Source organism: Bos indicus, chromosome 29 (assembly GCF_029378745.1).
Source record: "Bos indicus isolate NIAB-ARS_2022 breed Sahiwal x Tharparkar chromosome 29, NIAB-ARS_B.indTharparkar_mat_pri_1.0, whole genome shotgun sequence".
Lineage (NCBI taxonomy): Eukaryota > Metazoa > Chordata > Mammalia > Artiodactyla > Bovidae > Bos > Bos indicus.
The window spans coordinates 36879341-37023519 of record NC_091788.1 but is presented as its reverse complement, the minus strand read 5'-3'; the positions used below and the strand labels follow the sequence as shown (position 1 = coordinate 37023519).

The window sequence follows — 144179 nt, the reverse complement described above, 5'->3', positions numbered from 1 at the left end:
TGCGGGGACCTGTGCAAGGGTCTCCTGGGGGTGTGTCCTGGGCACTTGACCGGAAAAGAGGAAGCGACTGGGGCCTCCCCAAGATCATTGACTGAAGGGCACGTCCAGCGTTGGAGGAATTAACGTGGCACCACGGAAAACGAGGGGGAAAGAGTTGGCGTTGACTCTTACAGGAGGGGCGGGGGAGTCAGTCTCGCTGACTCCTGATTGGTTTTACATTTCATCCAGAATTTTTTTCTCTCCTCTCTTGCTCTCTCTTTTCAGTTTCTCTCTCTGATCCCAGGGGAGGGGAAACGGGAATAGTGAGAGATCAAAAATAAACCTCTTATGTCAAAGCCGGGAAGGAAGTATAAATACGAAGAACTCGGCAGCCCACTCGGTGCTTCCCGGGGTGTGGAGGAGGCGGGCGTGAAGGGCGCGCACGCGGCCAGGGCGCCAGCTGCTGCAGCTCCACTGGCCCGGCGGGCGCGAGCCGGAGAGGCTGCCTGGGGACCGCCGCCGCTAGACGTCTGCCCACCGGACACACGCCCGACCAGCCGCCGAGCGCCTACCCGCGAGGACAGCGGCCGGGCCACCCGCACCTGCCCGCGCCGGGCCCCCTTCCTGCGCCTCCCGCGCCGCCGCCGCAGCCCCCATGCCCCGCGCCGCCCCCCGGTGGCCGCCGCTTCTGCTGCTGCTGCTGCTGCTGACGCTGCCGCCGCTCGCCCGCGGCGCCCCGGCCCGGCCCGGAGGCAGGAGGCCGGCCTCCGCGCTCGTGGTGCCCAAGCGGTTGCAGAGCATCGCCGGGGAGGTCGCGCTCCACCTGTCCGCCTTCGGCCGCGACTTGGAGCTGCGCCTGGAGCCCGACGACAGCTTCCTGGCGCCCGAATTCAAGATCGCACGCCTCGGGGGCTCCGGCGGGGCTGCCGGGCGCGAGAGGGAGCTGCGCGGCTGCATCTTCTCGGGCACGGTGAACCGGGACCCCGAGTCGCTGGCGGCCGTCAGCCTCTGCCGCGGGCTGAGCGGCACTTTTCTGCTGGAAGGCCAGGAGTTCACCATCAAGCCCCAAGGCGCTGGGCGCTCCCTGCATCAGCCACACCTCCTGCAGCGCTGGGGGCACGTGCACCCTGCCACTGCAGCCCAGCCCCTGTCCAGAGCGTCTGAGAGGGAGGCGCAGAAGGAAGAGGGTGAGAGGCAGGAGAGAAGAGCCGACACAGCGGAGGAGGAGGAAAAGGAGAAACAGGAGGAGGACGAGGAGGGCCAAGAAGAGGAGGCAGAAAGTTCCAGCGAGCCACCACCAACCCTGGGGGCCAAGAGCAGGACCAAACGGTTTGTTTCGGAGGACCGCTTTGTGGAAATGCTGCTGGTGGCCGATGCATCCATGGTTGCTTTCTACGGAGAGGACCTAGAGGTAAGACTTGCTGTGCGGGGACACCCTGATCACCTCCCAGAGTCTCCAAATTGTCCCCTTTCTTGTCCCTCTGAGAAAAATCCTTCCAGCTCCTCACCCCAAACAAGGTCCTCTCCTTTCTGAGAAAGGGAAGTAACTCTTTTCATGACCTTTGACACCCAGGAGACCACCTGCTCCTGCCACTACCTCCCTTTTAATTGGAGGGGAGGCTCTGGGCTCCCTCCTCCATGTCCACCCCCATCCCACACATGCTGAGCTGAAAGTGAGTTTTAAAGCACCCCCACCCCAGACACCTGCCTCGCACAACAGAGACGATAAGTGAGCATTTGGGAAGAGCATCTACCCCAAGCCCCATTTCTCAGCCCCCTACTGTCTTCAGACCTGAGGGGCTCCCAAGGAAAGGCCGCTGGGATGCAAAGGTGTCCTTTGCCTGCAGAACTGAGGCTGCCTTAAGTAAAAGACATTGTTTGCAGGGAGTTGAGGCTGGAAAGGGGCTGCCCAACTTCTGTGCGCCCAGCTGGTTCTGATCAGGGGCACGGATACCTTGCCAACCTGGCGCTTAGCCCTGGCAGAACTTGGCAGCACCGGCGTCAGCACGAGAAGGGAGGGGAACAGAATTTCTGCCTGGGGATTCAGCCCAGGAACCTGAAGCTTCAGGGGAGAGGGAAGGAGAAGACAATGGGGATCTGACCTCCTGTGGTGAGTGTCCCTGGTGGAGCCACAACTATTCTTGGCCCACCTGAGCTGCCCTCTGCCTAGACACAGCTCTCTATTGAGCTGGGGCAGGGAACTGAGTCCAGGGGACAGTTCCTGCAGCCAGGCCGATTCCAAATAGATTTACTGATGCTGCGGACTCAGCAGGAGGTGTGTGTGTCACCCTACACCCCAGCACCTCCTCCAAGGACCAGATGAAGCAGAAGGCTCCAGGTGAGGCCGCACTTTCTCTTATCCTGGGGAGCGCAGAACCAGAGATGTGCCCCATGGAGGACTGACCTACCCAGAGGGCACCGATTCCTGAAATGGGCACCCTGGCCGCAGCTGCAGCTCAGTTGCTGCCATTTTGGTGATGGCAGTCTTGGCTATCATCCCATTCTAGCCTCAGCCTGTGCCCAGCTGATGCCTGCCTTGGGGGCTTTGGCACCACCTGTGCACAACAGTCTACATGAGGCACGGCGGGCCCTTCTATTACTTGCCCCAGCTTTCTCAGTCTGCCAGTCACTGGGAAATGCATTCTAGGTGCAAAGATGGGAAGAACTGGAGGTGAAAGGTCCACGTGGCTGCCCCCCTGGATGCTGCCAGGGTGGTTCAAACCCATCAGACCCCATGTTGGCAGTCTGTATTCACTCCTCCCAGAGCTTGGGATGGCAGCTTTGACCCTGCAGTCCAGTTCTGCCCAAGGACTGTGGGTCTGCACTGACCAAGTATCTGCTTCCTGGCCTTCCAGGAGAGCAGGGGAAGGTACCAGCCGCCTCCTCTGACTCCTGCCCCAGCATGTCCTCCAGAAGGCGGCAGGTGGGACTTCTCCCATCTCAGGTTGAGGACAGCCACACCTGGCTACCAGGGGACCCCTGGCAAAGTCCATCCACCTCAAACCCTGGGTGCGGTGCTGAGCCCTCCCACACACGATTCCTTTCTGACAGCTGCCTGACAACCGGGAGTAGGAAAGCCCACAAGAACAGGGAGAAGCAGCGGGAAAAGTCATTGCTTTTCGGTCTTCAGAGTCAAAACGTCCTCCCTAATGTTTCCCTACCCTCTCGGCTCAGCTCAACGCCCAAACACTTAAGATGCTGTGAATTTTCCTCCAGCATGTACTTGGCAGCTCCAGCTGTCAGAGCCACCTGAGAGCAGACATGCGGGCTGCCAGGCACCAGGGTTCCCAGGCCGCTGAGGCAAGGGTAGGGCTGGGTTCTGCCCCAGGTCTACTGCACCAGACAGCTGGCTTCCTCTTTGCACCCAGGGGCACTTGTACCCTCATAGGACTCTTGGCTGGATGACCCAACATGCGCATGTCCCACATGGTCCCCTACACACACACAGGTTTCTGGACATTCAGACAGGATCGCTGCAGCAGCCCACCACCTCGCTGGGTCAGGAGAACACCCCAGAAGAGCTGTCAGGCACCTTGAAAGCTTAGGTCCTTCCCTGGGTGGGTAGGGTTCCCTCTGCCTTTGGGGCCAGCCCTGACCCCTCTCCCTTGGTCTCATCCCGTCACTGCCTGCATTCTGCTGTCACTGCCCCAGGTGGGGCTGAGGCTGAGGCACAGCTGTTTCTATGACTGACCCCTGGCCCCTCTGCTCTGACTGTTCACCCGCTGTGGAGATGCCACAGGACAGACCTGAATTTCTCAGCTCAATCCCTTGGACTGTCCCATGAGCTCAGCCAAGGCACAAGTGAATGTCAAGGCCAGATTCCCTGGCCTGCCCAGACACACCTCCTCAAATATAACCTAGTTCTCTGCAAGTAACTCTTCAAGGAGTCCCCTGGAGACCTCATTCACACAGATGGAGGTGCTTTGGGGTGTCCCAGCCACCAGGGTGTGTAATGAGGATAAAGAGATGCTTCCCCTTCCCCCATGAAGAGACGCACCTGGACTTGGCAATGGAGTCTAGTCTAAGCATCGCTGAGGCTGCTTCCTAGTGAGCCTTCTGGAAAGTTCAGCACCTCGTGGGGAAGTCACACGCTGAGGACATTCAATCTGCAGAGTGGTTTACAGGGACCACGCAGTGCAAACACCTGTGAGGGGGCAGAGGAAGAGAGTGAAGGTTACAGACGATCTGTGACTTCCCCCAGGTCTCCTCACCTGACAGCCATGCTGGGGTGCTGGGCCGTGCCGCCTGCTCAGCACCAGGAGGGTCTGTGACTCTGGCTCTGCCTCCCTTGACATCCTCCATGCTGTGGGAATGGGTCACTGAGCCCAGCCACCCAAGCAGGTCCAGCCACAATGGGAGGCCCAGTCCTGAGAAGAAACTGCCTTCAAGGCCAGAGAAAGAATTAACCGTGCGCAAGTCTGGCTTCACTGCGGAGTGACGAGGAAGTTTTCCAGACTCTGTACACTTGAGGAGCTCAGACAAAGGGGGCTTTCTGAAAGGGGGGACCACCTCAGAAGAGACCTTTAACTCTGTCTGCACCCAGCTGCTGCTGACTGTTCCTGGATGAAACTGCACCAGGAAGGGGCGAGAGTAGGGAGCGGTGCCCCACGCTCAGTCTGGAAAATGGTCTAGCCAGACCATCAGCTGCTGAGCTTCTCAAGTCGCTGCTGAGCAGGGAGGTCCCCAGAGAAGACCAGAGGCATCCCAGAGTCAAGCTACTAGCCAGTGGCTTCAGGGAGGGCTAAGTCACTTCACCCCCGTTCCACTGCCCTTCGGGAAAATGTCTCCCACCAGCCCTATCACCAGAGTGGCCAAGTATCCTGACTTGCCCAGCACAACCCCTGGCTAGGATTATCTTGGCGTAATTATTAACACTTCATCTTTACTCTCAGAAGTGTCCTGTTGTGGATAATAACAGAACAGACACGTGTCTGAGTCTCCGCGGGCACGTTATATTGCTGTGAAGTATGAACCCCCACTAGAAAAGACCAAGTCTTCGGTCTGTTGCCATCAGAATGATCGACCGTGTAAAGCACTTCCCAGTTTAAAAAGGCCATAGTCTTCAACGGTCCTTGAGTCACCATGTACCCATCCTCCTGTCCCACTGGGAAGGCAGGTAGGACAGAGACAATGTCAAGGGCACGCGGTCTTGCTCGCATACTTTGATCTCACTGTGCTGCAGTTGTCCTTGCAACAGCAAAGGTGGGTGGCAGTCAGTGCCATGAAGAAGAGCATAGACTTTGACAGAAAATAGAAATGCATGACTTGAGTAAGTTACCCCTTTTTCTGAACCTCAATTTCTTCACCAGCCTGACAGGCACTGTTCTACCAAGGATCTGGCAGTGTCTGGAGGAGATAGTAAAATACAAAAGGCATCTGACCCAGGGCCTGACACATAGCAGATGCTCGGCAAAGCACAGCTAATACCAGAGTTGCCTTGGATGGCGTTTTGGGCCTGGAAGTCAGACCTGCCCTTCTGGACCAGGAGATAGGCCCAGAAGTGGGGTTCACGGTCTCACAGCTGCCCACCTGCCCAGGCCTGGCTCCCTGCCCCCAGGGTCAGTTAGATGCACAGACATCTGAGCCACCAGTCCTCAGAGGAATTTCTCATCCCAAAAGCTCAGTGATTGAGAGAAAGGGTAGGTGGGCCAGGCCAGGACTGCGGACTTTAACAGACACTTTGGACCATACAGGCCTGGCAGCCCTCTTTTGATGGGAATTATCTTAGAAGAGAGCATCCAAGGGAAACTTCAATGTCCTCCCATTAAACCCACTGCCTAAAAGGAAAATTCTCAAGCCGGCTCAGCCTGCCATTTGCATGATGTTTGGAGAGGAAGCTACGAGCTCCCTGAACCCCAGGGAGAAGAATCCATGAGCCTCGGTGTCAGGTCGCACATCCCGTGCACTCGTGTACCTTCGGCTCACACTGGGGATCAACCCATTGACAGTCTCTGCTAGGATGATGGAACAGCTTGGGAAACAGAGCCTTCTTAAACCTTAGATCACTGGTTCCTTATTCCAAACCTTTAGGGACTGGTTGTGGGGCAGCTGGCGTTTCTCGCCTACATGCCTTCTTCATCAAACATCATCTCCCTAGTTTTGAGATTGTGATGTTGGAACTTGAAGGGAGTTCTCTTGTGAGGAGGGTTGCAGGTTGTTGCAGGTTGTTCCAGGAGTTGGCCACTGGTCCTCGTCAGGGGTGGCAGGGGGCACCCTGGAAGCAGCGGATAACTAGAGGGAAGAGCCAGACAGGCTGCCACTCCTCAGCCCTCACCCCCAGCTGCCTAATGAGGTGGTTACTTGTTTCCCTCAGGAATCTGACTCCAGGAGCGGGTGCCAAGTTTCAGCTTTGTTGATACGATGTTTACATCAGCCTAAACGTAGCTGGAGTGTCTGACACACTAAGTGACCTGCCGACCCTTGTTTATAGTCTTACCACATATCTGGCCGGTTGCCGGCGAGATGAACAGACAGATCCCATTCACAAGTAATGGGATTCATCTGGAACTCCCACACGTGACCTCAGCCCCGGAATGTCCCTCTGTAGCCTTTCACCTTCGGTTCCTTCCTTCTGGTCCCACCTTCCAGATCACAGGAGGGCAGAAAAAGAGACTACAGCAGGGTGGAGCCCTGAGGGGCAGGGAGCAGGACTGGCCACACTCCTGGCAGAGGACCTCGGTTTCCTGTTCTGTAGAATCATCCTAGACAATGCTCTTCTGGAGGTCCCAGAGGCAGGAGAGTGACCTGATCTGGCCTCCTCGGAGGCCCTGGGAGCTGTTGGCGGCCCAGGGTTGGGCAGAGGCCAAGCACCAATGTCCACTCTTCCTCTGACCTTGATGGGACCAGAAGCAGCGTGAGCCTGAGAGCCTGGGTCTCACCAGCCCATCCCTTCTCTCCTGACCCAAGCTGAGGAGGATTAAACCCCCTGGGCTGTCCAGGCAGAAGCCAGGAGGCCAGGTCCTGGGAAGTTTAATGAGAAGAGTATAGACCTCAGAGACAGACATGCCTGTGCTACACCCCAGCTTTAAGAGCTGGGTGGCTGTAGACAAGGTATTTGACTTGTGAGAACCTCCACTTCCTTGTTGGAGAAATGAGGATGACTGCCCAGATCATTGTGAGCATTTCCTGAGGTGACGCATATCCAGTCTGCGACTGGTGCAGAGGAGCTCCTGTTAGGAGTGACCATTACAGCAAAGAAGAGTAGGGGTTACCGCAGCAGACTGAGGACAATTCTCCATGGACTCTAACCTTGAGTGTTCAGACAAGTGCTTCTGGGCTGAGAGCATGAGGGGAGGGGTGGCTGGCAGGGAGACGGTGGGTGTCCAGGTTAAGGTAGATAAATCGTGCAGTCCAGTAGAAGAACTTTCTGTGACGATGAAAATGTTCTGCAGCAGCCATGAGTCTTATGTGGCTATTGTTGCTCTTGAAATGTGCCTGGTGTGGCAGAGGGACGGTGATTTTAATTGGATTGAATTTTAATGGATTTAGATGTCCATGGCCATGTGTGGCTGGGCAGGACGTTAAACACACAAACTTTGGAGCCAGGCCTGCAGGGTTCATGGGCTGGCTGACACCCTAGCTCTGGACCTCAGGCCACTTACTCAGCCATGGATTTCTAATACGTACAAGGAAGGGAAATAATGCCAGTGCTTGGGGTGGCGGGGAGGGGGGTTAGGAGCCCACCCAAAGAGGCTATACACCAATGCCCTGCAGTGAGGAGTGCACAGCTCAGGTGACAGCAGGGGTGGGCACTGCTGGGAGGTTGACCCCTCCCTCTTCACCCCTGCTCGCCTCAGAACCACATCCTGATGCTGATGTCCATGGCCGCCCGCATCTACAAGCACCCCAGCATCGGCAACTCCGTCAACCTGGTGATGATGAAGTTGGTGATCCTGGGGGACGAGAAGCTGGGCCCCGAGGTGTCAGACAACAGCGGGCTGATACTGCGCGACTTCTGCGCCTGGCAGCGGGACATCAACCAGCCCAGAGACCGGCACCCTGAGCACTTCGACACGGCCATCCTGCTCACCAGAGAGGTTGAGGGCCTCCAGACACTGCAGGGGAAGGGGTGGCACTGGGTGGGTCAAGGAGGGGGTGTGGCTCAAATGTGGAGCCAGCCCAAATGTGGGGACTGGCTCCCTGCTGGCCCTAGCTGGACAGAGAGCCATGAATGTGGACGAGGGGGTGGGGCGGGAGGAGGAGGTCATGAGGACAAGTATGAGGTATTTCAAGGGAAGCAGAGGAATGTGTAAGGGCTCTTGTCCAGAAGTTTGTGACCAGCTGTCTGCTGAGGTCATGACAAGACAAAAAGGACTCAAACTGCCCTGAGAGACATGTGGAGTTGGAACAAAGTGCAGAGGTGCAGCTGCAACCCGGGTTAAACCCTGGGGGCAGGTAACCAGGCTCCTCCCATAATGTCTCCAAATCAGGAGGCCTGCCCACCTTCATGGTGAGGTTTAAGCAGGTGGTTTCCTAAAGTCTAGCCAGACTCCTCATGGGTAGAGGCCCTGCTCCCTGCCCCCCAGCGTCAAGACAACCCCGAGGCCAAAGCTGCGTGTTTAGCCCCACTTCACAGCTGGGGAGCCCGAGGTCCAGGGGTCAGGGCCCACCTGTCTCCCTATGCAGGGGGGTCCATAGCTTCCCAGGCTATCCTGCCTCCCAGGACAGACTTCCCAGGCCCACAGCCTGATGTCTTGCTGATGTAGATGACAAATGTCCTTTGTGAAGAAATAGAGATTTGGCTGAAAACATCTCCCTCATCTCAGGAGGTGCAGGAACATGCAGTTCCTGTCCTCTTTCTGTCCTCATGTCTCGCTTTCTCCTGAGCAGAACCTTTGCGGGCAGGAGGGCAGGTGCGACACCCTGGGTGTGGCCAACGTTGGCACCATCTGTGAACCCAGCAAGAGCTGCGCCGTGATCCAGGACCAGGGCCTTCAGGCAGCCTACACTCTGGCCCACGAACTCGGTAAGATCCCCCACTCCCAGAGGCCAGGTGCTGGGTTGGGGGGACCTGCCTTCCAGAGTCCAGTGGTGCAGCCCCCCAGGGCTGTGCCGTGCTTCCTGGTTGTCACAGAGTAACTGTGCCCTCATGCTCTCCATCCCCACCCTGAGTGAAGGGCCATCCTCAGGCGGCATGGGGAAACACCAGTGCTCAGATAGAGCCGTGAGGGGGTGTCCTGGCTAAGCAGTCAGGATTCAGAAGGTCAACTGCAATGACAGTGAGAGAAAGTGAGCAAACGATTAAGGGGAATGTGAATCAGGAAAGGCCCCAGCAGAAAAAAGAGGGATCCCAGTGCTCCCGGTTCCCCTGGGAGAGTGGGCTGAGAACTGTCCCTGAGGAACAAACAGGTGGAGTTCCTGGATGAGCTGGCACTGCTTAGGCTTTCAGAGCACTGTGCCCCATGGATGGACGGCTGACAGCAATGGAGGCGGCAGGTGGACTAGGGGTCTCGTCCTTCCCAGGGCACGTCCTCGGCATGCCCCACGACGACTCCAAGCTTTGTACTCGGCTGTTCGGGCCCCTGGACAAGCACCACATGATGGCGCCGCTCTACGTCCAGCTGAACAAAACACGGCCCTGGTCCCCCTGCAGCGCCTCGTTCCTCAGAGAGTTCCTGGACCGCGGGTACGGTAGGTCCCCGCTTCTCCCTGGCCGGCGGCGGGCACCCGCATTCCTGGACCGCGGGTACGGTAGGTCCCCGCTTCTCCCTGGCCGGCGGCAGGCACCTACTTTGCTTGCGTCTCAGGACGGGAGACATTCAGCAGCAGTGTCCTCACTGCCCTCCAGGGCTGAGGTGCTCTACCCACTCCTCTAGCCTGCTGTTCCTCAACCCAGCTTCTAGCGCCAATGAGATTATCTGCAGAGCAGGTAGAAGTGGTCTGAGAAGGTCTGTTGGAGAAGGTGGGTTCCCACAGACCTTGAAGGAATGGAAGAATGTTTGTCATACAGAGCAGAGAAGGGAGCCTCCGGCTGGAGCCGTACATCACAGGGTAGCGTGAAAACAGCATAGGCAGGAACGCCCCCTGAGAGCAAGGAGTGGGGCGAAGTGCCTGGTGCAGGCAGCCTGGCTTGTGGAGTAAAGAAATGAAGACACAAGTGATTCTTGATGCAGACATAATAGATCGTTCAAACATCAATACTTTGGCTTTAATTCTCTGGGCCTGGATTTAACAGTCCATTTACATCCCTAATTATACTGTGACTTAGATTAGTGCTACAATTAGCTGGCCTTCCCTCGGTAAACACTGCATACATATAAGACATTCTGGATGACAAAGAAATTCAATCCTTTAAATAAATGTGCTACTGATAATCAAAACGTGGAAGGAATTTCTCTAGATGATGGAGTGTTGACAGTTTGTGGATTGAAGTCAAGGAGTCCTTGAGTGCCATGTGACAGGAGGGAACCCCTGGCCCTTATTCCTGTTTCTCTGCTTCCTTCATTCCTCAGGGGACTGCCTTCTGGATGCCCCTTCCTGGGCCATGGCCCTGCCCACAGACCTCCCCGGCCGCAGGCCCCTCTACGACCTGGACCAACAGTGCAAGCAGATCTTTGGGCTGGGCTTCCGCCACTGCCCCAACTCCTCTGACCAGAACACCTGCGCGCAGCTCTGGTGCCGCATTGATGGCCCCGACCCCCTTTGCCACACGAGGAATGCCAGCCTGCCCTGGGCCGATGGGACACCCTGCGGGCCCGGGCACCTCTGCTGGGAGGGCAGCTGCCTGCCCGAGGAGGAAGTGGAGAAGCCCGAGGTGAGGGATGGCCACTGGGGTGTCAGGGAGAGGGACGGGGGAGGGCTGTTTCCATGGAGGAAGCCGCACTTGAGAGCTAGGAAGCAGGAGGCTTGGGGCCAGATGCAACTATGAGTAGAGCCACACATCCTTTGACACACAAAATAAAGCGTATTTATTCAGACACAAGAGGAGCCCTTCGAGGGTGTCCTCAGAGCAAATGGATGGTGCTATCAGGGCTTGGGCGTTTGGAGAGCTTGCCTTTGGAACAGCTGTGGACTTGACTTGGAGGACTGGTGCTAGGCGTGGACACTCCTGCGCGAGACTGTCATGGACACTCAATAAACAGAAGCCATTATGAATTCTATTATAAACGGAGTGAGTGACAGCAGAGGAGGGACACCCCATCAAGAAGGAGGGGAAAGTATTCATGCCCTACCCGTGTCTGAGCTGAATTCTTAGCTAGGGGTCAGGACAGTGGGAGGTAGTGTGGGGACCCCTTGTTCCAGAAGGAGGGAAGAAGGAAGGGGAACCACCTCTGAGCCAGCAGAGAAAACTTGGCAGAGTGAACCTGCAGGGAAGGCAAGGCAATGTCGAGAAGGGGTTTTAAACGACTGGCTCCTTTGCCCTGCTCTTTGTACTTCCGAACTGTAAGGCTCGTCACCTTTCTCTAACTGGAGTCACTGAGCCATCTCTGAAACAATGTCCGATGGGTCTCAGCCTGGGTCTGGCCAGCTCTGAATCACTAGGGTGGCCTGCGCTCTCACCTTCTGGAAGGCTGTCCTCAGGGCACATCCCGTGCACGGAGGCCCAGGGGCCTGTGTGGCCACGTAATCCACACATTCCTTCTAAGCTTGGGCCGGGATAGGCGTCATGGATTCTTTCTAAGTCCCCTCCAAGCCCCTGCCCAACACGTGGCTTTTCCCAACCCTGTCCTGTAGTGTGGGCTTCACACAGTCCTGAGGGGAGAGATGGGAAGGGGGTCCACTCCCACCTTCCCCAGCAGTGCAGCCAGGCTCCACACAGGAAAAAGTGGCCAGAAAGTGAACCCAGGCTAGTGCTTCTAATGTATTTTTAAGGGGAAAAGACAGATCAGAAATATTGCATAAAAAAAAAAAAAAAGAAATATTGCATATATTGACAGAATCATGTCTCTGTAAAATAAAAACACGGGACCTTCATGACGATAGTCAGAGCACAGGTATAAAGGGATATTGATGAAAATCATGTCAATGGCTTCATCTAGGTAGTGGTATATCTTTAAGTGTTACTTTCTCTCACATTTTTCCTATTTTTCATTTTTTATAGGATCACGTATGACTTCTGTAACCTTTAAAAAATTATTTTCATTTTGAAAACTCTGTGTACCCACCCATCACAACTGCTTGACCTCAGAGTCAGTTGTAAAGTTGGATGTGACTGTTCCCAGGATGTCCTACTCACTCCTGGACCTGGAGGCTAGTAGACTAGCAGCCTCACCTCCCAGAGATCCTTCCTTTAGGTCAGAGCTGCTCAGCCTCAGCACTGGTGGTGTCTGGGCTGTGTGCACTCTGGCTGTATAGGCTGAGCAGCTCCCTGTCCCCGACTCGTTGGAGGCCAACAGTGTACACCCTGCCCAGCTGTGACAACTACAGTGTCTCCAAACACTGCGGGAGTCTCAGCCCCCATGGGAAACCACTGTATTTTCCTCAGCCTTATTCCCATAAAAGTGTTTGATTCTGCAACTGAGCACCTTACAAAGGGTGAGGAACGGTTCTAGACCCTTGGCTGCTTGGGGGGCAGCTGAGGGCCAGGCCCGCACAGACTCTGTGGTCAGCTGCAGTCACACAAGCCAATGGGAAGACGAATTGGGCAGTTAGCGAACTCCACCCACCAGCACAAGCACAGCTAGGAAAGGAGGTCCCACCGAGAGCCTAGGCCCTCTCCCCTCACCCCACTCAGAGCGGCCTTGTGTGTTGCAGGCTGTGGTGGATGGAGGCTGGGCCCCGTGGGGACCCTGGGGTGCATGTTCACGGACCTGCGGAGGAGGAGTACAGTTTTCATACCGTGAGTGCACGAATCCTGAGCCTCAGAACGGAGGGAAGTACTGCCTGGGTCAGAGAGCCAAGTACCAGTCATGCCACACCGAGGAGTGCCCCCCAGACGGTAATGACCAGAGCAGCTGCTACGGCGACTGCAGCACATCCCTGGAAGAGGGTGGTCTCTCGGGCTCAGAGCTTTCCAGGGTGCAGACAGAAACGGGCTCTTGAGGCACCACACTTTGGGGCAGCCTACAGTGCCCCGGGCCAGCTCTCACTGTGCAGGGAGAGCCTGGAAAAGTCAAGGAGAGAAACCACCCTGGTTTTTGGAGATGTGGACATGGAGGATGTCACTCCCAACCAGCTTATGCTCTAGAGCCGGGGCAGGGCTCTGCGGAGGGCTAGAGTCCACAGTAATACTACTCCTGGAGGAGTCTAAACCCTGGTCTGTGTGCAGAACAATGGAGCCACTGTCCAAAGCAATTGTCGGAGCCACCTCCAGGGTCACTCCAGCCAACGTTCAGCCCAGGGCAGAGGGAAGGTTTCTGAATCTGATCCTAGCACACACTTCTCCTAAGAAGGTTGCTCATCTCCCCTTGGGGCCATGGCATCTGCCTATGGGAACCTTCCTGGGAAGTGCCTCATTTCCGCCTCCCAGGCACATCCCCCAGTGCCCACAAGAAAGCACATACCTTTTTTTTTTTTTTCCCATGTAGTCTTCTTTAATTGGAGGATAGTTGCTTTACAATGTTGTGTTAGTTTCTGCTGTGAATGAGCTCTGAGTATACATATATCCCCTCCCCCTTGGACCTCCCTCTCCTCCCTTCCCCTCCTAACCCTCTAGGTCATCACAGAGCACTGAGCTGAGCTCCATGAAAAGCACATACCTTAACTCCTTAACTAGGAGCAGTGACGGCTACAGAGACATGAGAGGGAGTCCCTGCAGATCTTTGCTCCACCACCCTGTCCAGCTCCTTGTCGCAGCTCCAGGGAGTGTGACAGGCAGCAGATGGCACACACTTTTAGGGAGGTTAGAGAAGTTCCTACAAGCACAGAGGCCCAGCCCAGGGAGGGCAAATAGCAAGGGAGTCTGGAGGCTTTGTAGTTTTGTAAGACGAGGAGGAGCCGTAATGGCAGGAGGCTCTAGAGCATCTGCCTGGAATTGTGGGCATCCTCCTGGCACACTAGTGAAGGGCTCCTGGGGAAATGAGAGAGAGAAGAGAGGAGAGGGGAATGAATACGAGGCACAGAGGAGACACGGACAGGAGCTGAGACCTGGATTTCAGGTGCACTGGTACCAGCCATCTCCATCAGCGGGAGCTTAGTGCCTCTCGTGTGCCTCGGCTGTCCCGACGCTCTCTCAGGAGGGGGCGTGGCCACCTGGGGTTTGAAGCTCCACAGACCATGAAGGTGTCCAGCTCGGTGGGGAACCTCAGCAGTAAGAGCAGCGCTAACTTCAGGACCGCGAGAAGGAAACACCCAGGTCTTCCTGTCTTGGAAGCAGCAGGATGGGTGGGAGACTAGGCACCAAGTCTCACAGGAAATCCCCAGCCTTAGCTTGTGAGCAGTGGACTGAATTGTGGAGTATGGGAAGGAGCATGCAAAACCTCAGCTCATCCTGAACAGAGGACAGGACTTAGTGACATGCCGGAAATAGCAGATGTAGGTGCTCAAATGTCGAGAAGATACCAGGGTTCCAGTCTCAGGCTAGAAGGTGGTAACATCACCCTGTGAAGAGCCAACCTGGAGAAGGCAATGGCACCCCACTCCAGTACTCTTGCCTGCCTGGAAAATCCCATTAATGGAGGAGCCTGGGAGGCTACAGTCCATGGGGTCGCTAAGAATCGACACGACCGAGCGACTTCACTTTCACTTTTCACTTTCATGCATTGGAGAAGGAAATGGCAGCCCACTCCAGTGTTCTTGCCTGGAGAATCCCAGGGATGGGGGAGCCTGGTGGGCTGCCGTCTATGGGGTCACACAGAGTCGGACACGACTGAAGTGACTTAGCAACAACAATGAAGAGGCAACCAGGTGATGGAGGAACCACACGGAGTTGGGCCTCACTGAGCTGGAGGTAATCACAGTGTCTTCAAGTGGACTCCCCCAAAGATACCCAGAATTACAGCAAGTGGAGAGCAGAGGCCAGGTCAGAATTAGGGACAGAGGGGGCCTTTGTCCAAACGTCCAGTGTCAAGGGTCATGATTAGCAGAGGGTCCAAAATATACCTCCGTGTGTCATTCTCTGCTTCCCAGGCCTACTGAGCTATCCCCATCCTCACCTAGGTTTGGTGTTGGTGGTGGTTTAGTCGCTAAGTTATGTCCGACTGTTGCAACCCCATGGACTGCAGCCCGCCAGGCTCCTCTGTCCATGGGATTTTCCAGGCAAGAACACTGGAGTGGATTGCCATTTCCTTCTCCAAGGGGTCTTCTCAATCCAGGAATCGAGTCTAGGTCTTCCTGCACTGAAGGCGGATTCTTTATACCAACTGAGCCACGAGAGAAAGCTAATCAGTAAAGCAGAATTAAGACTCTCCCCAATAGAAACACTGTCTTTCCCAGAAAACCCCCGCGGGGCAGGCTTCTCCTTTCCTGCCTCATGAGTCAGCGCCGAGGTCAGTGCTGAGGAAGGGCGGGCTGAGGTGACCCGCGTCCTGGGACCAGGTCAAGTCCAGGAGGAAGAAGGATGCCCAGAATCCGGGCATCTCCCCCTCGGGGTCCTCCCTGCTTCAGTTCAGCATGGTGACTCCGTGACCTCTCATCCTCGTTTTAGGGAAAAGCTTCAGGGAGCAGCAGTGTGAGAAGTTCAATGCCTACAATTACACAGACGTGGAGGGAAACCTACTGCAGTGGGTCCCCAAGTATGCGGGGGTGTCCCCCCGGGACCGCTGCAAACTGTTCTGCCTAGCCAGGGGGCGGAGCGAGTTCAGAATATTTGAGGACAAGGTGAGGAACCTTCTGGAACTCAGATGCACGGGTGGGGAGGAAGGCCTCCTGGCCCGGACCACGTGCGGGCTGCACCTATGCTCAGGTCCCTTCAGACCCTGCTTCCTTTCTGCAGGTGATCGATGGCACCCTGTGCGGACCCGATACTCTGGCCATCTGTGTCCGTGGCCAGTGTGTCAAGGCTGGCTGTGATCACGTGTTGGACTCACCTAAGAAGCTGGACAAGTGTGGGGTGTGTGGGGGCAAAGGCGACTCATGCAGGAAGGTGTCTGGCTCCTTCAGTCCCTCCAGGTGGGTCTCCCAGGAGTCCTGTCCCTAGCTGCAGGAGTGGACCGGGCTTTAGAGACAGTGGCGGCCCCTGCATACCCGGGAGTGCTAGCTGCAGTGTCTGCATGAACTCGGTATCCTCTCTGTCTCAGAGTGGTTGTGAGGGGTGAGGAGGTGGGAGAGCACGTGGTGCAGTCTGACTGGCAGAGGGGCCACCGGAGGCCACGTGCATGGGGCTGCATCATCTCTGAGTCAGTCGGCAGCAGATGTGCGCTGAGTAACTGGGACCCCTGCCAGAAGCAGCTCCTCCAGGCCTGCTGTGGGAAGGACGTTTCACCTGCACCCGGTGGGTCCTGCCCTTTCTGCAGGTGGATCTTCAGAAAGGGGGTTCTTGGGGGACCTTGGCAGTCTTGGAGCTTCCTGAATCTGAGAGCCCCAGATCCTTTCTCATACCTTAAATCCGTAAGTTCATGTGAAGTGAAGTGAAAGTTGCTCAGTCGAGTCCGAGTCTTTGCGACCCCATGGAGTATACAGCCCATGGAATTCTCTAGGCCAGAATACTGGAGTGGGTAGCCTTTCTCTTCTCCAGGGGATCTTCCCAACCCAGGGACTGAACGCAGATCTCCTACATTGCAGGCAGGTTCTTTACCAGCTGAGCCACAAGGGAAGCCCTTCTATATTTAAGTGCTTTCACTTCTGATTGATTCCTAAAATGAGTCTGTCAGGGCCAGGATGGTCATTCCCTGTTTATAGATGAGGAAACTGAGGCACGAAGAGATAACATGATCATCTGAGGTCACCATGGTAGGTAACAACGTCTGAGGAGAACCCAGGTTTCTCCTTTCCTAGAGGTTTTTTCCTGCCCTGCACACACTTCGTAGAGAAGGGCAAGGGTCCATGGCCACACTGCACCCCTACCCAACTCCTTCATGCTACCTCATCTCATCAGAATCAAAGAACAAAATCTGCTTTCAAATACAACTCGCGAGTCTGTTCATATTTAAACTCAATGATATAGAAAAAAGAACCAGGCGGCGTGAGGCAGTCAAAGGGGGAGTCCCCACAGTGCTCGCTCAGACCTTAGATCAGGGGCCAGGGTCCTCTCACAGCTTCCCAGTGGGCATGAGACAAGAACAGCAAATAACAGAGTGACTGCCCTCCTCAGGCCTCTTCACCTCCCTCCTAGCCTATGAGACCAAATACTTTCTACCCACAACGAGAAGAATAAGAATTCAGGGTTCTCCATCCCACAGAAAGCCCAAGGCCCACAATAAAGTGAAAACATTTGCCCCAGAGCACCCTGTCGCCCCCGATGGCCCAGCTCCTGGTGCTGGCACACCCAGGAGAAGGCCCCTGGACACAGTGTGCCACCCTGCTCCCTGCCCTTGAGCCATACAGCCACACTTCCAGGAACGGACGGACTCTGAGAGCGGAGTGAGGCATCCAATCTGGTCAGATCCTGGACTGGGCATGGGGACTTGAGCAGCAACAGCCCAGCTTTCACTTCCCTTTGGGCTCCCTTCCCCTGTATGCTATCGTCAGTTCTCATCTCCAAACACTCACAATAGAGCTGCCGGGCAAAGCAAAAATCCCAATGTACAGAGCATTCTTGCTGGCGTCACCAGCTAACTTATTGGCAATTTTATGCAACTATTTCCTGATTTGATAGTGCAAATTTTTGTTTGCCCACCTCCAGTCACTCCACACTGACCTCTTGAGTGCCTGACTTGGGGAGCCACAGGTCCTAAGGGTATCTTTCTGTTCCTGTCACAGTTATGGCTACAATGACATTGTCACCTTCCCGGCTGGCTCCACAAACATTGATGTGAAACAGCGGAGTCCGCCGGGAGTTCAGAACGATGGCAACTACCTGGCCTTGAAGACCACAGATGGGGAGTACCTGCTCAATGGAAACAACGCCATCTTTCCCACAGAACAGTACATCCTGCTGAACGGGACTGTCCTCAGGTACAGCGGTGCCTTCACCTCCCTGGAGCGGCTGCAGAGCTTCCAGTCCCTGCCCGAGCCACTGACCTTACAGCTCCTGAAGGTCCATGGGGATCCCCTCAAGGTCAAATATACCTTCTTTGTCCCTGATGATATGAACTCCAGCAAACAGAGCAGCAGAGAGAGGACAACCACCAATGTCATTCAGGCCCTGCTCAACACGCAGTGGGTGCTGGGGGACTGGTCTGAATGTTCTCACAGCTGCGGGGCCGGCTGGCAGCGGCGGATGGTGCAGTGCCGTGACCCCAGCGGCCAGACCTCTGCCGCCTGTGATGAGGCTCTGAAGCCTGAGGATACCAAGCTCTGCAGAAGCCTGCCCTGCTTCTCGTGATGCAGAGGGGGTGGCTTCTGCTCATGGACTCGGGGTGTGGGGTGCAAACAAGGTCGCACTATGGTGACCCCACATCTGGAGGTGGTATTGCCAGCCTACCCAGGCCTTACACTGCCATGGCCCTCCAGCTGGGCATGAATCTACAAGGGGAGGAGAGGAGAAGAGACAGACCACAGATGCTGTGGGGTGGACCCTCCTTGGTTCAAGTAGAGGGCATAAGGTAAAAGGGACACAAACAGAAGACTCGTTCAGCCTGTTTGAAAAGGAGTAGCAAATTTAAATGAAAAAAAACTGTTTTCTACTTGGTTCCCTTGATAAATAATCTACCTCAGTGAGGAAAATATTAGTCCCAGAGAGACGGGGAGTTGGGGTGATGGTGAGCATCACGGCAAGCCCGATATTTGCACCCTGAGGCATCTTCAGAGATGACCGGGACTATCTTCAGCATTAAACCCATCGGCTGGAGGGCTGCGAGCCCGGGACTGTGAAGAGCCCCGTGTTCTCAGGCTCCCACCTGCAGGGGTGGATCCACTTCAAGTATTTATGCAAATGTGTCTCTGAACTAAAGTGTGCTCTTGTGCCAATGCAGGGGTCTGTTCTGGCTCTGTACTTCTCTGGAAGGGCAGGGGACCCTGGGCCCCAGGACAGAGGCTGAAACTAGGTCAGCTCACCTTGAGCACACCCGTGGAAGCTGGCACCTTGCCTGCATCTCTGAGACCTCCCTCTGAGTGTTCTTATCTGCCGAGTCCAGCCAGTTGAGGCAAGGCTGTATCTGCATACTCCAGACTGGAGGTTCCCCAACTTCAGCGGGCATTAGGGTCATTAAAGGCCTGCTTGAAACACAGATGGCAGGGCCCAACCCCAAGGGTTTCTGAGTCAGTGTCAGGGACTGCAAATCTGCATTTCTAACAAGTTCCCAGATGACATGGAGGCTGCTAGTTTGGGGACCCTGCTTTGAGAAGCCCTGCTCTAGTGGAAACTTCCAACTCTGGGGTAACAAAGGTTTGGCGATGCCCCCAGGTTGCTTATTCTTGGGAAATCCTTTCCCATTCCACTCTGCATGTGTCCTCATCCTCATATTTACATACCGACCAGCCGGAGAAACAAGATTCTCTTAGCATCTGAGGAATGCCGCACCTGTTTCTAAGGACCATCATCCCAGTGACCTCAGCTCCTTCTCTTCACGTCGAGTTCAGCCCCAACTCACAACTCTTTTGACTACACAAACTGCAGTGTCCCCATCAGTGCTGTTACACAGAACGACCTCCCCACCAGCACCTGAAACCTGCCCGAGAACCCCCTAATCCCACCTTACTCCAGGTCCCCTCATCTCTGCCTGGCTCTGAGCAAGCCCCCAGCTAGTCTTCCATGTGGTCTGGTGTACAAGGAGCTTAGTACAAGGATGGAAAGGAACAGACGACATCAAGAGACGACACTCTAATGAAGATGGGAGAAGTCTGAATGAGGATCTTCCTTTTTCTATCCCCTTTAACCCCCTGGTCCTTCCCTTTAGCTATCTCCTGAGACCCCTTCTAATGAAAAGTGGGCTCAGCAGAGAGGATGCTGCACAGAGCCTGTGTGAGAGGAAAGTTTCCCCTGGGAGGATTTAGTTGTGGGGCATAGGCAGGCAGATAGGATTCAGCTCCAACCCCGCCTCCGAGGGTTGTCTTGACATGGTGCGAACTCCACGTGGCGGCCGTGGACGCCACTGACCACTTTTCCCTGACTGCCATGTCCTTGGTGAGCGGGAGGCAGGCTCGCCTCAGCATAAACAAGCACACGCAGGCATGTTGATGATGACCAGAAGTGCCATATTTTTCCTTGTTGCGCACCAGCTTTGTTGAGATGGACCGTGTATTTCTGCAATTCTTTGTCTCTTTCCGTTCTCTTTCTCCCCCAAATAATCAAGGCCAAGTGTGTCCACAGTAACTGCCCACGCATGCCCAGCTGTGCCTTCCCTACAGCCTGCATCATTACCAGGCACAGAGTCTGCCTGGCACTCAGCTGGCAGCAGAGCTGCTGGTGCGCAGAGCAGAATAATATCCCACTTGGCTCCTCTTTGCTGTGTGGGCTCAGCGAGGCTCACAGAAGACAGGCTTGTTTGTGTCTGGAAACTCAGCAGCTGCAGCTCAGGGACTCTGAAAACAGATCTGCAGGGAGAGACCAGGCTGTTGCTCCCCCAGCCTACCATGATCACCCTTGTTGCCCAGAGGAGGGAAGACTGACTTTCCTTTGCTGACAGCTGCACCCTCAGCAGTAGTTCCTCACCGAAGTGGTACCGGTGCCTCCCCTGAAACTCCGTGAGGCCCTGACTTGACAGGTAACTTGGTCTCCTCTGGCCCCTCCAAGCTCCTGGCAGAAATATTTCAAAGGTGGTCCATTAGCCTCAAAGTTTATTTCCAACCTTCCATCCTTGAGATAAGTGAGTCCTTGTCTGGGGTTATTCTCTCCCCTTCATTCCCCTGTAGCTGACCAGAGGGTTTGTGAATTCACAGAAGTATGCTATGTCACTGTCCCCAACCAGCTTTGGTCAACCACCCCTCTCTCCCAGGGTGAGGGGCTCATCTTCCCGCCAGCTCCACGTGGTGCTCTCTGAAGACATTCGCCAGGTGTTACATCCTTCGTATGGGGGCTTTTTAACCAAGTTTGCCCTTTTACTGAAGACTGTTCCCCCTTAGCATCCAAACGTTTGTTCTTCTTGCTTTCCTCTGGGCCCCTCTTCATGTTTACCATGCCTTCCTCCCACCAAAAAGAAAACAATGACAGAACAATAGGAAAGTCCTTCAGAGTATGCTGTCTTCTGCTTTGTCGTGTGATCTCCATGTGGTCCAGGAAAACTGAGTGGCTTTGTCACAGCTGTGTTCTCAGATCTGCAAAGTAAGCTGGTGCCTCTGCATAGGGCCCAAGAACCCCATGTCCGAGTCTCCCCTGGTCTCATGGAAAGGGGCTCCGGAGCCCCAGCGATATCTGCTGTGTGGGCTCTGCCTCAGATCCCCAAACCCCTCAGGAGGCAGCCGCCTCCCTTGACTATTTGGGAATTAGGACCGGTTTGATTACAAGAGTGAATACAATGTGGAATTTACCAAAGAGAATCAGGTGCAGGGCTATCCTTGGAATTCGAGATTTCTCCTGACACAGCTGCATCCCTGCCTTTTGCCTCTTGGGTGAGTTAAAGCTAAATTATTAAATACTCGGCCAAAGTCAAAGACAAGACACCGTGAGCATGATGAAGACCGTGAGGACAGAGTTCTAGGCAATAATGCATCCACGCCCCAACCCCTGTCCTCCTCCACCCTCTCCCAGTGCAGAGTGGAGAGACCTGTATCCACAGCAGTATCCTCCACCCCTAACTCCACCGGGGGACTGGATCCTCAGCCACCCCAAGGCCTGGAACAGGCTGCCGTGTGTCCTGGGAGGAAGAAGGGGAAGGCACAGAGGCAGCGCCACCCTGCCCTGTAGAAATGCAAACCAGGGTTGGCCGACCTGTGGGGGCTGTGACTGCAGGACAGCATGTCTTTCTGAGAAAGGTCCCTACTAGCACGGCACGTTTCCCCACCCCATCCCGCTCCTCTGGCTGAGCTTGTAGCTTCAAGAAAACTGCCCATGGAATGTGAGAAGGAACAAGGGCACCAACCTAAGTTGATGTTTTCGCTGGGTCAATCTAGTTGATCCGTGGAGACATACTGTGGTCAGATCGACCTTACATAAGAAACACTTTCAAACAAAACAACGTGAAACGCGAGGGGAACGAGAGGTTGACAGCGCTGAGCAAGCAGGGCGGTTGGGCTGTGCCCCTGCCTGGAGGGCACCTCATGAGCCCCTCTCAGGCACCTGTCTGCTTTCTTGGTCAGTACTTCCCCACAGCCGGGCCAGGCTTATAAAACAGGAGCACCCTGTGACAGCTCAGTTCCTGCTTCTTCACAGGGGGACCTCTCTGATATCCCACTGGAAAGGCAGTGGGCCTTCCCAGCTGAAAACTGAGTGTCCACCAACCCACAACCCAAAACTAGACCCTGCTCAAGTACTGGGAAGAAAAGATGAGACCCAAAGCCCAGGGGATCCTGAGCTGAGACGCTAGAGCTGGGAGAAAAGTCCTGGGAAGAAAAGATGAGACCCAAAGCCCAGGGGATCCTGAGCTGAGATGCTAGAGCTGGGAGAAAAGTCCTCAGATGCACCTGTCTCTTTAGGACATATGTTCCCTCAGGCCTAGGCCTCAGCAACGAGAGACAGGAACGTTCTGGCTGACTTTCCACCTCCACCAGCTGCCCAGCCCATCCCTGGCAGACGCACAGATGCCCCCAGGAAAGGAGAGAGAAGAGGAGTCTTCCCCAGCCCTCACTGTTCCTCATTCCAAACATTCTGTGAGTCCCAGCACACTGGAAGAGTGTGTCCTCCGCCAAGCACAGCTCCCTGTTTCTAAGAAAGGGAAGAAAAAATAGTTGAAAGGGTTTTTGGACCATGGAGAGCTTAAGTTTCTGGTAACATAAATGAATCAGACACAGGTAAAAGAATTTTCTCCAGAAGTAAAGAAAGATGCTGTGAGTTCTTCTATTGGACCAGAAAGTGGGGAAAAGATAGCGGAGAAGGGAGATGCATCCAAGGTTGAAAGGAGGGAGAAAACCACTGTGAACGGTAGATCAAAGAGAGGGTCTGGTGACGACAAAGGTCAGCGTGCACCTCCCAAGGCCATATCCTGCACTTGCTTATTACTCAACTTCTTCACCTCTAAAGTTATAGATTTAAATATTGTGTCCACCAACCACGACTTCCAATCCTTCCAGACCTTTCATGCTCCCTCAATACTTATTCTAGGGACCCCAGGTCCTTGACCCACCCACCATACCCACATCCCCATCTTTATTTCTCCTCCATCTCTACTTCTTTCCCTGTGCACATGGAGTCCATGTTCCAGCACTGCAAGCTCCATCTTGCCAACATTCCTGTCTTCCTTGCCCCACTGACTGACTAGGGCGCCACAGCAGAGCCCACGGAGACCACTGCACCCTCTGCCCCAGGCTTACCATCATGGTGTTGACTCTGAGAAGCAGGGCCCATGCCACTGAACTCAAGGGGCCACCATGAAGTTAGCATGTTCAGTGGAAGCTCTGACCAGCCACCCAAGCAGGCCTCCCTCATTAGTTCTATCGCTGATCCTGTATAAAATTACCTTCCACTTTCTTCACTCTCCTGATGAGTTCATGATCCCACCATGAGTGGAAGACCTCACCTCTCCCAACTCAGCAGAACTCAACCCTACATCACCCATGATTTGAGGAGAAAGGAGACACAGTCTCACTGCTGACCAGTCAGGCTACAGACCTGAAGCTAGAGGAACACCCTGATTTTATCTTATTTTAGAACCGAGAAGCATATTCCAGTAACTCTCAAGTATATAGTAGACGGGGTATTTGGGACCTTATTAAATTAATCTCCCAGGTCCTCCGGGCATAGAGCATAGGCTTCCAGGACTCCCCACCCCGTCATCCTTGCCTGCCCCTCTTTCTTCTACCACCCACCCAGAGTCCTGCCTTTCCTTGTGCTTGCTCCCTGGCATGATTTATCACTTAGTCCACACTGTCTGCTGTCGCTGCTGCATGGACCTGGACCTTCAGATCTCAGGGTGGATGAGGGGAAGCTAGACAAGCCCTCGTGGGGACACAATCAGGACAACAGTGACAGCAGCCTCCCCACACTTGCCTGTCTCTGGGGCACTGTGATGCTGGAAGAATGTGTGCTTCTGCTCCATCTGGAGTTATGTTACCAAAGATCCCTCTATTTTTCTAGTCCCCAGATGTGCTAGATCTCAGAAAACGGATGGGATTTTAAAAAATCAAAAAACAAAAAACCCTGCCCACAAGAGAATGAAAGTCATCATTCAAGAAATCACAGTATCTTGCCACCGGTCTTAAGGTCTGACCCATAGCTCTACTTAGTCTTTTAAAACTATCCTCTTTTCCTGCTTCTGTTACACATTGAGCTATTTTCTCCAGGTAGAATCAGTTCCTTGCAGACACCACAGCCCTCTCCATTCTCAGGTCCTCAGTCCACATCTATTCTTCCCTCTTCCTGAAATGACCTTGCTCCTTGCTTTTTCTTCTCCCCCAACTTCAGCAGTGCCCTCAGTTCAGTTCAATTCAGTCACTCAGTCGTGTCCAACTCCTTGTGACCCCATGAATTGCAGCATGCCAGGCCTCCCTGTCCATCACCAACTCCCGGAGTTCACCCAAACCCACGTCCATCGAGTTGGTGATGCCATCCAGCCATCTTATCCTCTGTCGTCCCCTTTTCCTCCTGCCCCCAATCCCTCCCAGCATCAGAGTCTTTTCTAATGAGTCTTATTCATAAATTCCCAGATTCAAGGTCACTTAGTCAAAGAAGCCCTCAGGTTAGGTGCAACACCCCACGGCCTCATGTACTTTGCTTTTCAGACACTAAGCTGGACCACAGAGCCCGTGAGGCCAGGACCACACCCTGGGTTCACTGCATCACTGGCATCTGCTGCCTGTTGTGCAGCAGGCACTTAATAAATAAGAAAACAAATGATTGAGTTATTTCTGTCTTACAATGTGTTCACAGCTCCCCACATCCCTCTGTTGCTTCCACTCTCCTAATCCGCTACCAAGTCCCTCTCCCCACAGCCCCCCACAGGACTGCTCGCGAGGCCGACAATGACCTTGCTCAGTCCCACAGACGTTCCTCTCTCCTGCCACCTGAGTCCTCGCCTCCTTTGTGGTTCCTGTCCTCCAGTCACTCCTAACTTGTGGAGACCCTCAGGGTCCTACCCATGCTTCCTGGGGTATCTCATACACTCTCATGCTCATGGTTTTTTCCAACATGCAGATCATTCTCAAATTCAAATCCTGAGACTATGTTGGGGTCCCCAAGATCACCTCATCATCAGAGATTCACTGGAATGCACAACACTCAGTGCAAGTTGTGTTTACAGCTAAGATTTATTACAGAGACACAGGGAGGGACAGAGATACAGGTGGGTCCAGAGGAGTCACCGTAAGGCTTCCCTGTGCTCACTCCCCCCAATTATGAGGGGTCACATGGAGCTCACTGTTCCCCAAATACATGCCTGTGAGGTGTCAGCCCAGGGAAGCCCAGCAGGGACTCAGAGCTCAGGGCTGTCCCTGGAGGCTGCTCACATAGGTACCCTCTGCCTCATACACCAACATTCCAGACTCCCAGAAGGAGAGCCGGTGTTCAGCATAAACCACATGGTCTGCACAAACAGTCCAGGCACCGAAAACCAGACTTATCAGTTAACTGATGATGTTGACATTTTGAGAGCCAAGTTCCCAGATGCCAGCCAAGGGCCAGCCTTGTGACAGGCCTCACTAGGGACAGTGGCCTGGGCCTGATGTGTCCCTTCCTTTCTGCACAGGCTGGATCACTTTCCTGAACCATGGGTCCTTATGTTTACAGCTCCCCACCAGACTCAGTGCCTCAAACTCACCCTCTCCCAGCTGCTGTGCCTGTTACCTGTCTTCTGTTCCCCTCCTGCTCCTCACCCATCCTGTGTACTGGCTCCCACATGAACCATATCCCTCTAATCCTCCTGCTGCTCAGGACCCCCAAACCTAAGTCAGCGTCCACCATGCATCCCACCCCTCCCATCTGATTCTCACATTATTCATAGTTTTCCTTGGAAGGAAAGCTATGACCAATCTAGACAGCATATTAAAAAGCAGAGACATTACTTTGCCAACAGAAGTTCGTCTAGTCAAAGCTGTGGTTCTTCCAATAGTCATGTATGGATGTGAGAGTTGGACCATAAAAAAGGCTGAGCACCTAAGAATTGATGCTTATGAACTGGTGTTGGAGAAGACTCTTGAGAGTCCCTTGGACTGCAAGGAGATCCAACCTGTCAATCCTAAAGGAAATCAACCCTGATTATTCATTGGAAGGACTGATGCTGAGGCTGAAGCTCCAATACTTTGGCCATCTGATACAACCAACCAACTCATTGGAAAAGACCCTAATGCTGGGAAAGATTAAAGGCAAAAGGAGAAGGGGACAGCAGAAGATGAGATGGTTAGATAGCATCACTGACTCAGTGGACATGAATTTGAGCAAATCCCGGGAGATGGACAGGGGAGCCTGGCACACTGCAGTCTATGAGGTCGCAAAGAGTCGGACAGGACTTATTGACAGAACAACAATAACAGATCTTTTAAATACAAACATTGGATCATTTCACTTCTCCACTTAAACCCTTTCATGGCTCTCTGATGTACTGAGCACGTAAATGTAACCCTCTCAACAAGATGTGCCGGTTCCCAAGTGACTGTCACCAGAAACTCCCAGTGACACTGTGTCTTGTCAGCTTCTCCCCAAACCCTGTTACCCCAGGCCTCGCAAGCCCTCCCTGAGCCTACAGTGCTCTTTCTTCTGCTCAGCCCGCTCCCTCCACTCATCTTTCACGTTGAAGACTGAAGTCACATCCTCGGAAGTCCTCCCCCATTTTCCATAGTCTAAATGAGGCCTGATTACTCTCTTCCATAACAGTAACTGTGTATGTCTGCGAGGAGTATTCATCTGATGCCTCCTTCAAGCTCCATGGAGCCAAGACCCAGTGTTTGCCCTGGATGTCCAGAGCCAAGCCAGTCCTGAGAAATGGCTGTGTGCTTCTCCATCTGGGCAGGCTGCCATGACAAAGCCCTGGAGATGAGGGGCTTAAGGAACAGGAATCTGATTCTCACTGTTTCAGAGGCTGCAAGTCTGAGACCAGGGTGCAGTCATGGTCAGTTCCTGGTGAAGACCCACTTCCTGGCTTGCCAACGGCCACCTTCCCTGTGCCTTCCTAGGGCTTTTCCTTGGTACATGCTCATGGGGAGAGGGAGAGAACTTCCTCCGAGTTCCTTCACAATTCCCTCCTCCTGTAGGACAATTCCTCCTGTAGGACACACCCAGCCCACCTCTCAACATGGTGTATCTCTCAGCAGTGCCCCTGCGAGGCTCCCTCTTCTCCTGCAGGAGTAGGTCCAGTGCCCCGGCTGCCCTCACATCCCTGCCTCCTACAGGGCGGCGCTCTCTGTGGGGCCAGCAGACTGCACCCACAGCTCCTTCACCCCTTACTTTCCTGCATCGGCGATGGTGCATCCAAGGAAGCCTGGTGAGCAGATGCAGCAGAACGGCCCAAACCTATGCTCGTAGGAGCCGAGGCACTGCCAGAGACATGTCCCAAGGGTGGAAAGAGCCATGCCAGTGAGCCAGAGGGCAGAGGCCAGCTCGGCGTGCTCACTCAGCACGGGGTCCAAAGCCCCTCAGTCCCGGGCCGCCGTGGGGAGCTCCCTTGCCCACTGGAGGAAGAGCTGGCCCAGCATGCCGCCGCTCCCACTGCCTCTGGTGCCTGTCCTCTCCAAGTTCTGAGCGCGGCCATCAGTGAGGGAGGCACACGGTGGACGCTTCTCACGTAGAGGCCCTCCCTCCCTCTTCCTGCTGCCCCTCTCTGGCCCACCCCTGACTCCACATCACACGCGTGCCTCCTGTCCTCCACCCTCCCACCATTCTCTCCTCCTCCTTGGGCAACTGGCATTGCCCTCACTGTGTTGTATACCACTCCAGGGGATCCATGTGGATAAACTGGTCCATCATCCCTTTTGTCTGAAGAGCCTCACTCTATCTAGTGACGGAAATAAAAATTGAGAAGAAATTGCTAGCACCTCCCCCATATTCTAAGTTGAACGCTCACTTGGATGTCACACATGTGGCAAAAGGGTGAGCATATGTATTAGAAAAGCAGTGGACGGAGTGTTAGATGACCTGGCTTTGTGTCTGTCATTTATCAACGAAGTGAACCCAGGCAAGCCACACAGTCCCTCTGAGAAACGTTCCTCCATGGAGAAAATGTCCTGCCAACTGCAGAGCATTTGTACAAGATTTAGATGAAAGAATGCTATGTGAAAGTGCACTGCCAATTATCACATGCTGCAGAAATGTAGGGAATTCAATACGCTGAATCTTGGGAGAGTGGACTTGCTGGATCAGGATTTTGGTTACAATTAAATCCCTGGGTTGGAGAAGGATGCAGGCAGAGAAGGAGAAAGAAAAGCATGCAATTACCTAGCTAGGGAACACCAGAACTGGTAGCATAAGTCCTCTGTATGATGACAAGTTGATGGGGATTGGGCGGAACCAAAGAGCCAGCCTGAACGTGCCAGCCCCAGTGGTCCAGGGCTTCACCTCCAGTGGCAGACTGGGCAGATGTTCAAAGGGTGGGCCACACTCCTCTCCCCTCCCAGTACTGAGCCTTGGGAAATAAACACAAGCTCTGATGATCAAATAAACTGATTTATATTTTTATTACAATAGCAAAAGATTAGAAACTACCAAATGCCTGTCATATGGGACGTGTTAAATTATGGAAATTCATTCAATGATACACTACGCAGCCATTTTAGAAGGTGAAAAAAACAAGGATGCTGAACAATATAGTATGCTAGCAACTGTGGGGAAATATATGATTTGTTTGCTAATGTACATTTAAAACATGTGCAGAGGACCCTGGTGGGCTCTACAGAGGGACTAAAGCGCTAAGGGGCAGGAGCGTGGGAAGATGTACATGCCCGTTGTGTCTTCTGCACGTTGAACTATGTGACTGTGAGACCACCCGCCCTGTGTGCACCTGTGTGTGCGTGCGTGTGTGCGTGCACACACATGTGTGTGTACAGTTTTATTGGACTGGATCAATGTCTTGAACCTGAAGCCAATGGACTCTCTCCTTCCTAACACTTGGGTCTCCGCCCTAATCTCAGGCCCTATGAACCGCACGTGCAAAAATCAAATCCAGACAGCAACATGCATGATAAAAGCAACAGAACACGTGCTGTCGGTTCCTGGGAAGCAGCCTAGGGCTGTGGACAGCAGTGTGGTTCTCCCAGTCTCAACAGTGGGAAGAGAGGGCTTGGACGCTTCTCCAACCGGATGGCCTTTCCCTGCCGTGTCAATGTAAACGGTGGGCTGACAAGCATCCTCCCTAACAGTACAAGAAAAGTCAGCATCAAGTGGAGGAAGAAGAGACAGACCACATGTGTGAAACAGTTGAGGCTGGGGAGGTGGGTTCAGAGAAAGAAGTTGATCAGAGTCTGCAAAGCTAAGTCAAAGGATTCTGAGAAAAATTAAGTGGTGTCAGGGTGTCATGGGTCACAACTTCCGCTAGGGCCAAGGACCCAAATATTTTCTATTGCATCCATTAGTAAGAGGGAAGCATACAAGGGACGTAACCTTTGACCTGGCGTAATGAGCGGGTACACTGACAAAATGGGCGCGTGATTCATTCCGGTTCTAAGGAAGCCCCTCGCCTTCCTGGTCCCTCACTGCCTTCCTGCTCCCCACTTGCTTCGGTGTTCCAGCATTCTGTTTTACATTTGGCTTTGTTCAATCCCTGCATCTGCTTAGCCAATTTCTGCTTAGAAGCTAAAGTGCCAAGAAGCTACACGAGAAGACAGGGCCTGGGCAGGATCAGAACTGCTGGAGATTTTGCCACCAAGATTGCCAGGAGAGCTTTGCAAATGGAATCAATCTGAATGCAGCTGATGAGAAACATGTGAATGAGCAAAGCCAGCACAAACAGAAACCGTTGAGTTTCCCACCGCAGTAGCCTGGAGTGGCTTCTCCAGAGAGTCTACTCATATGTGTTTGCCTTGCTGTCACAAGGAGGACACATGCTTCTTCTTGGAAATGCTTCCAGACCCGCTGATTAACCCTAACCTTACAAAGCCCACGTCTCCTTGGGCCCACTTAGCGTTCTTTTGTGTGTAGTTTGCCCAGTAGCTGACTGGTTCCTCTGTTTGATATGTGTTTATGGGAGACAGGTGGGAGGTAAGTTTTCTTCAATATATGGTGCCTCCTCTTCCCTGGAATTTGAAAAGGTTAGAAAAGCTCTCCCCTGACTAGGTATGTCCTTATCATCCCCAAATAAAAGAAAATCAAGATATCTCTCAAATTTAGTCAAAGAATTTGGGGTATTCTCTTGTAATTTCCTCAGAGAGACATTCCTGATGCCAGCCATTCATTGACGTCATTCACTGTGACACGTCTCAGGTGAGGTTATAATAAAGGAACACGATTATTTGCCTACAGCTGAGAAAGAGTCAGATGGTAACACCTGAACAGAGAGGTTGTCAAGCAACTTCTGAGGAAAAAGGCACTCTGATTTCTACTAATTCTTGCCCTGGAGCCCAGTCTGCTGTGTGTTCAGAGTAGAACAATCCCAACACCCCCATGAGATATTCACCTCAGAGAAGCATCGTTCTGGCAGTGTCTGGTTTCCTTTTCCTGGTTCCGTCTTCACCACACGGCCTTTTCCATCTCAGCTGAGAGCAGTTGGCCAGCTTCCACGGTCCTGACAGTGGCCATTAGCTACCCAGATGTTATGCTGTATCTCTCAGGTGCTGTGTCTTTAGCTGGCATGATTTGGGGCAAATGCCACATGGGGATTTGGCATCTGCAAAGCTTTGGTCCAGACCTGGGACTGATGGTTATTGATGGCTTTGTGATTTAATATTTGGGAGTCATCTAGCCACCAGTCCAGAAACAATTAAACCACTGGTCAGGGAGTTGTTCTGCTCCTTAGGTTCGCTGAAGGATAACTTAGCTATCTGTTACTCTGAGCATAAACATTACACTGACCTCGATCCAGGAATTTAAACAGTGTCATTTAATGTAAACGCTAGCAAATACCTTCTTGCTGAAGTGGTCTGTTTTCAGAATGGCTTAGTGTTTCTTCCCTCCAAAAGTACTTTAGGGCAGTGGACTTTAAACTCTTCGTCAGATCTGCGTTTCTTCTCTCATTTACATGGCTTGGCCTCCCGAGCTTCTAAAGTTGAGGGAGCCCTCTGCTGATGGCCCGGGTGTAACTTCACAGCACACAGCAAGGAGACTAAGGGAAGTCTCCAGAGCTCCTGAAGTTGAAAACCGTCACCTGTCTCTAGACGCACAGCAGATTTCGCTGTGAAAAGTCTGGCTCTAGAAATTTCCTTTATTTCCTCAAAGAATCCACATTGTTTCCGACTTTATTCTTCCAGGAAGTAGAAGAAAAAAAGTCGTCTGTCTGTCTCTCTCTGCAACTGCAGTGCCATTATCCACTCCAGAACAACTCTGCTCAGCACGTGTCCTGCAGTAAAGGAGTGGGAGCTGCCAGAATATATACAGAATCCCAGCATCATGGGACTGGATTTAGGAACATTTACCCTTTGTGGTCAGAGAAGGCAGTGGCACCCCACTCCAGTACTCTTGCCTGGAAAATCCCATGGATGGAGGAGCCTGGTGGGCTGCAGTCCACGGGGTCGCTAGGAGTCGGACACGACTGAGCGACTTCACTTTCACTTTTCACTTTCCTGCATTGGAGAAGGAAATGGCAACCCACTCCAGAGTTCTTGCCTGGAGAATCCCAGGGACGGGGGAACCTGGTGGGCTGCCGTCTATGGGGTCGCACAGAGTCGGACATGACTGAAGCGACTTAGCAGCAACCCTTTGTGGTGTGTCCAGACCGAGAACTTGATGAGGCCACAACTTCAAGGAGGAATTATTCCCAGTAGCTGTGGCCTTGATGCTGGAGGTTAACAGCTTAACACCAGGGTGTGCAGCCCAATCCTGAAGTCTGAAAATTTACGGTGATATGGACAGGCTGCCTGCCAAGGCCTGCAGTGTGAATCCCAAGAGGAGCACCTTCTATTCTGAGACCTCTCTCAACCCAGGGCACACCATCCTGTGCTTTGATGAGTGTCCTACCTCTCTGCCTACATGCTTCTTTCTCCAATTCCTTTATTTCTAAACTTTCTTTTCAATCTACAGACAATGAGGAAAACTTACTCCCTGACCCATCTGACTTTCGGAAAGAAGTCATGAGGTAAAGTGAGTGAAATACCTGCCCCAGATGTCAGCAGGGAGAACCAAGGTACAACTTCCCTTGCCACAGGCATCAAAAGGAAGCGTAAAGAAATGGCAAAGAGTATCAAACCTGGATGAAAGGGAACAAAAGAACAATAAGATCCTTTTCCTTGAGACGGCTCCGCTGGAAAAAAAAAAAAAAGTGAAATCTCATGCCTCATAACACAACCAACACTGCTAATAACCACAGGCAGAAGGAGCAGTCTCTGGAAAATCAAAAGGTCTTTGGTGCTCAGAATTCTTCAGTGAGTCCCCATGGCCCAGTGCAACCTGAAGTTTTCAAGAGGATATCCAGCTTGCTTTGCTTTTTCTGCTGCAGTCCCTACCTGACCCAACACATGGACACAGAGCTCACTCTCATTTTGCAGTTAGACCATTTTCCCCTCATGTCTTCCTGTTCCCATCCCTTTCTCCTCCATTTGTCAGGGGCACAGCCCCCCACCCCATTCTTCAAGACTGAGCACAGATGTCCCATCCTCCGTGAAGGCTTCTCCAGCACTGCCAGCAAGAATAAACTCCTCTCTCCCTTATCTTCCCAAGGGTTTTTGTTGACATCCTGCTCCACCCCCACCATTATCATACTGAATGTACAGTCCTGATAGTCATCTCCTCTGCAGTTTACAAATAAGATGAAGCCACACGTTCATTCCTCCGTCTCCCCTCAAACCCCCTCCTCCCCCAGGTTTCCTCACACCCTCCCATTCACCATCCTCATTCCTCCTGCCAAGGGACTGCCATAGCATCTTTCATATTGGACATTCTCAACACTCTGCGTGTTCCATTAAATTACATTAATAACAAGAGGATCAGGAGATTATGGTTCACTCTAAAGACAGAAGAAGGCAGTAATATGACAACAGGTAAGTGAGATATTACTTCAGATCCTAAGTCATAAACACCCTCGTTTGTCAACTCCAAGATGGCTTATCTAGAAGCGTCTCAAAATTTCTAATTTCTCCAGTTTTCAGACCCTGCCTTCTACATGTGACCATAGAGCACTGAGAACAATTTCTCAGCAACTGTGAGTTAGGAACCACTCCCCCACCCACCTTGTTCAAGACACTTTACTTCCATCTGCTAGAAATTTGTCATAAAAATGATCCAAACATGCTATGAGCAGGGGCCAAGTGCTGACCCCAGAGCTGTGCCATGACTAGCCCAAAGTGGCCTTGAACATGACAAGTTGAAGATATCCAATCAAGATATCTTATCCTTCAAGATGATCATCACAGTGGTCGATGGACTTTGGAGTCTGACAAACCTGAATTCAAATCGAAGTTAAACATTTTAACCTTCAGTTTCCATACCTCTGAAATGGAGCTAATAAAATCCCTCTTCATCATCAGGTTGCTTTTAGGATTAAATGGGATTTTGAATATTAAGTACTTAACCACTCACAAGAAATGCTCAGTAAGTGAAAGCTATTCTTTACAGTAACGCTTCCATAATTTAATACATTTCTGAAAGTTCTCTTTTGGAATCACCTTCAAAGCCCTTTTACAAGTCACATGTAAAAATCATGGGGGTTTTTTTTCTAATTTTTTTTTATTCTTTATTTTGTGCTAAAACAGTACCATCTTCAAGTCTCTATTTTATTAATCAGATTTATCTAAACATTTTATTTAGAGGTTCACAAAAGTCAAATCCACTATTTAAAGAACAAGTGTTGCAATCACTGCCTATATGTTTCAGGTACTTACAGAATTCCAAAGGCATTGTTCAAAACCCAAATACTGTATAAAAGCATTTATATCTTACACAAACATCCCAGACCCATTCCCCACAATACCTAGTAAAAGGTTAGAACCACTGTTCCTAGCTTAATTCAAATCAAGTATTTTACTGAGCAAATATATGAAGGTTATTGAGCGATGACAACTGTAAAAATCAGGTCTTTTGAGTCCATAGACTAGAATGCCAAGAAACCCCAAACTGTGGAAGCAACCCAGCCTGGAAGCTGAGTTAAGCTGCCATTCTAGACAGCTTCAGGGCACTTCAGTGGAGGGATAATTTCTCTGAGCTCCCTTCGGGACCTGAGAATAACTTCAAATATTACCTAATATTCCCATTTTTCACTGCGTAGCCAGAGAATGTCCTTGAAAGGCCACTAGATTCACTCACAGACACTGCTAGAGTGCTGCTTCTTCAAGAGTGGATTATTATTCATTTAGAGATGGTTGGATGAAATCACTGACTCAATGGACATGAGTGTGCGTAAACTCTGGGAGTTGGTGGTGGACAGGGAGGCCTGGCCTGCTGCAGTCCCTGGGGTCGCAAAGAGTCAAACACGACTGAGCAGCTGATGACTGACTGAATCGACAAGCACTTCCTGGCTCCTCTTGTATATATAGCACTTAACACCATAGGAAGATAATGCATGGCCCCTGACCTCATGGGGTTTCCATTCTAGAGGAGGCTAGAACCTAGAATTTCAATGTGAAAAATGTCCATTCTAAATAGAACATGAGACTACAAAGAATCTATCATAAGTAACGTAGTGATTCATTGAGTAAACGGTAGAAACAATGCATGCTATGGAGAGAAAGACACCTATGAAGGGAGTGGTCCTGGAGGCCCTGGAAGGAAACTCAGCCCAAACAGCGAGAAAGGCTTTCAGTAGGCAGAGAGAAGGGGAGTGATTCCAGGGAAGGGGACCACCGCAATAAAGCCAGAGCTATATAAGAGGCCTTGGACCAAGACTCATAAATAGAGTCTAAAGTAAGGATGGAGTGGTTATAGAATGAGAAAGGTAGTTTGGGACCAGATTGTAAAGCATCTGAATGGCAGGAATTCATACTTAATCCTATAGAGTCTAGGACTTGACACTCCCCTGTTGTAGGCTGGAGAAAGTTAGGCAGGAGACTAAGCTTTCAATGGGCCCTTTTGACATGAGCTCCATAATCAAAGGGTCTCACAGGCAACTGAGTCTAAATTTTCTGCCTTAGAAAAAATAGGGGGATTAGCTGTACATTTTAGTCTTCTATGTTCACTCTGGCCTCTCCGACTGAGGGTCACCAGTGATGGGCAGCTGAAGCAGGAAGAGCCAAAGAAACTCAGAGCTGCTGGTGGCTGGAAAGACATTGTCCCTGGCAGTGAAATCTGCCCCACTGATGCCTGGGATAGAGCAGTGGGATTAGGTGGTTTGCTGGGCCCCATGGCATGGTCTGCGGTGCTGTCAGCAGCCTTTCATCAAAACCTGATGGTGCAGGCAGTGGTGGCTGTTTTATGTTCTGGATATGAAATGCAGGCTTACGTGTCCTCTATTTATACATGCACCCAGGCCTGCTGGCTGACTGCCATTCCATTCAAAGGAGGTAAAATAAAACCTTCTCGTGTAGCACACTGACACGCACACCACGCATTCCTGGAAGCAGCGGGCAAGAAAGGGTTTGACCTCCAGCCACAGAAAGAGAATCCAGTAGGGGAAACCGCACAGCGGCCTAACAGACCACAAAGAAATCCATTCTCAGAGTGTGGAAAGCTGGTCGTTATAAAAGCAGTAAGTGGCATTTTGAACAAACCAAACCAATTTTGAAGACAAGATGAAAGGCACTGGGGGCACCACCTGTCCCATTTGCATCAGCTTCACTGTCAGACTCCAGTCTTATCAAAATTCTTACATCAGGAGCCCACATAGTTTACACTAGCTTCATCCCCCATGCCTCAGGCATATCCTACAGCAGAAACTAAGCCAGTTTCAACCCAAAGAGAAGCAGATTGCAGAAGTCAGCATGGCTGGTTGTGTGGGGAATGGCTAAGTGGAATTTGAAGGCTCCTAGAGATACAGCTGGATAAGGCAATGGCAACACACTCCAGTACTCTTGCCTGGAAAATCCCATGGACGCAGGAGCCTGGTAGGCTGCAGTCCATGGGGTCGCGAAGAGTCGGACACGACTGAGCGTCTTCACTTTCACTTTTCACTTTCATGCATTGGAGAAGGAAATGGCAACCCACTCCAGTGTTCTTGCCTGGAGAATCCCAGGGACAGAGGAGCCTAGTGGGCTGCTGTCTACGGGGTCGCACAGAGTCGGACATGACTGAAGCGACTTAGCAGCAGCAGCAGAGATACAGCTGGGACTCCCTAGGTGGCACAGCCATAAAGAAGCCGCCTGCCAGTGCAGAAGATTCAGGAGACAGGGGTTCGATCCCTGGGTAGGGAAGAGCCCCTGGAGGAGAAAATGACAACCCACCCCAGTATTCTTGCTTGGAGAATTCCATGGACAGAGGAGTCTGGTGGGTTACAGTCCATGGGGTCACAAACAGTTGGACACAACTGAGCAACTAAACAACAAGAGAGATACAACCAGCAGGCGGAGTACTCTGACAAAATCCACTACTTCATGGACCTTCCGTTTCAACCCCCAGCCTCCCGTTCCTCCCGGATCCCCCACACATGAGCGTCTATAAACAGACCCATATTTTATCAGCCACCTCCTTCCTAATGCTTTCCCAGGTTTCTAGGACTAATGCCGCCTCTTCTGAACTTGTGATAATCTCATGGCACTTTTCACATACTTCATTTTGTCTGATTATCTACATATACAGCTTTTCCCCTGCTAGTTTGTGAACCCCTGTGGGTGAGATATAATCTCCCTCCTCCCCATATCACCTTAAACATCAGAGATATTCAATAAACTCTTATTGAAAAATATATACAGATACTTTTTGTATCATTGGGAAACTATAAATCATTTAGGAAAAAAATGGACACTATCAAAGGTTTATGAGTGGGAGACCACTTAGGAGATGACTGCCACAGTTCAAGGGACAGTAAGTGAGCATCCAAACTTAAGGGGGCAGGGCTGGTAGGCGGACAGAACGAGACATGCGACCTCGATATATGCTGCTGACTCCCTCACTGACTTTTAGAGCAAAGTAGCAACTTAAGCAAAGCACAAATATCCTCCAGGATGAAGATCACAGTCAGATAGCATGCTCTCTGTCCAAACTTTGACTGGCTCTGAACAGATAATTGGGTACTAAAACCAGTACTATTCAACTGTAAAAGTAGAAGGACCCTCAGATTTGATGTGGTGACCACCAACCTCGAGGAAAAGAAGGAAATGTGAGCATTTTCCCCTCCAGCATACCCTCACCTTCATCCTTCCTTCCCTTCCCCAAAGTCATCTTTTCCCTACCCAGACCTCACAGCCCCTTCTCTCCTCTACCACCTGAGTTAAACGCTCACTGTCCCTTGAACTGTGGCAGTTGTCTCCCACTGATAAATAGTCTCTGGTTTCCATTTTTTTTCTAAATGGCTTATAGTTTCCCAAACATGTCCCACACATTCCCACCCCCAGATCTCTGGTGAAGGCTTTGTGGGGCCAGTGGAATATTTTTCCCCATGTCTGCCTATCTAAATTTTATTCTTCAAGATTCAATTTAACCACTTCATCCTTCATTGAGTCTTCTCTGAAATTTCCTGGAAGCAATTTCTCTTTTTCTGAACTCTCATAGCACTTGGCATCTTTTTACTGTATTTAGCACATTCTATATTACATCTTTCCATGTACATCTTCACTCTCCAATTAAAATGGAAATTCCTGAGGGCACGAATTTTATCTTCATGGTATTATGCATTGTTAATTTCATATATGTCCTCAATGAATATTTGTTGGGTGGATGATATTTGTTGTCTGAATGAATGAGGATATAAAACAATATAAATAATTGAATGAAAGGGATGGATTTTCAGTATTTCCCAGATTTAAGGAAAGGGAAAGTCACTCCAGATATTTTTGAGGTTGAATTTCTTACTTTTTACCTTTCAGTTAATTATAATTAGCCTCATAACACAGACAAAGCAACTGAGATCAATGTAGACTAAATGCTTATGGAAATCATACTGCCCAATGCAAGGCTCTTTATTTTATGCCATTCTGCTTGAAGTTAGTCTCTATTTTTTTAGTATCTGGCACATATATCATGGGATTATCTTCAAGAAAACAAGAAAAATAACCTAGTTCTTTTTATTCCCTTCTCATTAACCCTGTTTTAGTTCCATGCCTTCATAGAGGGTACAGATGAGCACTTACTTACAATAGGAAGATGTCCTACTCAATAGAAACAAAACAGACATGGTCTAAGTATATCCGAAAAGCAAAAGTCTTTCAGGATCAAAAGTAATTACCAAAGAATTTCCTGGATGTCCAATGGTTAGGACGTGGCACTTTTACTTCCATGGACAGAGTTCAACCCAAGGTTGCGGAACTGAGATCTCACAAGCCATGTGATGCAGCCAAGACAAAACGAATTTCCAGATTAGAGTCTATGGACATGATGAGGAGTAAACTTTTATCAAAAGAAATGGCCTAATTGTGTAGAATATGAGGAATGACTCAATCACAGGTGCCTCCTTCCAGGCCAGGAAAACAGCTGGCTGCCAAGTGTTCCTGTCTCCCCTGGTCGTAACACCACCAGGATCTCGTTGGTAGATGGCTCCCTGGACTTGGGTCAAAGCCCATGAATGGAAACTCTCAGGGCAAACTTATTCTTCTTGCTGCTGGCAAACTGCCACAGAAACATTCCAACCCCCTGTGCTCCACCAGGAAGCAGGCATCAGCAGAGCACCAGCTACCAGGGCCAGAGTGGACTTGGCTCAGTAGAGGCCCAAGGCTCCAAGAAATGGGAAGATCACTAAACAGGCTGATTCTGCTGCAGCAGGAAGACTTAAGGCCTGCTCCTGAGAAATCTCTGGCAAATTTCCTCACAGTTTGAGTTGTGAACAGCAGTTCCTGATGAAAATTCAGAAAGAAGATAGTAGCTATTAACACCCTCTGGGCTGAGGTCTACAACTCTCTTGACAGTCTTTCTGCATGTTAGACAAAGGTGTGCAGAAAATCAGAACAGTTTACAGGCGGGTGGGGACTAGAGCTGCAGCTTGGAATCAGAAGGTAGTTCTCACCTGGCCTTTCTAAGAGATAAAAAGATACATGGTTTTGTGCCTCTATCTCCCCAACTGTTAAAGGGGTTTTCCTGGATTGAGACTGCTGTGCTTGTGTGTAAAATGCTGGAATCCATGCTCTGTAAGTATCAGCCAAATGTCCTGCAACCACATCAGCCTGGAGTGGGAACCCCAATGGTCACTTCAGGCTCACCTTCTCAGGGGCTGCTTCATCCTGGCAACTCAGTCTCTGGACATTGTTGCCCTTCCACTGGCTGCAGCAAGCCCACTGGATCCCCAGTCTGGGGATCCCACAGCACAGAGCTGTGCTGCCCCTGCAAACACTGGTGCGGCGTTATAGTGCTTGGCTCCAACCCTCTCTCCCCAGAGGGTAGGCATCTGCTTCTCTCAGATTGCTTTACATCCTCTTCTTGAGCTCCCACACACAGACCTTGAGGGAAGTCTGACTGGTTTCTGTGGTTCACTAAGCTTCCTTGGAGGGTTGGGGTAAAAGGCCATTCAAAAGGCAATTTCATCATGTTATACTCTTCTAAAGTGTCCTTATCTTGGGACTTTCCTGCCATCCAGTGATTAAGACTTTGCCTTCCAATGTGGAGGGTGTGGGTTCAATTCCTGCTTGGGGAGCTAAGATCCTACATGCCTTGTGGTCAGAAAGCCAAAAATATAAAACAGAAATAATATTGTAACAAATTCAATAAAGACTTTAAAATGGTCCACCTTAAGAAGAAAGCAAAGTGTCCTTATCTTAATGTTGAGGACATTTTTAAACATAATCACTATGCTTTCTTATTGCACTCTGTATTGCAAATTTCAGACTTAAATTGAAGAAAGTAGGGAAAATCACTAGGCCTTTAAGATATGACCTAAATCAAAACCCTTACAATAATATAGTGGAAGTGACAAATAGATTCAAGGGATCAGATCTGATAGACAAAGTGCCTGAAGAACCATGGATGGAGGTTTGTGACATTGTACAGGAGGTGGTGACCAAAACAATCCCCAAGAAAAAGAAATACAAAAAGGCAAAATGGTTGTCTGAGGAGGCCTTACAGATAACTGAGAAGAGAGGCAAAAGGCAAAGGAGAAAAGGAAAGATAAACCCATCTGAATGCAGAGTTCCAAAGAATAGCAAGCAGAGATAAGAATAAGAAAGTCTTCCTAAGTGAACAGTGCAAAGAAATAGAGGAAAACAATAGAATGAGGAAGACTAGAGATCTCAAGAAAATTAGACATATTAAGGGAACATTTCATCCAAAGATGGGCACAATAAAGGACAGAAACGCTATGTACCTAACAGAAGCAGAAGATATTGAGAAGAGGTGGCAAAAATACACAGAACTGTACAAAAAAGATCTTAATGACCCAGATAACCATGATGGTGTGATCACTCACCTAGAAACAGATATCCTGGAGTGCAAAGTCAGGTGGGCCTTAGGAAGCACTACTACAAACAAAGCTGGTGGAGGTGATGGAATTCTAGCAGAGCTATTTCAAATCCTAAAAGACGTTGCTATGAAAGTGATGTACTCAATATGCCAGGAAATTTGGAAAACTCAGCAGTGGTCACTGGACTGGAAAAGGTCAGTTTTCATTCCAATTCCAAAGAAGGGCAATGCCAAAGAATGTTCAAACTACCACACAATTGCACTCATTTCACACACTAGCAAACTAATGCTCAAAATTCTCCATGCTAGGCTTCAACAGTATGTGAACCAAGAACTCCCAAATTTTCAAGCTGGATTTAGAAAAGGCGGAGGAACCAGAGACCAAATTGCCAACATCCATTGGATCACAGAAAAAACAACAGAATTCCAGGAAAATATCTATTTCTGCTTTGTTGACTACGCCAAAGCCTTTGACTGTGTGGATCACAATAAACACTGGAAAAGTCTTAAAGAGATGGGAATACCAGACCACCTTACCTGCCCCTGAGAAACCTGTATGAAGGTCAAGAAGCAACAGTTAGAACTGGACTTGGAACGATGGACTGATTCTGAATTGGGAAAGGAGTACATGAAGACTATATTGCCACCCTGCTTATTTAACTTATATGCAGAGTACATCATGCGAAATGCTGGGCTGGATGAAGCACAAGCTGGAATCAAGATTGCAGGGAGAAAAGTCAATAATCTCAGATATGTAGATGACACCACCCTTATGGCAGAAAGTAAAGAGCAACTAAAGAACCTCTTGATGAAGGTGAAAGAGGAGAGTGAAAAAGCTGACTTAAAACTCAGTATTCAAAAACTAAGATCATAGCATCCAGTCCCATCACTTCATGGCAAATAGATGGGGAAACAATGGAAACAGTGAAAGACTTTATTTTCTTGGGCTCCAAAATCACTGAAGATGGTGACTGCAGCCATGAAATTGAAAGACACTTACTCCTTGGAAGCAAAGCTATGACAAACCTAGACAGCGTGTTAAAAAGTAGAGACATCACTTTGCCGACAAAGGTCCATATAGTCAAAGCTATGGTTTTTCCAGTAGTCACGGATGGATGTGAGAGTTGGACTATAAAAAAGGATGAGTGCTGAAGAATTGATGCTTTTGAATTGTGGTGTTGGAGAAGACCCTTTAGAGTCCCTTGGACAGCAACAAGATCAAACCAGTCTATCCTAAAGGAAATCAACCCTGAATATTCATTGGAAGTACTGCTGCTGAGACTGAAGCTGCAATACTTTGGCCACCTTATGCGAAGAACTGACTCATTTGCAAAGACCCTGACGCTGGGAAAGAGAAGGCAGGAGGAGAAGGGGATGATAGAGGATGAGATGGTTGGATGGCATCACCGATTCAATGCACATGAGTTTGAGCAAGCTCCAGGAGTTGGTGATGGACAGGGAAGCCTGGTGTGCTGCAGTCCACAGGCTCACAGAGAGTCAGAGACGACCGAGTGACTGAACAACAACAACTGTGCTTTCATCACACTTACCAAAAATAACAGTAATTCCCTAATGTCCTCTTTTACCAATCCCCATGCATATTTCCTTGATTTTCCCAATCTTCTTGTTGATTTGTTTCCATCAGGATCCAAACAAGGGCCTCACAATGTATTTGGTTATGTCCTCTGAGTCTGTTTTACCTGATAATAACTCACTCTCCCTTTTTCCCTAATGCCATTTTTGTTGGAGCAGAATCCTCATTTGTTGGAGAAACTCGATCACTTTTCCTACTGAATGTCCCAACTTCTGGATTTAGCTACAAACATTGTATCCTTGTCATTTGGACTTCCCAGATGGCACTAAGGGTAAAGAACCCACCTGCCAATGCAGGAGACTCAGGTTCAATCCCTGGGTCAGAAAGATCCCCTGGAGTAGGGCATGACAATCCACTCTAGTATTTTTGCCTGAGAAATCCCATGGACAGAGAAGCCTGGTGGGCTATGGTCCACAGGGTTACAGAGAGTTAGATGTAACTGAAGCGCTTAGCATGCATGCACACACGCATCCTTGTCATTTAAGTAGTTCTTCCAGCCCCTGTATCTCCTATAAATTAATAGCAGTTCTGATGACTTGATTAAAGTCAGGATCGATTTTTAGGCGAGAAACATTCTAGGAAACACTGTTGCATCAGTGCATATAATGTCTGTGCTGCCCCTTTTACAGAGGGTAAGATTGATCACAGGGTGTAGGTGGTGTCAGCCTGATCCTCCCGTTATAATGTTCCCCACTGACATTTCAGTTAATAATTTTAGCCTCTTTAATGGATGTTGTTGGATCAATTATTTCTTTAGAGGTTGAAAACAGTGTATTTTTAAAAATTCTGTTATTTCTTCTGCATTTATTAGTTGGGATTCTTCTATTATAAGACCTACTTTTATCAAAGATGTAGTTACCCAAAACATATGGCATAGGAAAGATAAAATATATACTTTCTCATTATTTATCCATTTTCAGAATAATAAGTTACCTTAGCAACTCCCAGTGGCAAGTTATTACATTGTTTACAGGGTTTTTTGGTTTCATTATGAACTCGTGGTTTTTGTGTATGTGACAGTTTTTAATCCATTATAGTTATCCTTCTTTTTGATCCAGAATTTGCCCTATTTGAACCAATAGGAGTGCCTTTAAAGTGGCTCCTGTGTTGTTTTGACATGATTTCAACTAGTCTGGTAGAGCTTTCTTGCAAAACAAGTTGTCCATGGCTCATCATGCAGATTTCTTGTCCGAAAGCTGAACTCAGCCATTTCACCATGAGAAAGGGTATTTAGAGACTCACTTCAGGATTTTTTTTTTTCCCAATTAAGCATTGCAAACATAATTGAGACTTCCTGTGCAGACATCTCTCAGATCTCATTGTCTTTTTTTTCCCATTGGAGGTAAATACTACCGTGAATATGTTATTTATCATTCTTGTTTAGGTTTTTATTCTTTTACTATGTATTTTGGGCACGTATATTTTAAATGGCATTGTCTTGCAGATATTTGAATCTTATTAGATGGCATTACACCGTGTGTATCTTATTTCAACCAGTATTTCCCACACAGTGTTATATTCCTTATATTTACCCAGACTGGTAGATTGATTGCTGGTTCACATTAACCTCTGCGTGTTGTTTCACAGTATACACATACCACAACTTTTTTCCTGTTGATGAATTCTTTGGTTTTCAAATTTTGCCATTACAAACAAAACTTCAGTGAAGATTGTTGATCATACCTCACTGCACACTGCATGAGAATCTCTAGGGTATACTTCTAGATGCAAACCAGCTCAGTCATTGGGTATGAGCACTTCCACATCTACTAGATACTGTCAACTGCTCTTCAGGATGGTTGTACAAATTTATGCTTCCACCAGCAGTGTACAAAAGTCCACACTTTCTTCCTACATCCTCACTCAAACTTGGTATTATCAGATATTATAATTTGTGAAGTGATTTTTCCTTGGCACCTTAATTTTTAATTTCTCTGCTAGTGAGATGAAAATTCTTCTGGTGTGTGTGTTGACTCTGTGGGTTGATGTTTCTATTGCATTTGAAAGTATAGTAATTAAGACCATAAGACTTGGAGCCAGAATCCTAGGCTCAAGCTCAGCTACATCTCTTAACTATCAGTGACATTAAGCATGCTATTTAACCCTTTCTCTATTTCTTTACCTGCAGAGTGGGGGCGATAAACATTAAGGACAGTGCCTGGCTATTATAATCACAATCATTGTTATTGGTTTGTCAGAGTTCTTCCTATATTCTGGGTACAATTTCTTTGTCAGATTTTGCATTTTACATGTCTTTTCTCAAATGTCTGTGATTCATTTCTTACTTTGTTTTTTGGTATCTTTTGCTACTGCAGAAAGTTTAGGGTTAATATAATAAAAATTTGCCCTTACTTTTTCCTATAAGTTGGAAGTTTTGTTGTAAAGCATAAAGAATCTTTCTTAAATCTTTCACAAGGTCATAAGGCCTATATTTTCTTTAAAAGTTTTTAAAGATTCTTTTATCCCTTGTAGGATTTTTAACTTACTTGTGAGGTAAGAGAGAAACCAAACTTTGTGTTTTTCCCCACAGATAATCGATTTTCCGAGCACCATTTATTGAACAATCATTGTTTTCCCATTTATTTATAATTCTGCTTTTATCATGTATTGTGTCCACATACATGTGACTGGGTTTCTGGGCTTCTTTTCCAGTTCCATTGATTCATTTTTCAATTTTTTCATCATCCCACTATGTCCAAATACCTAAGATACATATAAAAATAAGCCTTCATATTTCACAGAACAAGCCCCATCTCTTCTTTTTTGAGATGGAATCTAAGTTCTTGGCCTGCTTCTCCATAGAGTTTCCTAGAGCCTGAAGGATAGTGAACACTGTGTCTAACATCTGAGAAATCTGGATGAGAGACTGGCTGGTAGCTGCTCTCCTGGCAGAGCAAACTTAGGAAGATCCCACCGTCCCAAGATTTATCTGAGCAAAGTACAGATATATTTCCCATGAGCCATCTGTGGGCCATAAGAAGAGTATTTGCCCTCGTGGGATCATCTGAGACCCATGTAAGAGGACTAGCTTTGACAAAGAAGTAGAGTTGATAATAATCTAAGTAACCAGGGTGCCTAAGAACCTATGGTTTCACTTTAGTAACCACTCTAGAAGTCTTGTAAATGGACAAGTTTGTGGCAATACACAGAAAGAGACTAAGCATGGGCTTTGGAGTCAGGCCAGAGCTGCATAATGACTCACTCTCTAACAGTTGTGGGCTTAGAATATGCCATTTAATCTCCCTGTGCCTCTGTGTCCTTATCTAGAAAAGGGGGTTTGTTGTACCTCCCTGGTTGGGTAGCCATAGGATTAAACAAGAGGACTAATGTAACACACTCTGCGCAATGTCCAGCACTTGGTAAATGGTCATCTTTATTATGGACACTCTTCAGGGAAAAGGTGTCAGGCTTAAATTTCTAGCCTACAAAGGCATTCATTTGTGAGGTTAAGATGAAGGGATAGTGCCTCAGTTCTTCTTGTTTGCTCAGCAGTCAGTCCCATTGTTCTGGTAGCAGGGACCATTTTTTCTTAGACAGTCATCACCACCTTCTAGTGCCAGTTCATGTAGTTCAGGCTGATGGACTTGACCCTGCCCTCCACCTCCAGGGCTGAGAGTGATGAAGGCCTAGCCAATCAGCATCCTTCATTCCCCCTGGCTGCCATAATTGGTTCTGAATAAGGAGCATGACCCAAGTTGGTCCAATGAAATCCAACCCTGGGACTTGCACTAGAGCTGTGGGCCCAGAGCTGAGCTGCCAGCTGCTCTATCTCCAGAGGAAGGGAGGGCCCGAACCAGCAGTAGAGGAGAGAAGGGCCAAGATATGGGGACCATGGGACCAAAACTCAAAGATATTCTGAGCCCTGGAATCAAGATATGCTGAAGCAATTCCATCCTGGGACTTTTCAGTTATGTGAAACAATGCATTTTTTTTTAACTTAAGACCGTTTGAGTTAAATTTTCTGTTACTTGCATTCAGAAAGGTTCTGACAATGATTTTTAAGGCATTTCTTCTTCTTTAGTCTCCAGCTTACTGTATAATCATGTAAGCCCCTTTTGTCTGCTGCATTTCCTAACTTTATTAGGAAGAAGAAATCCCATGGCCTTAGTATTTAGACTTGATGGATAATGGAAATTGCTAAGGCATGATCACTCCCTGAGGATTAGAAAACGCAAATCCTTTCCATCTAAATGGATTCTTTTCTCTCAGGGTGGGAAGAAGCTGATATTTAGGTAAGTCTCTGTTTTTGTTCTCCAAACTCTGAGAAAGGTTGCTGTTAAAGGGCAACACAACAATTAAAAGCTGTTGGATATGAGAATGACAAGCTTGGCTGGTATGCAATACTGTGCAGCTGAGATGATTATTCTCAATTAATGGGCAAACATTACACAATTGTCTCTTTCAAGTCCAGAGTGCTAATATATAATACACAATCAGAGGGCATTGTACATCGGAATATAACTCATTAGCCAGTGCCAATTCTTTACCCCCTAGAAATAAAATAGTCCGTTGTGTATGAAAGCTGCAATTCTGAGTCTTTTAAATTTGCAGCTATATAGACCAGGTGAAGGATTTCTATTTAGGAAGAATCCAAATGGAATTGGGAGTTGAAATTCCTATTGGGAAATCATTATTAAGGCAAATTCAGCTTTTGTAGAATTGGGGCAGGAGTGGACTCTGATCTCCCGTGGCTCTTGCCAGGAACCCCATTCAAGGACTCTTGGCCAATCTGACTGAGGCAGCATCTGCCCTGCTGAGGGACATCCCAGAATGGACATGTCCCTGTGTGACTGCTCAGTGAATGCCAAATCGATTGGGTCATTTTATTCAAACCTGGGGAACTTGGCTGCCCAGGCACATGCTCTGTGGATGAACTCACTTTTGCTTTAGTCCACATGGCTGGCAAAGTCTGTGGCTCAGACAACAAGGGACAGAGGTGAGGAGAATGCAGGGCGGGAGATCAGAGAAGTCTGTGGCGGAGGATTGAGTTACTGTCAGATCACAGGGTGTCGGAGACTCTGGGACAGATTGATGGCAGAGCCTACCCGGCTGGCAGGGAGCTGAGAACCATCAGCACAGACGGCTGTGCTGACCAGCTGCCTTGTGTGCACATGCAGAGTGCAAGCTAAACAGGAGTAGTGAATCTTAACTGTTACCAAAACGCTAGGCCGTCCATCAGCCCACCTAACTGGAAAACAAAGCAGGCCTTTAGACTCCAAATCCCCTAGACCAAAATGATACCTACACTGTTATCCAGTGTCTTACTTCCCAGGGCATGTCTCTACCAGTCTTTCAACACACACCTATTAAGAGCTGCTAAATGTCAGGACTGGCTGTGCTAGGTGCTGGGGATGTGAAGGAAACATGAACAGTACTTCACTCTAAGGCTCTTACCACCTACTAAACAATTACAAAAAGGGGTGGCGAAATGCAGTAGGAGCTGGAATAAAAGAGAGCACAAATACTGAAAGAACCCACTAAACAGGCGCCAGCTCATGTAAGTTGTGATGTAAAGTTAAGGAATTTGTATCTTCAAACATGCATGAACCACTCTTCAAATGCCACCCAACAGTTGTCTCTCATCCAATCCAGGCTCATATTCATGACTTCAACATGATAAAAATATCCCCCAGGGTACTTAAGGTCTAGCAATAATTTAATATTTTGTTCTTCTCTGTATGTTCTCTGATACATTTTCATATCTTCGATGTCTTTCTTTTTGAGGGTGTTATTTACTCTGGTTGGTAGGATATGATACTAAAGGTCAAGGCTTTAATTTTGTGGAACATTTAGCTTCATTTGGAAAGAGAATTAAGCCCCCACAACCAGAGGTTTGCCCCTCAATCACAGAGTCACAGTCATTCACAAATGTCAACTATGTCCTTCCTTACTGGGACCAGAACAACAGACAAAGAGAGGTTCACTCCATTCAAACCCATCATCATTACCAGACAGTACATCATTGGCAGGACACAGCCGTTAGGTAATGTGGCAGCATTCTTGTGCTCATAAAAAATAGTAAACATTGGAGTGTATGTACTTGTGTGCATGTATAATGTCTTGCAGTCTTCTTGAGGACACTGGAAATAGTAATTACTATGAATGACAAGCAGAACCCCAGATGCTAACAAGTCACACTCCCTCGTACCTTGCATGACTGTACTTACATCGCCTCAGAAAGTCTTTCCCTCATCACCACTAGAATGTAAATTCATTGGGATTTTTGTCTATTTTGTTCACTGTCCACAAAATTAAAGGCCTAAGCTTTTTAAATATCATATTCCACCGAGTATATTAAACAACATATTCAAGAAGAAAGATGACATATATAGGATGAATAAACAACAGGTGTTACTGTATAGCACAGGGAACTATATTCAGTATTCTGTAGCAAACCATAATGGAAAAGAACATGAAAAAGAATATACATATATATATATATATATATATGTATATGTATAACTGTATCACTTTACTGTACAGTAGAAACTACCACAACATTATAAATTAACTATACTTCAATAGAATAAATTTTTTTAAAAAAGAAAGATGACCAAGCTGTGAAAACATATACAAAGAATCTATGCAGAGAACACAAACATTAAATTGTTACTAAAGCTATATGGCCTGGGATATTTTTACTCTGTTTAGGTCATGGATATGAGACTAACAGGATAAGAGAAAACCACTGGACAGATGTATTAGAAGCTGTGGCATCTGAGAGTGGCTTCTGTGGCTGAGAATAGTCACCAATTCTTCAGCTTTACATCACGTTTTACATGATGTGGTGTTAGCCTCTGGGCGTGGCTCCTAGAACAGTGCCTGCCATATAGGTGCTCAGTAACTTTTATTAAATGTCAAGTGCTCTTTAATGAAGCTTTCATTTGGTTCCTTTAACAATTTAATTTTGTAACGAGGTAGTATGTTGACATAGTTCAACATTCATTTTAGTGTAAAAAGGTAACACAAAGCCTTGTTCTAATCCTGCTCTCTGCCTAACCAGGTTCCACATCTTACACAGCAAACTTGTCCTATAACCATTTCTATTACTTTTCTTCCAGACTTTGTTTCTGCAAATCAAATACAACTATATTTTTACTTTATTGTGCAAAAGATAACTCTGATATTAACCTTGATTTTATTTGATAATATAACTTGATGAATGGGTAAAGAAAAATGTGGTATATTTATATGATAGAATATAATTCCACCATAAAAAAGAAGGAAATTTGCCATTTGTGATAACATGGATGTACCTTGAGGGTATCAGGCTAAGTGAAATGAGTCAGACAAAAAGTCAAACACTTCATGATCTCATTTATATGTGCAATCTAAAAAAAAAAAAAATCAAACCCAGAGAAACAGAGAACAGGTTGGTGGTTGCTAGACGCTGGGGGTGGGTGTGGAGAAATTGAGTGAAGGCAATCAAAAGGTACAAACTTCTAGTTCTAAGATAAAAAAGTTCTAGAGATATCATGTAAAACATGGTGACTATAACTAATGCTATATAGTGTATTTGAATGTTGCTAAGTTCCCATCACAAGGAAAAAATAGTTGTAATTATATGAGGTGATGGATGTTAACTAAGCCTATTGTGGTGATCATTTTGCAATATACTCGTACATCAAATCATTATGTTGTACATCTTAAACTAATACAATGTCATGTCAATTGTTTCTCAATAAAATGGAATGGAAATATATAGTTTAGAGATTCTTCATATTCAACTTAGTGTCTTCAATTTTTTTACAGTTCTAATCAATTCTACTGTTTAAATATTCCACAGTTGATTAAACCAGCCCATATGGATGAACACTTGTGTTGTTTCCAATCTTTAATTAAAAAACGAAACAAAAGTACTTAATACTATATAATAGTATAAATTCCCAGAGGTAGGATTGCTAGGTCAAATAGTCTATGTATTGGTAATTTTATATACATATTGAAAAATTGCCTTCCAAAAGGGTTATATAAATTTATATCCTCATCAACAATGTAAAAAAAAAATGTCTTTTTCCCACAGCCTTTCCAGCAGAGTCTTATCACATTGAGAGTTTTGCTAATCTAGTTAGTAAAAAAGAAATACCTCAGTATGGTTTGTACTTGCATTTCTCTTGTGACACAGAGCATCACTTTATTTCTATGAATGAACACTTCATATTTTTCTTATGTTTCTGTTGGGTTAATAGTCTTTTTACACTTGGCTTATAAGAGGCATATTACATAGAGGGAGAGTAGCCCTTTCTCTGTGAATTTCAATTTTTTTTTTTTCCAGTGGTGTCTTGGCTAGTGTTTAGTAATGGTCTCTGGGGAAAATAAATCCTGTTTTATAGCATGTGCTAATATTCATGATGTAAACGTTCTCTCCACAGCTACCAACATGACATCTGTGGAATTTGGGAGAAATGTGTAACACCAAGCCATTATGTAATATCTCCATGATACAGACACAATAGATGTCAATCACTCCAAAAGCATGAATGATAACAAAACGTAGTTAAACGATTAGAGTGATGAGTTTCTGAGTATATATTATCTTTGTTTGTAACATTCTTTATTTATAAGTCCACATAACTTAATTTTAAATAAGTTGACAACCAGCTTACAAATTTTCTAAAATTTAATAGTCAGCTTCTATGAGCTAGTGCAGGGCATCTCCAACACCCCACTGTCTTTTATTCTATTTGTTTTCTGCCTTTTGACTTTTTTTTCCAATGATATTTTTCATCACACAAATGTTTTTGATGTAGTTTTATCAATCATATTCTTTATGAGTTCAGAATTCTGAATAATGATTAGGAAGACCTTCCCCATTTCAAGATTATACAAGAATTTTACCATGTTTTCTTTGAACACTTTTACGGCTTCATTTTTACATTTAAATCTTTAATCCATTTGGAGTATATACTAGTGTGCGAAGGCGGGTGCGGCTCCTCCTTGCATTTTTTTTTCCAGATGCTTATTCAGTTGTCTCACAACAGGCGTTGAATAGTCCATCTTTTCCCACGGATTTGTAAAGTCATTGTTATATGATGCAGCTTTCTTGATTTTAATGAACATGGTATTTATAACTACCTGAATGATGTTTTAAGTATGACTCTAGTTTATAAACAGCTTCTTTGTGTCTGCTTATTTGATTCTTTAATGTGCAGTAGTAGGTTTGGTAGATTATAACAGCTACAATATTTTCATGCCCAGCGTAGTTTCCCATCCTCTACCTCCTTAATCCTTTAGGGAATTCTCCCTTCATACATGTAATCCTAGAGAGGCAGTCAGGTGTGTTACCCTGGCCAAACACTGGGTTATACATCTGACCTAGGATGGCCAATCCAAAAATCCCAACATGCAGTGATTGATTAGGTTTGGACATCTGACCTGAGCAAGGCAATATCATCTTTAAAATGATATTTGAAAACAACTTTCTCTTAGAATCGTTAAGCTGGGAGATGTGTTCTTTAGATCATCTTAACTGAAACAAATTAAAACCATTTAAGGAAAAGCCAAATAAAAACAAGCAGAAATAATGCAGGGCCAAAAATTTTTAAAGGCATCCCTCTTTGACTCCAGCTTGCCCAAAAGCCAAAGATCTTGGACATCCAGGAATAAAAACCTAAAAATTCCTTTTTTTAAATTTCTGGTTTATGTTCACATGTTCAGTATGGCTTCTTATAATTTCCAATCAAAAGAGTTCTAACACTCTTCAATAGATATTACTGCTCCCACATTACAGAGGAAGAAACAGAGGCTGGAAGAAGTTAAATTCAATCAGTGATAAAGTGATAATGTGTTTCCCACTCTTTGCTCTTACTTTCTTGGACCTGTCCTTCCAGAACTGGCAGTTTCTTAATTTGTATACTGTATTCCAAAGATTTTTTGATGATGACTGGGAAGAAAGGCCATATAATATACAGAGGCTGCTTATTATCTTCTAAAATAGTCAAGATTTAAATTAGATTTGTTCTAATTTATTATTAGAACAAATTTATTATTAATTAATATTATTAATTAATATTAATTAATTTATTATTAATTTATTATTCCTCCTCACCAGCCTTTCCTTTCCCGTAGCCAGGTGAACATTTCCCTGACTTGACTTCTCAATATGGTCAAAGTTTTGGCTTTATCCTTGGTACCTTTGACTGGAAAAGTATAAAACTCATTATCCACTGATGTCACATTCAAATCAGCCTCAGAGCTTCTTTTCATACTGGGAGGAGATATTTTATTTTCTAAAGCCCTTTTATAATTAGGAATTTTTTATACTACCTAGAATAGAGTAGACCCTAAAAAATATTCTGAGTTAGAATTGGTCCTCTAAAAATTCTCTTTCCCATGGAATATCTGGGCTTCCCTCGTGGCTCAGACAGTAAAGAATCTGCCTGCAATACAAAAGACCTAGGTTGGATCCCTGGGTCAGGAAGACCCCTGGAGAAGGGACTGGCTACCCACTCCAGTATTCTTGCCTGGAAAATTCCATGGACATAGGGGCATGGAGGGCTACAGTCCATGGAGTCACAAAGAGTCAGACACGACTGAGCACCTAACACACACACACACACACATACGGAACAACTAATAACTTAGAGCTTTTCAATTAGAAATGTTTTTTTTTTTTCAGGACTTTCCTGGTGGTACAGTGTGTACGAATCCACCTGCCAATGCAGGGGACACAGGTTCAGTCCTTGATCCAGGAGGATTCCACATGCTGAGGAGCAACTAAAGCTGGTGGGCGATAGCCCCATGCTCTAGAGTCTGTGTTCCACAACAAAAGAAGCCACCTCAAGGAGAAGCCTGAGCAATGCAACGAAGAGTAGCCCTTGTTCACAGCAACTAGAAAGCCTACGCGCAGCAATGAAGACCCAGTGCAACCAAAAATAATAATTAAAAAAAAAAATAAATGTTTTCTTTCAGCATGAAACACAGAAACTTCTGTTAAAATGCAAACGGTCCCTAGGTAGGCTTACATACAAATCTTGTTGGCCATATGCACCTTAATGTGAATTAATTTAGCAGATCAGAACATATTTTCACTGAGGGAATAGGAAACAGAGGAGAGTAAGTAATTGGAGAAAAAAATGGAGAGGAGAGGCAGGGGATACTACTGATGGGAGAAGGAGTGAAGACATGGAGAGGCGGTGACAATTACTAAAAGCTTTCCTCCCAAGTCACTACTGAGATACAGCTGTGAACCACAGCCAGGGTCAGGACAAGCTGATATGACAGCTACCACTAGGAATGAATTGAATTAGACAGATTCTCTGAGCTCTGAAGGGAGAATCTAATTTACCACCAGAACCATATCATTATCTTCACATTTTCTTCTACTTGGTCATTTTTGGCATTACTTAAGACCCCTCATGAGCTGGAATTAGTATGCCTCCAGAAATCAGACCCGACCATTTGCAGCATGTAAACTGCAGCTGTCCCACACTGTCAGCAAGCACCAGCTCCCTGAGCAATTTACTACCTGGACAGAACTGCATTTCACAAGCCTATCTGTTCTCAACTGTCACCCAATAGCCTAGTGGATTCCTCATCTATAAAATTTCAGCTTTCCAAGCAAGTTCCTATTTCAGGCCTCCTTACAGTGGCTCAGAGGTCTTTGTTCCACCATTTTTCAGTGACTGCACACACCTTCTCTTAGATTACATGCCAAGTGCTCCTTGTTGAAAGTCCAAAGTGAAGGCGAAACTATGTTAAAGAAAAAGACATCAGCAAAATGGTAGCCTAGGAAGTTCAAGTATTCATTTCCCAACATAAATGTATTTTAAAAAGGCAGAAACTGTCTGAACCATACTTCCCGGACCTCTGAAAAACACTCAAAGTTTTATAACCACCAAACAAATACCCAGTCAATAAAAAGCCATCTTCAAAATGGTAGGAAAGTTTTATAACATCTTCACCACCATTACTCTACCCCTTTCACACTGGGCAGTGATTTTGGTCTTGCAGTGGTGGCAGCCTTGTTTCCAGTATCATTACTCAAACTAGAAAAAGCAAAGCAGAAATCATTTGCAAATTATTGTGTATATTTGTCCTAAACTGTCCAGTGGATACCTGGAGGACTGACACAAGAGCCCGTCTGTTATATCTAACTCAGAACTCAGGTGGTAAAAGTGGTGGATGCCACTCATAAAACTTGCAAGATGACTATAGACCCACAGAACCCTGGAGCAAAAAATTATAGGTGGAAGCATACCATAGACCTTCTTAGACACAGAGGAAAAGCTGGGGTAAGACTGAGTATCTAGGACATTTGAAAGCAGCCAAAAACATGGCAGGGGAGGGGGATTTAGTACTGCACAATAAGGGTTGTTTGAACCCTTGGATGTCAAACAGAAGATTTGGAGGACGAATTCTAAACTTATAACCAGATTTTCACTGTGTGGAGGTTGGAACCCCAACCCTTAAATTTTCAAGGGTCAACTGTACTTAATACTCAAAAGAATGAATAATACCCAAAAAGCAAAAAAAAAAAAAGAAAATTACAAGTGTTTATGAGAATGAGGAGAAATTGGAACCCTTGTTTATTGCTGGTGGAAATGTAAAATGGTACAGCTACTATGGAAAATGGTATGATGATTCCTCAAAAGGTAAACAGAGAACTACCATCTGATCTAGCAATTCCACTTCTAGATACATATCCAAAAAGATTTGAAACCAAGGACTCAAACAGATACTTGTACATCAGTATTCATAGTAGCATTATTCTCAGTAGCCAAAAGGTTGAGACAATCCAAGCATGTGTCCATCAAGAGATGTATGGATAAAAAAATAGAGTAGGTATATAGAATGGAATATTTTTTTAGCCTTGAAAATGAAATTCTTGTACATGCTATAATATAGATGAACCTAGAAAACACTATGTTCAGTAAAATAATACAGATACAAAAGGACAGATACTGTTTGAATTTTAAGAATTGCACTTGTATGAGTTACCAAGAATAGGCAATTCACAGAAACAGACAGTACAGGTGACCAAGGGTCATGGGGAAGGTGGAATGTAGAGTTTCTGTTTGGGATAATGAAAGCATTCTGAAAAGGGTTAGTGGTAATGGCTGCAAAATAAATTGAATGTACTTGGTGTCACTGAATTGTATACTTTAAAATGGACAAAATGTTAAGTTTCATGTTATATATATTTTACCACACACAAAAAAATTTAAGCTAAACTGAAGATAAAATGTGTTTTCATAGCCCTCTCAAACCACCCATTGTCATTTAATCTTTTCCCCTTATTCAACCAAAATATATTGATTGCGACATATATATACCTATGGCTGATTCATGTTGATATTTGACAGAAAACAAACTTCTTTTTTTTTTTTTTTGAAATTTGATTCTTTATTAGAACTCTTCAGATTCATGTTTACAAACCTTTAGCAGGGAGTGGCGGGGAGTTGATATTTGACAGAAAACAAACTTCTGTAAAGCAATTATCCTTCAATTAAAAAATAAAATTTAAAAATTTTAATGTATTGATTGCTAAACAGATATCAGCTGATAGGTTCTCAGCTTTCAAAGATATACAGAATAGTCTTTGTCATAAAGAGCTTTATAATCTGCTTGGAAAGGCATGAAAGTAAAATTAATGGATCAAACCAGGTGATAAATACCATGATATTGGTATAATGTACAGAATTTAGGAAACACGTAGCTAACACAGTAAATATCTGGAAACACTTTCTGAAGGATGTTAGTGACAGAGCTGAGTCTCAGCACACACAAATGGCTAATTCCTGGCTAGGAGAAAGGGGATAAGCTTCAAGGCAAGAGAAGCAGTATGTAAAAAGACACAAACAGTAAAGTGAATGTGAAGGTATTGGGGAAAATAGGATAATATATGAAATTGGTGGGGTGGGGTGGAGAGAAGAGTATGAATATTGAAGAGTTGGAAAGGGTTCAGAAAACATGTATCTTTTTTTTTTTTTTTTAATACTTTCTTGGCCACACTGCACAGCAGGTGAGATCTTAGTTCCTGACCAGGGATTGAACCTGCACCCCTTGCCTTGAAAGCAAGAAGTCTTAACTATTGGATCACCAGGAAAGTCTCAGAAAATGCATGTCTTATCTGAGAGTTTGTACTTTATCCTAAGGGCAAAGAGTAGCCATTTTATAAGGTTTCAGAAAGAGGAATCGCGTGATCAGCTATGTTTTTAAAAGAGACCTCCCTGGCTACAGCAAGGACAATGGACAGAAGAGGGGCGGAGCCAGGCATACAAGTGAGAACTAATGGGAGGCCTGAATAAGGCACTGGCAAGACCCACAGAGCCCCGTAGACAGAGTGAGGAAATGTTCATGATAACAACTCATAAGACTAGTTAATGTTTGGATGTGAGTGATAGGAAAACTCTTGAGTTTCTAGCTTGGGAAATTTGGTGAGTGGTAAGACAGTTCACTGAAATGAAAAACCCAGAAGAAATGGGTCTGGGGCAAGAGAGGTCCTTTCCGTTCAGAAATGTTGCACCGGAGGCAACTGTGGAGCAAACACAAAATAGATGGCTATTTAGGTGTGGGGTTTAGGGAAAATGCTTGACATACATATAGATAGGAGAGCCCACTGAAAAGAAAGGAAAATGTGCCTTAAAGGAACCAATGTCTAAATGTACAATCACATTATAGAAGTAGTTATACTCCCATCCACCACAGGGTAACTCAAGGACTGGAGCAGGTCCTCTGTGGGACATCAAAGTCAAACCATATGAGCAGTTATTCACTCAGCCTTCCATGTAATAAGGCTTATGAGAATAAACTGATTATCAGTAAACCTGCCAACGTTCCAAAGGTTTTCATTCTGAAGCAAAGAGAACTTCTGATATATATCTTGTGTGTGGCAAATCAAATCCTAAATCTATATTTATATTTGAGATCGATCCTTTGGGCATCTTGTCAACAATCAGAAAAGAGTAGCTATAAAACAAAACAAAAATAAAACAAGTTTTAGTGTACTCTGTTCTTTTTTAAAAATAGGCATCTGTCCATTTTCCCCATATTTGTTCTTCTTTCCTTCCAGTGCTGACAAAAATGTTTCTTCCAAGTAGGTAGATTTTACCTACAGAATTCCAAAAAAATAACTGGATCACATTATATACAGGAGACAAAGACAAGGCTTTGAGTATGAAAATCCTGAGTTTGGATTTTATTCCATCATTTAAGCAACAAACATGTATGGATTTCTATATGATATGTCTTGTCCTAAATACATATATATACTTAGCTGAAAGTGCAAAGTGTTCATAGACCAATGAAGCGGCAGGTATGCAAACACAATATCACGAATAAGGTAATTTCTAGAAACTTGGGAAACACCGTTCACCTGACTCTGCTTTTTAGAAAAGCTTTACTGAGACTTGAAGGGGGAGATGTTCAGCAGGTAAGAGAGATGCTAAGAACTGTAAGAGACTAAAGGACACTGGAGAGATGGGAAACAGAGCGGGAGGGGATTCCTGGTAGAAAGTGAGACCAAAGTCTAGATGGCATTAGAAAGTAAACATTGGGTTCTAGTCATTTTTATAGGGCAAGTACATGAATGACAGAGATAGGTGTGAGGCTTGGCGCTCAAGCTGGTTCCACATCATGCACGTTCTTCTCGCTTTGTTGCCTGGAGGCACCATTGAGGCATCCTCCTTTCCCTCCACTTAGACACAGGAACTACTCCTCTGTGGGGTAAATACTGCCTTTTCATATTATTGCTGTCTCATATCTCTACTTCAGAAACTCCCACTCATTATTTGGGGACTTTGACATTGTGTTCATATGTTCCTCTAAATTCTGTAGCATCCTGTTACTCAGGGGTTCTTCAGAGAAATAAAACAAACAGGATATAAAGGTACAGAGAGAGAGATTTTAAGGACTTAGCTCACACAATTGTGGGAGCTCACTTCAGTTCAGTTCAGTCGCTAGCAAGTCCAAAATCTGCAGGGCAGGCCAGCAGGCAGGAATTCAGGCAGGATTCCATGTTGCTGTTTTGAGGCAGAAACTTCAGCATTTAGGCTTTCAGTTGATCTAATGGAACACATCCACATTATGAGGGTAATTTGCTTTCAACAAAGTTGGTGTATATATGGGCTTCCCAGGCGGTGCAGTGGTAAAGAATCTGCCTACCAGTGCAAAAAACACAGGAGACACAGGTTCGATCCCTGGGTCAGGAAGATTCCCTGGGGTAGGAAACGGCAACCCACTCCAGTATTCTTGCCTGGAAAATTCCATGAACGGAGGAGCCTAGCGGGCTACAGTCCATGGGGCTGCAAAAAGTCAGACACGACTGAGTGACTGAGCATGCACACGCATGGTTTATACATACAGGAGCGGGCGGAGAGAGAATGTTAATCACACTTAAAAATACATCTCAGAAACATCTAGACCGGTGATTGGCCAAATCACTGGGTACCATAGCCTAGGCCAAGTTGACACATAACATTAACTGTTGCACATCCTTTGAGACTTCTTTTTATAAACTGAAATATACTTGATTTGAAGCTTCCCTGATAGCTCAGTTGGTAAATAATCCACCTGCATGCAGGAGACCCCGTTTCAATTCCTGGGTCAGGAAGATCCACGGGAGAAGGGATAGGTTACCCACTTCAGGATTCTTGGGCTTCCCTTGTGGCTCAGCTGGTAAAGAATCTGCCTGCAATGTAGGAGACCTGGGTTCAATCCCTGGGTTGGAAAGATCCCCTGGAGAAGGGATAGGTTACCCACTCCAGAATTCTTGGGCTTCCCTTGTGACTCAGCTGGTAAACGATCTGCCCGAAATGCTGGAGACCTGGGTTTGATCCCTGTGTTGGGAAGATCCCCTGGGAGAAGGGAAAGACTACCCACTCCAATATTCTGGCCTGGAGAATTCCATGAACTCTATAGTCCATGGGATTACAAAGAGTCAGACATGACTGACTTTTTCACTTCAACCTTATATCTTGGGTTCTAGAGCCATATTGCTTATATCTGAATCCTGATCTTTACTATCTATGTGAACCTGTGCAAATGGCTTACTTTCTCTTCAGTTTCTTAACTGTCAATTAGAGATAATTATAATATCTACTTCATAAGATAAAGATTATAAACAGTATTGTGAGAATTTAGGCCAGTACCTTGCACTCAGTAAATGTTAGTTATCTTCACTCTTTGTCTCTTATTTATTTTTCCCAAATTTGACTTCAATTTGTGATGAGTTGCTCAGTCATATCTGACTCTCTGTGACCCCATGGACTGTAGCCTGCCAGGCTCCTCTGTCCATGGGATTCTCCAGGCAAGAATACTGGAGTGGGTTGCCATTTCCTCCTCCAGGGGATCTTTGCATCCCAAGGATCGAACCTGTGTCTCCTGCATTGGTAGGCAGATTCTTTACCACTGAGCCACCTGTAGCTTCAATTCAGTGTTCTTCAATTCAGCATTTATTTTTTGCACACATACTATTAGGCTGGCCAAAACATTTGCTTGAATATTTCTGTAACATCTTATAGAAGAGTCCAAACAAACTTTTTGGCTAATCCAATATTTTCCAAGCATTAAATTAGGCTTAGAAAAAAAATATGGTACCAAAGTAGACATGGTCCTGCCTTTTTGGATCTTTTAGTTTAATAAGGGAGGAGAAGGCGATGGCACCCCACTCCAGTACTCTTGCCTGGAAAATCCCATGGATGGAGGAGCCTGGTAGGCTACAGTCCATGGGGTTGCTAAGAGTCAGACATGACTGAGTGACTTCACTTTCACTTTTCACTTTCATGCATTGGAGAAGGAAATGGCAACCCACTCCAGTGTTCTTGCCTGGAGAATCCCAGGGATGGGGGAGCCTGGTGGGCTGCCGTCTATGGGGTCGCACAGAGTCGGACACAACTGAAGTGACTTAGCAGCTTAGCAGCAGTTTAATAAGGGAGGCAAATATTAAACAAACAATCACATCAGTTCAGTTCAGTTCAGTCACTCCGTCGTGTCCGACTCTTTATGACCCCATGAACCGCAGCACGCCAGGCCTCCCTGTACATCACCAACTCCTGGAGTTTACCCAAACTCATGTCCATTGAGTCAGTGATGCCATCCAACCATCTCCTCTGTTGTCCTCTTCTCCTCCTGCCCTCAATCTTTTCCAGCATCAGGGCCTTTTCAAATGAGTCAGCTCTTTGCATCAGGTGGCCAAAGTACTGGAGTTTCAGCTTCAGCATCAGTCCTTCCAATGAATACCCAGGACTGATCTCCTTTAAGATGGACTGGTTGGATCTCCTTGCAGTCCAAGGGACTCTTAAGAGTCTTCTCCAACACCACAGTTTAAAAGCATCAATTCTTCAGTGCTCAGCTTTCTTTATAGTCCAACTCTCACATCCATAATCACATAGATAATCTTAATAGAAGTTATAGGATGTGCTATGAAGGACAAGTAGAAGGTAGTATAAGAGGTTATAACTGGAACACCAATCTAGCTTCCTTAAGAAAGTATTGTAAGAGTTAGTAATGGAAGAGTATGTTGGAGAAAGCTTTCTAGGTAAAGGGGTCATGATCAAAGGCCTTTTGAGGCTTGGATATAGTGAGAAACAGAGGAGGAAAATATCATGACATGAAGCTGGAGAAACAGGCAGGGACCAGATTATTCAGGACCTCGAAAGATGAGTAGGGAGATGGGAGGCTCCCCAGGTGGCACAATGGTAATGTGGGAGATGCAAGAAACGCAGGTTCATTCCCTGGGTCAGGAAGATCCCCTGAAAATTCCACGGACAGAGAAGCCTGGTGAGCTTCTCTGGGTCCAGTCCATAGGGTTGCAAAGAGTGCAGACACGACTGAGTGACTGAGCACACAGCACAAGTAAGATTAATAAGGCACAAGATCTTGGAGGTTAGAAGAATTTTGGATCTGGATGGTAGCAGTTGAAAGAGTAGACAGGGCTAACAGGTACTTAGTGAAAGGGAAAGAATCAAGCATTTACCCTGCTTTTTTACATAAACTATACCACTATGCTGTGGAAAATTCTGAAAGAGATGGGAATACCAGACCACCTGATCTGCCTTTTGAGAAATCTATATGCAGGTCAGGAAGCAACAGTTAGAACTGGACATGAAACAACAGACTGGTTCCAAATAGGAAAAGGAGTACATCAAGGCTGTATATTGTCACCCTGCTTATTTAACTTATATGCAGAGTACATCATGAGAAATGTTGGACTGGAAGAAACACAAGCTGGAATCAAGATTGCCGGGAGAAATATCAATAACCTCAGATATGCAGATGACACCACTCTTATGGCAGAAAGTGAAGAGGAACTAAAAAGCCTCTTGATGAAAGTGAAAGTGGAGAGTGAAAAAGTTGGCTTAAAGCTCAACATTCAGAAAACGAAGATCATGGCATCTGGTCCCATCATTTCATGGGAATAGACGGGAAACAGTGGAAACAGGGTCAGACTTTATTTTGGGGGGCTCAAAAATCACTGCAGATGGTGACTGCAGCCATGAAATTAAAATATAGCACCACCTATGAGGGTATCTTGCCAAAAAATTAAACTTGAATCTGATAACATCTAGATCTTACTACCAATTTACAGAAAATAATAGAGGACAAGGTACCATGTTCAAGTATGCCTTGGGGATACAGCTGACAAAATCCAGATGGTGGCAAAAACTAAAGGACAAGCAACCTAGTCCCTTAAACAAAACAACAAAACAATCCTGGGAAAACAAAGAAAAAACAAATACAGATGACTTAAAAAAAAAAAAAAACTAACATTTAAGAGTCTATTAGAAATGTGCATAGTAACTGGATATTTTATGATACCGAGAAATTATTTTCATTGTGATAATAGCATTGAATTTAAAACCTTATCTCTTCTAGAAATACAGACTAAAATATTTACATAGAAAATCATATGGTATTAGGGATTTTCTTCAAAATAATATGGAAGGGGGAAAATAGATGGGGGTATGGATGAGGCAACTTTGGCCTTTGATTGGATTTGGGGGCTTGTTATTAGGCACAAGTTTTAATACATTTTTAACTATTCTATGTTTTATATGTTCTAAATTCTTCACAATAAAAAAAGTATTTATATTAGAAGAAATCTAGAAAGCAAAATTGACATAAAATGATAATAAATTGGGTAAGGGAGATGTCAGGGATGACCCCAAGTTCTGATTTTTGTGCATGATTCTAAAATGGTATCCTTGAGTGATTAGAAAACAATGAACAAGAACTCAGTCTCCAGGAGAAGGCCATTTGTCATCTTGGACATGTTGAGTTTGAGATATCTCTGCGATAACCAAGCAAAGTGAAACTAGCAGATAGGCAAATCTGGAGCTAGGTAGAGAGATCTGGTCTAGCAGTGTGCATGTAAGAATCAATGGTTCAACTTCCCTGGTGGTCCAGTGGTTAAGAATCTACCTGCCTGGAGAAGGAAATGACAACCCCACTCTAGTATTCTTGCCTGGAGAATCCCATGGACAGTGGAGCTTGGCAGGCTCCAGTCTATGGGGTTGCAAGACTCGGATATGGCTTAGTGACTAAAACCACCACCACTACCAAAATAACTATGGTGAAAACGCAATAGTTTGTTTTTTTTTTTCCTTTATTTTAGTTCATGTCAATTATATTTTAAAATATTGAGCTAATTTTTTTATGGATAAACATGGTCTTTGTATTATGTTTGTGAGCCACTATAAGTGCACTGAACCTATTGTCGTTTTTTAAGGTTTTGTTCTTTTTTTAATTTAGGAGGGAAAAATGCAAGTAACAACTTACCAGGCATTAATTATCTTATTTTGGAGTTGAATTCTGTAATTTGAAAAAATTCAGTTAAACAAGTAATAATAATAAATTCAAAGTGATCTATTAAAAAAAAGAATCTGCCTGCCAAAGCAGGTATCACAGGTTGAATCTCTGGTCCAGGAAGATCCCACACGCGTCAGGGCAACTAAGGCCATAAGCTGCAGCTACTGAGCCGGCTTGCTGCAACTACCGAAGCCCAAGAGCCTAGAGCCCACGCTCTAGAGCAAGCGGAGCCACCACCACGGGAACTCCATGCACCACAATGAAGTGAGGCCCTGTTTACTGCAACTAGAGAAAGACCACATGCAGCAATGAAGACTCCGCACAACCGAAAATAAAAAAGAATCAACGGTTCATAGAGTTCGCGTGAGTGGATGCATTTACCTGGGCTCCATTTCTTAAAGTTGAGCATGGGTTTAAGTTACCTGGAGAGTTTATTTAAACACAGATTGCTAGGCCCCTATCCTAGAGCCTCTGAATCAATGGGTACAGATATGATTTAAGAATTCACATTTCAAAAGAAAAAAATAATAGTTCACATTTTTAACAATTTGACAGTTGATGTTAATGCTACGGTTCTGGAGACCACATTTTTGAGAACCACTGGCCTTGGAAGACAGTTAACATTGGTTCTCAACCCAGGATTCACACTGAGAATGTTGCAAAGACAAGGCAGAGAGCGTTTCAAGTTGGAGTGAGTGTTCAACAAGACCAAATACTGTTCAAAAGTCCAGTGAGACAGGGAATTTCCTGGCAGTCCAGTGGTTAGGACTATGGTTTCACTACTGTGGGCCCATGTTCAATCCTTGGTCAGGGAACTAAGATCTCAGAAGATGTACAAAATAAAAAAAAAAAAAAAGTCCAGTAAGATGAGAGTGAAAATAAATATCCGTTGGGTTCGTAGCATAGAAGTAATTGGTGACAGTAGAAGCTGGAGTGAAGGGAAAATCAAATTAGAGGTAATGAGAAATAAAGGAGATGCAAAAGTGAAGACAGTGAGTGCAGACAATAGTTTTGAGAAGTCTGGCTGTGAATCCTGTGAAGAAGAAGAAAAACAGTGTGGCGGGAGAGGAGAGGGGGCTGAGAGCAGACAAAAGCATGAACGGCAAACCACTAAGACCAAATCACGGTCTTCTTCCTTGAATTAAAAAAAAAAGTTAAACCACCAATTTGTGTTCTGACAATGAATTGCATTTTAATAGTTTCATCTTAAAGAACTAATGAGTCTTCAAAAATCAAAAGGAGGGACTTTGTGGATATTCTGGAGTCCTGCAGAACAGGTAAGTCTACTGAAGCACAACTTTCTTCCCTGAGGTCACAGGTCTTGGGACACTCCCATACTACTATCTGATAAAACTGGCCTCCAGATTAATTTATTTCATAATATTTTATTAATCATGATTAATTCATTAAACATTTATCAAATACCTATTAGGGGCTAGACAGCTGGGCTCTGGGATTAAAGTGGTGAATGATGAGTGCCTTACAATGGTAATTAGAAGTGTTGGAGAAATGTGGGGTGCTCTAAAAATCTATAGCATAAGATCCAACACAAGCTGAGGAACCAGGGGAGGAGGTCTTTAAAGAGTGACTGTCAAAAAGAGAGCTGAATTCCATTTATGTGAAATGTCCAGAAGTGGCAAATCTGTAGACACAGAAAGTAGACAGGTCAGTGGTTGCTTGGGTCTGAGAAGCTGGGGAGGAAGGGAGAGTAACTTCTAATAAAAGTTTCTTCCTAGGGTGATAAGAAGGTTCAAAGATTGACTGTGGTGATGACTGTCAAATCTGTGCATGTACTAAGAAACACTGAACCGTAGCTCTTTAAATGGATGAACTGTATGGTATCTCAAAATGTTCATTGTTGTTCAGTTGCTAAGTCGTGTCCCACTCTTTGCGACCCCATGGACTGCAGCACATCATTTTTTCCTGTTCATCACTATCTCCCAGAGCTTGCTCAAACTCGTGCTGGGTTGGATGAAGCACAAGCTGGAATCAAGATTGTCAGGAGAAATATCAATAACCTCAGATATGTAAGTAACACCATCCTTACGGGAGAAAGTGAAGAGGAACTGAAGAGCCTCTTGAAAGTGAAGGAGGAGAGTGAAAAAGTTGGCTTAAAATTCAAGATTCAAAAAACTAAGATCATGGCATCCAGTCCCATCATCTCATGGCAAATAGATGGGGAAACAATGGAAACAGTGACATACTATTTTCCTGGGCTCCAAAATCACTGTAGATGGTGACTGCAGCCATGAAATTAAAAGACACTTGCTCCTTGGAAGAAAAGTTATGACCAACCTAGACAGTATATTAAAATGAAGAGACATTACTTTGCTGACAAAGATCCATCTAGTTAAAGCTGTGGTTGTTCCAGTAATCACATATGGATGTGAAAGTTGGGCTATAAAGAAAGCTAAGCACCAAAGAATTGATGCTTTTGAATTGTGGTGTTGGAGAAGACTCTTGAGAGTCCCTTGGACTGCAGGGAGATCAAACCAGTCAATCCTAAAGGAAATCAGTCCTGAATATTCATTGGAAGAATTGATGCTGAAACAGAAACTCCAATACTTTGGCCCTTGATGGGAAGAACTGACTCATTCGGAAAGACCTTGATGCTGGGAAAGATTGAAAGCAGGGGGAGAAGGGGACAACAGAGGATGAGATGGTTGGATGGCATCACCAACTCGATGGACATGAGTTTGAACAAGCTCAAGGAGTTGGTGATGGACAGGGAAGCCTGGTGTGCTGCAGTCCATGGGGTTGCCAAGAGTCAGACATGACTGAGAGGCTAAACTGAACTGATATCTATTGAGTCAGTGATGCCATCCAACTATTTCATCCTCTGTTGCCCCCTTCTTCTCCTCCCCTTAATCTTTCCCAGCACCAGGGTCTTTTCCAATGAGCTGGCTCTTCACATCAGGTAGCTAAAGTATTGGAGTTTTGGCTTCAGCATCAGTTCCTTCCAATGAATATTCAGGATTTATTTCCTTTAGGATTGACTGGTTTGATCTCATTGCTGTCCAATGAACTCTCAAGAGTCTTCTCCAACACCACAGTTCAAAAGCATCAATTCTTCAGCGCTCAGCTTTCTTTACAGTCCAACTCTCACATCTATACATGACTACTGGAAAAACCAGAGCTTTGACTAGACAGACCTTTGTCAGCAAAGTGATATCTCAGCTATTTAATATGTTGTCTAGATTTGTTATAACTTTTCTCCCAAGGAGCAAGTGTCTTTTAATTTCATGGCTGCAGTCACCATCCACAGTGATTTTGGAGCCCAAGAAAATAAAGTCTGTCCCTGTTTCCATTGTTTCCCCATCTATTTGCCATAAAGTGAAAGGAATGGATGCCATGATCTTCAGTTTTTGAATGCTGAGTTTTAAGTCAGCTTTTTCACTCTCCTCTTTCACCTTCATCAAGAGGTTCTTTAGTTCCTCTTCACTTTCTGCCATTAGAGTGGTATCATCTGCATATCTGAGGTTGTTGATATTCTTCCTGGCAACCTTGATTCCAGCTTGTGTTTCATCCAGCCCGGCATTTTGCATGACGTATTCTGCTTATAAGTTAAATAAGCAGGTGATAATATACAGCCTTGACATACTCCTTTCCCAATTTGGAACGGGTCCATTGTTAAATGTTAGGTTCTGTTGCTTCTTGTCCTGCATACAGGTTTCTCAGGAGACAAGTAAAGTGGTCTAGTATTCCCATCTCTTCAAGGATGTTCCACAGTTTATTGATTGTGATTATTTGATTGTGATCCACACAATCAAAGACTTTAATGTAGTCAATGAAGCAGAAGTAAATGTTCTTTTGGAATTGCCTTGCTTTTTCTATGATCCAGCAGATGTTTGCGATTTGATCTCTGGTTCTTCTGCCTTTTCTAAATTCAACTTGTACATCTGGGAAGTTCTCAGTTCATGTACTGCTGAAGCCTAGCCTGATGGATTTTGAGTAAAATCTTACTAGAATGTGTGCGTGCATGTGTGCTAAGTCACTTCAGTCATGTTCAACTCTTTGTGACCCTAAGGACTGCAATTTACCAGGGTACTCTGTCCATGGGATTCTCCAGGCATGAATACTGGAGTGGGCTGCCATTACTTCCTCTAGGGGAGCTTTCCAACCCAGGGATCGAACCCGAGTCTCTTACATCTCCTGCATTTGCAGGCAGGTTCTTTACACTAGCACCACCTTGTAGGTCAGATAGCATGTGAAATGAGCACAACTGTATGGTAATTTTAACATTCGTTGGCATTGCCCTTCTTGGTACTGGAATGAAAATTTACCTTTTCCAGTTCTGTGGCCACTGCTGCGCTTTCCAAATTTGCTGGCACATTGAGTGCAGCACTTTAACAGCATCGTGTTTTAGGATTTGAAAGAGCTCAGTGGAAATTCCATCACCTCCACTAGCTTTGTTCACTAGCTTTCTAAGGCCCACTTGACTTCACACTTTAGGAGGTCTGGCTCTAGGTGAGTGACCACACCACTGTGGTTATCTGGGTCATTAAGATCTTTTTGTACAGTTCTTATGTATATTCTTGTACTTCTTAATTTCTTTTGTTTCTGTTAGGTCCTTGCTGTTTCTGTCCTTTATTGTGCCTATCTTTGCATAAAATGTTCCTTTGGCATCCCCAATTTTCTTGAAGAGATCTAGTGTTTTCCATTCTATTGTTTTCCTCTACTTCTTTGCATTGTTCACTTAGGAAGGCTTATCTCTCATTGCTATTTTCTGGAACTCTGCATTCAGTTGGGTATATCTTTCCGTTTCTCCTTTGCCTTTCACTTCTTTCCTCAGCTATTTCCTCAGACAGCCACTTTGAGAACCCCATGAACACAATAATGTTCATCAGTTCAGTTCAGTTCAGTCACTCAGTCGTGTCTGACTCTTTTCGACCCCATGAATCGCAGCACGCCAGTTCTCCCTGTCCATCACGAACTCCCAGAGTTCACTCAGACTCATGTCCATTGAGTCAGTGATGCCATCCAGCCATGTCATCCTCTGTCGTCCCCTTCTTCTCCTGCCCTCAATCCCTCCCAGCATCAGAGTCTTTTCCAATGAGTCAACTCTTCACATGAGGTGGCCAAAGTACTGGAGTTTCAGCTGCAGCATCATTCCTTCCAAAGAAATCCCAGGGCTGATCTCCTTCAGAATGGACTGATTGGATCTCCTTGCAGTCCAGGGGACTCTCAAGAGTCTTCTCCAACACCACAGTTCAAAAGCATCAATTCTTTGGCGCTCAGCCTTCTTCACAGTCCAACTCTCACATCCATACATGACCACAGGAAAAACCATAGCCTTGACTAGACGAACCTTTGTTGGCAAAGTAATGTCTCTGCTTTTGAATATGCTATCTAGGTTGGTCATAATTTTCCTTCCAAGGAGTAAGCGTCTTTTAATTTCATGGCTGCAGTCACTATCTGCAGTGATTTTGGAGCCCCCAAAAATAAAGTCTGACACTGTTTCCACTGTTTCCCCATCTATTTCCCATAAAGTGATGGGACCAGATGCCATGATCTTCGTTTTCTGAATGTTGAGATTTAAGCCGACTTTTTCACTCTCCTCTTTCACTTTCATCAAGAGGCTTTTTAGTTCCTCTTCACTTTCTAAAATTCAGCTCAGTAAACTTGAGGCTCTAATTCAGCTTCTTCGAGGATTCCTGAATCAGGTAGTAGCCCATCTGTTAGGAAAAGTGTGGTCTGAGGGATTGTACAAAATGGAAGGTTTCACAGAAAGAAGAATGAGGGCAAAGGATTTTTAATAAAACAATATGAAGGATTATCTTTAGGCCAGAGCATCTTCTTGGAGAAGGCAATGGCACCCCACTCCAGTACTCTTGCCTGGAAAATTCCATGGACAGAGGAGCCTGGTAGGCTGCAGTCCATGGGTTCGCGAAGAGTCGGATACGACTGAGAGACTTCCCTTTCACTTTTCACTTTCATGCATTGGAGAAGGAAATGGCAACCCACTCCAGTGTTCTTGCCTGGAGAATCCCAGGGACGGGGGAGCCTGGTGGGCTGCCGTCTATGGGGTCACACAGAGTCAGACACAACTGAAGTGACTTAGCAGCAGCAGCAGAGCATCTTCTTCTGTGGGAGAGAGGGATAGCAAGGGTGTTACCATGCAGACTGCTTGTCTTCCTGGGGTGGGATGGGGTGGGGAATCGAGCAGGTCCATATGACAGACTGCCTCACTAGTGTTGACTTCAGACTTTCAAGTTCAGTTCAGTCACTCAGTCATGTCTGACTCTTTTCGACTCCACAGACTGCAGCATGCCAGGCCTTCCTGTCCATCACCAACTCCCAGAGTTTACTCAAACTCATATTCATTGAGTCGGTGATGCCATCCAACCATCTCATCCTCTGTCGTCCCCTTCTCCTCCTGCCTTCAATCTTTCCCAGCATCAGAGTCTTTTCAAAGGAGTCAGTTCTTCACATCAGGTGGCCAAAGTATTGGAGTTTCAGCTTCAACATCAGTCCTTTCAATGAATATTCAGGACTGATTTCCTTTAGGATGGACTGGTTTGATCTCTTTGCAGTCCAAGGGACTCTCAAGAGTCTTCTCCAACACCACAATTCAAAAGCATCAATTCTTTGGTGCTCAGCTTTCTTTATGGTCCAAGTCTCACATCTATACATGACTACTGGAACAACCATAGCTGTGACTAGACGGATTTTTGTCAGCAGAGTAATGTCTCTGCTTTTGAATATGCTGTCTGGGTTGGTGATAACTTTTCTTCCAAGGAGCTGCTGCTGCTTCTGCTGCTAAGTCCCTTCAGTCGTGTCTGACTCTGTGTGACCCCATGGACTGCAGCCTACCAGGCTTCTCCATCCATGGAATTTTCCAGGCAAGAGTACTGGAGTGGATTGCCATTGCCTTCTCCATTCCAAAGAGCAAGTGTCTTTTAATTTCATGGTTCCAGACACCATCTGCAGTGATTTTGGAGCCCCCAAAAATAAAGTCTCTTTCTGTTTCCCCATCTATTTGCCATGAAGTGATGGGACCAGATGCCATGATCTTAGTTGTCTGAATGTTGAGTTTTAAGCCAACTTTTTCACTCTCTTTCACTTTTTATCAAGAGGCTCTTTAGTTCTTCTTCGCTTTCTGCCATAAGGGTGGTGTCATCTGCATATCTGACGTTATTGGTATTTCTCCCAGCAATCTTGATTCCAGCTTGTTCTTCAACCAGTCCAGCATTTCTCATCATGTACTCTGCATATAAGTTAAATAAGCGGGTGACAGTATACAGCCTTGATGTACTCCTTTCCAGATTTGGAACCAGTCTGTTGTTCCATGTCCAGTTCTAACTGTTGCTTCTTGACCAGCACACAGATTTCTCAGGAGGCAGGTCAGGTGGTCTGGTATTCCCAACTCTTCAAGAATTTTCCACAGTTTGTTGTGATCAACACAAAGGCTTTGGCACAGTCAGTAAAGCAGAAGTAGATGTTTTTCTGGAACTCTCTTGCTTTTTTGATGATCATGGATGTTGGCAGTTTGATCTCTGGTTCCTCATAGGGGACTGGAATGCAAAAGTAGGAAGTCAAGAAATACCTGGAGTAACAGACAAATTTGGCCTTGGAGTACAGAATGAAGCAGGGCAAAGGCTAATATAGAGTTTTGCCAAGAAAACATACTGCTCATAGCAAACATCCTCTTCCAACACACAAGAGAAGACTCTACACATGGACATGGCCAGATGGTCAATTCTGAAATGAGACTGGTTATAGTCTCTGCAGCCAGAGATTGAGAAGCTCTATACAGTCAGCAAAAACAAGACCGGTAGCTGACTGTGGCTCAGATCATGAACTCCTTATTGCCAAATTCAGACTTAAATTGAAGAAAATAGGGAAAACCACTATTCATGTATGACCTAAATCAAATCCCTTATGATTATACAGTGGAAGTGAGAAGTAGATTCAAGGGATTAGATCTGATAGCCAAGGTGCTTGAAGAACTATGCATGGAGGTTCATGACATTGTACAGGAGGCAGTGATCAAGAACACCCCCAAGAAAAAGAAATGCAAAAAAGGCAAAATGGTTGTCTGCGACTTCCAAACTGGTTGATTAACATCAATTCCCGGTAAAGGTTGAAACTAAATTAGGTCAAGTACTAAATCTAGTTTTGCTATCATGGGCTTCATCAAATTAATGTCAATTGGGTGTGTGGTTTTTCTCTTTAAATACTTATATATGTAAAAGAGATGTCAACTGAGAGGAATTAGCTAAGGAACAAAGTGTATATACACAGAGGGAATCATGTACTCATTGGAGGAAAGTGTGTGGCATTTTGAAGATTCAAAAAAAAAAAATCTGCAGCTGGCACATTCCTTTAAAGAATATAATGAGAATTGAAGCTGAAGTTATATATTGAACAGGCTCATGTTATGTAGCTATGAAAGCCATGACAAAAGTTTGAGATTTTATCCTAAAAACAGTACTCCCAGTGAATTTAAGGTTCTTTCTTTGCAGCAAAAGAATTTACAGACAAGCAGGGAGGTTAAGAAAGTAAGAGCTTATTTAAGAGAAGGGAGTGGCAGAAGACAAAATGGCTAGATAGCATCATAGACTCAATGGACATGAATCTGAGCAGTTTCCAGGAGATACTGGAAGACAAAGACCAACAAAATGTCTGTTTAGTCAAAACTATGGTGTTTCCAGTGGTCATGTATGGACGTGAGAGTTGGACCATAAAGAAAGCTGAGCACCAAAGAATTGATGCTTTTGAACTGTGGTGTTGGAGAAGACTCTTGAGAGTCCCTTGGACTGCAAGGAGATCCAACCAGTCCATCCTAAAAGAAATCAGTTCTGATTATTCATTGGAAGGACTGATGTTGAAGCTGAAACTCCAATACTTTGGCCACTTGGTGCAAAGAACTGACTCCTTGGAAAAGACCCTGATGCTGGGAAAGATTGAAGGCAGAAGGAGAAGGGGATGACAGAGGATGAGACGGTTGGATGGCATCACTGACGCAATGGACATGAGTTTGAGTAGGCTATGGGAGTTGGTGATGGACAGGGATGCCTGGCGTGCTGCAGTCCATGGGGTCTCAAAGAGTCAGAAGCAACTCAGCTACTGAACAACGATGCTCTCAGAGGGCAAACAGGTGAGGAGCTGCTGCCCTGTGTTTCTTTGGCAAGTTGGTTATGAGGGGCATACAAATGAAGGGGCAGAATATTCACTGGGGAAGGAGTCTAGGCACTGTATTCCTTAGAATAAAAATTTTCATCCCAGCTCCATTTTCCTGAGGGGAGGAGGGATTTTTGTCCTTTAGCTTAAATCAGAAGTGTCATCATCACTTCAGAGCAAGATTGGTACTTATCTGCAAGGCTAATTTTATTGTAAGAACACAATGAGCAAGGTCACAGTTGGATGCAGGAGATTCCCGCTTTTCCCCACCTTTCTTTGTCTGATTCCAAGTCACTTATCACCTCAAAAGGGTGGTTTCCTGTCTGTCTGGAGGTTCCTGTTTTTCTTTGTCTGCCCGTGGACCCCCGCTGTTTACAAGCGTTGCAAGATTTCCTGCCACCTGGTCCCTGCCCCCATTCTCTGCTCATACCTAGCTATCTGCTTGCTGTAACAACAGGAAGCCATTGTTGTGTGATACTAAGCATTGTAACTCCCGCTGCCATGCAGAGTGAAGAGAGGGGGCAGTATATCTGGGAAACCAGGTAGTCGGTATTACAATTCTCTGGACACAAGGTATTGGTTGTTGTTAGATTAGGACGGTGGCCATAGGAATGGCTTCCCTGATAGCTCAGTTGGTAAAGAATCCGCCTGCAATGCAGGATACCTGGGTTCAATCTCTGGGTTGGGAAGACCCCCTGGAGAAGGGAAAGGCTACCCACTCCAGTATTCTGGCCTGGAGGATTCCATGGACTGTATGGTCCATGGGGTTGCAAAGCATTAGACATGACTGAGCAACTCACACAGGAGTGGACAAATTCAGCAGGACATGTTGATGGGTTGGAACTGAGATGTGGCAGAGCACTGAAGCTGATGTGCTCAACTGGACAGATGATGAACTGAGAATACTAGAAAAGGTCCAAGTTTCAGGGTTGGGGAGCAAGATTAATTTTGTTAATATACTTAGAACACTAATGAGGGAGCAAGGGTGCTGTGTGCAGTAATGAGTTCTCTACTGGAATTATCTAAGTTGGACCAGAGATCTCTGAGCTATGTGTTCACTGTTTGTGCTTTGAAGTAAGTTGTGGACTAAATAACCAAGTTCCTATTCAGCCCTAATGGTCGGCCACAAGCTAGTGCCATTTCTGCCAGAATTTGGTTCCCCAAACAGTTCACGACTAAAATGAAACCCTCTTCGCCTGGAATTTGAATTCCTCAGAATCACCCACACTAGGTTAATAATTAAAGGTTCCTCATACTGTCTACCTTTGTTTGTTTCACCTGTGTGCAGGATTCAGTTTCACAAAATCCCCCCAGCAGTATTATTTAATCTAGTGTCAAAGAAAGGTGTATATATTCCACCAACCCAAGGACAAGTCTCTACTAGCCCAAGAAGGTGGGAGGCTGCAGAAGCCACAGAAACTGACCCTGCCCAAACCCAAAACAGAGGAGAGGACTCCTACAAAGCTAACCTTTGTATTTTTTCTCACACCCTATCCAAGCATGGCTCAGCTGGTAAAGAATCCACCTGCAATGTGGGAGACCTGGGTTTGATCCCTGAGTTGGGAAGATCCCCTGGAGAAGGGAAAGGCTATCCTCTCCAGTATTCTGACCTGGAGAATTCCATGCACTGTATAGTCCATGGGGTCGCAAAGAATTGGACACGACTGTGCAACTTTCACTTCACTTCATCCAAGCATCTAGCACTGTGCCCTTACGGCCCCACAGCCTTCAGGTAGCCCCACAGTGTGGCCCCACAGATCATCGACTGATCCTCCAGTCCTAGGGTGGGGGTGCAGTGAGAGGATGCTAATTTTCAAACATAAAATCAAAAATAGAAAAGTATAAAAGGGGAGAAGAAATAAGAGAGTAATATATATTTTGTGTTAGGGCTGTCTCCTCAGTCCCCAGGGAAGCAGCAAACACTCCCCTAGTGGTCCTTTATTGATTGTCCTATTAAATGCTCTAGAAGTCGAGGGGATTTGTTTGACAGCTTTATTCCCACCCGATTCTTCTCCAGGTGCTAAGTTGCACACCTACCCTAACACAAGGCCCACCAGGACTTCAGGCTCCTGCCCTTCCTTCAGACTTGCTCTGTTGCTGCTGTTCCTCTAAGGGTAAGCATTTCGCCTTCTTTTCCTTCTGCTTCAAATCTCAGCAGAAAACTTTCTGGGCCTCACTTGCATCTTCCTGACTTTCCTCATCTCTGAAACGGGAATAATAAACACGACGGTGGGAGTAACAGTAAAACTGACCTATTACAATTGTTGTGAGGATTAAACATTACATATACTTGAAAATCTGCTGGAAACCGCAAAAGACTATAAAGTTAGACGTTGTTTTCTGGCTTTTATTTCTAAAGTATATTTCAGTGGTTGGAATGGGTGGGTACCAGGGTGCTGTTCTCTCAGGGAGATTAATGCCAGGCATCGCCAAGCGTTTCAGAAGAAAACGCCACTCTGCTTCAAAAGGGACGTCAAGCCCACCTTGCACAAAGGCTTTTGGTGGTCTTTCGGTGCAAGAGCTGGGGGCGTGGGAACACCATGTATGCAGATGCGGGGCGCCTCGGGAGTCGCAAGCCGCACCCTCTCCGCCCCCGCGCAGGCCTCCGCTCGCCCGGGGCGCGCTTCTTCCCACAGCCCCGGGCGCCCTTCCTCCCCGGCCGCCTGGGGACGATAAGGCATGGGGTCTCGGGAGCTCTAATCCTGGGCGCGATTCTGCAGGTGACGGAGAACTCTCAAGGCCCCGGCAGAACTGATCACTTCGGGGCGTCCGGAACACGCCCTCGTCGGAAAGTCAGGTTAGTGGAGGTGGAACCCAAGGAGGCTCCAGGTGTGGAAGGAACAGGCCTAGATGGGAAGCGGCTCTAGGTGCCCTCGTGTTGGGGGAACGAGGTGGATCTCGCCATCCATTTCAGAGCTGGACGTCCCGCCAGGCGGCCCAGGGACTTTCTAGAACAACCCCATGCGCCGAGGCCGCAGGGAGTCGGAAGCCGGCCGGGCGCGGGAGCCGGCGGGGCTCGGCGTCCTCACCTGTCTGGGGCCGCCTCTCCGCAGGCCTCAGTTTCCGTGTGTGAGAAATGGGCTGACTACGAGCTCACCCCCTCACCAAGAGAAAGCGGCTGGGGTGTTCCGGCTCAGCGCCTCTACAGAAACCACTCGAGAAAACAGAGTCTGTTTCGGTTTTAGTTCAAAGAAGAAAAAAAAAAAAAAGCAATAGCTGTGAACCTTGCGCAGAAATGCTTGTCAGGTTGAGCGAGAAGCCGGCTAAGCGAACGAGCATAGGAAGGACGAATTGGCCAGGTGGCGGGTAAAGGTAACTCGGCACTTGTGAAGATGCACCGGCCGTATCAGCCCCGGCTGTCTCAGGAGACTGAGTCGCCCACGGTTGAAGTAACAGATACCGAGAGCGGCCTCCTCTGCGCTTGCGCAGTACCCGCGTCTCCCCCCCCCACCCCGAGCTCGCGCCCCACCCCCGAGCTCGCTCGCGCCCCGCCTACTCGCCCTCCCCTTCCCCAGCCCGGCCGCCCGCGCAGAGCATTGTGGGACACAAACAAAGTGCCCCCAAACAGGCTGGAGTGAGCCGAGCGGCAACGGCGGCGGCGCCGGCCCGCACGCGCGCGGCGGCGGCTCCCTCCCAACCTCCCCCTCCCTCCCCCTCACTCCCCTTCCCCTTCCCCACCCCGCCCCGCCGGGAAAACGCGAGCCGTCGCCGCGCTCCCCAAACCGCTGCCTGCCCTCGGCCAACCGCCCCTAACGGCCGCCCGCGCGTGGCTCGCCGGGCCCCCTCGCTCCTCCCCTCAGGCCCCCGGAGCGCTCCCCTCCCTCTGCCTCGCTCTCTCGCACCTCGCAGGGTTGCCGCCGTTGGGGGCTGCCATGCCCCTGCCGCAGGCTGTCCACGGGCCTAGGCGCGGCGGCCCGAGATAGGGTCCCCTCCGCCTCCCGGGGGAGGAGAGAGGCAGCGGGCCGCGCGCTCCGCCCCCTCCCCCCGGGCCGCCGCCACCTCGCCGCCTCAGCCTGGCGGGGAGGAGGAGGAGGAGCAGCAGGCCTCCGGCCTCCGGCACCGCCGCCCGCAGGTAACCGGGAAGGGAGGGCAAGGCCGGCCCTTCCTCGCCGCCCGTGCCCTCGGGCGGCCCCCCATCTGGGTGCTGGGCGGAAGGGAACGCCGGGTCTCATCACCCCCATCCGCCCCGGGAGACACCCCGCAGGTTCCCCTCAAAGGCGTCTAAGCCTTCAGGGAGGAGATTGGCCCTGCGCCCCGCCGTCTGGGAGATTTTACCCCGATCTCCCAGGGCGCCCCTCGACCGCGCGCGCGTGTGCTCAGCACCCTGACCCCGAGGAGGCGGGGTGCTAGCGTCTCACCTGGTCGAGCCGAGACACACAGCTCCCCCCCTCTCCCCCGCTTCTTTTTCTTTCGTATTGGAAAGAAAGGGGTGGCATTTATTTAAAAAACGAAAACCTTTTTTCTTCCCTACCTGGGGCACAGTCTGCGTCTAGTCGTTTTCTGCTGGCCTAACCAGAAAAGGGTTACCTGCGAGTGAAATGATGAGTACGTTAGAAGGAAACGGCATGCTTGTTAGTGGTTTGAAGCTTAACCAGAATTTAGAATAAAGCCTAATAATGGTGTGCCTTATTGGAACTTAATTATAGAAATGAAGGCCAAAGCTTACATTTTTTTCGGCATGTAAGTGAATTATAGATTTTGGTCAAGAAGACATTCTAACTTCCACTTATTTTCTTACTGTTTTATTCGGATAGAGGCTAATACCAAAAGCAGACTTCACAATTTGAGAGCTACTAATAGTTTGGATAGGTAGGTTTTTTTTTGTCTGGAGAGTTTCAGTTGGAATTACTGCATTTAAAAAAATACTGTGTATATCTTCATTTATACAGTCAGTTGCTCCCATTACTTCCCTTTGACTGCCAATGGATATTTAATTTTACCTGATGTAGTTTCCTAATCATAGAATGTGGCAATAATGAAGGGAATGTTTTGTTATTATATGTTTTGTTATTGTTATTGTTGTTAGTCTTATATTTTACAGTGTTTGCATTAATTATGAGAACCTTTTCCATATCTGATCTGATTTGCAGAACAACCTAATGACTTAGATGATATTGAGTTTTACAGGTGAGAGAAACTTAAGTAATGTTAAGTAACTTGCTTTAGGCCACACAACTAGTGATAAAGGTGAGATTTATACCCAGATATGTTTCCAGTGTAGGTGTGTTTTCTACTGTACCTTCAGTACAGGTACACCTTTTTTTTTTTTAACACTTATTTATGAAAAATAATCAGTCTCTTTGAAATTGAGGAAAAATTTCAATGAATATCCCAGTACCTAAGTTCTGTGATTGACATTTCTGCCATGTTGTTCCCTCCCTTTCTGTGTGTAATCACTTGAAAGTAAATTGCAAACACCATGACACTCCAATATTTCCTCCTGCGGTTATACTGACCCCAGTATCATTATCAACACTTTTCTAAATTAGCAATCCATATGCAAATATCTGGGGTCTCTTTGGGAAATCAACCCCCACCCCACCCCCCAGCTGTATTCAGTTAAGATTCACACATTGTATTTGTTAATTATGCCTTGGATCCTTTTTTTAGAAGACCAGTACCCATCTCCTTTCATTCTGCCAGTGAACCAAACCACTTGCTTTATAAGAATGCTCCCACTTTGGGGACTTGTCCATTTCCTGATGGTGTCATTTAATGTAATCCTCTGTCCTAATTTTCCTGTTACTGGAAGTTAGGTCTAAAGAAAAGCTAGATTAGTTTAAGGAAAACTTTTATTTGGCAAGAATATTTCATAGATGATGCTATGTACCTATGTACTTTTATGTTACATCATGCTACAGTATTTAGGGTACTAAATGTGACCACTTGCTCAAAGTGGTAACTACCAGATTTACTGTAACGGTTTGGTTTGCCTGTTTGTGATTTGTATATGATCTTGGGGTAATATCTTGACCCCAAGCAAACAACCTATTTCTGGGTACCTTTTGCTCTGTGATAGCACCCATTGATGACTGTTGCTTCAATCAGTTATTTTATTGGAGATTTTCTGTCAAGATTTCTTTCATTAACTAGGAGTGAACTGAACTTTCTCCTAAAAATGTTAATGTCCTCCCTTTAGTTATCAATATTCAGGGTAAAGAGTTTGGGAGTTAGTCACCCCCCACTGCGTGCATTGCATAATGGTGGCAAATCAGATTTTTTTTCTTCTTTTTTGTGGGAATACTATGGACTGATGAGTTTTGATTTTTTTTTTTTTTAATATAACCGTTACAGTCGTTTTTCTTTTTGATGATCAAACTGTCCCAAATTTGGGCAGTAAAACCCTTTCATGTTGGTTCCTGTGTCTTTTTAATGCTTCTGCTCACCATTAGTCTTGGAACACTCTCTGGTGCAGAATATCCCAGGCTCGCCTTGTTACTTTCCTTGTCCCAGATCTGGAATGGGCTTTTCATCCAAGAAGTCTTGACTCTTTTTAGTGAGAAATGTTGTATAGAAACCAGGATCTAACTGTTTGGCATATTCATACTGCTGGAGTGTCACTGGGTCTAGGCCCTTTGAGAAGGGAGAACAAAAAATGGTGTTTTGCTTGTTTGTTTAAGCAAATTCATAGGGATATATCCAATTCAGATTTAACATAGCAGGTTTTTCTTTGTCTTTTGTCTTAAAAATCGTAGTTCCTAATAAAATGAACATTCTCGCCGTATCCTACTATATATACTTAAAATCATTTCAATATTTTACCAATATCACTACTAGCAGTAAACTTCTGAGTAAAGTTTTAAGATTTCTTTGCGTTTATTCTTGTCGTTAGAATATATTGCATGAAGGCTGTGTAATCAGAGTACTTACTGTGTTCAGAAGTCACTTGAAGTACTTTCTCTGGTTATGCTGCCAATTTGATATGGTTCACTGGTTCCATTTTTTATTTTATGGTTTACTTTTTTTTTTCCCCCAAAAGAAATAACTTTTTATTGCAGTATAGTTGATTTGAAACTTGTTAGTTTCAGGTATACAGCAAAGTGATTCACATATATATATTCTTCTCAAATTCTTTTCCTTTATAGGTTATTACAAGATATTGAATATAGTTTCCTGTACCATACAGTGGGTCCTTGTTGTTTATTTTATATCTAGTAGTGTGTATCTGTTAATCCTAAACCCCTAATTTCCTCCCCGCTTTGGTAGCCGTAAGTTTTGTTTTTGTGAGTCTGTTTCTGTTTTGTAAATAAGTTCATTTATATCACTTTTTTAAGATTCCACATATAAGTGATGTATGATATTTGTCTTTCTCTGTCTTACTTCCCTTAGTATGATAATCTCTAGGTTCGTGGCATTATTTTAGTTTTTTAAGGAACCTCCATACTGTTCTCCATAGTGCCTGCACTAGTTTACCTTCCCGGCAACAGTATAGAAGGATTCCCTTTTTAAATTTTATTTTTGAGTATATAAATTATATGTGCTTAGTCGCTCAGTCATGTCTGACACTTTGTGACCCCATGGACTATAGCCCGCCAGGGGGGCTTGTCCATGGGGATTTTCTAGGCAAGAATACTGGTGTGGGTTGCCATGCCCTCCTCCAGGGGATCTTCCCAACCCAGGGGTTGAACCCAGGTCCCTCAATGCACGCAGATTCTTTACCATCTGAGCCACTGGGGAAGCCCAAGAATACTGGAATGGGTAGCCTATCCCTTCTCCAGAGGATCTTCCCGACCCAGTTATTAAACAGGGGTCTCCTGCATTGCAGGCAGATTCTTTGCCAGCTGAGCTACCAGGGAAGGCCATATAAACTATATACAAGGTTCAGAAGTCAAATATTTTAAAAGTATTTTTAAAGAGGCCTTACCCGAGTTAGTTTTAAAATGTAGTGTTATTTAACTCTGTCATACCTTTTAATATCTAATAGATTCATATATCTTCACTGTAAGAGGATTAACAGTGGACAGAGTGTGTTACTTAACGTGAAGTGATATTGGAGTACATTTATATTTTGCAGTTACATTCCAATTTCTCTGGCAAAGAGAAAGCACTAGACTAATCTTTAGAGGTGAGCAGAGAAGTAGATTTCAGGCTTATTTTTGCAAGCTTTACTTTGAAAAATCACTTTATTGATGGGTCAGTTCTTCATTTTTTTCTTTTGGCCATGTGGCCTGTGGGATCTTAGTTCCCCAACCAGGTATTGAACCTGGGCCCTGGCAGCAAAAGCCTGGAATCCTAACCACTAGGCCACCAGGGAATTCTGAAAATCATGTCTTCAAAGAGGCAGACAGTTGATACAGTTTTATAAATCCATTTACTTATATGTAACACAACAGAACTGACATACATATGCTATCTGCAGATATAAAAGGTATTTGGATGTGTGATCAGTGAAGATAGTACTTTTTTTTGATTGGGCAAAATGTGATAGAATCTATAATTATGCCTTCAAATGAAGATTTAAGAAGGAGCAGTCAATGGTTGTCTGAAGTGAGAATACAATTACAGAGTTTATCAGCTGCCTATCACCCAGGAAAAGATGAGTGCACGGTGTGGTTCCCTCTGAACACCACCACTGCTTTTGTTAACAGAGCAAACATTCTTCCTCAGGGAACGGAGTGGGGAAATGAACAATGCTTATGCATTGGGCCCATTTGCCTTTATCCTGTCTTTAATCTTGGTAAAATATACTGCTGAAGATTATTAGGAAACACAAAGTGATGAAAAAGTGCCACAAACAGTAGCATAGGTGTATATTCTCACACATAGCAGCTGGAAACTGTTTTGGTAGACTGAGTGGGCTCATACAGTTATGAGAATTGCCAGCATTTGTTGAGCCTTTCAAAAAGGTATCACCATGCTAAATATTTCATACATCATCTCATTCAGATCCTACTTTAACCCTTTGTTATTGCCACTTGTATCTTTGCAAATAAGTAAAGTGATATCCAGGCGTCAAACTAAAGTCTGTCTTTGGTGTTGCACTTAACACATTACTGCATCTCACAATTAAATGTGTCATAAAATTGGATATATTTTCATTCAGTATGAATCACAAGAAATACATGACTGACATTAGTCCTACCGCAGCACTGAAGATTGCATCTGAAATTTTCCATAATAAAATGTTGGAGGTTTTAAACTTTGAGGAAGTCTTTTTAGCCTTGTAAAGGATAGAATTCTCTTGTTACTGAAAATGGGGAAGCATCAGAGATTATTGTAAAGGGATTTCATATTGAATATATGTGTGTGTATATATATAAATACATATCCCCCCCCTCACCGTGGTTTCCTGGCATTTTGTAGACTACAAGTGAGCATATCTTTATATATGCTATAATGGGATGTCTTAATGCATGCAGCCACCACATTCATGATTGAAACAGTTCTTCTTGTATCTTGACTGATTTCTTGAAATTTATCTCCTATTAAACTGAAAGCCACTTTCGTTTTTTCCTTTGTTCTTTATATCAGAAATACTTCACTCCATAATGAGCTGGAAATCTCTGGATTTTTAGTCATGGCATCTAAAAATAGTGATTGTTTATGTGCCTTTAAAAAGATAAAGATACATTAAATTTATATTACACTCCTGCTTGATGGACACTTTCTTCACTAACATTATTATTAGTGCCAAAGGTGACTTCAGCCAGCACATTTTTACATAACTGATTCTGGAGTAAATCACTGACTTACATCATTGTGGTCCTTCGCATTGATAATTCTGTCTTGCTGCTGCTGCTAATTTGCTTCAATCGTGTGCGACTCTGTGCGACCCCATAGATGGCAGCCCACCACGCTCCCCTGTCCCTGGGATTCTCCAGGCAAGACTACTGCAGTGGGTTGCCATTTCCTTCTCCCATGCATGTGTGCTAAGTTGCTTCAGTCGTGTCTGACTCTGTGACCCTATGGACAGCAGCCCACCAGGCTCTTCTGTCCACAGGATTCTCTAGGCAGGAATACTGGAGTGGGTTGCCATTTCCTTCTCCAAATTCTATAGAGTGAAAATTGATGAATGAAACTAATGTCTCAGTTTTCTAGGAGAACATCATTTGTTTCCATATTGAGTATTCTTCCATTTTAGTAATGTATACCTTTAAAAAAAACCTTAAAATTACAAATGTTTGATACCCCAGTTTCAATATTCTATACTGTTATCTGTCCTGTCTATAGGTATTAAATGGTGTATGTAGGTTTTGTTTTTTTTTAATGTTGACATGATTTGGTTTTAACAGTTTTTGATGCAGTCAGCTTACAAACAACTTGAGGTTACATATAACCAAGAGTTTGAATCTTTGGAATCAAGATTTTGTGGAACTACTACCCTCTGGCTTCTGAAACAATGTAATTCTTTGTAAAAATGATTTTCCCTTGATTCACATCTTAACCTAAGTATCTGATTATCACCTACTGTTAGCAAGCAAGCTTGTTCAGAACTTTGTTGTTTTTTAGTTGATGAGTCGTGTTCAGAGCCTTTGTAGCTCCTTGGACTATAGCTCCATGGGCTATATAGCACACCAGCCTCTTCTTTCCATGGTGATTTTTCAGGCAAGAATACTGAAGTGGGTTGCCATTTCATTCTCCAGGGTATCTTCTTGGATCAGGGATTGAACCTGTGTCTCCTGCACTGGCAGGTGGATTCATACTACTGAGCTACCAGGTTAGCCCCTATTTGGAACTATCCTCTATTAAATGTGGCATGTTTAGTTTTGTAGGCTGGATAATTTCATTAGGCTCATGAGTGGGAGGATTATTCCAACTATTTTGGGGAAGGGGCAGAGAGTTCCAAGAACTGGGCCACTGCCCACTTTTGGGGCTTTATAGTCAGCCTTGGAACTATCTTGGGGGCTTCCCAAGTAGCTCAAATGGTAAAGGAACTGACTGCAGTGCCAGAGATCTAGGTTCAGTCCCTGAGTCAGGAAGATCCCCTAGGGAATGGCATGGCAACCCACTCCAGTGTTCTTGCCTGGAAAATCCCATGGACAGAGGAGCCTGGCAGACTACAGTCCGTGGGGTCGCAAATAGTTAGACACAGCTAAGCAACTCACACACACAGACACACACACACTTGGAACTATCTTGGCGCCTGTGGATGTTTAATTTAGCGTGCTGATTGTTATAGTGAGTGAGGCTTAGTGTCTAGTGGAAATAGACTTGTCTGCCACCTTGGACCTACTTGCTTTATGTCATGTCCTCGGGCTATGTCGTTCTTTTAAAGGCTGTGCCCTGCCACCTTCCCTCCTGTTTCACATTTGGAGTGCTTCCTAGGCGGGAAGTGAGCTACTTTAGGGTAAGTCACTCTGGTGTATACAGCTGGCCTCAATTTGGGCTTTCTCTCAAGTCAATTTGTCTTGCATTTGATTGGCGTACCCTGTTGAAGAGAGGAATTGTTAGACTGCCTGATTTGGGAACCGGTTCGTTTGCTTTTCCAGAGCTAGGCTTGCCCATTTGTTTGAAGGCCTCCATTTGGGAGTGGAAGTGGAATTTTAGACCACACCTCTTCTGCTTTTCTGTGTTACCGTAGCTTAGTTGTTGTTTATGTTTTTGTGTATGTCACTTTGGGATAAGCTACATATGGTCCTTTTTTTCTGGGCTGCATTTCGTCTGATTATTTCTTTGTGGGGCAATGTGTTTGTTGTTTGTATGTGTGTTAGTACCTGCGTTGGCCAGTTAAGACATCTTTGGTGAATAACAGGTCTGGGATGTGACAATACCAACTTTCTTATTGCTTAGGTTTCGCCTGTGGTGGTCCATTGGTTAGGATTTTCCCTTTTGAACTATCCTTGGTCATTCGTTCAGCTTTATCTCTGATGGGACACTGGTTGGGATTCTCCCCTTTTCGGTGCTAGGGAACTGTGACACTGAGAGAACAGTTTGAATTGCTGTTTGCTTGTTAATTGGTGACACCAGCCGTGGATAATCAAGTGTAGATGATCAGAGTTTTTACTTCATCTTACAGTCCCCCGGGGTTATTTGCAAAACTTAAGAGATCTGTAGCTGTGCTTTGTAAGTGAAAGAAAATGTATCAATCAATACTCCCTGAGATCTGGAAGGCAAAGGCCCCTAATAGATTGACTATTTTGTCAAAGTGTGTCTTTCGCAGTTGCTTTTATCTTGAGGGTATGTGTGTGTATGTGAATGAGTGTCTTGGTACCTGAATCCAAATCTCTTTTTCTCATTTTGCTGAAAGAAGACTTGTGAATGTGAGTGGATGGTATGTATTACTGTATTTGTTTAAACTGGCTTGTTAGTGTAATATCCTCAAGGTTCATCCATATCATAGCATATATCAGAATTTTCTCCCTTTTTAAGGCTAAATAATATTCCATTATATATATATATACCACATTTTGTTTATCCATTTATCTGTTGATAAATATGGGCTATAGTGAATAATGCTCCTGTGAACATTCATGTTACAAGTATACAAGTATATGATCATGTCTCTGCTTCCAGTTCTTTGGCGTATATACCCAGAAGTAGAATTGCTGTATCACATGGTAATTCTGTGTCTAATTTCTTTGAGTAACAGCCATAGTATTTTACATAGTGTCTATACTTACATTCCCACCAACAGTGCACAAGGGCTCTTTATCCACATCCTAGGCAACACTTATCTTCTGTTACTTTGTCTTTTATAGTAGTCATGTTAATGAATGTGAGATGGCAAAGTGTGTGGGGATAGGTCATTGATTTCTAGACCGTCTTCTCTTTGTGTACATTTAAAGCTATAAATTTTACTCTAAGCACTACTTTAGCTGCATTCTACAAATGTTGATAATGTTGTATTTTCATTATTACTCAGTTAGAAATACTCTCCAGGGATTTCCATGTCAAGTCCAGTGGTTAAGACACTGTACTTCCAAGGCAAGGGCCATGGGTTTGGTCCTTGGTTGGGAAATTAAGATCCCACATGCTCTGTGGCAAAAAAAAAAAAAAAAAGAGACAAAACAAAGCTTTCTAATTTCCTTTGTTGATTCCTTCATTACTATGGGTTATTTAGAAGTGTGTTATTTAAAATACCTGGAATTTTCTTGATAGCTCAATGATTTCTAATTTTTTAATATGTGATTAGAGAACACACTCTGGGTGCATTCATTCATTGTAAAATTTATTAAGATTTGTTTTATGGTCCAATTGGTGAACATACCTTGTTGCACTTGAAATGTGTACCAATGATTTTGTGTCACTGGTAATACTTTTTGTCATGAAGTATACTTTGTCTCAAGTTCAGTTCAGTTCACTCGCTCAGTCGTGTCTGACCCTTTGTGACCCCATGAATCGCAGCAAGCCAGGCCTCCCTGTCCATCACCAACTCCCGGAGTTCACTCAGACTCACGTCCATCGAGTCAGTGATGCCATCCAGCCATCTCATCCTCTGTCGTCCCCTTCTCCTCCTGCCCCCAATCTCTCCCAGCATCAGAGTCTTTTCCAGTGAGTCAACTCTTCGCATGAGGTGGCCAAAGTACTGGAGTCTCAGCTTTAGCATCATTCCTTCCAAAGAAATCCCAGGGCTGGTCTCCTTCACAATAGGGATAGCCAGTTCTTGCCTTCCAGTACTTACAGTTTGCATGGTATATCTTCTAACATACCTCTTTGGTTTTTTATTTAAAGTAGATTTCTTATATAAAGTGCATGTAGTTGGGCTTGCTTTTTCAGTCCTGTGATAGTGATAGTGAAAGTTGCTCAGGCGTGTCTGAGTCTTTGCGACCCCATGGACTATACAGTCCATGAAATTCTCCAGGCCAGAATACTGGAGTGGGTAGCCTATCCCTTCTCCAGGGGATCTTCCCAACCCAGGAATTGAACCAGGGTCTCCTGCATTGCAGGCAGATTCTTTACCAACTGAGCTGTCAGGGAAGCCTAGTCTCTCTTCTTTTTAGTTGAAATGTCTGTTAGTCCATTAAAATTTAATGTAGCTATATTTTACAGTATTTCGAAAAACAGACACATATTTGTCTGCTCCCGCTGCTCTAGCAAAAGTACCACAACCCGGATGGCTTAAAGAGAAAATTTTGTCTCAGCTCTGAAAGTTAGAAGTCTGAAATCTTGGTGTTGGCAGGGTTGGTTCCTCTTAAGGGAAGGAACTTTGCAAGAGAAGGAGCTCTTCTTGGCCTCTCTCCTTGCTTTTGCTTGTGGCAGCATAATTTCAGTCTTAACATGGCCTCTGTCTTTGAATTTTACTTTATATAAGTACATCCTAACTACCTCAGTTTAGTTTGATTACTTTTGTAAAAAGCCTGTTTCCAAATAAGGTAACATACTCAGGTACTGGGGATTAGGATTTCAACATATCTTTTAGGGGATACGCTTCATAAGACAGCAGTGCAAAAGTGTTTTAGGTAAAGTCACTAGTGTACATATTTTAAAGCACGCAGAGTAGGACTTGGTATGAACACTTAAAAACTCTTTAGGGAAATACAGAGCTCTTTAAATGCTAATTGACTATAAAAGTGACTTAAATTTGACTTGCTTATTAAGGATCCAAGAGACTGAAATAAGATATACCCTTTCTTCAGGCTTTCTTTTTAGTAAAAAATGATTTGATGTTAATTGCTAGTATTCCTTAAGTACTGTGGTTGAATTCTTGTAAATGGCAACTTCTAAGTTGGGGACAAGGGACTGAATCTGTGTTTTTTAGTCAGATCTTTCTTCAAATCCTGGTTTTATTACTTCTATTTCCTCCTTTTAACTGGATCTTAAAAATTCTTTCCTGAAAATTGTGACCACGGTGAGATAAAGACACTTGGTGGGAGTTACTCAGTGTATATTAATGTATTTTCCCTGGATGTAGAAATTAATAATAAGCACAATTCTGGTTACCAGCAATGAGAGGAGTTTCTAATAATGTTACTGATTTTATTGATTTATTGCTTTAACTCCAGGTAAATCTCATTGTTTTTCTCAGAGTGCTGAACTAGAAAACTTAACTCATGGAATAAAATAATTAAAAATTTTACTTGATTAAAAAGTGGCTAGTTATAAAAGTTAAAATGACCTTTTTTTATAACTCAGATACAGTAATTCATTTGGAATTATTTGTAAAAAATAAAGACTTAAGGAAGACCTTTGAGGGTTAAACTGTTGTCAGATAAAGATCACATGCACTTTTATTAGTGTTCATGCTCTCAAATATGAGTACTCATATGAAAAAGTTTAGTACTCCATTCAGAAAAAAAGGTGTGATTCCTTTCATGGAAAAATACAGATACTTGTTTTTGGTTAGATTGACAACATAGTGACAGTTTTTCTTAGAACAAAATTTAAAGTATGAGGCACTGTAGCATTTGTCCAAAACACTTGATTCTAAAGGAAATGATAGTGAAAAACATTTTTTAACAATAACTTTCTGGAGAAGGAAGTTGGTAAGTTGTAATTTTCACTACTTCACTCATATTTCTATGTAATTTGAGCATGAACTTTCTTCTTTCATCCTTGCTTAAACCATGTATATTGACAAGTTTTCTATAAAATATTTGTATTTTAATTTTATATAAAATTATAATTTTATACTTTAAAATATTTGTATGTTAAACTCCTTAAAATATATATTTTAGGTATTTTGTCTGAAGCTTTATTTTGCTGTCATTTATAATTGTACTTTTATTAATAATATGAGTGAACATAAAAGAATGTGCTTATTCCAAAAGTAAGCACCATAAATCACATTTATTCAACTTTTTTAAAAATGCCCCCTGTCTGTGTTAGGAAGTTAAAGAATATACACAGGCTCAACGTTTTCCCGCAAGTAGCATATGGATCCGTAGGAAAGCAAGATCTGTAGGCACTAATTGACTACCTGTGATACATAAAATGCTAGTTAAAAGAACAGTGATCTTTCTGTGGCCATAAAGAAATGCCCAGTTGAGAACCACTGCACTATGATACGCAATGTTATTGATAAGAGTGTAGCACATGTTAATGGTGTAGACAGAAATGATTAAGAAAATGCTGGTATGTTTACATGAAGACTGCACAAATAGTCATAGCAACTTTATTTGTAATGGCCCCAAACTGGGAACAACTCAGAGTTTGTTCTCTGTTAGGTGACAACCAGACGGTGGTAATTGCACACAATGGAATACTATTCAGCAGAAAACAAGAAGTAACAAAAATTCTGGAGCCTAACAACATAGATGAATCTCAAAATAATTATATCCAGTGAAAGAAGCTAGATGATTCTATATATATTAAAATTCTAGAAAATGCAACTAATCTAAAATGAAAAGCAAATTAGCAGTGGAGGTGAGAGGCTGGTGGGAGAGATTGTGAAGAGGCACAAAGAAAATTACAGGAGTCGTGGAAGTGTACCTTATCTTGATATTCTGACATCTGTGTGAAAACTGACCTGATTGTGTTGCAGGGCCCCTTCCAGGGCCCAAAAGTGGGCTCTTGTCTAACACTTGGAAATGAATTGTCCGAGGAGACACATGTCCTGACAAAGCAAGAGATTTACCGGGAAGGGGCACCCAGGCGGAGAGCAGTAGGGTTCGTTCTGACTCAGGATTCTTCCTGGTGGTGCACCCATTGCTCAGCCAAGATGGATACCACTGAGAATTATCCTTGGAGGTGGTTAGACACATGGTGTCTCCTTTTGACCTTTCCTGAACTCTTCTGGTTGGTGGTGACTTACTAGTTACTTTCTAGGACTAGGACCTCTTGTCATAAAATAACTCACACAAATGGTTACTATGGTGCCTGGCCAGGGTGAGCGGTTTCAGTCTGTGTGCTTCCTCTAACAATTGTACACTTCAAATATGTTTAGTTTTACATCACTTATACTGCAAACATTTATAAAATGATTTTTAAAGAACATGGGTATCATTGATTCCAAATATATACTGGAATTTTCCTTGGAGAGATAGGACATATATCTCATAAACCTAAATCGGTGTGGTGTCACATGCCAGATCATTGGTCAAGACAGAAAATGCTATAGGAGTTCAGGGGAGGAAAGGCAGCATAGTTTAATAGTAAAATGAGGAGAGGATTAAAGTCAGAGTGTCTGATTTTTAGGCCCTGTTAGGCCACTTATTTTCTCTGATCTTTGTTTTCCTTGATCTTTGAAGAATTTCCTCATCTACTTCAGAAGATTGCTTAATTTTTTTATTTAGCTGCGCCAGGTCTTAGTTGCAGCATGTGGGATCTTTTATTTGCAGCATGCAGATCCTTAGCTTTGTCATGTAGCATCAATTCTCTGACCAGGGACCAAACCCAGGCCCTTGGAGCTTGGAATCTTAGCTGCTGGACTATCAGGGAAGTCCTTCATCAGATTTTTTTAAGATCCAAAGAAAATATGTTTTAAAACACAGTATAATCTGAAAAGTGGCATGCAAGTGGCAGGTATTGCTGATATCCAGAGTAGAAGAAAGAACATAGTAGAGTAGTATTTGACTTGTTGAGAAAAATGAGGGAATTCCAAAATGAGACCAGAGATGGAAAGTGGAGATAATGTGTAGTATGTTCAGCTACTGCTGCTGCTGCTAAGTCGCTTCAGTTGTGTCCTACTCTGTGCGACCCCATAGACAGCAGGCCACCGGGCTCCCCCGTCCCTGGGATTCTCCAGGCAAGAACACTGGAGTGGGTTGCCATTTCCTTCTCCAATGCATGAAAGTGAAAAGTGAAAGTGAAGTCGCTCAGTCGTGTCTGACTCCTAGTGACCCCATGGACTGCAGCCTACCAGGCTCCTCCGTCCATGGTATTTTCCAGGCAAGGTATGTTCAGAGAATGGTTCAAAAATCAGTTTGGAGCAAAGAAAAACATCTAAAACCATAGCAGAGTAGAGAGAATATGAGGTATTAATGAGAAATAGTAGCATCAGGATGTCAATTGCTGTTTACTAGCCTTATGACCTTGGATAAGTCATTAATTCTCTGAGCTTCGATTTCCTCACCAATATAATGAATGGTGAGATAATAGTTCACCTTAGAATACCTAAACAGACATTTCTCCAAAGAAGACTTAGACACAGCTAATAAACACATGAAAAGATGCTTAACATCACTCATTATTAGAGAATTGCAAATCAAAGCTACCATGGTATCACCTTACACCAGTCAGAATGGCCATCATTGAAAAGTCTACAACAGTAGATGCTGGAGAGGGTGGGAATCCTCTTGCACTGTTGGTGGGAATGTAAATTGATACAACCACTATGAAAAACAGTATGGAGATTCCTTAAGAAACTAGGAATATGACCCAACAGTTGCACTTCTGAGCATATACACTGAGGAAATCATAATCGAAAAAGACACACATACCTCGCTGTTCATTGCAGCACTATTTACAATAGCTAGGAAATGGAAGTAATCTAGATGTCCATCAGCAGATGAATGGATAAAAAAGCTGTGGTACATATGTACAATGGAATATTACTCAGCCATAAAAAGGATTGCATTTGAGTCAGTTCTTATGAGTTGGATGAACCTGGAACCTATTATACAGAGTAAAGTAAGTCAGAAAGAGAAAAATATCACATATTAACATATATATGGAATCTAGAAAGATGGTACTGATGAACCTATTTGCAGGGCAGCAGTGGAGATGCCAACGGAGAAAACAGACTTGAAGACACAGTGGCGGAAAGAGAGGGTAGGGCGATTTGAAAGAATAGCGTTGAAACATACACATTACCATATGTAAAATAGATAGCTAGTGAGAATTTGCCGTATGATGCAGGGATCTCAGACCTGGTGCTCTGTGACAGCCTAAAGGGGTGGGAGGGAAGTGGGAGGTTCAAGAGGGAGAGGACAAATGTATACCTGGGGCTGCTTCATGTTGGCGTATGGCTGAAACCAACACATTATTGTAAAGCAGTTATCCTCCAATTAAAAATAAACTAATAAAAGTCTGCCTTATCTCAAGTATTTTACATATTGAAGTCAATTGATGTCAAACGATATAAATGCAGATGCTAAGAAGAATTCAGTGCTGTTAAGAGTTGTTCTGGGTGATAGCTAAAGCATGAAGTAATTGCTGGACTAAAATGATTGGATTTTAAACAATTTGAACAGTGGTGAAGGATTAACTCAACATCCTGAGACTAAAGGCAGGAGAACAATCAGGATGTTTAAGTAGCCCAGGGCAGTGGGCAAAACAGAAAGGATTGATTTGATATAGGCCTTAGTGACCAAGTCTGTGTTTGGAGGAAAAGTGAAGGACAGAAGTTGTATTCGTTTCTTGCGGCTCTTGTAATAAATTATCACAACCTGGATGGCTTTAAACAGCAAACTTATCCTTTCACAATTCTGGAGTCTAGAAATTCATAATTGGTATCATTGGATTGAAATCAAGATGTTGGCAGGTACCGTCTTTCTCCAAAGACTCTGGTCAAGGTGGGAAATCCATTCCTTGCCTCTTCTAGTCTCTGATGACTGTATGCATTCCATGACTTGCAGCCTCATAACTCCAATTTATCCCTGTCTTCCCCATCACCTTCTCTGATATCGGTGTCATATCTTCTAACTTCTGTCTTAGAAGGATGCTAAAGATTGTACCTAGGGGCCACTTGGATATCCAGAGATGTCTCCCTATGTTGGGATACTTCATTCCACCTGCAAAGTCCTCCATAAGAACCGTTTGCAAATTCCAGGGATTAAGACATGGACATATCTGAGGGAGTGACTTTTTTTACACTACTGTAGAAGTCAAAGATGACGCCCAGGTTTTTTGCTTTTTGGAATGATTGTATCTTTATCTTGGGCCAGAGAATTTGAAAAAGAAGAGTACATTTGGAGAAGTGATGATTAATTCTTTTGGACCTGTTGAAGTACCTATGGGAGATCTCTATGTGGATATTTATTTTGTGGATCAGAAAACTTTTAATGGAGTGAGTTAAAACACTATTTCAAAACAAAACAAATTCTAAAGTAAGGCAGCTTCAGAGTTAATTACTCTGCAATTCAGTGACATCATCAAGAGCCTCAGTTCTCAACTTTTTGCTTTGCCATCCTTAAGTTAACTCTTATTGTGGTTCCGAGGTGACCTGCCACAATTCCTAAGCCTTAAGTCCAGACATGAAAACACCTAACTGAATTTTGTGCGCCTTTTTTTTTTTTTTAAATCACCCTAACCCTTGAAGCTCTGGAGCAAGCTCTATTCTTTTTAGCCAGATAAACATTTTAATGTTTTCTTGGTTATCTTTTACCTAAATAGACCTATTATGTCTATGTTGCAATTGGAACTTACGATTATCTTATGTGACAAATGGATTTTACTGCTCTTTGATGTGCGAATTTGAATACACAAACCATGTCTGTGGCCTGGCTCAGAAAAGCAGCCTGTTCACCTTGTTGAGCCTTTTCTTTTTTTTTTTTTTCCCGCCCCCCCTCCCGAGCCTTTTCTATTATTAGGTTCTTGTCTAAAAATTTCTAACCATCTCCTGATTTAACATTAAATGTTAAGGCATTTAAAAACATTTATAATTTTTCTGAATTTGCCTATGAAGGAGGGAGTAGCTAAGGAAAAATTTCCAGATTTTTAGAGGAGATGAATCAAAAATAAGTACTAGATTTTAAGCTCTGGGTGAATGGTTAATTAAAAGCATCTATCATTAGCAGTTAGAAATCCTATAGTGGAGTGTCAGCTGAGAAGAATTTGAGTTGTTTCAGGCAGTGAATTTGAAAGATAGCAGACATATCCAGATGGAATTGTCTAGCATTCTCACTGATCATACAGAGGAGCCTGGTGGGCTACATACAGTCCATAGGGTCACAAAGAGTCGGACACAACTATGACTGAGCCCACATGCACTAGCTCATCATAAGAGGCCCAGAATTGGAGTTCAGGAAGGGTGCTGGGGTTAGAGATTTGAGACAAATTGAGCCAAAGGTGATAGAGACCTGTCAACAGAGATTCATCACTCAGTGCTGTATGGCGTTCTTCTGTGTATGCTGTGTGCTAGGCACTGGGCACTTCCCGTGTACTTGTTTTATCTTGCTTGACTCCTGCCACATTTAACTAGTTTAAGGGCATCCAGTAAGTTCAGTGATACAGACATTATTAAGATCCAGGTTTGTAGAGGAAAATAAATACTATATGATACTGCTTATATGTGGAATCTTAAAAAAAAAACAAAAACTAATGACTATAACATAAAAGAAGCAGACTCACAGATCCAGAGAACAGGTTAGTGATTACCAATTGGGGTGGGTAATACAAAGGTGCGGTGAGTCAGAGGTACAGCTGTTGACTATAAGACAGACTCAAGTATGTGTTCTACAACATGGGGTATATAGCCAATATTTTGTAATAACTATAAATGGAAAGTGACCTTTAAAATTGTATAAAAATAAAGCAGTTTTTTAATTTTAAAAAAATTCCCTGGAGGTCCAGCGGTTAGGATTCTGAGCTTCTTACTGCAGGAGGCATAGATTCAGTTCCTGGACCCCTGGTCAGGGAGCTAAGATCCCACAAGCCATTTAACACAGCCAAAAAAAAAAAAGAGGACACCGAAGCAGACTCACAGACATAGAGAACAAGCTTATGGTTACCAAAGGAGAGGGATGGAGGGACAAATTAGAAATTTGAGATTGTAACAGATACAAACTACTATACATAAAACACATAAGCAACAAGGATTTGCTGTATATAAAGCAGGGAATTGTGCCCAAAACCTTGTAATAACCTACAATGGAATATAATCTGCAAAAAAAAAAAACAAAACACCCTGAATCACTGTCCTCTACCCTTGAAACTAATACAGTATTGTAAATTAACTATTCTTGAATAATAAACAGATTAGAAAACAGTAATAACCACAAATATCCAGATTTGTCTGAAGTACAAAGCAATGCTCTTCCTACTATATAAACTATTTCTGCTGCTGCTGCTAAGTCGCTTCAGTTGTGTCCAACTCTGTGCGATCCCATAGACGGCCTCCCACCACGCTCCCCCATCCCTGGGATTCTCCAGGCAAGAACACTGGAGTGAGTTGCCATTTCCTTCTCCAGTGCATGAAAGTGAAAAGTGAAAATGAAGTCGCTCAGTTGTGTCCAATTCTTAGCGACCCCATGGACTGCAGCCTACCAGGCTCCTCTGTCCATGGGATTTTCCAGGCAAGAGTACTGGAGTGGGGTGCCATTGCCTTCTCCAAACTATTTCTAGGCAACATTAATTTCTAGGCAACATTAATTTATTAATTGATACTGAATTGAGTATAGTAAAATAAAGAATGCTTAGTTATACATGAGGTGGAGAAGTCTGTTATTGGACTTGGGCAATGTGAAAAGACTTTACTTAATTAATGCATTATACTGTGTCAAAAGACTTAATGTATTTATCCTTATAGCAGTTTATCATTCAGAGGGACACAGATACCAGGAGTATCTATCTTTACATATATCTAGAATTTAAAACCTTAATAGCAATTGAGGAGTTATGATGTATGATGTATTTTGCTCATTGGGGAGATGTGAGATGATAGTTTCTAAGAAAATTCAAATTAAGACGTGTTTTTTAAAAGAGCTTATTGTATATTTCTATACAGATTGAAGAGTTGTAACTATAAACATATTTTTGGGGGGCAGTCAGATAATCATAATAGGCTAATGTTTGGTATTTTCACAGTCGCCTTTTCCTCTTTAGGTTATTTTGCAGCAAAGACTAAACAGCTTTTAAAATTCTGGTCCAACAGGAGTTTCTTTATTTCAAACATCATTTTGTTACAGAATTTGCCTAACTAAATCTTTGACAATTTAAAAAGGTATTTAATGAGTCCTAATGAAGCGACTTAGCAGCAGCAGCAGCAACCTTTTCCTATCCCAAGCTGTTTCCAATTGTTCCTATATGGAAACAGTCATTCTTATACTATTATGAAATCAATGGAAAGAGTACTTGTTGTAATTTAGGAGTACTGGTTGCAGGTCCTATTTTTAACTGTGATTTTTGTATAAAACAGTAGACTCCAAGAATCAAGTAATCTGAGGCTCCACTCCTGTCTTCCATTGAGTTGTAACTGGTTAACCTTTCTGGGCTTTTTAGCATAGTATTTATATTTAGCACCTGATAATGTTTGTTGAACTAAACTTTTTAAACCATAATCTTCTTTCAGCTTTAAAATTCAAGTTCCTTCATTCTATTTTCTGAGGGTTTTTTCCCCATTGAGGGGGAAAATTTGCCTCTTTTTGACCTATTCCTCCATTATCTCTTTAAGCTCTAAGATAATGATCAAGCCATGAAAAGTAATATCTGTAGAGTAAGAGAATGAAAACTATCAGTTCCAGAGACATAGCTCACAGTCCGGCATACAGTTCCTCTGGAAACACTTAATATAGTATTGACTGTATAAAAGTATAATGTTTTTCCATAGTTGTCTGTATCTTCAAATACTGTTGATGGCCAGAGTTCCTGTTCTTGACCAGTTTGAGTTAGGAGTCTTCAAAGGACAGGGTCTTATCAGAGGTTTTTGTTTTTGTTTTTAATTGGAGGCTAATTACTTTACAATAATTATGTAAATGTAAGCAAAGGAGAAAAGGAAAGGTATATGCATCTGAATGCAGAGTTCCAAAGAACAGCAAGAAGAGATAAGAAAGCCTTCCTCAGCGATCAATGCAAAGAAATAGAGGAAAACAACAGAATGGGAAAAACTAGAAATCTCTTCAAGAAAATTAGAGATACCAAGGGAACATTTCATGCAAAGATGGGCTCGATAAAGGACAGAAATGGTATAGACCTAACAGAAGCAAAAGATATTAAGAAGAGGTGGCAAGAATACACAGAAGAACTGTACAAAAAAGATCTTCATGACCCAGATAATCACGATAGTGTGATCACTGACCTAGAGCCAGACATCCTGGAATGTGAAGTCAAGGGGGCCTTAGAAAGCATCACTACGAACAAAGCTAGTGGAGGTGATGGAATTCCAGTTGAGCTATTCCAAATCCTGAAAGATGATGCTGTGAAAGTGCTGCAGTCAATATGCAGGCAAATTTGGAAAACTCAGCAGTGGCCACAGGACTGGAAAAGGTCAGTTTTCATTCCAATCCCAAAGAAGGGCAATGCCAAAAAATGCTCAAATTACCACACAATTGCACTCATCTCACACGCTAGTAAAGTAATGCTCAAAATTCTCCAAGCCAGGCTTCAGCAATACGTGACCGTGAACTTCCTGATGTTCAAGCTGGTTTTAGAAAAGGCAGAAGAACCAGAGATCAAATTGCCAACATCCGCTGGATCATGGAAAAAGCAAGAGAGTTCCAGAAAAACATCTATTTCTGCTTTATTGACTATGCCAAAGCCTTTGACTGTGTGCATCACAATAAACTGTGGAAAATTGTGAAAGAGATGTGAATACCAGACCACCTGATCTGCCTCTTGAGAAATTTGTATGCAGGTCAGGAAGCAAGTTAGAACTGGACATGGAACCAAGACTGGTTCCAAATAGGAAAAGGAGTACATCAAGGCTGTATATTGTCACCCTGCTTATTTAACTTATATTCAGAGTACATCAGAAGAAACGCTGGACTGGAAGAACCACAAGCTGGAATCAAGATTGCCAGGAGAAATATCAATCACCTCAGATATGCAGATGACACCACCCTTATGGCAGAAAGTGAAGAGGAACTAAAAAACCTCTTGATGAAAGTGAAAGAGGAGAGTGAAGAAGTTGGCTTACAACTCAAAATTCAGAAAACAAAGATCATGGCATCTGGTCCCTTCAGTTCATGGGAAATAGACGGGGAAACAGCGTCAGACTTTATTTTTTGGGGCTCCAAAATCACTGCAGATGATGATTGCAGCCATGAAATTAAAAGACGCTTATCCTTGGAAGAAAAGTTATGACCAACCTAGATGGCATATTCAAAAGCATAGACATTACTTTGCCAACAAACGTCCATCTAGTCAAGGCTATGGTTTTTCCAGTGGTCATGTATGGATGTGAGAGTTGGACTGTGAAGAAAGCTGAGCACCGAAGAATTGATGCTTTTGAACTGTGGTGTTGGAGAAGACTCTTTGAGAGTCCCTTGGACTGCAAGGAGATCCAACCAGTCCATTCTGAAGGAGATCAGCCCTGGGATTTCTTTGGAAGGAATGATGCTGCAGCTGAAACTCCAGTACTTTGGCCACCTCATGCGAAGAGTTGACTCACTGGAAAAGACTCTGATGCTGGGAGGGACTAGGGGCAGGAGAAGGGGACGACAGAGGATAAGATGGCTGGATGGCATCACTGACTCGATGGACGTGAGTCTGAGTGAACTCCGGGAGTTGGTGATGGACAGGGAGGCCTGGCATGCTGCTATTCATGGGGTCGAAAAGAGTCGGACACGACTGAGCGACTGAACGGAACTGAACTGAACTGATGGTGGTTTTTGCCATACATCAACATGAATTAGCCACGCGTGTGCATGTGTCCCCCCATCCTGAACCCATCCCCTCCCCACCCTATCCCTCTGTTTTGTCCCAGAGACTGGCTTTGAGTGCTCTGCTTCATGCATCGAACTTGCACTGGTTATCTCTTTACCAGAGGTTTTGTGATTGCTGTTAGTCAGTTGTGAGTTAAAGCTAGAGCTATTGTATAGAACCATTACTAATGTACAGTACCACTAACAGTTGTGGCAATTGTGAATTATTTATGTGTTTGTGATTATCATGGTTACTTCTGTTTTATTCTATCCATGAATAAATTTTTAATAAAATAGATGAGTCAGCTAGGTGTCAATTGCATGTCCATATTGACTATAAGCATGAATGATTCCATGAAAAAATTTGTAGTAACGTACAGTGTGATTCTGTAAATTTTACCTACCTGTGTGCTGCTTTTTTAATATTGCCTGTGGAGTAGAGAATCAGAAAAATAAAATCAGGATTCCTTCTTATTAAATAAAGCTCAATTTTTAAAAATGAAATTGAACATACTTTCTTTATATAAAATGAAGTTTCTTGATATATTTAAATGATGAGCTTATTTCTTACACACTTTGTAAGATTCTTTTGGGACTATCATGCCAAAGTAAAGTCTGTAATGCTTTTGTTCTCTGCAGTTCTTTTGAGTGTTGTCAAAATCTATCCTTGTCAATGACAAAATTTTAGAAATAGGTAATGGTGCTATCTGCACAGCAGTGTGAATGAACTTTATGCCACTGAACTGACAATTTAAAATGGTTACAATGGTAAATTTTATGTTAACATATATTGAGCACAGTTTTTAAAATCTGCCCTTGCCCATGGAGGTGTATCATACATGTGAATATCCTCTGTCATATGTGCCATGGCTAAATTAAAATACTGGTGGTAGTTTCCAACTTGGAAAAGAGAAATGTGAACAGCTTAAAGTGGTAGCCACTCTTAAGATGATACAGAATTTTACAGTTGTGGTAATTTGTGTCAAATGATTTAAGTATTAGAAGGCTATGGAACTAAATGACCTCTAAGATTGATCTCTACCTGGAGATTCTTCGAATTTGTAAATAAATCGTGCTTTCATTAGTTAAGCAGAGGATGAATATGTAAATAAAATATACAATGGGATATTATACAGTCTTTAAAAAGGAGGGGAATTCTGGTACATGCTACAGAGTGGATGAAGACTTTGTGCTAAATGAAATAAGCCAGTTGCAAAAGGACAACTATTTGATGCTTCCACTTATATGATGTACCTAGAGTAGGAAAATTCATAGAGAATTAGAAGGTTGGCTGCCAGAGTCTGGTAGAGAGTGGAGAATGAGGAGTGAGGAGTTATTGTTTGATGGATACTGTCATTTCGGAATGATGAAAAGTTCTGGACATACTGGTGATGGTTGAACAACAGTGTGAATGTCCTTAAAGCCCTGTACTGTACACTTTAAAATGACAAATTTTGTTTTATTTTGCCACAATATAAAAAAACCTTTATTAACTGCAGATTAGTTAAATAACTGAGAATGTGGGCATTTTCATTTATAATAGAGTTTTGGAGAACTTTTTTAAAATGAAGTGATAACGTGCACATTACTAATTCAGTACAAGTGCTTTTTTTGCATATTACTTTAAATGTGTCTAGTGTGATTGAGGAGCTGAATTTTCAATTTAATTTAGTTTAATTGATTTAAATTAAAATTACCACATGTGACTGGCAGTTCCTTCGTTGGACAGTATAATTCTGTATTTTTTTCATCGTGTTATAATACTTTAAACCTCCTTATATCATTATTTTGAAATGAGTGTCTTATGGATAGCATGTAGTTGGTTCATGTTTTTAAAATATCCATCCTACCAATCTTTGTCTTCTAGTTGTTTTTATTTGGACTGTGTACATTCAAGGAAATTATTGATATGTTGAGACTTAAGTAGACCCTTTTATTTTTGTTTTTGTTTGTTCCCTCTGTTCTTTGTTTCTATTATTTTCCTGCCTTCCTGTGGCTTATTGTACCTTGTTGAAAATTTCATTTTGATCTATCCTTGGTGTTTTGAGGGCATGTCTTTTTACATATTATTTTGAATCTGCACTAGGTATTATATGTACGTAAATAACTTATCACAGTCCCCTGATGGCAGTACAGTATCAGTCTGAGTGAAGGCTTCCCTCTTTTGAAGTTACACTCCCCTGTTTATAATTGTCTTAAATATTTACTTTACATACTTTGAGAATCACATCAGCATTAGGATGGTTTTTGCTTCAATTATGTGAAACATAATTTAGAAAAGTCAGAGGAAGAGGGAAGACTGTAACCTGTACAGTTGACCCTTGAACACGGCAGCAGTTAGGGGCACTGAGCTGACACTCTGCAGAGTAGATAATCTGTGTATAAGTTATAGTCAGCCCTTCGAATCTGATAGTTTCTCTGTATCCACGGTTCCACATCTTCAAATTCAGCCAACCGCAGACCCAGTAGTATTGTAGTATTCACTGTTGGAAAAACACCCACATGAGTGGACTTGCACAGTTCGAAGACTCAGTTATATGTTTTTACTTTTCATTATTCTTCCTTTCATTTCAGGAGCAATCTGAACTTATTCTTTGTGAGCGAATCTGCTGACAACAGCCGATTCTCTAGTTTTCATTCACATGAGAATGCGTTGATTTTCTCCTTCTTCCTGAAGGGTATTTTTGTTGGCTGTAGTGTTCTTGGTTGGCTGTTCTTTATTTGGGTACTTAGAAAGTGTTGTGTCACTTCCTTCTTACCTCATGGTTTCTGATGAGAAGTACTCCATTATTTGAATTATTAGGGAGTCATTCCCTTCTTACTGCTTTTAAGATTTTTCCCTTTGTCTTTTTGTTTCCAGCAGTTTGTATCTGAGCATGGACTTATTTGAATTTATCTTGTTTAGGTGTGTTGAACTTCTTAAATCTCTAGGTTTAGATTTTAAAATTAGTATACCATACCCTACATATTCACCCATTTAAAGTGTACAGTTCAGTGACTTTTAGTGTATTCGCTGATTTGTGTATCAATTTTAGACCATTTTCTGTTATCTAAAAAAAAATCCCTGAATCCCTTAGCTGTTAACCCCAAATTTCCCCTACTGCCCCCCCAACCCTAGGCAAGCACTCATTTACTTTCTGTCTTTATAGATTTGCCTGTTTGGAACATTGCCTATAAATGGAATCATACAATAATGTAGCCCTTTGTAACTGGCCTTTTCATGTAGCATGTTTTCAGATTTTATCCATGTTGTAGCATATATCAGTACTTAATTTCTTTGTTGTGAAATAATATTCCATTGTATAAATATACCACATTTTATTTGTCCATTTATCATGGTGGATATTTGGATTGTTTTCACTTTTTGAATATTATGAATAATACTGCTATGCTCTGTGAATGTATGTCCATACGTTTCTGTATGGACATGTTTTCTATTCTTTTCGGCGGGTGGGAGTTGCTGGGTTGTATCTAAAGGTCCCAGTGTTGCATCTGCTACTAAACACAGTCAACGAGTACAGACATTTTCGTATGTAAATTCCACCTGGATATTCCTGTTGGAGGCATCTTAAACTCAGAAACATCAGAAACTTTCTTTTCTGTCCTTGATTGGTTTTAATGAGAATATAGGAGGGGAACAAAATTATATCTGGCATTTCCCAGTCTAATCTTCATCTTCCTCCCATCCCATACCTCCATCTTTATTATGCTGTGTACCATATGTGTGTAACCATTATGTTGTACAAACATGATTTGCAGAAGATACTTAGAATTTATTTTATTTTTGTCTTCCACCATACATATAAATTTGTTCCGTAGGGTTAGTACTCCCTCCAATTCCTTGAAGGGCAAGTTATCATAACTTTTCTGGTCACTTTTAGGGAATAGAAACATTATTTTCAAGAACTAATAAACTTAATTCAGAGTTATAGGTTTTCTTATTTGCCCACCGCAGGCCTACTACAGGTCTGCAGTGGAAAGAGATTTGTTTGGCTTCCTTTTTCTTTCTGTTTTTCCCCTCTGCCTTTTTATTCTTCCGTATTTGGTGACTGTGGTTTCAGGCCCATCAAGGATTGGCAGAGGCACAGGATTGAGTAAGAAGAAAGGTCTCTAATAACAGTAGCAGCAGCACCAGGACTGGTGTTCTGTAGCATTTATTTCATGCTGAGTACTGTTTAAAGCACTTCACATGTATCAGGCCAGTTAATCCTCAGAACTCTGAGGTAGGTTGTCTTACCCTGTCTCACTGCTGAAGAAATGAAGGTGCAGTCTAGTGACTTGCCTAAGGTCCCACAGTGACACACAGCAGAATAGGGCGTGCACCCAGGGCTGGGGCTCCAGAGGATCCTTGCCACTCCAGGTATTGCTTTTATTTACTGTTGGGAGGTGGTAAGCATACTTCCTAGTCTTGGCTAGAGTTTAAATCAGACTTGTATCCTTTAGATTTGTTTCAAGTGTGACACATTTTGCATAGACCTAAAACAAAGGGCAAACTTGCCTCAACTCCTTTCCCTTACAGGGGAGTAGAAGGGAGTGGGAAAGGGTTTGGAACTCAAAACACACTGGTCTCTCTCCACAGGACTCGTTTTCTGATATTTAACTCATTACCTCCTTGCATAGGTTGCCTTGCACCTCACTTTGAAATGGTAGTATCTGTTGTTTGGAACCTCCACCCAAATTGCGATTGAGATGTTTTCAAAATCCCGTTGCACATGGTCTCCAAATACACTATTTGATTTCTTGCCTTCACACCTTTGTTCATGCACATGGTCCCTGGATTATGAGTGTCACTTGCTTGAAGGCATGTTCCTGCCTGAACCATGTGATCTCCATCAAACTAAGTGCTCTTGATGGCTGGGCTTTTTAAAGAAGCCAGTTTACTGGGGTGTAGCAAATGAACAAAAAACTTGATGTAAAACCTTCCCATTTTTTTTCCTCTTCATCTCATTCCTATGAGAGAGAAATCAATAAGTATGTTGAATAATACTTTGGTTAGATCAATCCTAGCTGCTTGGTGTCTTACGATTACTTGTCTTTGGGAAAGTAGAATGGAGCAGGTTTATGTTTGAACTGTTACCTTTGATGTGGTTAAGTTAATTGTTTCAGTGGCCTTACCTGGCTGTCTTGGCACAAGGTTTTATGCCATTTATTGTGTTATCAGACCAAGAAGATTCTTAGATTGATCATTTGGTCCTCTTATATTAGAATATTCAGTGGATTATTTGTATCTATTCAGCTGGAAATCATCAGAATGTCTTTTTAAAAATTATTTCCCCTTCACATGTACATTTACCTACAAAGAACATTCAAAGGGGTTGTTTATGTAATGGATTGATGTTTGAACTAACATTGACCTCTGCATCCTCACATTTAGAGTAACTTCCCTGGTGGCTCAGATGGTAAAGCATCTGCCTACAATGAGGGAGACCTGGGTTTAATCCCTGGGTCGGGTAGATCTCCTGGAGAAGGAAGTGGCAACCCACTCCAGTATTCTTGCCTGGAAAATCCTGTGGACAGAGGAGCCTGGTAGGCTACAGTCCATGGGGTCACAAAGAGTCAGACACGACTGAGCGACTTCACTTTACAGTGCCATTAACAACAGTTGGCCAGTACAGTGCACCCGAGGCATGTCAGGATGGTGAGCACTCACTGAGCTCGTGTGAGGTCCCACGAGAGCTTGGTGCTCCTGTTTGCTTTATCACCTGCAGAGTTCTTTCATGAGGCCCTGCCCTCTGTGATTCTTCTTCTGCCTTGCACACTCAGAATGAAATGTTTCATTGTTTGCTTTCATGTAGCACTAGCTGTGTAGTCTTAATTAAGTACATATGTCATTTTCATAAAGACTGTAAGCTTAATGAGGTAAAGGACAATGTTTTACTTGTAATTGTGTTCCTCTCTTACATAATAAAGTTCCTCACATCTAATAAGTCAATTATTAAGTTTTCATTAGTGTAAACAAAATCAGTAGTATGGCTTCACCGTCCCAATACCCAGTTTAGTCTTATTTGTGCTGAGATAAGGAAGGTAAAGATAATAAAGTTATGCTCAAGTTATAATTCTGCCATACCTGTCATATTGTATGCAACTCTTTGAACCAGTCTTAAGGGAATATGGGAAGTGGAGATTGTTGCGCAGAGCAAGGATATTCATTAAATTTTAAGAGGCACTTAGAGGGACAAGGGATGTTTAGCTTATAGAAGAGAACCTTAGGAAAGAAATGTGACTGCCATCTTCAGTTTTTGAAAGCTTTTTCAAGGGGAAAGAAAAAGGCCTACTCTGCATGACTTTCGGGGTCCAAACCAGGAGAAACTGAAGCCTTAGGATGTGTGTGCATGCTCAGATGCGTCCAGCTCTCTACCCCATAGCATGTAGCCTGCCATGCGCCTCTGTCCATGGAATTTCCCAGGCAAGAATCCTGGAGTGGGTTGCCATGTCTTCCTCTAGGGGATCTTCCCTATCCAGGGATCAAACCCAGGTCTCCTGCATTGGCAGATGGGTTCTTTACCACTGAGCCACCTGGGAAGCCTCAAGCCCTATTACGGTGCTTTTTAAAAGAAAAAAAAAATGTTTAATGTGAAAAAGAATAAACACCCATATGTTTTGCATAAATATGAAGAAGCTACCATCTATGCATGCAGATATCTTTCTGTGTACAGTTTCAAGAAGATCATGGCCCCTTAGTGAATCCATGAATCTCTAATTAAGATCTTATGTTCTCTTGCTCTGTTTGTGTGTCGGTGTGTACAAATACATACACATATGTATATATTTCACAAAGATGGTTATTGTCTGTGTACTCTGATATTTTTCACTAAACACATAACTACTACTATTGAGTTCACTGTATTTAGTGATTGTGCATTATTTAATGCTCAGAACCACACATTTTCCCAGGTCAATTAAATATTCATCAACTTTTAAACATCATTTTTTTTTAAACTGGTAGCTCTAATTTTGAGGTATTTGAAACTTCTTTATCTAAAGATGGCTTACAAAAAATATTTCCCCGAATATGCTTTGTTTTGTCTTTTAGTACTTTTTGTTAAAGGTTATTTATCTTAGATAAAATAATAGCTATGTGTTTTCATATTGGAAAAGTACTGTGATCAAACAGTAAAAAGACTCAGATCTTAGCTTCGGTTATCATTTGTTAGTCACTTAACTTCCCTGAGCATTATCTTTCTTATCTTTATCAAGGGGCTAATATAAGCCTCCCTGACTTCACATAGTGGATGAAGGAAATGGCACCCCACTCCAGTACTCTTGCCTGGAAAATCCCATGGATGGAGGAGCCTGGTAGGCTACAGTCCTTGGGGTTGCAAAGACTCGGACACGACTGAGCGACTTCCCTTTCACAACAGTTTAAGGGGAAAGTACTATAAGAACTAGTATTTAGAAGTATTATTAGATTTTAGAAATGAAAAGTATTTAAGAATGTCAGTTTTCTTAATTTTTAGTAAATGTAAAATCTGATAAAGGCAAATCAGTCTTTTTTTTTTTTTTTAAGGAAAAACCCAATCAAGTGTCGGATTTTAAACATTTGTTTTATAAATTTCCTACCAGAAATGTGGTTTTGTTGTGTTAGTAACATAAAAAGCAGTCACTTTTCTCTTGTTGCGCATTCACAAAGTGCCGAATACCATGCTTAAGCATGTACTTCGCATGTTTCATTTAGTTCTTATAACAACCTTGGAGGAATTGTTGAAGAAAGAATGCAGACCTATTACATTCTAAGACCTAGACTCTTGGCCACTTGTACTTACTCATCTCATGTCCTAAAAGAGGCAGGATAAAGCATTGAGGTTTAGGGTGCAGATTCTGGGGCCAGCCTGCCTGGATTTGAACCCTGGGTCTGCAACTTAACAACTTTTGATTTCTTCAAGGTAGTTAGCCAGCCCTTTTCTCTTCAACAGCAATAAAATGTACCTATTAGTAGAGACATCATGACAATCAAATTATGAAATGTGATGCATTTGAACATTATCTGGCATGTGGTTTGCAAGCAGTGGCAGTTATAGGGACTCGTCTTGTGTAAGCTGTGCGTGTGACGTGAGCACACGGACTCCTCTGGGAGGATGCTTCAGGGAGCAGGCACTGGGAGTCTATTTTAACATAGCTCTTTGCTTGGACTTTCCCCTGGCCATCTTTCACCTTTCTATTTAGCATGGTGGCCTCATGAAAACAATCTCAATCACCTTGTATTTCAGCTACTGATCCATTAATTAATGCTTATTTTATGTATCTTTTAGGACATTTCTGATTCATTTGCATCCTTGAAGAGCATCTATAGAAGAGGAAGGGAAAGATGGGTGTGAAAACATTTACTCATAGCTCCTCTTCCCACAGCCAGGAAATGCTTGGAAAGCTAAATATGCTTCGAAATGATGGACATTTTTGTGATATCACTATTCGTGTCCAGGACAAAATCTTCCGGGCACATAAGGTGGTATTAGCAGCTTGCAGTGATTTCTTTCGCACCAAACTTGTAGGCCAAGCAGAAGATGAGAACAAGAATGTGTTGGATTTGCATCATGTTACAGTGACTGGCTTTATACCCCTTTTAGAGTATGCGTACACAGCTACTCTGTCAATTAACACAGAAAATATCATTGATGTTCTAGCTGCAGCCAGCTATATGCAAATGTTCAGTGTTGCTAGCACCTGCTCAGAGTTCATGAAATCAAGCATTTTATGGAATACACCCAACAGCCAACCAGAAAAGGGTCTGGATGCTGGACAAGAAAATAACTCTAACTGCAATTTTACGTCTCGAGATGGAAGCATTTCTCCAGTGTCTTCAGAGTGCAGTGTGGTAGAAAGAACCATCCCTGTCTGCCGAGAATCACGGAGAAAGCGCAAAAGCTACATTGTTATGTCTCCTGAAAGTCCTGTAAAGTGCAGCACACAAACAAGTTCTCCCCAGGTGTTGAATTCTTCAACTTCCTATTCAGAAAATAGAAATCAACCAGTTGACTCTTCTCTAGCTTTTCCCTGGACTTTTCCTTTTGGAATTGATCGAAGGAATCAGCCTGATAAGGTTAAGCAAGCAGAAAATACCCGGACTTTAGAATTACCTGGCCCATCTGAGACAGGGAGAAGAATGACTGATTATGTGACTTGCGAGAGCACAAAAACTGCCTTGCCTCTGGGTGCCGAGGAAGATGTCCGGGTCAAAGTGGAAAGGCTAAGTGACGAGGAGGTCCATGAGGAAGTATCCCAGCCTGTCAGTGCGTCTCAGAGTTCACTGAGTGATCAGCAGACAGTGCCAGGAAGTGAGCAAGTGCAAGAGGACCTTCTGATTAGTCCCCAGTCTTCCTCCATAGGTATCGTGTCTTCTGTGTTTTCCATGATTCTATAAAGTATGGGGAGGCATTTTTAAGTGCTTACTAGATAAGTTTTGTGCTGTATCCTATAGGAAATATTAAGAAGAATAAAACATGGTAACTGGGATTTTTTAGGTGCTATCAGTCCTACCATATATTTTGGTAAGTTACACATGAGTAGAAAGAAAGTAGTTGAACAGTATCTCATGGGACACATATATTATGGCACAGTTCACATACTAATGAATTGTGAATTACTTTCAGTACAAAAAGTACCAGTTTTAAAAAATGCAATTCGTGTTTTATTCTTTATTAAAATTATTTATTAAAAACTTAACCATGTGCCAAACTTGGGGGGATATATGATGAAAATGACAGTGCTTGCATCCGAGGAGTTAACACCATTAATTGAGAAAGCAGATGAGTAAGTCAGCAATTAAAACTAGGCCAGAGGTATAAACAGTGTGACAGGCTCACACAGGAAAGATCAAGTTAACACTGCATGTTTGAGCTGGATCTTACGTAATAAGTAGGAGTTTACCCAAGCGAGGGAATAACATTCCTTTGAAAATGTATAGAAGCTCAGAGGTGTGGAAGAACATTCACTGCATGTTTGATAAAGCAGTGAATTCAAAGCACAGTGATGTGAATAAAGCATGAAAACCTGCAAGTATAGACTATAATGGGAAAGAAGAAAAATGAGTGGTTGGGAACATGTTTGAAAAGCCTCAAATGCTAGTTTCAGTTAGAATTGCATTCAACTACATACAACAATCCCTTCAAAGTGGCTTAAACCAAACAGGATTTTTTTTTTTTTATTGCATAAAATGTTCAGAAATAGAAAGTCCAGGAGTAGTATAGTGGCTCTACAGTGACCTAGGCCCCTTGTGTTTTTGCAGTCCACCATCTTTAGTTTGTCAGATGTATACTTATTAGTTCGTGGTTGTAGGTTTTTTGCTTCATCTTTAGCCTTGTATTTTAGAAAGGGGTAATGCTTGTATGGAAAATGTTTCTAGAACTCTCAAAAAAACTGCCAGATGATGTCACATGCATGGCCTTTCCTAGCTGCAAGATAATCTGGGGCTATATACATATATATGTATGTTGGGTATGTAACTGCCTTACAAAATTATAGAATAAATATTGTCTGCAATTAGCAGTGTCTACCACAGCTAGGCCAAGTAAGCTTGGGTTGTATCCTAGTGGTAATAAGGAGTCTACCTTAAATGGAATGAAAAAATATTTTCAGATATTTTAGGAAAATTTGATATTGGTCAAATTCATAGGGGGTTGGCTGGGGAGGGACAGTCCAAAAGCCAGTTACAGTACAGTTGTCTTTGTGTTAAAGAAGATACTTGAAGTCATACTGTAAAGAAAATGGGTATGAAGAAACTTTGTAAAGGAAGAATCATTACTACCTGGTGTTAATGAATATGTGGTTTGAGGAATAAGAAAGTCAGGTTCATGGATGACTAGAAAAAGAGATAACATTATTGTCATTATAAGTCACAGTTTTTTACATTTTATTATCTCTAAATTCAGATATGCTTTACAATTAATAATCTTTACAGTTACTTTTTCTTTCTTAATGGTGCAAAAAATAATGGTAATCATACACTTGATCAGTTCAGTTCAGTCGCTCAGTCGTGTCCGACTCTTGGCGACCCCATGAATCGCAGCACGCTAGGCCTCCCTATCCATCACCAACTCTCAGAGTTCACTCAGACTCATGTCCGTCGAGTCGGTGATGCCATCCAGCCATCTCATCCTCTGTCATCCCCTTTTCCTCCTGACCCCAATCCCTCCCAGCATCAGAGTCTTTTCCAATGAGTCAACTTTTCACATGCACTTGATAGGAATCTGTTAAATACCATAACTACTGTGAAAGTCATTGGGAGGAGGTAGAAGCCCAGTTTAAGAGTTAACTCAGCAAGGTCAATTCTTTGTGAACTGTGCTTGGGTGATGACCAGGCAACATGCCTCAGAGCCCTTGAGGTCAGGACTGGAGGTGACCACTTTAGCACTTTTAGCAGGGACACATTGACTCTTAACAGGAAAATGTGTTTGTAAGAGCCAGAACCAGAGAACTGCTCCTTGAGAAATAATCTATATTCAGGGAGAGAAGGAAAGCCAACGGAGATGAGTGAAGAGGATTTCTCCAAGGTTGGAGAACCATGAAGGCCGTGTTGACGTTGTTAAGTTCTTAGATTCTGATGCACAACATGAGTTTCCCAGGGTTGCCACACCAGCCACTGCAGACTTCAAACGGCAGAATTGTATTCTCTCGAAGTTCAGAAGGCCGAACTCTGAACTTAAGGTGCTGGCAGGTCTGTAGGGAACGATCTTTCTTTGCTCCTTTCTAGCTGCTGACAGTCACTAACACTCCTGATGGGCCTCAGAGTTTAGCTGTATGTCTCCACTTTCTGCCGTCATCCTTCTGGGCCTTCCTCCAGATCTCCCTCCTCAGGACACCAGTCATTAGATTATGGCCCACCCTACTACAGTATGATCTCTTCTAACTTGTATATTAGTTAGGTATGAAACCACCTCACAAAACTGTAGGAGAATGGATATTGTTTGCAACTAGCATTGTCTGCCACAGCTAGGTAGAGGTGACCATATACTCTGTTGTTGTTGTTTAGTCGCTAAGTTGTGTCCGACTCTTGGCGACCCCGTGGACTGTAGCCCACCAGACTCCTCTGCGCATGGGATTCTCTAGGCAAGAATACTGGAGTGGGTTGGCATTTCCTTCACACACTCTAGGTAATGGTAATTACCTAGGTCTCTGCAGAGACCGACCCTGTTTCCAAGTAAGAGTATATTTACTGGTATTGGATGTTAGGGCTTGAGAATGCCTCGGGGATGGGGAAGAATGCAGTTCTTCCCACAATACCTATTAAAGATAATATTTCTAAAGTTGGGTACTTTCCAGACAACCACACGTTGAATAATGTATTTGATGGCAGGAGATCTAGCTATGTGTCAGTATAACCCGGTTTTTGTTAAATAACTGACATCTTTAATCTTGAAAACACCTTTGTACCTTCTAAATAGTGAACTAATAGGTAATTATTAATACTATTAATTATTTATCTGAGAACTTAGGAACCAAATACTAATATAACTGAACATCTTGCTGACTAGCTATGTGAAATAGCCTTATTTTAATCACTCTCGAGTATACCTAATCAGTTCAGCCTTTGCCTTAATATATTATTAACACAATTAAACAGAGGGGTTAGGACCATAAGTACAATAAGCCTTTCCGTTATCTAAGAATAATTTCCAGTATATACTATAACAAATGTAGATTCTATTACAAATCAGACATACAGAAGAACTCTGATCTGAATATATATAATCAAATAATCCAAATGAGTTGTCTTTTCTTTACCTTCAGAGCAAACTCACTAATTACTCTCAGCTACCCCTGTTAACTCCAAATGTATACACTAAACACCTTACGAAAAGTGAAATTCAGTGAAATTTGTTTAAGTGAGAAGGACTCTAAACTCTAAAATCTGCCATTAAAAGAGAAGTGATTGTTACGAGGGTCAGTTAAGATTGAGAAATAGTTTGACAGTTTCTTGGTAGCAGTAGTGAATAGATAAACTTGTTGAGGTGAGCAGTTAGAATGATGGAGGAATTTGCAACACTGAGCGTATATGCAGTATGGGGAAATGATTAAAAGTTGAGGACTTGGAGTCAGGCAGGTCTAGAATCTGCTCTCAGTTTCTGCCACTTATCAGATGTGTGACTTGAACAAGTCACTGAGCCTCACTAGGTTTCCATAACCGTAAAGTAATGATAGTCTTAACTCTCTGTTGTATGTCAGTGCTCTCCAGCAAGACTGCCAGGAATACACCTGGAGTTGAACACATTGAGAAGGTGGTTTGAATATCTGAAAATCCCTAACAATTAGCTAACTGTACAGGGTAAGTTAGTGTGCAGCAAGCTTGCGTCAACCCCGTGTCCACATAGAAGTAGTGTTCTAGTAGTGGGCGTATTGAAAGTATAAGAACTGTTCACTAGCAGGAGTGAGGCAGTTTTGGTCCCTTAAAATGGACAGATTCTTTGAATGGAGTTAAACAGTTTCTGCAAGTCAGACTCAAGTGTCTCTGAAGAGAACCAACTGGTTTTCATAATTGGGATGGTCCCAGGATTCTGGTCTTTCTGACTGAACAGGTCTTGCTTTTAGGATTGTAATTGCAGCAGAAGCATGTTGATTTGAGGTCAGGGTCCATTTCTCTGTGGCAGAAGGCTGGAATATGATATATAATGTTGCCTATAAAAGGGAACCTACCTTCTGTGGTGCTTAAAAGAACAGTTATTAAATTTTTGTCAGCAGGGTCAGATGGAGGATAATAGATCCAACAATCTGTTAAATTCATATTAGTGACTGTGGTCTGGAGTGGGGGTACAAGAGGTTTTTTCTTAAGTGGCAGAAGAAGATCTTAGGAGGTCAGAAACAATAGGATGAAGATGAAAGATCGTATTGGCTTTAAGAGGAATGATTAATAGTAAAGAGAAGAGTACTAAAGAGTCAGAAAATTAATCTGATTTTGCCATCTTGGGTAGGAGCTGTCCACTTTTGAGGTCATTATCTTCTGGAGAATTCCTTAGAGGGAATGGGTGTACAGGAGTCAGAAGGATGTGATGTCTTTCAAGTTAGAAACTTGAAAGAATCCAATGAATGTCCCCTCGAACTGTTACTGCTGAACCAGTGGTTAGCAACCTATCAGTTCCTTTCTATAGATACCAGTGGAAAGTTTTCTCTGGTGCCATCTTTTCCAGAAGACCAAAACTCCAGACTTTAAATCATTCATAGGCTCTTCTGTGTTTGTGATAAACCTGGAATATCATTGTAGTATTTAATTGTATTAGTTGGTAATCAGGTAGCACCTAAGATTTAAACCAAAATTCCCACCTGAAAAAGGAATGTACTGTTACTACATAAGGGGTCACCTTGTGGATCTTAGAGATGATTTATCTTATTGCCATCAAGACTCTTGGCAGTACTTAGGACTGTGGAAGTTTGAGGGTTTTTAAGTGCTTTGATAAATATAGTTTTAGAATTCCATTTATTCTCTTAACGTTTGTGGATGATGGGGATGTTGGAGAGTCTGTGTTTTTAAAAGGTCATGCTTATGGGGTTTTTTCAAAGCAACATCAGTGTAATGTGTGGTCCTATTACTTGAGAAATAGTTGCTATTTCCTAGTCAGGAATACAGAATCTGCTCATTTTTCTTCTGCCATTATAGCGTAGCTCTTTAGCACGAGGAAGCCTCAGTCTACCTTAAAAGTAAACAATAAACAAACTGATAGCTCATTTGAAGGTGTTTAAAAGCGTACCTCAGTGCTTTGTTCTTGTCCTTGTCTTAACCAAGGTTGTGTCAGTGCCAGGAGGACCATACATCAGCAGCATCCATGGGGGTACCTCTTGAAGTCCCTGCTGCAGTGTTGGTACAGTGTTGATGTATCACAAATGAACGATCTTGTTCATGCCTGAAGCTCCCCACAAATGGCTACTTCCAACTCCTAATTGTCCTTGGTGAAATTGAGTCAGCTGAGAGATAAGTGTAACGTGTTAGTTACAGAGAAAGCATGAAGGAAGCAGATGTTTGGCCAGAGAGAGATGCAATTTCAGATTGAGACACCTCATGAGAACTGTAGCAGTCCACAAGAATAATGCTTGTGTAATTTTTTATTTCCAGTTACAGAGGCCGGGGATCAGACAAAATCTGGTTCTGGGCATTTGAAACTAAGCAAACCAATTCTTGGGACACGAAGACAAACTTGAAGTCAGGTCCTTATAAGATTTTTTTAAACATCTTTATTGAAATACAAGTTAAATATCATAAAATTCACCCATTAAAAGTTTATACTATAGTGAGTTTTAGTATGTTCACAGAGTTGTATAGTCATCCCCCCAAAAGAAACCCTGCAATCCCTCTCTCCAGGACCCGCCCCTAGTCCCAGATAACTGCTTATACACTGTCGGTATGGATTTGCCTGTGGTGGATATTTCCTATAAATGAGAGCAGCAGTGTGTAGTCTTTTCTGACTGACGTCAGTCATTTTACATTATATTCTCAAGATTCTCATATATGTCATCCCTTATAAAGTTTTGAAATGTTTTTGCCAGTCAGTGGTCTTTCTGACCTCAACCTCCAGGGCCAGTTTATAGGGACTGATCTTATCTGTGTCTATCCTCTCATTACAGTGTATTCCTCTTGTAGATGGGAGTCAACACTCAATAGATTATAGGAGCAGGTGTTAGAAGGTCAGAAAATAGTTTCATCAGGGAACAGTGACAAGTCTAGGATAACCCATATATTCTCCAGACACCTTTTTCTAGAAAAACGCAATAAACCCAATACTAAAGGGCTTCAGTGAAATATTTGAGCTCAATTCAGCATGAACTTACCTCCTAGCCAAAGGGCAGGTTGCACCTCAAAAGGAGTTTTAGATACACACTTTGTTATCGAGGTTTCCAATGCAAGGCAGTAAGAACTTCAGCCAGATGTCCATGAGCCCTGCATTTCTGCCAGTGCCCTGTTGCCAGAGACCACCAGGAGCCACCTATAATTCAGCAAGTTGAATTCAGTGCCCATTTGCAGTGTGGGAGATCACACACTGTAGGGGGTGGGGGGGAGAGGCGGTGGAGGGCTTCAGGGCTCTTCATAAGAACGTGTTAGAAAGGACCTAGAGGGTTTGGGCTTGTGTTATGTATTTGCAAGGAGGATTCAAGGAAGTGAGGTTTGCTCAGGGACTGGTGGTGTCAGAAAGCACAGATGACTGACTGAGAATCTTAACAGAGATCTAGGAATGCAGACCAAAGTGAACCTAGAGCAGCAGGGACATCCATTACTTTTGCAAGGGGAGGTTCAGTTTTTATGATTGCACAATAACCTTGTTTTTGTCTGTGCCTAAAAAAACTTATGTGTTTGAGACCAGTGTGACAGGGTCTGATGGTGGTGTTCTGTGAGGTTGTTTTATGTCCAATAGAAAAACGTGTCAGTGTCAAGCCAGTTCCTCTTTCACAAGTATGAAATAAGGTGTGTTTAACACATGTAGAGCAGTGGCTGGCATATGGTAAAAGCTCAGTAGTAAATGACCACTGTGATTATTTTTCACCACCAGAAGGGTTTTTTAAGTGTCTTAAGTACTTAAACAATGGTTAGCAAAAACAAGACTCATTTTGATGGAACAGCACTCCTTAATGGTAGAAGAGAGTATTGTCTCTTGATAAGATAGCCTTAACATATAAAGCTGGTAAGTCAGAATTCTTAATCCCCATACCACTGAGAGCAGAATTCTTATAGTTTAGAAAGGAAACTTCGTTTTAATAATTTAAGAAACATCACTATTACCTCAACAAAGTAAATGCTGTGTATCCTACTATTAAATCGGTTCAAGTAACATTCCAATTAATATGATTACTTGCATTGATGGGCAGAAACCATCATGTCAGGAAAAAATTTACAAGATTTATTTTTGTGTATAGTTGCGTAACTGATACAACACTATGTGTTAAAATGCCCACAGTATGGATAGATTTCTAAAAGTCTGTTTTAACTCTTAATTTAGCTTGAAATGGTTTTTATTTTTAGCTTTTAGCACATTTAATGTGTCACGGACAAGAAGAGAGTGCCCTTTGTTTTACTTTCCATCCTTACTATCCATCAAGTTAGGGATCCAGAGGCCAAGGTTTAGATATTTTAGAATGTGGAAGTAGATTTGTTTTAAGAGGGACCATCTGTTAGGTATGTCTTGTTCTCCATTTTAGTTCTTTTTGACCAGCTTTTAAAGCAAACTCTTGGTAATACCAGAATCAGTCCGAAGCACAGTGGGTTTTATTTCTACCTCACCATGACCCCACCCTCTCCTGAAGTATTATAGCTTGCCTTGCCTGGTGGTCATATGTCAGTTAGGTCAGTCTTCGTGGCCTGCCCAAATCACACCCCTAGGCTTTTTGGTTTTTTTGGCAAATCTTTACCTAAAAGCTTTAATGTTGCCTGCATTCTGAACAACTGCAGAATACTATAAAGTAGATTTGTGTGTGTGTCCATGGTGACCAGGTCCAAATACCAAGACTTTTCCAGTTTTTATCTTAGGACAGATTGAAATGTTAGAGTTCCCTCTTCTTTAAAGGAAAAAGTGACAATGGGAAGAAATTGACAAGAGCTCTTTCTTAAACAAAATGCAGCATAATCTGGTCTTCCAACCCACATCTGGTTTAAAAACCAATGAGAAGGATCAGGAATAAGTTGGATAAGTAGGCATAGGGAAAAGGCATAAATGTCTTGACAGTAAGGGAAAGAGAAAAAGAAAAGGCATGCACTGAAATGCCAAACACAAACCAGTAAGGGAGAGAGAGCATGGGGGCAGAAGGAATAGAGGTGCAGTCGGGGATTAATGTAAACACATAGGGTCTTGTCTCCTTTCAGAAGCCTCTGTCAGTGTTTTGGAACAAGGTGTAACAGTTGGTGTTCTTGAGTCATCAAGAAACAAGAAAAAATTATATTTAATGTTCTATATTTAAGAAGTCAAGGCAAAGTACAATTCTGGCACAAATTTTGTAGTGCAAATGATTAAATAAAGTTTGGATGCCTTAAAAGGGGTTAAGTTAGTTTTTTAGGAGAATTTTACTTAAGTAGAAAGCGTATTCATTTCCTGATGTCACCTGGTTCAAGTGTTCCAAGAGGGAAAACTGAAGTGGTGCTGGATTCTAAATTTTCACTGAAAGGAGATTTAATCTTACGTGTCTGTTAACAGATGATGTTTATTAAATGTTCACGTGTATGTGGTGTTGTACAAACTGTTACAGTTAGTACATTTTAGCTTTTGTTACAACACTGCCACCAGAAGAGTGTACAGCTGCAGAGGCTCCTTGGTTCAGTTGGGGCAGCACAGCTTTCTGCACGTAGAGACATCGACCAAGTTCAACACCTGATGAGAACTGGCGAGATTGTTTGGATCTACCCTCCCATTGAAAACAAAAATACCTTTTTTTAAAGTCACCTTTTAAGGTATTTGAAAAGATGATCAGGGTTAATTTTAAGGAAGAGTCTGACCTGGAGAGGTAAGTACACCAGAGCACTAAAACCTGTTTTTCCCTAGACATTTGACAAAACACCAATGGGCTTTGGTTCATCAGCTTAAAGGTGAGGGAGACAGAGGTCAACCCAGAGCGTATGGAAGCTGCAAAGTCTTAGAGAAGGCGCATGCATGAAGTAGGAGCCCCAGAGTTCACATACCACAAGGACTACACCTGCTCACCTTCCTTCAGACTCCAGGGGAACTTTGGAGACCGCTACCTTGGCAATGGGCTGCCTAAAAGATGAAAAGGGGAAAAAATGCACCCCTGAGAATGATAGATAGAACTCCTGCAGATTTCTGTCTTGCTTGTTCCTTGCAGGCGCAGGCCAAGGAATCTCAAAACAGTAAATTGGTTTAGATAATGCCTACCTTCCAGGAACCTCACAGAGGCAAACAAACCTTTTCTGGAAGAGGGCACATTCATCCTCCCCTCAGCAAGTCAGTCTTCTCCAGGGTGTTTTCAAGGGCAATAACCACTGTCAGAAACAACCAGCCCAAAGGAACCATGGCTAATCAAATATTTTGGCAGCAGGTTGAATTGCGCAGAAGAGAGAATTGTTCAATCAGAAGATAAATTAGAAGAAACCACCCGAGCGCTGCACAGACAAACTGTTAGGGTTCTCCAGAGAAACAAACCCAGTAGGACGGATAGGCAGAGGCATATGCAGGGTGAGGCGGCAGCGGGGGATTCGCTCACATGACACTGGAGGACTCAAAGTCCCAGAGTCGGCTGTCTTCTGGGTGGAGGCCAAGAAAGCCGGAAGTGTAGTTCCAGCGCAAATCCTAAGGCCTGGGAACTTCACGCCTGGTAGTGTCGGTCCCAGTTCAAGACCAAAGGCCTGAGAACCAGAAGCACTGATGTTCAAAAGCAGGAGACCACGGATGTCTCAGCTCAAGCAGAGAGCAGTTTGCCCTTCTTTCACCTTTGTGTTCTGTTCAGCCCATCACCAGACTGGATAATACCCACCTGCATTGGTGAAGATGATTCTCCTTACTCAGTCTACCAAAATGCTAATCTCTCTGAAAACATGCTCACAGATACACCTGGAAGTGATATTTTACCTGCTCTCTGGTTACCTCTTAGCCCAGTATGTTGACACATAAATTAACCATCAGAATACAGGTGTAGAAGAGGGTAAGGCTTATGGATGGTACAAACGTAGGTATATTTAACTTCTTAATAACGTTAGAGACCAATGAAATGATCTTTTTAATGTGCTAAGGAAAATAAATGTGAATCTAGATGTCTGCACACAGTGAGAGTATCTTTGAAGAATGAAGGTGAAATGCATTCTCAAAGAAAAATGATTCAGAATATCATCACTAAAGAAACATTTAAGGGTAGACTACAGGTAGATGTAAAGTGAACATGGAAGGTTTAATATACAAAAGAATGAAGAGCAAAGGTAAACATGAACAGATGTAGACAAACATTGCTTATATGAAAAAGTAGAGGCTTTATCCAAAAGAAGTAAAATGTCAGGCAGTAATTTGTAAATTGCAAAATGGGTGTATATGGGAAATGAAGTTAAAATTTCTAAGATCCTTCTATTGTCCAGGCGGAAGTAAAGTTTTCTCTCAATTTTGGTAAGTATGTGTCTAATTTCCAAAGCAACCAGTAAAGTCAATCGGAAAAGATTGTGTAATTTCCAAACTGATAGAAAGGGAGAAATTAAATAATTATTATCACTTACATTCAATAAGTTAATTCTAAAATGTATAAAGAAATGCAAAGATATTCAGGAAGCAAATGAACAAGGTAAGAGGATTTACTCAGCCTGACATCAAGATTATTCTAAAACTGCAGTAAGTACAGCATGGCATTCATGCAAATATAGACCAGCAGATGGAACTAGTAGAGAACCTGGAAACAAACCCATGCATTTAGAGCTCTCCGGGGCAGAGAAGAAAAGACAGACTTTTCAGTAAGTGTGTTCCCTTCACAATATCAACTCCAGGTGTGTTCAAGAAAGATATGCGTGTCAAGGGCAAAATCTAAATCTTTCACAAAAGTAATTTGAGATAGGAAAGGATTTTTAAAAACAAGCCCCCAAAGCCATAACCATAAAGGAAAAGACTGATCAGTTAAGGTATAAATCTTTGCATCATCAAAAGAAACCATGAAAAGACAAGTCATGGAAGAGGGGGAAATATTTGTAACATCTTTCACTGATAGAGACTTTGTATCCAAAACATGAAAAGAACTTTTATAATGAAGAGGGCAACTCAGTAGCAAGACTTGAAGCATTTCATAGAAAGTTAAAATGTTAGTCACTCAGTTCGTGTCTGACTCTTTGTGACCCCATGGACTAGCTCACCAGGCTCCTCTGTCCAAGGAATTCTCCAGGCAAGAATACTGGAGTGGGTTGCCATTTCCTTCTCCAGGGTATCTTCCTGACCCAGGGATTGAACCCCGGTCTCCGGATTGCAGGCAAACTCTTTACCAACTGAGCCACCAGGGAAGGGTTCAACAAATACATGAAGTTTAAAAAATATATATCCTATGACCAAGCAAATCCATTCCTGATTTAGATACCATAGGAATAAAAACCATGCATACATGCACTGTTGTACAAGAATACTCACAACAGGGAATTCCGTGGTGGTCCAGTGGTTAGGACTCAGCGCTTTTACTGTTAGGGGTGCTGGTTGAATCTCTGGTAAGGGAATATTCCGCAAGCCACATGTCACAGCCAAAAAAATGAAGAAGGGTGAGGAGAAAAGGAAGCAAGTTATTACTGCGAAAAACAGGATGATGGTTGCTCTTGGAAAGAGGGGTTTGTGATCAGGGAAGGGTAATGGGGACTTTAAGGATGCTGCCAGTGTAGTGTGTTAAGGTTTGTGAGAATATTGTACACATGTTCACCCTACAGCTGTCTTTTTAATTTTGTGTAAAAGGTGTATGTACAAGTCAGCTGTGTGTCACCATAAAATGTCTTTAAAAACAAAACTTGTCAGTGATTCCTTAAATGTTACATTAGTTAATTTTATGTCAATTTTTGTTTCATTTATATTTGAATTTCTGTGCTCCTTTCTAAAATTAAATACTCAAAGAAATAATCCAAAGAATTTAGTAATATAAGAATCTGTTGTTTTACACATGATTTTTAAAATCACATGTAGATAATTTGTTCAAAGTCTTAGAGACAGAGCTTGCAATTTATATATCCTGGTTTATTTATTTCACCAGAGTACTGACAGCTGTCCTCTTGTTCACAGGCTCAGTAGATGAAGGCATCACGGAGGGATTGCCTACGCTTCAGGGCACTTCTAGCACCAGCGCTCACGTAGATGATGATGATCGGTTAGTACCAACACAGTAGGACATTTTCTTGTAAGGGTTCCGCATGTAATTCTGAATCCAAGCATTTTATCTAGGATTACATAAAAGTTTACTGAAACCTGACTTCTATATATTTTGTAATCATGAGGTAGCCAATAAATTAGACAAGGTTTTTCAGGTATTTCTTAAACTTCCCAGCTCCATTGCTTTAAATAGTATCTGTTTCAGGTGTTGGCAAACCTGTGGCCCACAGGCCAATTCTCCTACCACCTTTATTTGTAAATCAAATTTTATTGGGACACAACCATGCTGTGTCTGTGGATGGCAGAATTGAGTGGTTGAAATAGAGATCATGCAGTATGCAAAGCCAAAAATAATTACACCTGTCCTGCGACCAAAACAGTTCACCAAACCCTTTTCCTTATACTCGTGATTCCCAGGTCATTGTCTTCACATTGACCCTTCCTGCTGATATCCTCACATAGATGTAGCAGGGCCATTTCAGACTTAAGACCAAGACAGTGCTCCAGCCTCCTCCCTCAGACCTGCTCTTCTAGTCTTCCTGTCTCAGTAAACTGTGTCATTCTCAAGCCCAGATTTCTTCAGCAGCGTCTCTGTGAATTATACTTGATATTTTTCCCTCACACCCACCCCTGTATTTAATCCACAAGTCCTTTCTGCTCTGCATCCAAAACATGTTCCTTGTCAATCCACTTTTCTCTAGCTCTGCTGCAACCACCCCAGCCCAGGTCACCACCACCTTTTGCTTTGACTACTGCAGTAACCTTCAACTGGCCCCTGATTTTATGATCCCCTCTACTCCAGTCCTTCTCCATGTAGCAGCCAGAATTTTGTTTTTTACATTAAGTCAGATTGTGTTGCTGTTCTAAGTAGCAAACTCTTTAAATTCTCCAGTAGTTCAGTTCAGTGTCCAGTCACTCAGTCGTGTCTGACTGTGACCCCTTGGACTGCAGCATGCCAGGCGTTCCTGTCCACCACCAACTCCTGGAGTTTACTCAGACTCATGTCCATTGAGTCATTGATGCCATCCAACCATCTCATCCTCTGTCATCCCCTTCTCCTCTTGCCTTTAATCTTTCCCAGCATCAGGGTCTTTTCAAATGAGTCAGTTCTTCACATCAGGTGGCCAGAGTAATGGAGTTTCAGATTCAACATCAGTCCTTCCAATGAATATTCAGGATTGATCTCCTTTAGGATGGACTGGTTTGATCTCCTTGCTGTCCAAGGGACTCTCAAGAGTCTTCTCCAACACCACAGTTCAAAAGCATCAATTCTTCGGCGCTCAGCTTTCTTTACAGTCCAGCTTTCACATCCATACATGACTACTGGAAAAACCATAGCCTTGACTAGATGGACCTTTGTTGGCAAAGTAATGTCTGTGCTTTTTAATATGCTCTCTAGGTTGGTTATAACTTTCCTTCCAAGGAGCAAGCATCTTTTAATTTCATGGCTGCAGTCACCATCTGCAGTGATTTTGGATATATGTCTGTCACTGTTCCCACTGTTTCCCCATCTGTTTGCCATGAAGTGATGGGACTGGATGCTATGATCTTAGTTTTCTGAATGTTGAGTTTCAAGCCAACTTTTTCACTCTCTTTCACTTTCATCAAGAGGCTCTTTAGTTCTTCTTCGCTTTCTGCCTTAAGGGTGGTGTCATCTGCATATCTGAGATTATTGATATTTCTCCTGGCAATCTTGATTCCAGCTTGTTCTTTCAACCAGTCCAGCCTTTCTCATGATGTACTCTGCATATAAGTTAAATAAGCAGGGTGACAATATACAGCCTTGATACCCTCTTCCGGATTTGGAACCAGTCTGTTGTTCTATGTCTGGTTCTAACTGTTGCTTCTTGACCTGCATACAGATTTCTCAAGAGGCAGGGCAGGTGGTCTGGTATTCCCATCTCTTGAAGAATTTTTCACAGTTTGTTGTGATCCATACAGTCAAAGGCTTTGGCGTAGTCAGTAAAGCAGAAGTAGATGTTTTTCTGGAACTCTCTTGCTTTTTTGATGATCCAACCAATGTTGGCAATTTGATCTCTGGTTCCTCTGCCTTTTCTAAATCCAGCTTGAACATCTGGAAGTTCATGGTTCACAAACTGTTAAAGCCTGGCTTGGAAAATGTTGCACATTACTAGCTTGTGAGATGAGTGCAGTTGTGCAGTAGTTTGAGCATTCTTTGGCATTGCCTTTCTTTGGGATTGAAATGAGTAGATTCTTAAATCGAAACTCCTCGCCATGCCTTGAAAGCCATACACGATGTGATTCTAGCCTGACGCCCTTCAGACCACACTCCTCACAGACCACGTTCTGGCCATGCTGACCTTCAGTTCCTGGAGTAGTCCATGTTTGTTCTGGTTTGCAGGCCTGCCATTTTAAGGCCTTTCTTTTGCCTTAAATGCTTTCTTCCCTAATTTTTACTTTGCTCCCTCTTTCTTCATTCTTCAGATCACTGTCAGTTCTGAAGGTTTTTCCTGACCACCAGTCTAAAGTAAAACAGCACCAATCATTGTTGGGTCACTCAACTTTAATTCTCTGTTCTGATCATTTTTTTGTGTGCTTATTGTCTGTCTCTGACCACTGAATATAAAACTTCACTGCAGTAACTCCTCATCATTAGAGTCCAGGACAGACTTTAAGAAGTGTGTTTATTGAAAACTCGAAGGATTCAAAGAATTCAAACATGATTTACTGTATTTGAGAAGATAACCTGGTAGAGCAGGTTGTGAACCAGAGTCCTTTGAGTAAATTATTGAAGGTGTAAGCAAATGTAAATATGCCTAGCTTCCTTAATTTCAAACATGAATGGGGTTGTCTGTTCTGTACTAGATACTCTGCTGAGTGGTGGGGATATTGAAATGAAACGTTACTCTTGTCCTCAAAGAGGTCACACCAACACTGGGGCCAGGAGAGAGGTTAAAAACAGACAAGTAAGCAGATAATCATGAGTGGTCTGCAGAGGAGTCTATTGCTCTGCATAGAGTACCTACCTAAATCACTGATGAATCAAGGAAGGCTTTCAGGAGGAGGAGGTTAACTTCTTGGCTACATCTCATAAAATGACTGGTGTGTTATCTAAGCAAAAAGGGTAGGCAGGTAGAGGAAGTTAAATATATGAAAGCATAGCACTGAGAGAGAAGTGTTAAGGAGGAACTGCTTGGTAGGGGTATGTTTGGGGAGTATGACAAGAAATGAGACTGGAAAAGTATACAGACCCAGATCATGAGGAGTCTTGTATGGCTTCATTCTAAAGATAGCAGTGAGCCATCACAGGACTATTATCAAGAGACTGATTTAATCAGATCACTGTGAAAGGGGTGTGGGGCAAAATAGAAAGAGATAGCCATATATTGACCAGAGCCTGAATTGAAGCAGTAGTAGGAACAAAAGGATTATTAGATTAAGGATACCTAAAGTAAAATCGTTTATATGATCTTGGTCACATGTCTTTGCTTAACTTAGGATGTTGGACATTCTGGACAGTAACACTTTTTCCTATTATAAATGAATCTTGTAATCTAACTTTTAAATTTATTTCCTTTTGTTCATTTAAACTTGTGCAGAACTGTTTATTGAACTTAAAAATCAGAGCCTGGTTGCCTTCTTTGGTCTGTTTTTTAGATTGGAAAATGTTCAGTATCCCTACCAACTCTACATTGCTCCTTCCACCAGCAGCACAGAACGGCCAAGTCCCAATGGTCCAGATAGACCTTTTCAGTGTCCAACGTGTGGGGTGCGATTCACCCGTATTCAGAACCTGAAGCAGCACATGCTGATCCACTCAGGTAATGCCATAGTTCCTCTTGTGGCATAAATGAACCCTCTAGAACATTTTATTTTGGAATTCCAGTTAAAAATAGTAAACAGATGCTTTTGAGTTAGGAAAAAGTATATCTCTGGGAAATCTAGTGAGAACAGATAAATTCAGTTCTGTTGCTGATTTGTGACATTGTGAGAAAGATATTTGCTTAATACATTGGCCACAGGCATAAATAAGTCTTCTGATTGGAACTGGGGGCAAGTGTGATGTGCACACGACATACGTGAAAAAGAGATCAGATACTTGTGTGTGTATATGTGAGGGAGGAAAGCACAAGTGCATTTGGTAAAGCAAATGGGGTTAAAAGGGCATATATTGGTGTTCTCTGTGCTATTCTAATTTTTCTTAAGTTTGTAATTCCAAATAAAAAGTGTTTTTAAAAATTAAATACAATAATTTTATTTTAATTGTGCAATCCTAAATTTCTCTGTGCCCTGAGAAATTTCTCTGTGCCCTATTCAGCCAGCCTTGCAGTATTATTTTAGTGTAAAAAAGATTTTGGATAAATGATGTGTAGAACATACTTGAAACTTAAGTTCAGTGTTCACATAAAGGCAATAAAATTCTTATAGGTAGAACACTGGCCTTTGATAAGGAAGAAATCTTTGCTACTATTCTCAGCTGTTTAACTGTCTCACTTTTCCTCTTCTTCAGATAGGTCTAACAATCCTGTGCTAACACTAATTCCCTTTGACTTTGTTGTATCAACAGATTATGTTTTGAAGGTTTTTGACATTTTTTTGCTAAAACTGTGATAATGAATTGGAAGAGACCATAAATGTACTTTACATTTCATATATTAATTTCTACATACTTATGTCACTATTACATTAAGTACCCCAAAACTTAACCAAAGGTAGTTCTTTTACAATCACTAATTATGTTCAGAGATGTTAGAATTTTCTTTTTTCTTCTCATTTTTCTCTGAGATAGGAAATTAAGATTAGATAACTGATCAGTTTACACATTTTCTTGATATAAACCTTACTGCTTTAATGAAATGAAATAATAACAGATGAAGAATTGGGGTCTGCTTAAATAAATACTCTTGTTAAATTGTATTTTGAAGTCTGAGAAGATTTGGAAGAATTCAAAAATCAAATGGAGTATATATCAATTTGATTACCCCACCCCATGGTGCCTTTCTTGCTTGCTTGCTTTTTCAAACACTAGTGACTTCTCAGGTGTTTTGTACTTTTTCTAAGATACTGAATTTGGGACTTGTTTCTGCTGATGATTTTTATCTTTTCAGATTATCTGTTGCTACAAAATTAGTTCAGAAATGTGTGAAGTTTATGACATTTCCATTTATTTTGTTTTTAGATAATATTTTGTATCGCTTTATTTTATAGGAATTAAACCATTTCAGTGTGACCGCTGTGGGAAAAAGTTCACCAGGGCTTACTCGCTAAAGATGCATCGCCTAAAGCATGAAGGTAAACGCTGTTTCCGGTGCCAGATATGTAGTGCCACTTTCACTTCCTTCGGGGAATATAAACACCACATGAGGGTTTCCCGGCACATTATCCGCAAGCCTCGGATTTACGAGTGCAAAACATGTGGCGCCATGTTCACCAACTCTGGAAATTTAATCGTGCACCTGAGGAGTCTGAACCATGAAGCGTCAGAGCTAGCAAACTACTTCCAGAGCAGGTGAGGTGCACAACGAAAACCGAACCAGGGAAACTGCTTTCTAGACTCTCTCTTCCTGTTGTTAGGGCAGCCTGCTGTGCTTTGTTTTGTTTTTTTAATCAGGTTGCCAGCTAATCAATCACATTCCTTAAAAATTCCCACTATCCAATAACACTCTGCTCTCCTGATAAAATTTTGCTAATTCTACTAAGTATAAACAGTTTTAAATACTTTTATAGTTGGCATTAGAAATCTTTTCCTACAGAGATAGACCACTTGTTTTGGGTTTTGGGGGGTTGTTGTGGGGGGGGGTTTTGTTGTTGGTTTCTTTTTTTAATATAAGGTTAAAGTAAATTCTGTAGTCGATTTTAAATAGACCTGACTGGAAAATATACCAAGTCAGATGATATTTGGTGATAGTGGATTACTTCCCATTCTTTGGATGATGGTTAAATTCTTGACTACTCCTCCTTTTTCTTCCCTCTCTAAATAATGAGAGGAACTTCAGCAGCAACTATAATTGGTAGTTTACATCAAATGAAGTTTTCCTCTTTTTCTTTCAGTTTAGAACTCCATACATTGAATATTAAAAATTTATGATAGAGTTAACCTTTCTGATTTATCGGGTAGCTGAGGATCGGGTTCTAGTTCTGGCTCTGCCGCTCCCTGCTGGTATGATTGAACATATCACTTCACAGATGAAGAAGCTTGAACTTAGAGAAGGATAATGTGTAAGCTTTAAAGATGATTGCTAAGGTCTCCTCTAGATATAAAATTCTGTTGTCTATTTTTAATACTTTATCAGAATTGTACATCTGTAGGAATCCTTAGTTTCTTATAAAATGAAATCAAATTTTACACCACCTTTATTTTTATAATCTTATTTTTCTATAAATTTTTTTCCTGCATTGATTTTGTTTTTCTCTTAAAGCCAGACATTTTGCCAAATGTAATCACTTCTGACTCTTAGTGTCTGGTTATTATATCACTAAACTTATATTATATACGACATATCAAAGTTTGTTCAGGACTAAAATCGTGTCCCAGTTAACTGCACGGGCTGTTTTCTGTATCTTCCCTGTGCTGAGCCCTCTGTCCTCCACTCTTTAACATATGAAGACTTTTATAACCGAGGATATCTTAAATTGCTTTGCAAATGAGCAGACTTCAATTTTTTTATTAATAGTGGAAAAATTATAAAATAACCTAAAGTATATTAGATATTGAAATTATAAAGTATAATGAACTTTTTTGTTCAACAGTAAAGATTTAAATAAAGCATCTAAGTAGTTTTTTACATTTTTCTATATAGTAGATTGTATATAAGGTCATTTATGCATGAGGATTAGTTTAACTATATCCAAGAAGTAATAAAAAGCTAGGTTTATATACCTTATAATTAGTGTATAATCCAAGAAAGGTTACACATAAGTTATTCAAATGATCTTTGTTTAAATGAACATGCTATTTGCGTTTGCTTTGTGCACAGAAACTCTTCTCCATAGAAGGAGAAAGGCTGTTTAGGTGTCCACAGTGACACTGAATGTGATCTGTCTCTCGTGATGGTAGGGAGAGTTGATATACTTGGGTTCTAATGGATGGTTTGGGCTCATATTTAGGAAAATTTAGAAGCTGAAAATTCCTGAGTTATAATCTTCATTCAAGAATTAGAGAATGAAAATTCCCAATCTTGTTTTACAAATCAGGTCTTTTTATTATGTCTTATTTATTCTTGGCTTGAAAATTAACTCCCTGTTTCATCCTTTGCCTCTTACCTAGTGATTTCCTAGTACCGGACTACTTAAACCAGGAGCAAGAAGAGACCCTTGTTCAATATGATCTTGGAGAACACAGTTTTGAAAGCAACTCTTCTGTTCAAATGCCTGTAATTTCACAGGTCTCCTCGACCCAGAATTGTGAAAGCACTTTTCCCTTGGGGTCTCTTGGGCTGACAGAAAAGGAGGAAGAAATGCCAGAGCAGCCAAAGACCAGTGCTTGTGCCGAGGCAACCAGAGATGACCCCCCAAAATCAGAGCTGTCTTCTATAACTATTGAGTAATTTCATAGTTTGGCTTCATTTTTAATTTTTGGAAAGTGCCTGTGCTTGGTCTTGTACATTTGAATTTAATTTTTTAAGCAAAAAAAAAGGGTTTGGAAAAATCTCCCTTTTTACTTTGTAAGTCCTGCAACTGATGTTTTACTTTTCGTGACTGAGAGATTGCTTCTGTAAGTGCACAGTAACATGGTGTTGAAATACAGTAGAAACCCTGAAACTTAAGGAGAGGAAGCAGTTGACGTCACACTTATATCAGTTTCCTCTTCATCATCAGGAGTAGGCTAACAACATACCATTAGGTTGAGAAGAAATCAGATGATTACTGACCTTCCTGAAATGAAAGGGTACACCAGAAACATACTACTAAACAAATTTGGCAAATGGCCTGAATAGATGTTACTCCTATACACAGGACCTTGTACAATCTTCTGTAAAGCCTGTTGTTTCTGGAAATATTTATGGTGAGCTTTCTTAAAAATTATTAGGGTGTGTACTTCTGAAATTCCACGTATTCTTTTTTTTTTTTTAAGCTTTGTCATTATGATTTTTTATGGTGAAAGTTTGGTATTGGGATAGGTATTCCCTGTACCTTTATAATAGTACTCTCCAAATTATCTTTCTTCTATGAAAGACGGCAGAGAGCCACGGTTGAGAAGAGTCAAGCTGTGCATGAAGAGACCAGGAATGGGGAATATAGTGTGTGAATCTCAGCTTCATAGGAACTCTCATACTGCTTTTCTGGTTAAAATCATTGTTTACCTGGTCTTTGAATGTTAATGCCTGGATAATGAGGTCATTGCCTAGATCAGTTTATTCTTACCCTATCAACAGTACTTTCTTTTGCCTATACTTGGCGTGATCCCATAAAAAGGAAATATACTGGAGATGTTCTATATTTTATATATAGGTTTGTGTATTATTGAGGATGTTTTCATTTTGCTGTTTGGACAAAATAAAGAATTCTCTGTTAAGGCTATGTTCTTAATCCAACTAAGATTGTTTACAAAATACCATGTGACAGTGATATATTGTCCTTATTCCAAAATATTTTTAGACATTGCCAAATGTCATATTGAAAGCAGTTAGTATAGTTTTTACAGAATGTAAGCAATAATGTAGAAGAGAAGAGGCTATAAAATGATGATCTGTGACTCAGATCTATTTGGGGGAAAAAATTGTTAAGACTAAAGAAAAACTAAAAACCTTAAGGTAATGAATATTACCTCTTGCTGCTAAAAGAAAATGAAACTTCCTGGTTTATAGTTGAAATACATATGATACTTTAGACTGGAGTATATATTTTACCTGGTGCCGTTAAAGCATCGCTTACCTTGATCCTAAATTTCATGAGTCCATGAACAATGATCTTTTGAGTAACTTTTTTTTCTATGTATATACCCAGAGTTTAATCATTATGAAAACACCTGATTTAGATTAGAAAAAGAAAATACAGTTTCTTATTCAGAACACAAGATCTCAGTTTTGTCTGGGTGCTAGACCTCAATAAAAATTTTTTAAGTTATAGTGATTTGTTTCATTTTTTGATTGGCTCATTCAGTAACTTATCTCTTACAAATGTAAAGAAAGGGAAAGTGAACTCCTTGAAGTTTTTTTTAGGCTAATGTTCTTTTTGTTTTCATATTCTGCTGTTTTTAACTTGTTTCCAAGTCCTTTTCTCACTCAAGAACCTATTGTTTCCTTTTTGCTCCCCAGATAGCTATAGTACCTTAAGGAAAATGAACACATACAGATTATGATTGCCCTCCATCATTTATGCGTCTTTATCAGTAGGTTGAATTACTTTTCTTTAGCAAGACTATATGATACTAATAGCGGTACTGCTGTGTCTCAACTGGAAAGGTCAGGAATTTTTATTTTTAATATTATATAGATTCTTTGGAAACTGTTATGCCTACCAATAGATAAATCTCAAGGTTAATTTTAAAATCTTATATGGACAAGACAAGAGTAAGTGAAATTATCACCAGGAGTCATTGTTGCCCTCAGTTCTAAGAGTTATTTTTTTTAGAATAAGGAAGGAAGAAAAGAAGGAAAGAAAATAGACTTGATGAGAAGATACATCAGAACTTGGAGATTTGTTGATTGAAAGTAATTTAGCATACCCCCTGTCCTGAGAATTGTGTACTGAGAGTCCTGCACAGTTTTGCCCGTTCTGAGGTGTTCTGTGTTCTCAGAATGTAGGATTACCATCACTGGCTATTTTTTCCCAAATGGAAACTTTAGACTTTCATTGGTAATTACAAATTATACGGATTTCCAAGTTTTATGAGACATTTGGACCTACTGTGAAAATGCTTATTGCTGGTTGTCTGTTCCCCACATCTTACCAATACAGGTAACTAATACTTCACATGTGATATAAACAAAGGCCTTTTTTTTCTATTTCAGTGAGGCTCTACATTTTCTTGATACATAGTTTAAGGTTACTTAGCTTATGGGCCTGTTTTAAGAAACTAAGCTGCAAGAAAATAATTGTATATAGTGTGACTTAGATTTATTTAAAATTCATCTAAGAGAAGGATGCCTGGATGTATAATTTTTACCAGAATATATGGAGAAAAAAATACAAAGAGATGAAAACCTGTTACATTGTCTCATCATCAGAAATTACCAGTATAATTGAACATTAAAAAAATTCCAGTTTAGCATAGCATAGCAAAGTAATTAACCTCCAATTAAAATAAATAAATTTATATTTAAAAAAAATAAAAAATAATAAAAATGAATACCGTAGCTATCTTGCTTAAATTAGGCCCCATGAGGTAACTTTGTGATATTTAAAGGGCTTAAATTTTAGGATGCAAGATAAATTGCCTTTTTAAACCAAGGATTTTATATAATAAAAACATTTATTTTCATTTTAAAGCTACCAAATAGGTATGCTATACATACTTCACAGATGAGCAGAGATGTGTGCTCTGGTACTGGGTGTTTGAGCACCTGCAGGCATCCTTTCCACTTTATAAGGCTGTGTTCTAACAGTGAAAGCACTTGGCATGTTAGTGATTGCACTAATTCACAAACAAAAATTTAGTGCTCATTTTTTTTTTTTAAGTTTTCAAGAAAGGGATGCAGATGGAGGTTATCACCCACAAATATATTTAAATGAGTGTTTCTTATTTTGAAAGTAATCTTTAAGTAATTAGCTATCTATTTCATTACATTACCAGTTTTTTAAAGTTCTCAATTTCAGTGAGATAAAGTGTACTAAAATGTTTAAATAGCCTCATTTGTTCTTACATTCTGGCTTACAGAACTTTACATTCTGGTTCCTTGTTATGACACATGCCCTTAGGTTTTAAAAACAAACAAACAAAAAACCCTTCTGTTTTGTTAAAATATGTTACCAAGTGGAAAGAATTATGCAGCACATCTAATGTACTTACTGTTGGTAACTCTGTTACCTTCTGACTACTGAGCCAGCCTCTCCTGATGTATAAGTGGTTCCCTGGGGGAGCCTTTGGAAGCCGTATTAACTCTTTCGGTTTTATTTTACCTCTTACTAATTTTTATTCTCATACTTAATCTAAATAGAGGACATTTATCTAGTTCAGTGGCTTTTATTTTGAAGATTCTCAGATCACGGTTTGATTTCTTTCAGCTTTGTAGCCCCTGAGAAATACATTACCTTATAATGTAATGGCAGTGTATGCTAGAATAACCACGTGGAGAGAATTACTACTTGATGAATGAACAATCCTAAAATTATAACTGAAAGGACTTTGAGATTTAAGGAATTGATGAAGAGAACTAGCAAAAATGTGAAGTCATAGCTTTGGAGTATACATCCTAGTGAGGGAGAGTAGTTTTCTAGTTATTAGTATTAATTGGGAGGGGAAAAAATGAGAAAAATTCACATCAGGAAGTGACCCAAAGTTGCTGAAAGATAGTAAATGCTGTTTTCAGTGTAAGTTATTGACAGAAGATGATTTAATTTAGATTTTGAGAGTTAATGAGAGAAGCATATATACAAACTTGATTTTCTGAATCAGAACAGAATGGTGGATGGGTGCTCAATTAGAGTAACCATGTCTATGCGGAATATTAAAGCTAAGCATACGCCTACAGGCATTAGGCGCAGATCATCCAAATTTAAGTTATTCTTCATTTTGTCTATACCCATTTTTATCTTTGTGTCATTTTTGCCTGACAGAATGTTGGTGACATAGGGTATTTTTATTTGGAAAGTCCTCAGCAAGTCTAATTGCCAAAGCAATAATGGTTCACATTAACTATGAAGTGGAATTAATATCCAGGTTCAACTAAGGAGTGGACATACTATGGCTATTTCATTTTTAGATTATAAACATGTTGAGATTTATTAATGGGGAATTAAGCCTATGTCAGATTATGGGATGACTCTTCATGACATTATAGTTGTACTTTAACTTCATACTCAACTAATACACTTAGATATTTATACTACATCATAGTGATTATATTTTTATGATAAAAAAGCAAAAGTTCCATATCTTTACGGATGGTCTCTGCAGAGATGTCAGGCGATGGTGGTGGTAGCATCTCAATTGACAGTATCTGAAAAATGAGACTGCCTTAAAATGTACATGCTGCAGAGCTCACTCTGCATATGGTCCAGGCCAGTTCCAACTAACATCAAGGTTTTTATGTACATAATAGTTTACAAAGAATTTAAAGGTTTGGACTATTGGTTGAAAACAAAAACTTAAAAAAAAAAAAATTTTTTTTAACTTAAAATTTTTAAATTTCAGTTTGAAGTGCCTGGTTTATAAAAATCAGATTCTTTGATTATTGCCTTTCTCTTTTAAACTGACTTTTTGCTGATTAAACTAAAGCCCTAGGCTCAATCGTGATGATTTATGGATAAAATTGCTGCTTGATGGTGTGAGGGCCTGTCAAGATTTTATTAAATTGTCCTTCTTTTTCCAAATACCAGTCTAACCAAATCCAAATTTCATCATTCAGGTAAGCAGGTTAAAAAATCGTCCTGTGAATGAATGTTCAGATTACCAAAGTACATAGTCTGCTGAGGAAAGGTCAGTTTTCCCTAAATTAATTGTATTCATGGAGGTTGTGTTCAGTTAAAGATGGGCAGCCTTTCGTGCCATTCCTAGAAACACCTGTTTTTCCTAGAAATACTTTTTTTTTGTATTTTCTGTAAGAGCTTTCTCTTATTTCAACCATCAGTTTAATTTTCAGGTTGACAAATGCCATGTAAAGTGTCTCATACTGAGAGTGGCCCATTGAGTTATTGAAAGTCACACTGCTGTTCATCGTTCAGGTACCTGAAGTGAATGCCATCAGCTGAATCAGGAGTAAGATTAGTCATTTTCTTCCTTATACAAAGTAATGGCTTCTCGTGCTTATATTTCAAGATATTTTTTAAAAAGACCACAGCCCCTACTAGAGTACAATTTGATCTCAGTTCATGTCCCAATAATATGTTTGATGTTTCTCTTGTTGCTGGTGCCTCCTGTTGCATCAGATAGAGATTGCCTGCCTCTTTGTAGGGCACCCTTGTGGCACCTTATGTCCAGTTGGAAGATGGCGTATGGCTTCGTTTTGTGCCTCTGCTATCTTCTCAAAAGCCATTTTATAAAAATCCTAGGTAGCCTATTTTAATATTTAAATATATATATATTTGTGAGAGATACTTTTAGAACAGACGTTTTTTTACTTTAAAATTCCTGTATTCCCATTTTTAAGAGTAAATTTAAATTTTCCAGGATTTGAACTTTTTCCACAGCAGCATAATGAAAAAGTCAATTTGAGATAATAGAATGTAATTCAGTGATAAAAGAGATTGATGTCTGGTTATAGGAAACAGAAGGGAAGGGGGAAAAAGTTGTTTTGATGTAACAAACGAATTTTTAATAAAAATGTTTTTGTTTTCTGTAATTTTGTATTTACTGCTACAGTAGCTCAATATTTTACAGAGCTGACATATAGATCTGGCTCCATTCAGAAACTGGAGTACTTTCTAGTACAACCAACTGAGGAGGAAGGTGTGTACCACAGTCTTCCAGAAAGGTGACTGGCGGCCCTGTTTAGCTGATGCATGCTTTAAAATGCGCCTGTAGCCCAACATCAAGGAAGTGTGGGAGAAACGTTTATCTTGCTAGTTAATAGCATTATGATTCTTTTGGGGCCCTGGCATTTTGTGAAACCCTTGAGGGAGGGAAGGTGATGCTGGAGAAGAAATGTGAATTAAATTTTGTAGAAGGATGTTTTCATGCTTCTGTCCTCTCCTAGAACCAGAACAGCTTTCGTATCTGTGCCAGGCTCTAGTTCACCAGCTATGTATCCAGTCATCATCTCATTCACATTTGGCTTCACTTGGTGACAGTGGCCATAGCTAAGTTATTTGGCATGTTTGACTTTCAACAGTAACAAAAATGGTTTTGGATTTTATTTCCTAAAAATGTATACGATGTCGAAACTTTACATTTTATATACTAGTATCTGGCTATTAGTATTTTACAGGAACCATAGTTCTTGGTGACTACATATATATATATATATATTTTTGTGACTTTTTTGTATACTAAGTGCCGTTTCAATGTTACAATCATTTTTAGAGTTATTGTAATCAATGTGAATATCATGTTTTTTCAAATCTGTTCTGAGCCTATAGTGTTTGCTTTGTGAATATATATGTGTATTGTATATATTCTGTATAGTTACATTGTACTGAAATATTAGCTTGTTTGATATAAGGAAAGTATGTATTGAGTACTTTTTGCTAGTTTGGTTGTTTAATCTTTTTTAAAAAGGTTTAATCTTTTTAAAAAGCAAAAACTTTAAACTGGCCTTTATTACATGGTCACAAATAAAGTTGCAGTTAGAAGGGATGGGCAGGGAAAAAGATAGTTTTGGGTGTCTTTGAATAGAAACAAGACTAAGTTTTTAAGTTTTGTTTGGTTCCCTTCCCCCCTTCATTAAAATATCTTATTAATGCTTTATGGAGTAAAACTTCCTGCTGTTGTCATTTACTGTTGGCTGGAAGGAAGAATTGCTGCTGCTGCTGATTGAGGTCAAGTGGATAAGAAAAGTCATCAGAGTAATGTGTTTCTTAAGTAAGCATCCGTTGAGTGTGTACAGACCAGAGAGTCCTCTGTGAGGCAGCACACATCAGCTTCCTGGGCAGCTAAGAAAAGAGTTCATGAACACCATCTCTGAAATCAAAAGGAATATAAAGGAGGCTAATAGTGAAAGTCATCAGATCCCAGAGCGATTGAGCCAGGTATCTTGTCGGATCTGCTTTCCTGAGTGCTGGGCTGCATTTTTCTGAGCCTGTGCGTTATTGATTAGAGACCTGTTGGTGATACTTACATAATATCTTACAACCAAGGAGTAGAGATAGTACTTCCTGGGGAAAGCTGCTCGTCGCATAGGTGAGGAGCCTGTGCAAGCCCTGAAGGAAGACCTTCCTAACTATAGGTTCCTCTTGCTATGGATTTTGACAGTGAGTGGTCTGCAGAGTGAGAGTAACAGGCAGGGGAAATGTTCACTGACCCCAGGTACCAGGATCACTTCAGTTCTGGGAGGAAATGGGTAAATTTTTAAGAAGCATTTTCTGTCATTCAGTGAGTGTGTTGAGTATTTTTAACAACAGTTTACCAGACTACTCAAGGTCAGCAAACTGCTGGGATCCTCAGTAGCCCCAGCCAAGGGTGATCTCTACAAACCCAGAAGGCAGCATCCATAGAATCATGCCCTATAGTTTATTAAAGACCAGAAAGATTGCTTCTAGAGAATGATCCTTAATGTGATAACCGAAGGTGTGTGTATCCTTGGCACATGGCATAGGGATTGATAGCTGCTTTTCTGAACAGAATGTTCTAAGTACTAACCCTGAGAGATCTGCAGACATACCGAGTTTCAATGGACTATACTTGCCCATAAACATCAAATCCCAAAGTGTAACATAATTCCCTTTCCACATGAGTAAACTTTTATACAGATGGGAGAACTAGGACGGGACAATCAATCCCGAAAGACCTTCCTCATCAGCAAGATGATGAAAACTAGGGTTTAAACAGCCGTGGAGAGGAGGAGAAGGCCGTTTTATTAAACTCTTCGTTCATTTACTTAAATTCTTATACCAAAAATACTGAAATTTCTATACTCACCCATTTTATAGATAAGTCATTGCAGAGGCTGTGGGCAGAATTGTCTTTAGAATCCTGTCGGGCTTCCGTGCAGCCCTACACCCTTCTGTATGTTCTTGCCTATATGCGTGTGTTTGTTTTCCACAGCTAACATTTCTGGCTGCCTTTGGCTGAAGTCTAAATGACTGAATAAGTGTATGAGTGAGTCTCATTGACCAGAGAACCTGAGCATCCACACATACCCACGGCCTCTGGTAAGCCTGGCTATCTAGAGATCCTTGGGAAGGCTGCTTTAAAACAGAAGAAAAGGTCACACCAAATAGAGCTCCACTCGTCCACTCTAATCGAGGGCGCGGGGCACATGTGCTGTCTGGGGTTCAGGCGTCACTTGGGCATATGGCAAGACCTGTGTGCATGATTGATAACTTGTCCAGAAACAATTCTTGATTGCAAACAAGTCTACCTGCAGGATGATCAAAGATTCCTTTTCAGTATGTGTTACAGTTTGTAAAAGGCTAGCATTGTGAGTGACTTGGTCTTCAAAGACCCAATGACATAATAACAAACATGTGACCTGCACAGATAGCTGGCACCCTTCCTACCCACTGTGAAAAGGCATAAGGTCCACCCTGAAACCTCCAGGCACCCACAGGGCTGGAGCCTGAGAGGTGTTGAGCTGACAGAGCGCTGTGCTCTGCCAGGCCCAATGATGGGCAGAGACGCCAAGAACTTGACCCAGCCAGTGCCAGCATCAGTTCTTTGGGGCAGTAGTATTTGGGGAGAATCCCTCGGGCAGTGCTGGCAGAAAATGTGAGTTCAGTTATGCAAGTGGGTGGTTCTGTCTTTCGTGCCAGGGCCTAGTTCTGAAGGAGAACCAGGTTAACTTACTCTTGTGATGTATAACAATTGCACGTGACCTTGTCCTGTGTAAACTTTTGTAATACGGGTGTTTTTACCTAGCTAAATACCACCTCTGGACTATCCTTCCCACCCCTGCTGGTAATACCATCTTATTATTTTCTCCATCCCTACTTCTGGTACTTAATTGGAGCCTTTGTTATTGCTGGCCTAGCAACAAAAACAGCCCTGTCTCCTGCCAGGCCCACTCTGGTCCATCCTTCCCATTTCTGTTGGAGTCATCTTTTAGTTGGGCCACTGCCCTACTTCAAATCTGCCTTCCTTTCTCTTGGGAAATGTCCCAGCCTGCTGAACTTGGCTAGCTGTAGTTGGACTTCACAGCACACATCAGGCTTCACCTCCTCTCAGAACCCACCCCGCCAGCCCCCATTCGCATCTTCCTCCAGTTTGGGGATGCAGTCCCTTCTCTTTATTCCCCTAGCATATTTCGTTTAGCTCCCAACAAGCCACATCTCAATCACATCATCTTGTAATCTACTTCATGGGGTGGTTGTGAGAATTAAAATGAATTATATGTAAAATGTTTACAATTGTGCCTAGTGTGTATATCAGTCAGTTCAGTCGCTCAGTCATGTCTGACTCTTTGCGACCCCATGAACAGCAGCACACCAGGCCTCCCTGTCCATCACGAACTCCCAGAGTTCACCCAAACTCATGTCCATTGAGTCGGTGACGCCATTCAACCATCTCATCCTCGGTCGGCCCCTTCTCCTGCCCTCAATCTTTCCCAGCATCAGGGTCTTTTCAAATGAGTCAGCTCTTTGCATCAGGTGGCCAAAGGATTGGAGTTTCAGCTTCAACATCAGTCCTTCAAAGAACACCCAGGACACACAGTGTGTATATAGTGGCCACTTACTAAGTCCTGTTTGTTTATTACTCGTGTGTCTCCCTCAGCTGACTTAATTCTTGACATCAGGGACTGTGTCTTCTGTTTGTATATCCCCTGTAGTGCCAGGCACATAGTAAAACTCAAAAAATGTCGAATGAATAATTTAATGTCCCAGGAAATGCTCACAGGTAACTTTATCCTCACCAGGGAACTTCAGGACAGAATACCAAGAATCATGTCACCTGGTAGCTTGCCTCCATTTCCACTTCACCATATACATCAGAAGCCTACTTATCCTTAAGTGAATGAAGGTCTGAAATGTGAGGCTGTACGCAATTTAATCCCCAAGTCGTGTCTGACTGCAGCCCCATGAACTGTAGCCCACCACGTTCCTCAGTCTGTGGGATTTCCCAGGCAACGAGTATAACTTCAGATATAATCCTCAGAACAACTGCCATCAGCCTGACCAAAATGTCTTCAAGTTATCTGAAACACTGGTCCTGCCATTTCTCTCCCCTCATCGGGTTTACTCATCCATCAAGTCCACAGCTGCACTGGCTTAGGACTTGCCTGTCAGGTTCACAAAGCGTCCTGTGCTTCTATTACAATGGTAATTGAGGATTCAAAAGCAGTCCATTAGATTCAGTGCCATTAGGACAGGGCCCTTACCCATGTCTTGTACTAAGGTGTCCTCGGGGCCAGGGTTGATTGAATGAAGCCTCAGACCTTAGGAATTAACGGTTTCTGAATTGAAGAATTATAGAAATAAGACTAATAGAGATATAACTGCCCTCAGAACCACCAGAGCATGTGCTCTGCATATTTGGAAGGCTCTGAAAGGACATGTTGGGGAGGGCCCTCCCTGTCTAGAGGCCTAGGATTTGTGCCAGTAGAAATGGGGAGGGCACGGGGGTGGGGGTGGGGCGCGCAGGAAACAACTCTGAGCATGGAAGGTGGAGTGTCCACAGGTGACGGTGGTTCAGCAGCCCTGAAAGGACTGAGTGTGGGAAAGCAGACTGGGGTCGGATCAGAGGAGGTCTTTTAAGAACCTGGACTAATCCGGCAGGAAAAAAAGGAGCATCACACATTTTGAGGCAGAGAGCTCAATCAGAGCTGGCCCTGGAAAGATGAACAAGCGTGGAGTTGTAAGAGGGCTTACAGGCTGAGCTGAGATCACAGAAGAGTACGTCAGTAGTTCAGGAAAGCATTCAGAGGGTGCCCTGAGGGGCTAGAGCAGGGGTCTAGGGAGGGCTTTGATGAGATGTGGGCCTGGGATCTGAAGACACGTGTTACCTCTGGACAGTGGACAAGATGCTCTATTTCAAGCCCTCACAGTGCTACTTCCTTGACCTTGTCAGGTTCTCAGGCAGATTCCCCTTGTTTCTGAGGAGGAACTTTGTATCCTAGACAGTAAGAGTCAGGCAGAGTTCCAAGCTGGGTTCCAGAGCTGAGCTCAGAATGAAAGTGAGAGGTTTAAGAATAGTCCTGCAAGAAAAGTTACGTAGCTGGGTGACTCTTTTCTAGCGAGCCTGGCTTCTACTAGACCAGGTTGCTGGGGTTGAAAGTTTCCCTTCGCTCTCCTTCTTACATTCCATCTACTTTGCTTCAACAGCCTGCTGCACAGGGCACTGTTGTAGGCACTGCAAACACAGCATGGAACAGCACAGCAGAAACCTTGCCCTCGTGGAGCTCATCGTCTTGGTGGGGGAAGGGGTTTGTCCAGCAATAAGATGAAGTGTGGGAGTGGGCAGGGGAGCAACTTTAGGCACGCTGGCCAAGGTGAGCAAATGGCCAGTAAGCCGGGTCCAAGCACATGAGGGCCAGGGCGCTGCACACAGAGGGTCACCAAGGTCAAGGGTGCTGCCCAGCCTGTTCAGGAAGGAGGCCGGGCTCCTCCCCACCTACTCTCTGGGAAGAAGCCAGAGTAGCAGAGGCTGTGCCAGGAGATTATAAAGGGAAACTGAGCTTGGAGAACGGAGGAAGTTTGTTTCCACGTGTGATGTCTTTTCCTGGACAAACTCAGAGGAAGTCTTTTTCCCCAACACAGGCCAAGGAACAGGTTGCTCGAAGTCGGAAACTGAGCTTAAAGGCCAGTCCTGGCAGCGGTTGTAGATGTAACAACATAGCTGAGCTCGTTCTCTAATCCAAATTTTTGACCTCTATCTAAGATGGCATTTAAGAGACCTCTGCTTGTGTCAGATATCTGGATGCAGCCTTTTCTGCAGAGATGGACTGCACACGAGCTCCTGTGCACACAGCCCAGAAACGAGGTGTAGACTGCCAGCATGCAATCCCCATTCACCCAGGAGATGGGAAGCAGCTTTTGTAATACAGTTGCTCTCCCCTCAAGAACCCCCTGACCCGCGAGCAGACATGTGTAACTGCCCAGGACAATCTTACGTGCCTCCCAAAGAGGTACAAGAGGGAGGTCTAGGGCAAGCAGGAGGTTTAAACAGAAACATGCACTAATTCGTGCAGTCCTGCTGAGTACGTGCCAGGTGCATCCATGCACAATTTCTAGCCAGAGTCGGGGTTCCACAGCACCCCCAGCATCCTAGGTACGACCGTATGACATCTGTGAGAGCTCACATCCACTGTCTGACATGGCAGGCTTTCCACACAGTCCCAGGAGAGACTGGCACAGATCAGCCCTGGAGAAGGCCTCACTTTGCCTTGCACGTTGGAAGTGCCACAAAGCAAATATATAGATGCAAACACAGAAAGTAAGGGCAAATGAAGAAGGCACACTTCTCTACTTCAGTCAGGGTCCATCTACAGCTCTGGTCTCCCCATGTCTTTGGAGAGCTGCTGTGACCAGGAGTCCTGCCTGTCCAGCACCCCTGCCCCAGGGCTGCTGCCAGGCCCTCCCTGCTGGGGCCCCACGCCTGCACCCCTGAAACACGTGAGGCCAGAAGCCCTTTAGTGCCCCCACTGGAGCTGACACCGCCCCCGGCCCCCGCTGCCACTACTTCCTTTCTGTCAGCAACAGCCACCATTCCAGAGCGAAATGATTCTAGCCGTGTACTTGCCTCTGTTGCAGGCACCAGATGTGGAAGGCTTTTCCTCAACGTGCTGAATCCCTTCCCACCTGTACTCTCGCTCAGTCACTAGTTCACCCTAGCACTAGTGTGCGTCAGTGGATTTTCTGGCTCCTCTTCCACCATAAAATATAGGCTGAAATGAGGGTGGAGGGGTGAACGGAGCCAAGAGCAAAGGAAAAACCCAGCAGCTCAGTGTGCCCAGCAACCCCCAGGCTCTAGTGGGAGCCAGACGGCCCCCCCAGGCCCAGCCCACAGCGCCTGGGCTCCAGCACCTTGGAATGCAGGCCTCTCCCTGGCTGCCCACACGTCACTCCAAGTACATTACATAAGCATAATCTGTTTTCAGCGTAGACTTGAAAGTTTGGTCCTTGCTTCCCAGAATTTATCTATAATGCAGTCCCATGAATAATCTAAGCACAAATAGAAGGGGCTCACTAATCCCAAGGAGAATGAGAAATATGTGGGGAGGTCAAGTCTGAACATAATTCAGACTGAGTCCAAGATAATGTTAATCTAGGATGACAGGAACATGTGGTAACAAATGTGCTTAAGACCTTTGCAGAGCCAAAACCTCATCTGTGAGTCGCTGGGCATTGGTAAGTTTTCCATGAAACCATCAGCTCTGCCTCCTGCCTCTTGACATTTCTTCCCCTCCCCTAATGGACACACAGGACAGACAGGTGTATAGGCAGCTGAGCCGCTTACCTCTCCGGGCCTCGCTTTCCTCCCCAGTTACCATGGGTGCAGCTCTGGCCCCCCACAGCCTGGAGCGGGCCTGGCACACGCTGAGAGGTCAGTGAGTGTCCTTGGAAAGATTCGGTGAGGAGGGACAAATGCACACCCTGAAAATGGGTTCATAAGATTATCTGATCACAGTTAAACAAATATAAGATTATCTGATCACAGTTAAACAAATAGGTGTAACATGTGTAACCCCAGCACACTTCCTGCCTCTCACTTTCACCCTCAGCAATGGACCACAGCTGACTGCGAGCTGCTCATGGAGGAGCAAAGCTCCTCAGCAACTTCCCCAGACCTTGATATGAACACGACTGAGAAGCCAGAAAACAGTCCCAGGGAGAAAAGCCTGACAGGAGTGTTTCCACATATTGTCTGTGCACTCTTCATGTCCAACCCTTTGTGACCCCACGGACTGTAGCCCTCCAGGCTCCTCTGCCTGTGGGATTCTCCAAGCGAGAATACTGGAGTGGGTTGCCATTTCCTTTTCCAGAGGATCTTCCCAAACACAGATACATTGCTACTGCTGCTAAGTTACTTCAGTCATGTCCGACTCTGTGTGACCCCATAGACGGCAGCCCACCAGGCTCCCCTGTCCCTGGGATTCCCCAGGCAAGAATACTGGAGTGGGTTGCCATTTCCTTCTCCAATGCAGGAAAGTGAAAAATACAGATACATTAAGTGGGATGAAATAAATCCACGCCTTGTAAAAGGTGACCCAAGGAGCTTCTACGGGGCCTCTACTCATCCCCCGCCAACCCCAAGAAGAAAGAAAAGAGGATACTGTATCCCCATGGTAGTGACGACGATCCCAAACCCCCTGGGCCTCCTGTAAACCTGCTCCAGCCTAGGAGTCAGCCAAGCAAGGTGGCGCCACATGCAGAGGTAGCAGCCCAGCGCCTGCCAGCCTCTCCAGGATGGTGGGCTTCCCACGGGGACCACTGCCCATGAAGTTCACGTCCTGGAGTGAGTGGCCTGCAAGAGGACACGCAGCATGACCCCCCTGGAAAGCTGCCTTCATGGGGGCCCACACGTGGTGTTCCCACACTTGGCGTCCCCACACTTGGCAACACAGGGTTCCATCTGTTGCAACACAGGGACGCGAAAGACTCACCATGAATTGGGTGGGAGAGGGTGGTGGAGAGAAGCTGCCCACCACGCCTGCCTTCTGGATGTGGCTGCTTCAGCCACTGCGCCTGTGACGTGCAGAGCGTGGGCGCCCTCTGCTGCCCTCACCTAGAATGAGCCCCAGGGTGGAAGAATCTCGGCCTTTAACCCAAACTTACAAACTACATATATGTACGCATGTGTTTGGCTGCACCACGTGCCACGGGTAAGTTCACCAGATCTCAGCTGCGGCACATGGAATCTCTTAGCTGCAGCGTGTGGGATCTAGTTCCCTGACCAGGGATTGAACTTGGGCCCCTTGCGAGCACAGAGCCTTTAGACCATGAGGGAAATCCCAAACTTGCAAAATATTTATTAAGCCTAATCAAAAGGCTTTTGTTTACAATAGATACCCAGTGAGACAATTCAAACTGTTAGCCACTCACATATTTTTCAAAAGCCCTTAAACTAGAATGAGATGGACTGTCTTTTCAGCTCTGGGGGTGATACTCCCCGAGGTCCTAGTGAAAGTCCCTGTCATTGGTGACCAGAAGTACTTCTGTCACCTCACACATGCTCATTTCGTGGCTCGCTCCTGGGAAGACTCCCCAAGAAAGGGGATTTCCTGGACTCAGCTGGCTTTCCGTCAGCCCTCCTTTTCCAGGCTCTCCTCCAAGCCCAGGTGCCCCATCACTTTTGGCCTGTTCCTTTTGCTCCAGCTTCCCCCAGCGCTCAGCAGAAATGGCTCCAGGGAGCAAAGTGGGGCAAGAATTGATCCTTCTGAATCACAGGTCAGAACATGTTGTTCAGCTGCCCACGGACGAGACCTCAAGGAAACATTTTCTCCCTCCAGTCCATGCTAGCCTCAGTCAGAGGGACAAGGGAAAAGCAGATGGTTTGGCCCCTTGGAGAGGGAAATATCCAGGGACTGCCGGGGCTGGCCAAGGAAATGGGGACGGGGAAGATTTTTAAATGCTGCAAGAGGCCTTCCAGAGCCCAGCTAGCTCATTCTGACCTCGTCCACGTGTGCCTGAGCCAGGGAGCTGATCACCTGGCAAGAGGTCCCGGATCCTTGAGACTTCAGGTGGGGAGTGCCTTGCTCCCGGAAGGCAGTGCAGGACGTTACTACACAGTGGCTGGAATTCATCCCTCCTCTTCTCTTTCTACTTCTTTTTAAAAGTAGTTGTTCTTTTCTTTTTTAAAAAAATATTTAATAATGGCTGCATCAGGTCATAGTCATTTCTCAGCCTTTTGGCTAAGATCAAGTGTAGTATGGGGGCTTCCCAGGTGACTGCCAGTGCAGGAAATGCAAGAGACTCAGGTTTGATCCCTAGGTCAGGAATATCCCTGGGAGAAGGGAATGGCAACCCACTCCAGGCTTCCCTTGTGGCTCAGCTGGTAAAGAATCCACCTGCAATTTGGGAGAGCTGGGTTCAATCCCTGGGTTGGGAAGATCCCCTGGAGAAGGGAAAAGCTACCCACTCCAGTATTCTGGCCTGGAGAATACTATACAGTCCATGGGAATGCAAAGAGTTGGACACAACTGCGTGCCTTTCACTTTCAGTTTCCTGTATCCTTGCCAGGAGTATCCCATGGGCAGATGAGCTTGGCGGGCTAGTCCGTGGGGTCACAGAAGGTTGGACACGACTGAGCTAGAGGAGAGAGCATATGGGATCTTTCGTTGTGGTGTGTGGGCTCTACAGCACACGGGCTTAGCTGCCCCATTGCATGTAGGATCTTAGTTCCACAACCAGGGATCGAACCTACATCCCCTGCGTTGGAAGGTGAATTCTTAACCACTGGACTACGAGGGAAGTCTGGATTCCTCTTCTCTTTCGGAGGAACCTTGAACCAGATGCTCTGGTGAGGAAGCAGTGACGGAATACACACGCAGCACTCAGCACATGATGCACCTTGTTACTGACCCCTCCTAGATATCATGGGAGTAGCTGATCAACCGGACCCTCCCCCGCACAGACAGCGGCGGGAGACATACAGATGTCTCGATGACTTCTAACAGTTGGCAGGGCAGGTGTGTGGACGTCGGTGTCCTCATACCTGGAAGTCTGTCTCCCAGTGTTAAGCAGGTTCCTACCCACCAGACCTTTGAGTTTCTTTCCAGCTGTGAGATTGAATGGAGGTGTCCTCCCAGCTCTAAAACTCAGGCAGTTGTTATCCTACCAAGTAACAGCAGGGGAGGCACAGAGCCATCCTGGCAGGCACCCGGAAAAGCCACCAACATAGGCCCAGGAGACAGGTGGCCAGATCCAGGGACCCCACACCTCCCAGGAACGTGAACCCCCAACCTATCACTGCCTGTTTCCCCTGTCACGAAGAGCACAGGCCGGCCCTCAGCAAAATCTTGCTGAATTGACGACTTCCTTCTCCATCTTCCCTCTGCTACCAGTAAGCTTGTTACCATCTTTTTGCAAGGCACGTGTTTCAAACATAGATTTCAATTTTCTCTAGTCTCTGTACACATTTTTCCTGCCCTGTTAGTTATCTGGACAGTACTTAGGTTATGAAATTCAAAGAGGTATTGGATGCCCTGTTTACTCTGGGAGCTGGTGGTCCCTGACAGGAGAGAGGGAGAGGGGAGAGACGGAGAGACCTTCCCCACCCTTCTCTCTGGACCTGGTCCTTCTCGCCCACCCCACCCCAGCCTCCTTCCCCAGCCCCCCTCCCCACCCCCACCACACACAGCTCTTTGGAAAAAGAGTAGGCTAAGGGGAGAAGAGTTTCCTTTTCAAGTTAAACAAGTCCATATGAAGTTCCAGCAGAGAGGTCTGGCAGAGAGACTGAGTTATTCTGGACCACTGAGGTGTGGGCAGGGAAAATGCTGATAACCTCAAGGTGAAGGAAGCATGTGGTGGAGGGGAGCACAGAGCCAAGGGGAAGGGTGAGCTGGGCTTGCACCCCAGGAAAATAC

The 144179-nt window shown here is 43.7% G+C and overlaps 2 protein-coding genes and 1 long non-coding RNA gene across 8 annotated transcripts; 2 read left to right on the top strand and 1 right to left on the bottom strand.

Annotated features, from left to right (window-relative positions):
• The first annotated feature begins 634 nt into the window (after nucleotides 1-634).
• On the top strand, nucleotides 635-21038 carry ADAMTS8 (ADAM metallopeptidase with thrombospondin type 1 motif 8). Its single transcript, XM_019955341.2, has 9 exons — nucleotides 635-1390; nucleotides 7776-8015; nucleotides 8809-8944; nucleotides 9442-9609; nucleotides 10431-10732; nucleotides 12673-12856; nucleotides 15503-15675; nucleotides 15791-15966; nucleotides 17716-21038. Exons 1-9 carry the CDS (start codon nucleotides 635-637, stop codon nucleotides 18278-18280), a joined length of 2700 nt encoding a protein of 899 aa, XP_019810900.2. The 3' UTR covers nucleotides 18281-21038.
• Nucleotides 21039-57178: 36140 nt separating this feature from the next.
• On the bottom strand, nucleotides 57179-75890 carry LOC109554340 (uncharacterized). 2 transcript variants are annotated; one of them, XR_011564801.1, is made up of 3 exons: nucleotides 74963-75388; nucleotides 73971-74136; nucleotides 57179-70324 (listed from the first exon to the last, which is right to left on the bottom strand). It is a non-coding gene; the product is annotated as an uncharacterized lncRNA (long non-coding RNA). The 2 variants fall into 2 exon arrangements; XR_002180142.2 differs by lacking the exon at nucleotides 57179-70324 and adding an exon at nucleotides 75776-75890 and having other exon boundaries at nucleotides 70331-74136; nucleotides 74963-75103.
• ZBTB44 (zinc finger and BTB domain containing 44) lies at nucleotides 74559-133468 on the top strand. Of its 5 annotated transcripts, none has more exons than XM_070782447.1 (6): nucleotides 74559-74730; nucleotides 105520-106593; nucleotides 118915-118999; nucleotides 122620-122783; nucleotides 124171-124471; nucleotides 126230-133468. In XM_070782447.1, exons 2-6 carry the CDS (start codon nucleotides 105576-105578, stop codon nucleotides 126507-126509), a joined length of 1848 nt encoding a protein of 615 aa, XP_070638548.1. In that variant the 5' UTR covers nucleotides 74559-74730; nucleotides 105520-105575; the 3' UTR covers nucleotides 126510-133468. The 5 variants fall into 5 exon arrangements, with proteins under 5 accessions (XP_070638548.1, XP_019810300.1, XP_019810299.1 ...); XM_019954741.2 differs by lacking the exon at nucleotides 74559-74730 and adding an exon at nucleotides 75868-76005 and having other exon boundaries at nucleotides 122674-122783; XM_019954740.2 differs by lacking the exon at nucleotides 74559-74730 and adding an exon at nucleotides 75868-76005 and having other exon boundaries at nucleotides 122671-122783.
• The last annotated feature ends 10711 nt before the right edge of the window (nucleotides 133469-144179 follow it).

Coding starts and splice junctions, on each gene's coding strand:
- ADAMTS8 (XM_019955341.2), top strand. CDS start 635: ATGCCCCGCGCCGCCCCCCGGTGGCCGCCGCTTCTGCTGCTGCTGCTG. Junction 10,733..12,672: donor AGGAAGTGGAGAAGCCCGAG/GTGAGGGATGGC, acceptor TGTGTGTTGCAG/GCTGTGGTGGATGGAGGCTG. Junction 12,857..15,502: donor CGAGGAGTGCCCCCCAGACG/GTAATGACCAGA, acceptor TCCTCGTTTTAG/GGAAAAGCTTCAGGGAGCAG.
- ZBTB44 (XM_070782447.1), top strand. CDS start 105,576: ATGGGTGTGAAAACATTTACTCATAGCTCCTCTTCCCACAGCCAGGAA. Junction 119,000..122,619: donor CACGTAGATGATGATGATCG/GTTAGTACCAAC, acceptor TCTGTTTTTTAG/ATTGGAAAATGTTCAGTATC. Junction 124,472..126,229: donor GCAAACTACTTCCAGAGCAG/GTGAGGTGCACA, acceptor CCTCTTACCTAG/TGATTTCCTAGTACCGGACT.